At 38.1% G+C, this 127,900-nt stretch overlaps 4 protein-coding genes and 1 long non-coding RNA gene across 6 annotated transcripts; 3 read left to right on the plus strand and 2 right to left on the minus strand.

The window, feature by feature from the left end:
* Positions 1 to 35,593: 35,593 nt before the first annotated feature.
* LOC757160 (ubiquitin carboxyl-terminal hydrolase MINDY-3) lies at positions 35,594 to 47,449 on the minus strand. Its single transcript, XM_001197555.4, has 12 exons — positions 47,079 to 47,449; positions 45,276 to 45,434; positions 44,387 to 44,558; positions 43,436 to 43,550; positions 42,490 to 42,563; positions 41,661 to 41,740; positions 41,140 to 41,210; positions 40,223 to 40,303; positions 38,544 to 38,689; positions 37,382 to 37,469; positions 36,729 to 36,803; positions 35,594 to 36,070 (listed from the first exon to the last, which is right to left on the minus strand). The coding sequence occupies exons 1-12, from the start codon at positions 47,206 to 47,208 to the stop codon at positions 35,921 to 35,923; spliced, it is 1,341 nt and encodes a 446-aa protein (XP_001197555.2). The 5' UTR covers positions 47,209 to 47,449; the 3' UTR covers positions 35,594 to 35,920.
* A 3,069-nt stretch (positions 47,450 to 50,518) lies between these two features.
* Positions 50,519 to 56,627, minus strand: LOC105437690 (golgin candidate 2-like). Of its 2 annotated transcripts, none has more exons than XM_030990400.1 (7): positions 56,514 to 56,627; positions 55,520 to 55,676; positions 54,439 to 54,752; positions 53,147 to 53,249; positions 52,257 to 52,747; positions 51,462 to 51,665; positions 50,519 to 51,076 (listed from the first exon to the last, which is right to left on the minus strand). In XM_030990400.1, the coding sequence occupies exons 1-7, from the start codon at positions 56,547 to 56,549 to the stop codon at positions 51,035 to 51,037; spliced, it is 1,347 nt and encodes a 448-aa protein (XP_030846260.1). In that variant the 5' UTR covers positions 56,550 to 56,627; the 3' UTR covers positions 50,519 to 51,034. The 2 variants fall into 2 exon arrangements, with proteins under 2 accessions (XP_030846260.1, XP_030846259.1); XM_030990399.1 differs by having other exon boundaries at positions 50,525 to 51,076; positions 53,935 to 54,752.
* A 3,762-nt stretch (positions 56,628 to 60,389) lies between these two features.
* Positions 60,390 to 75,710, plus strand: LOC578298 (sulfotransferase 2B1). The gene is made up of 10 exons (XM_011664360.2): positions 60,390 to 60,536; positions 61,482 to 61,532; positions 63,463 to 63,831; positions 64,857 to 64,899; positions 69,117 to 69,344; positions 69,774 to 69,901; positions 70,452 to 70,698; positions 71,378 to 71,472; positions 72,184 to 72,367; positions 73,335 to 75,710. Exons 1-10 carry the CDS (start codon positions 60,390 to 60,392, stop codon positions 73,448 to 73,450), a joined length of 1,608 nt encoding a protein of 535 aa, XP_011662662.2. The 3' UTR covers positions 73,451 to 75,710.
* Positions 63,686 to 66,559, plus strand: LOC115926059. The gene is made up of 2 exons (XR_004064950.1): positions 63,686 to 63,831; positions 64,857 to 66,559. It is a non-coding gene; the product is annotated as an uncharacterized LOC115926059 (long non-coding RNA).
* Positions 75,711 to 84,374: 8,664 nt separating the features above from the next.
* Positions 84,375 to 91,682, plus strand: LOC105437587 (glucose-repressible alcohol dehydrogenase transcriptional effector-like). Its single transcript, XM_030989798.1, has 7 exons — positions 84,375 to 84,638; positions 86,480 to 86,656; positions 87,092 to 87,271; positions 87,990 to 88,181; positions 89,513 to 89,593; positions 90,103 to 90,201; positions 90,776 to 91,682. The coding sequence occupies exons 1-7, from the start codon at positions 84,390 to 84,392 to the stop codon at positions 91,034 to 91,036; spliced, it is 1,239 nt and encodes a 412-aa protein (XP_030845658.1). The 5' UTR covers positions 84,375 to 84,389; the 3' UTR covers positions 91,037 to 91,682.
* Positions 91,683 to 127,900: the final 36,218 nt, after the last annotated feature.

The following is a 127,900-nucleotide window of genomic DNA, read 5'->3' on the forward strand; positions in this document are numbered from 1 at the left end:
GCAAGAACAAAAACGAGAACACCCATAAATATAATATGATGATGATAATAGTAATGATGTAATACTGATAATGAAATTTACATGACCAAATTATTTTGGCGTGTGCATGTGTTTGTTTGAGGGAGAGAAAATGTTCAAAGTCTTGCCAAAAGACTTTAATGCCACCACGGCACTGTTTCTACATTTGTCACACTCAACCCAGGTGATTTAAGTGGTTATCTGGCAGGAATTAATTCTTTGAAATACTAGAGCGCCGTAATGGCAGCACAGCTAAAGCCGGGGTAATAATCTGCAAGTTTGGAAGCGATTTGATCATTCAGTGACTGTCTAAAGTAAAAATGTAACTTCGAGGTAAGTGATTGTTGCACTCATTAAAAAATGTCATGTCCAGATGTCACCTTCAAAAATACATCTATAACGGGAAACGAAGTATGCCTAGGTCGTAAATAAAATATCAGCTTCTAGAATTTACATCCAATGCGTTAAATTCTAACTCCTTGCTACCACTATTCTTGAACAGACCTTATGGAATAAAAATCAGGCATATTTACCGTTCCTTCGTTTCTTTTCGTCCCGTCGTCGAACACAATCTTTATGTCCCTTGTTTTTGACTCTATAGAGAACGTTATTTCCTTCAGGACTTGGCAGTAGGGCACAGAAGAACTCTTCTCCTTCTTCATTATATCCTGGAATATGACAAACACAACCCAAATCTAGGTATTGCAAAATAAATACATTTTACAGATGATAACCTCAACTGTTGTCGGCCTGCTAAAAACATATACATTACCATTGCTTACACATATGTAAATTTCATTTAGATTTTTTGACGTGTGAGTTGCATGCATTGGTTGTTGCATGGTTGGGCAAGCATTATAGCTTGCCTGGCCTGGAAACGCAAAATGTGTGCGATTCGCGTTGCGAATATTGGAATGCGCATTTGGTTTGGTTGGAATGCATTGCGAAGTTGGTCTACCCCATATCACACCTTCAGCTGCTTTCATCAGGTGTCTCCCAGTGAGGAATTTGGCCGTTGCTCCATGACACATGTATGTAAATGTGTAATTGCTAGGTTCCTTACTCGACATAATAGGGACTTTAAGATTTGCACGTCGACATAGTGGAATGCTACGTGTGACGTCCTTTTGAGGCACTGCGACTTCCTTTTAAGGCACTTCCAGTGCCTTAAAAGGGCGTTAGAGGAAGCAGTCCACTATGTCGGCGTGCAAATCTAAAAGTCCCTAATTTTAAATTTCACCATCATTGGCCCGAATTCACAAAGGAGGTTTGTCGACAAACCTAGGTTTATGTGCGTCGTTTGACGCGTTTCCATGCGTTTCAGACCAAAGTTCAGACAAACCTTGGTCTGACACGCGTCAAAACGCGTATTATGACGCTGCTTGACGCACATAAACCTAGGTTTGTCTACAAACCTCCTTTGTGAATTCTTGCTATGTCGATGACTCGTTGTTTGTCTTTATTTACCATGGACAATCACTGTTCCTGGTTGCCTGTACTCTACCTCATCTTTTCTGCTACTCTGAACGAATCGGTGAATTGTAAAGTGTTACCATAGGCCTTTTATAACTTAATTAGTCCGCATGGATATCTTTTAATAATCACAGTACCAAATGGTGTCCGCAAAAGATAGATATATATCATATGATATAAATACCTCTATATAGTTCTTATACGGATGAAGTATGTATGCACGTAGAGTTGGTTTCTCTGCAGGAGTCATGAAGAGAGGCTGGAAGACTACACATCTCAGCTGGAGTCCTTGAAGATCGGTCGATGACAGAGCCCAGACCTGAAGATGATGTGTACGAAACTTGATCTTATCTTTTAAGATTTGTGACGGAGTCAAGTCCCTTCGACCGAACGTTCCTTTGAATTAAAGAAAATAAAGATTTAACAAGTTACATAACTCCCTGATCATATAAGCTTGTACGATAGGAATTGATTTCGACTCAGTTCATGTTTTGTATTTGACTTCATTCGAGTTCCTAAGAATGGATTCTATTGACGGGAAGATTATTATATTTCGGAATTGATATAAGTTATTCACCTCATTGGCAAATTATCAGGAACAATATTTCAAGTTAATATGAAGATTACTTTTTATTTCAATAGAACATATTCAAAATATGTCGAAAACTTTGTACCTGGTCCTGTTTTTGTGTACAAGATGACAGAAGAGTCATCTTTACGTTCATTTTGATTGGTACAGTGTGGTAGTACCACCGTGGCAGGCTTGAGCAGTTCTTGTGTCAAAGAACCTTCTATGACTGGAGTAATGACTACCTCACCCTCCCGTACAGGAAGCCTTGGGGTATCATGAGTTGGGACGCGAAGAGTTACAACTGATCTCATCCCTTTAGGTATTGCTCCTTCAGGGATAGATACGGTGATACCAAGTTCATTAAGGGTCAGTTCTCCACCCTTGTGATCAATGATGCCGTGCGAGATGAAAGGTATATAGCTTGGTTGGCATTTCATGGCTAAAGAGGATAAGAAGGAAACGAGTCAGTGATAATCCCCATACGTAACACAAAGCAAATAAGTACAGTAACTGTTTATTTTTTAACAAATATCAAGTTGTGCCAATTTTGTTCAAAGTTAATTCCAAGGCAGACCCTTTTTAATGTTTTTACTGTAAAGTGATTAAAAATCAAGCGTTTAATACAGCTTTTTTTTATAGGGGTTTAAATGAAAATGTAACAACCATCTTGAGTCAGGATTTGATTCGAGTAAAAAAAAATAAAAAAATAATGGTTTTCTCGCTTTTCAAAATATATGTTCTTGGATTTTTGCTGTATCGTAAAATATTGTCAATATCTTAAAAATTAGAAATCATTGGCAAAATCTGAAAGCTGTTCCTGCTAAATTAAACCAAGTTAATTTGATGGTATAGCCTGCTTAGATCTGAAAGATAACTGGTAAAGGGACTATTTCCTTTCCATTGCACGTTTCATTATCTAGCAACACGGCGTTCGACTATTCATTCCTAATAAAGTCAAAAGTGCACAGGCTTCCGTAGATTTCATAATTTTTCTGTATCTAAAGGGGAAATGTGGGTTTCTGTTATAGTCAGGCAATAGTAAGTAAAACAAATAATGAATTTGTAAAATATTTTGTTTCTTCCCCTGATCAAGAAGGTCTCCACCATTAAATGTTACGTGGAACAGAGTGGAGTTGGCATTACCTTCCGCTATCTTGACTGCTGCTTCGTTGAAACGGAAAGCCTGAGCAACTTCCAAAAGCCTCTCCCTAGTCCCACCTTCGTGTACCCATTCTTTAAGCATCTTCAGAGCACTACGGCCAATCATGTGAGGCGGGAAAGTCACGAATGTGCTCATGATCTGCAAGACGCCAGAAGGTTTAACATTCAGGCGGTGACACAAGTCCAGTAGGTCTGTGCTGGAACCGATGGCTTTTGAGATTTCTTGACGGCCTGTGGACACTAAAAAATGCATATATAAATTTGAAAGAAAATATCCAGTTTAATACAAATAGCATAATGATGGAGATGAGAACATTGACGGCGTTCAAAAGAATAAATTAAACTGTAAACAATTAATGAATTTAAGGGCAAGTATACAAAAAACAGAAATTATGGCCATGATTTGTAGGTGCATAGCTGTGTACAAATATTTACTTTATGACATTTTTCTGTACTTCTGCACATCCTATTGCCTTAGCGCAAATAAATGTAATAAATAAAATATGAAGAAGAACTGAAATGCAAGTTTGAAATTAAAACGCTTCTTTTAAAGGGTAAAATTGATATCTCCTCATCAAGACGATGCTGATTGAACTCAGCCTTGTAATGCCAACGAACCTGTTTTGACATCTGGAATGTTATACACCGAGAGAAGCTTAGCAAACTCATCTTCTTTTTCTTCCTCTTTCAAACCATTCCACCACCTGTCTACGAGCTCTCGTGCGATCTTATGGAGTACTGACGAACTGGGTAGATTGATGAATCCAACAATAAAGTCATCGTTTAGACGAAGGGCTTTCCCAAGGGAACATACTAGTGGCAGACTTTTCACTGGAAGAGCGACGCTGCAAAGCTCTTCTGTGTTTGGTGCACCCCCACATTGGTCAAGGTCATCAATTATTTCATCTCGCTCTATACCAAAATCAAACAGTGAAAAATCATCTAAAAAGGGGATTAATCTTCTAATTTCAATATTTGATATTGATTTTTTAATTTTTTAAAAATATTTATAACTGGAATTGTGTTATACAGAGAGTAAGTATAAAATGCTATCATTTTCACAATCATATGATTTTATCATTCTGTTATCTACCTGTATCTGATGTTCTAATGATATCCATATCTTCAGGCTCTATAAGCTCGCTTGGTGTGGCTTTTATCTGAGGAGTCGCCGAAGAGATCATACTCAAGCTTTCGTCTGAGAGAAAAATATATAAATATTAAACAGCATGTGTGTAATGACTTCTAAGGCTTTAGTCTCCGCCTTATCTCGTCTTACCTCGTGGGACAAGTTAAAATAAAAATGACTGCTATGAATTCCATTGTCAACCTTATAAATAGTCAACCTGAAGCTTCAGAACAATGTGTTATTACGACTATACATTTAATCGTATGATTCCATTTAATCCAAAGTTCGTTTCTGCATTTGACTAAAATTACCACGTATATAATAAACAATACATACAAGTCATAGAGCTATTATTTATTAATAATAAAGAAGAACGATTACCTGTATTCCCAACCGTAGATGCCAAGGAGACAGATTCCCAAATGCACTTCAACGTCTCAGTCGCTTTAGGAACCGATGTTTGGGATGCCTTCCACGTGCAGAGCATTTGGATGTTAGCGTCTTTACGATTATGCAATGTCTTGTGTCTAATGTTCTCAAGCTTATTCCGACTGAAATCAAGCTTTGTGCCAATGTCCATGAAGTCCGTCCACTTAATATGTCGAGCCAATTTAAGCAAAGCTTGGTCAGAAATGTCACTAAATATATTGAGGAAAAAATGATGTTCATATTACTAGATTCAAAGCTTATCTTGACTTCTGGTTAGTGAACTGCTTTTCAACAGAAAGTGTAACCCAGTCAATCGAATTTTTGCATGCAGAAGGATAGGTCGATTGCTACGACCAACAAAACGTTTATAAACAAATTTAGTCGTGCATCATTAAAAATCAGATCAATGAGACACGTTATCCGCTTGACACGCGGTCCGAATGAATCTTTCAAAAACTTCTACTATATATATATATATATGTTACTAATATAGTATTTGTCCTTATTATCAGGAGGGTCAATGCAAGTTCAGATGTGTCTCGCTTTATGTTTAGTCATATAACAGAAGATTAGCTTTTAGATTAAACGTTATTACCCCTTGTAATCCTCCATCAAATCGCCTTTGTTTCTCCCTATTTTTGTATTCTCCCTTTTGATAGAACCATATGCATGTAACTGTAAATTGTCGATTTAGTCGAAATTACTATATACATGTATAATGGTCAGTATAAGTACCTGCTTCAAGAATGTGGTAGTTAGGCTTTATACGTCACAGTTTTGCCCTTTTGTGTATTACTGGTGACAACTTAAAAGATATGATATTTTCCCATTTCAATCGGATATTGCTCAAACTCTCACTTTTTGCGCTATTTTGGGGGTATTTTATCACTACCAGCTTATTATCGGGTAGGACTATTGGCGCTGCGACATTTGCTCTGGGTTTATTTCGTGAAAAAATAAAACACACACGATTTAATAGAGTTTTTAGTTATAGGGTTGCATCAAGGTTTAAGGTGAGATTTACGGTAAGGGTTAGTGACCAAATAAAATCTTACCCGGTTGGAGTAATATCTGCACCGTACGATGACCAAATATACAGGACATCATTGTTGCATTAAAGAAAAAAAAATATGGTTATATTAAATTTTTCTGCATAATCACAAATGATTCAATAAAAACTCTAATAATACATATTTGGAAACATTGTTTTTAAATATTTGTCTTCAGGAATTTGCTAATCTATTTTGTTGACAAATATATCTTCGCACTCTTTAGTTCTTTCTACTTCTATTACTTCTACAACATAATTATTACTTTTATTATTATTATTAATCATCATCATTATAAATATGAAAATATCATTTTCATTGTTATTTTTTGTTGCTATCATTATTAATTATTACCATCATTATAATCGTAATTTTTTATTTTAACTATTTAAGTCTATATTGCAGTGCTTTCATTATGAGTAATAACGGTTCCTATGCCAATAATTTCATATCAAGTTGTTTGTTTGTTTTCCCGTTTTTTTTCTTCTTTGTATTGTTTAAATTTGAAATTTCTGCTTCGATTTATAGTGCGTTGCAATTCTTTAAAAGAATGTAAGATTATTACAAAGGCTCATCTTAAGTGTGACGGAAATCACACCTTTTCATCCAGTGCTCCTTCTTTGTGGAAGTTGTACCCATCTTTTCTTCATCTCGCAGAAGTATAGTATAGAATTAATTTGTTATAGGGCGAATTTGAATGTTGTTATATAGGAACATCATGTGCCACACTAATGACGACTATGATCACCATCGGAGTCAAACTATTTTTCCAATGGCCAATGTATAACTAAATCAAAAGATTAGTTCAGATCTTTACACAGCTTGGATAATATACATGTATATTTTTTGTCATTAGGCATTATGTTTGTTATTCATACGAGTGTTAAGATTCTGCTGATAAATCTAAATGAGTAACAGTAAACCTGTCATTTTCGTCTTTTCCGCCTCTGTTTCTGCAGCCTTCAGGAGTGAAAGAAGCGCTTCCTTCACGTTTTGATTGGGTAGTTGTCTCTGTTTCCATGATATCAAAACTTCGAAGATGGCCTCTTGTCTGTCTTTGAGAGTCTTATACTCTATTGCATCCAGTTGTTGTATCTGGAAACCAAGTGCAACTCCCAGGTCATAAAAGTCGTCTATCGAAAGCTTTTCAGCGATTATCTGGACATCTTTATCAGGGAGATCAGTTCGAGAAGTTCCTTCGATTTCTCTGTAAAACAAATACATGTGACTGTATCTTCATCTTATAACTTTTCTATTTCCTGCATCGTGTTGCATTATAAAATTGTAATGATCTTCCAAATTCCATTTAAATTTCGTACGAAAGGAAATCAAAATCAAGAATGTAAATACCTTGTATTTCAGACAATAGGCCTAGTCTCACTTAATAACTTAAAGGAAATTGTAATTGAACTAAGAAGGAAAAATCTCGTAATGCACCTTAATCTATCATACCTTTATCTTAAAAAATGTGAATATATTGATAATGACATGCTTACCGGATAACTGGAGTGAATTCAGGACTCTTGATTTTATCTGCAATCATGTATTGATGAAAGAGAGAGTTTTTAAAATAAAATGTAAAAACATTAAGACAATTTTGTGATCATTTTTAAAGCAGTCATCGTCCCAAGTAAAAACGATTACAATGAATTGGAATTGTTATATGAATTCTACCGATTAATTTTAAAACGTGTGTATGTCCCAGTTGATCAAGATATTTTTGTATCATAAAAAAATCTCCTAAAAGCTAATTAGTAATATAATATAATAATATGCTTACGCATGTATATTTTATACGAAACTGATAATTACGTTCATTTCCCTGAGTAATGCTTCCCTGTTATTAAACTCAAGTTTATGAAAGTGACAGCCGGAGCTAAGAATTTTATGGAAAATTAACTTGCCGATTAAAAAAGAACGTGGACGAAAATAACGTTCATTATATCATGTAAAATCATAGCTCGTCCAAAAAGAAAAAAATACAATACTGGGATGGGTTGCATATTGTAGACAAACCTTCGTATCTCACGACGAATGCCATCATTGATTGAGACACCCCTAGGTTCCCAGACTGTGTAAGGGTGATGGTTATCACGTCATATGGAGTTACATCCTCACTCGGTGGAACGTTGAAGACTACTTTATGTCTCATTCGGTTGTGAATTTCCTTGAGGTAGAGCAGCTTAAAGACGAGAAAGAAAGAGTATTAAGAAACAAACAACATTTTTTCTTTCTTTCCGGAAGAAACCCCCAAAAATAACAAGAAATGGGGTTCCATGTCCATGTTTGCGATCCTATGTCATGATTTATTCTCTTCATACTCTTTATCCGTTAGCCCAAAGAAAGCGGCCTTTCAAGACCGTCAGTACTAGTTTGGCTAGGAGGGATTAGACCACACAGCGAGGTCACTGACAGGTGGTTATCTCATCAACTCAGCTCTCAAATAACATAAAAATAGAGGATCATGGGGGACCAACAGGCACCGATTGGGGAAGTTTTCTATAAAGAGGGAGCAAGTAGCTACAAGTAGGACAGTGGGGCTTTAAGAGAGCGCCACATTACATCATGGTGACTGTGTAACTGCTGAAGAGGAGAATAAATATGATAAAGGTGATTCCATCAATACTAATAATGTTTCTGACAATATTAATCTTACTCCCAATCAGGGGCGTCAATTGGCTCAGAAGCAATAAGCCATATTTATAAGAATGAGTTATTAATAAGTAGTAAAAACTTTAAGTAAAAGCTAGATAAGTAAAATGTGTAAGTAATTGCTAAAAATCACATTCAAAACCTGTCATTTAAATATAAAAACACCAGTGGCGTAATGAGTAAAAACGTTTGGGGGCATGTGAGTACCCCCCCCCCCCCCCCCACCCACGGGAATAGATAACGGAGTACATTTGTCTCATACATGGACTGTATAGAAACATATTTGCAATAGTTGTATTTAGGGTGCACATATAAAAGAAATTTTTTTAAGGAATATAGAAAGTTCTATTTTTTTTGTATACAGAGCAAAAGAGGAGAGATCTCGCAAGATAGTTGCCAATTTGTATACAATTGACTGTGATTCAAGTACTCATAACTTTCTTGATTTCAATTTTCATACCTTAGTGTCTGCCATCTTCCCCTCACAATCAAGTGCCACTGTAACATCACCTGAATGAGATATGATGCTCAATGGGACCGAACGATGGGCCTTGCGGTACGACTGATGCTTCTCCTCAGGTAGAACTTCCTATTTCAAAGAAGGGAGAACCAGTAATTGAGTCAAACATGGGCCTAATTAATCGGAAAATTTATCGGGTGTCATGGAAATGTGTCTTGACAACATTGGGGTATATCCTGGGGTTCACTAAATAACACTATTTTCACAATAATTAAATTAACTTTGTTTCCATGGAATTTAAAAACATTGATTGATGAAAATTGGGAGTTCACCCAACTTTTCTCAGATAGCATTTCGGAAATCCAAAAGGCCGCTGATGGATGACTCTTGAGGGCATAAGAATGTCATTCCTCATGCTGTTATTATCCGAGAAAATGCAGCTTGTTACCAGCATTGTATAGGCGTTGGCGTACAGGCAATGCTCGGAGTATTTTTTAATGAAATTAAGTCTCAAGACATTTGTAATGGCGTACAGCAATTTTAATCACACTGTCTTATAGAAAATCCCATCAATTCTGATGTAAGCAAGGTTTAAGGCCTTGCACATAATAACCGCAGGAAGTCGGATTTTAAACAACTATTCTATAATCTTCCGGAAATTTAGAGTAGTTGACAGTTTTAACAGAACTATATTTTAACAATTAACTAATAGAAGACGTTAACAGTACTAACCGCAACCGTGCCATGTACATCGGCGTGAACATGAAGATGAATTTCAATCTCTTTGCCTCTTTCTACGGTTTTGGGGATGTATGGAGTGCACCTAAGTTGGTGTCGGATCACCTGCTGTTGAAGAGGAATAAGAACCCACCACTCAGCACAGTGACCAATGTACAGTTCAACATGTCTCTTGTACAATCTGCAGTATGGTGGTACGTCTGGTGAGCTGGATGATCTCACTCTTGATGTTCTCGGTAGATCTATTGCCATTACCGTGTGTAACAAAACAAAATACGTTTGTTTTTAGATGTGTTATTCCGCAATGTGAATTTGTCCTTAAAACTGTTGCACCTGCATAAGGTGACACCAAATATTTATATCAGTGATGGTGTCCTTGTGAATAATAAGCCATCCTAAAAGCACCACCTCTCCCCTTTCACCCGTTTTTCCTTTATTAAACATTTCAACAGAAAAATGGCAGTTCCTCACAACGTTATGGCGATGTGATGACGACGCTCCTTAGAACTGGAACTACTACCCCGAGATTAATAGAAAGCGTTCTATGTTCACAATCAGAAATCAGACTTTAATAGTCAGGTAGAGGTGTCGTGGACGAGTGGATATGTCAACGGACTGTGGATCACAAGGTCCGCGGTTCAAGTCCCACCGCCGCACTAATGTCCTTTGGCAAGACATTGATCTACATTTGCTACTCTCCACCCAGGTGTTAAATGGGTACCCGGTAGGATGCGAAAGCTAATGTGCTTAGATTAGCAAGTGTGCGCTTGTAAAAATGACGCCTGGCTGGAATGCTCCCCAGGGAGTGGAGAATGTGCATACATTGTGTGCGGGTAAGCCTGAATCCAATGACCGGGGTAATAATATATATCTGTAAAGCGCTTTGATAGGGCCTTTGGTCCGGAAAAGCGCTTTATAAGAACTAGCTACTATCAGTTGGGCTGTATCTAATACAGATTACCTTATAATTTTGTTAAAATTGCCTATTTATTTTTCTTAATTCTTACCACTTTTTTGTTAGCAAGATTAATAACAAGATGAGCGTCCATTCAAGATAATACGTCCGTGCGCGCAAGCTCTTTTAATACATAGCATATATGGACAAAAACATGCCTATACAAATTCCATTATAGCTCTTTGGGATGGAGCTGGACCCCCAATATTTTTTCATATTTTGATAGAGAATGAGTCGGAAATATGATTTAATGTCTCATTTGGCTATTAAAAATATTCTGACATCATCATAATGGCCTTCGAACTAAAAATACAAATTTGCATATTATGAAGTCAGCATATTTATGGAAAATTTATTTTGTCTCTGTAAATATTGATCCATTTTCTTTCAAATTTTGATATGTTGTAGTTAAGACAATTTTTTACAAGTTCAATATTCAGCATTTTTCATTTTGATGACGTCATCATAGTAAAAATTTCGATTAAAGGCCTCATCTCAGAAATTTCATAATTGGCGTGTTATGCCTATAGAAGGTGAATTTCGTTCACGTCATGAATCTACATGATATTGTTTTTTAAGAATTTTTAAGCAGTATCCCGCTTATTTCTGCTCTATTTTGTCTCAAATTTTAGTTGACCAGCCCACAAACAAACAAACAAACAAGTATTATATGTCTAGTTATTATTATTAGTCAAATGTCAAGCTCTACCACTTATATCGCAACTCCCCAGTGTTGTCCAGAAAGTGCTTTGCCTTGTTTGCTGTAAAGGGATGTCAGGGCATCAATTTCGTTAAATCCAGCATTAAAAAACGAGTCAGTTTGAGCATGAACAGGTGGACTTACCGTTTACTGAATCCCATACATGGGAAACGATATATGGTTTCACTTGATCAGGGTTGATGGCCAGGATAGAGTGTGGTAATATTATCTTAACAGGTTGGTGGAAGATCATGTTTGGAGGATCACATCTGATCCCGTAGCAGGCCACTGATTCATCATCTTGGATGTCAACACTGGGAGGATCTCTTAGGAGGGTCAGGGTGATCTTGCATGGGTCATTCTGATGAATAGCCTCTGGTGGAATAAACAGTGATACGCCATGGTCTTCTAGTTCAATTGTAACACTTACATTCCTTTCTACTTCAGCAGAGACGATGGCAGGTGTTGATGGTTCGTCTGTTGTATATTTCAAACATAAGGAAATGACACGATAATAAGAACATATATAAACACACAGTAAATTTATACGACAATCGGGATAATCATTTTAATGACAAACCAATAACATATTTATATAGTTTTCATTTCAATGTTGTCCAGAAAAGAAAATTGACTTTATTATCATTTCCAAAGGTTATTACAATAACCCAAACTCTGATATTCAATAGTGGTTCCTAATATTTTAATAAGGACCTATGAAAAATCAATAATATTTTATCAATAACACTTATTTATCATATGTATCTGTTTTTCAAATTTATCTTCCATTTCGGGCATATTCCCAGTTTATCTCTCGAATTCAGCCCATCGATATATGGTTCTACATACGCGAATACGAATGAAGTGTCAAGCTTATGGACACAACTCAGAGCGGCGACCGATCGATTTGTAGCCTGCCCGGTCGCCGCTGGAAATTAGGCATTGCCCAACGATTTGTGGAGAAGTCGAGCAGGTTGTAAAGCCCTAGCGATGGCTGGGCGGTGGCCTGTCGATTTCGGGGAGCTTCTCCGGGCGGCTTCCCGGTATTGACCGAATGATGACCCACCGATTCCCGAGCGGTCTCACAAAGAAATTGCCCGGTGGCCGGCCAGTGACCGGCGGGTCCCCAAAATACGCTCGGTGCCCGGGCAGTCGCCAACCGGGAACCGACCTAATCGAGCGTTCGCCGTCGAGCGATATAGGTCAAAAATCGAAGCTGCCGACCGATTCTGAACTCGCCACCCAGTGACCGACTAATCTCCCAGCGGTCTCCGAGCGCATTTTTGGCGGCGAGTGAAAAGTGAGCAGGCACCGCCGAATGTTAACTCCGCTCTAAAACTTCGATTAAGTAAAATACCCGGACAAGGAATTATAAAATCCCTTGTTCTGCGTGTTGTAAAACCTAAATGCTATGTTTTATCTTCGCTAGACATTAATCCGTCACTAAGTGGATGAGAAAAAAAGATATCAGAATCTCTTATCTAGCTCTATACTGAGAAGAGCTGTTTGTATTTGAAGGATGTTCTTACCTCGATGAGACTGGATCTCCTCTAAAGAAGGTAATCTGAAATTAATCATACGTTTAAAAAAGTAATTTCTATGGGCTGTGAAAAGATGTAGGCCTATTTTTTTTTCGAACTTAAAAAACGACAAACATGATATTAGCAAAAATCGAACAACTGTTGAATGTCAGACACTTATCGAGACCTATTATTTAAAAAAAATTATGCTCAAATATTAGCATTATACATGAAAAGAAGACAAAAATGCACAACCTTGCACCTGATAATGCCGTAAAATACATTTTAAACAAAATTAAAGCATGTAAAGAGCCACACTTATATCTTCTGAACGAGTTTGGTAGAAGATGTAAACTGTCTATCTAGGTAGACGAGTAGAAGGAAAACAAAGACGATGATCTAGTAGGCCTGACTTAAGCCCGGAACATATTTACTGTCACAGTTGTCATATAGTGTACAATTTTATTGTCCGAACAACATATCTAATATATTTATGTTCAACAAAATTACATTTACAATAAAGCTTAGTGGATTTTCTGTTTAAGGGGAACACAAATCTCTAAGGAGCAGATAGAAAAACACATGTCCTTGCGTTTTCATAAAATCTCTTGTCTTACAATTGACATGGCTGACTAGGACAATGTTATTCTTTTAGACCTGAAAGAATCACCTAGACAAAATCATTTGTTTGATCACTTCGTCCTTAGCATACTGGATTGGTAGGTTGCCTGCTTTGTCCTTCACATCTAACTTGGCTCCATTCTCTAGGAGATAATACACCAAGGCCTTCTCAGGAGAAAGTTCGCCCCTGTAATAATCATCAGAGATCTAAAACAAAATGTAAATAAATATATATAGTTGTATAACATCGTCCACCAATAGTCAAGGTGGATGAGCACCACAAGCATGGTTTCACGCCTTCTCTTGGAGTAGGCGAAATACCTATTTACGTTGAAAGCTTTCCCATACACGCAAACGCCCCTACCCACCAACGTAAACATTTTGTTGGACCAATTCAATTCTAGGATTCACTAAAGAATTAGAGGAGCAGTAGACGTCAGTTACACTCAATGTAGACTCCAAAACTGACCAATAATTTTCCGTAATGTCATTTGTTGTTTCGACTCTTGTCGGTCTGTTTTCGGTCTCGTTGGTGTTAATTAGGCATGGCTCACCTTTCTTAGTGTGTCAGTGTCTTGCACAATTTTCTCACTGTGATAGCAGAGTTTAATGGCTTTATGGAGACACGTCTGTCCGTCAGGTGACTGGATATTCAGATCAACTCCCTCAGAAACTAACTTCTCAATGGTAGAGGTGCGCCCGTATTGGATGGCAAGACGGATATTCGTTAAATCATTCTGGTCGAGCTGTATATAACAAAATACGCAGCATGAAAACTTGAGAACTAAAAAACTATTTTAAAATATTCACAGGACTCAAAGTAAATGAAATAAGTACTTTTAACTTGTATATGACGTCTATCTGGAGTTATAAGTGTATATATATATATATATATACGAGTGGTGATACAAAGGCAGTAAGTCAGCATCGAGCTAGTCAAGTCTGAAAAAAAATAATGATAGGTTGCCAATGAATTATATGCTCTTAATTGAATTTCATTACTTGTTATTTTACACGCTTATATAGAAAACATCAGGGTGAATTTGACACAAAGATTTATTTATAAAATATTTACCTTGGAATTGGAACGGTACATGAATAGATCGGCAATGCTTTCGTACCCGAGGAATAAAGACATGTGTAGAGGTGTCTGGCCGTGTATGTCTCCTATGTCAAAACGTGCTCCTCCCATCATAAGGACTTTAACAACATCAAGGAAACAATTCTTAACAGCATGGTGTAATGCAGTCCAACCTTCATTATCTCCCTTATTCACCTCAGCTCCTTGACTGATGAGATATTTGGTGACATCAAGACGACCATTCTGACAAGCAATGCATAGTGCAGTCCTACCGTCATCTCCTCCCGTGTTCACCTGAGCTCCTTGACTGATGAGATATTTGGTAACATCAAGATGACCCTTCTGAGCAAGACAATGTAATGCGTTCCTACCGTCATTATCTCTCTTATTCACCTCAACTCCTAGACTGATCAGATATTTGGTGACATCAAGATGACCATGGTTAGCAGCATTGAATAATGCGTTCCTACCTCCATTATCTCTCTTATTCACCTCAACTCCTAGACTGATCAGATATTTGGTGACATCAAGATGACCACTGTTAGCAGCATTGAATAATGCAGTACTACCGTCATGAAAAGCTTTATTCACCTCAGCCCCTTGACTGATTAGAAATTTGGTGACATCAAGATGACCATTTTGGGCAGCAACGTGTAATGCAGTCCTAACGTCAATTTCTCCCTTATTCACCTCAGCTCCTTGACTGATCAGATATTTGGTGACATCAAGATGACCCTCCTGAGCAGCAAGGTGTAAAGCAATCCTACCAACGGTATCTTCCTTCATCACCTCAGCTCCTTGAGCGATCAGACATTTGGTAACATCGTGATGACCAACGAAAGCAGCACTGTGTAATGCAGTCCAGCCTTCATTATCTCTCTTATTCACCTCAGCCCCTTGACCGATCAGATATTTGGTGACATCTAGATGACCATTCTGAGCAGCACTGAATAATGCAGTCCATCCTCCATTATTACCCTTATTAACCTCGGCTCCTTGACTGATAAGATATTTGGTGACATCAAGATGACCCTCCTGAGCAGCAAGGTGTAATGCAATCCTACCGACAGTATCTTCCTTATTCACCTCAGCTCCTTCAGCGATCAGACATTTGGTAACATCATGATGACCAACGAAAGCAGCACTGTGCAATGCAGTCCAACCTTCAGTATTACCCTTATACATTTTGGCCCGTTGACTAACAAGATATTTGGTCACATCAAGATGACCATTTTGAGCAGCAAGGTGTAATGCGATCCTACCGACAGTATCTCCTTTAATCACCTCAGCTCCTTGACTGATCAGATATTTCGTTACATCAAAGTGACCATTTTGAGCAGCAAGGTGTAATGCAGTCCTACCTTCATTATCTCTCTTATTCAACTCAGCTCCTTGACTGAGCAGATATTTGGTGACATCAAGATGACCCTCCTGAGCAGCAAGGTGTAATGCAATCCTACCGACAGTATCTTCCTTATTTACTTCAGCTCCTTCAGCGATCAGACATTTGGTAACATCATGATGACCAACGAAAGCAGCACTGTGCAATGCAGTCCAACCTTCAGTATTACCCTTATAAACCTCGGCCCGTTGACTAACAAGATATTTGGTCACATCAAGATGACCATTCTGGGCAGCAAGTTGTAATGCAGTCCTAACGTCAATATCTCCGTCATTCACCTCAGCTCTTTGACTGATGAGATATTTGGTGACATCAAGATGACCCTCCTGAGCAGCAAGGTGTAATGCAATCCTACCGACGGTATCTTCCTTCATCACCTCAGCTCCTTGAGCGATCAGACATTTGGTAACATTGTGATGACCAACGAAAGCAGCACTGTGTAATGCAGTCCAGCCTTCATTATCTCTCTTATTCACCTCAGCTCCTTGACCGATCAGATATTTGGTGACATCTAGATGACCATTCTGAGCAGCACTGAATAATGCAGTCCAACCTCCATTATTACCCTTATTAACCTCGGCTCCTTGACTGATAAGATATTTGGTGACATCAAGATGACCCTCCAGAGCAGCAAGGTGTAATGCAATCGTACCGACAGTATCTTCCTTCATCACCTCAGCTCCTTGACCGATCAGACATTTGGTAACATCGTGATGACCAACGAAAGCAGCACTGTGTAATGCAGTCCAACCTACATTATTACCCTTATTAACCTCGGCTCCTTGACTGACAAGATATTTGGTCAGATCAAGATGACCATTCTGAGCAACAAGGTGTAATGCAGTCTTACCATCATTTCCTCCTGTATTTACCTCTGCTCCTTGGCTGATGAGATATTTCGTGATATCAAGGTGACCATTCTGAGCAGCAAGGTGTAATGCGATCCTACCGACAGTATCTCCTTTAATCACCTCAGCTCCTTGACTGATCAGATATTTCGTTACATCAAAGTGACCATTTTGAGCAGCAAGGTGTAATGCAGTCCTACCTTCATTATCTCTCTTATTCAACTCAGCTCCTTGACTGAGCAGATATTTGGTGACATCAAGATGACCCTCCTGAGCAGCAAGGCGTAATGCAATCCTACCGACAGTATCTTCCTTATTTACTTCAGCTCCTTCAGCGATCAGACATTTGGTAACATCATGATGACCAACGAAAGCAGCACTGTGCAATGCAGTCCAACCTTCAGTATTACCCTTATAAACCTCGGCCCGTTGACTAACAAGATATTTGGTCACATCAAGATGACCATTCTGGGCAGCAAGTTGTAATGCAGTCCTAACGTCAATATCTCCGTCATTCACCTCAGCTCTTTGACTGATGAGATATTTGGTGACATCAAGATGACCCTCCTGAGCAGCAAGGTGTAATGCAATCCTACCGACGGTATCTTCCTTCATCACCTCAGCTCCTTGAGCGATCAGACATTTGGTAACATTGTGATGACCAACGAAAGCAGCACTGTGTAATGCAGTCCAGCCTTCATTATCTCTCTTATTCACCTCAGCTCCTTGACCGATCAGATATTTGGTGACATCTAGATGACCATTCTGAGCAGCACTGAATAATGCAGTCCAACCTCCATTATTACCCTTATTAACCTCGGCTCCTTGACTGATAAGATATTTGGTGACATCAAGATGACCCTCCTGAGCAGCAAGGTGTAATGCAATCGTACCGATAGTATCTCCCTTCATCACCTCAGCTCCTTGAGCGATCAGACATTTGGTAACATCGTGATGACCAACGAAAGCAGCACAGTGTAATGCAGTCCAGCCTCCATTATCTCTCTTATTCACCTCAGCTCCTTGACCGATCAGATATTTGGTGACATCAAGATGACCCTCCTGAGCAGCAAGGTGTAATGCAATCATACCGACAGTATCTTCCTTCATCACCTCAGCTCCTTGAGCGATCAAACATTTGGTAACATCGTGATGACCAACGAAAGCAGCACTGTGTAATGCAGTCAAACCTATATTATTACCCTTATTAACCTCGGCCCCTTGACTGACAAGATATTTGGTCAGATCAAGATGACCATTCTGAGCAACAAGGTGTAATGCAGTGTTACCACCGTTTCCTCCTGTATTTACCTCTGCTCCTTGGCTGATGAGATATTTCGTGATATCAAGGTGACCATTCTGAGCAGCAAGGTGTAATGCGATCATACCGACAGTATCTCCTTTAATCACCTCAGCTCCTTGACTGATCAGATATTTCGTTACATCAAAGTGACCATTTTGAGCAGCAACGTGTAATGCAGTCCTACCTTCATTATCTCTCTTATTCAACTCAGCTCCTTGACTGAGCAGATATTTGGTGACATCAAGATGACCATTCTGAGCAACAAGTTGTAATGCAGTTTTACCATCATTCCCTCCAGTATTTACCTCTGCTCCTTGACTGATGAGAAATTTCGTGACATCAAGTTGACCATTCTGAGCAGCAAAGTGTAATGCGATCCTACCGACAATATCTCCTTTAATCACCTCAGCTCCATGACTGATCAGATATTTTGTGACATCAAGATAACCATTCATAACAGCATGGTGTAGTGCAGTCCTACCCTCATTATCTCCCTTATTCAACTCAGCTCCTTGACTGATCAGATATTTCGTTACATCAAAGTGACCATTTTGAGCAGCAAGGTGTAATGCAGTCCTTCCTTTATTATCTCTCTTATTCAACTCAACTCCTTGACTGAGTAGATATTTGGTGACATCAAGATGACCCTCCTGAGCAGCAAGGTGTAATGCAATCCTACCGACAGTATCTTCCTTATTCACCTCAGCTCCTTCATCGATCAGACATTTGGTAACATCATGATACCCAACGAAAGCAGCACTGTGCAATGCAGTCCAACCTTCATTATCCCCCTTATTTACCTCAGCTCCTTGACTGATAAGATATTCTGTGACATCAAGATGACCCTTCTGAGCAGCATTGAATAATGCAGTCTTACCATCATTTCCTCCTGTATTTACCTCTGCTCCTTGGCTGATGAGATATTTCGTGATATCAAGGTGACCATTCTGAGCAGCAAGGTGTAATGCGATCCTACCGACAGTATCTCCTTTAATCACCTCAGCTCCTTGACTGATCAGATATTTCGTTACATCAAAGTGACCATTTTGAGCAGCAACGTGAAATGCAGTCCTACCTTCATAATCTCTCTTATTCAACTCAGCTCCTTGACTGAGCAGATATTTGGTGACATCAAGATGACCCTCCTTAGCAGCAAGGTGTAATGCAATCCTACCGACAATATCTTCCTTATTCACTTCAGCTCCTTCAGCGATCAGACATTTGGTGACATCAAGATGACCCTCCTTAGCAACAAGGTGTAATGCAATCCTACCGACAATATCTTCCTTATTCACTTCAGCTCCTTCAGCGATCAGACATTTGGTAACATCAAGATGACCATTCTGACAAGCAATGCATAGTGCAGTCCTACCGTCATTATCTCCCTTATTCACCTCAGCTCCTTGACTGATAAGATATTTGGTGACATCAAGATGACCGTTATTAACAGCATGGTGTAATGAAATCCTACAGTCATTATCTCCCTTATTCACCTCAGCTCCTTGACTGATCAGATATTTGGTGACGTCAAGATGACCATTCTTAACAGCATGGTGTAATACAATCCTACCTTCATTATCTCCCTTATTCACCTCAGCTCCTTGACTGATCAGATAATTTCTGACATCAAGATGACCATTCTGACAAGCAATGCATAGTGCCGTCCTACCGCCATTATCTCCCTTATTCACCTCAGCTCCTTGACTGATAAGATATTTTGTGACATCAAGATGACCTTTCTGAGCAGCAAAGTGTAATGCAGTCCTATCCTCATTATCTCCCTTATTCACTTCAGCTCCATGACTGATCAGATATTCTGTTACATCAAGATGACCATTCTGAGCAGCACGGTGTAATGCAGTCTTGTCGCCATGATCTCCCTCATTCACCTCAGCTCCTTGACTGATAAGATATTTTGTGACATCAAGATGACCCTTCTGAGTAGCAATGTGTAATGCAGTCCTACGGTCATTATCTCCCCTATTCACCTCAGCTCCTTGACTGATAAGATATTTTGTGACATCAAGAAGACCCTTCTGAGCAGCAATGTGTAATGCAGTCCTACCCTCATTGTCTCCCTTATTCACCTCAGCTCCTTGACTGATAAGATATTTTGTGACATCAAGATGACCCTTCTGATCAGCAATGTGTAATGCAGTCATACGGTCATTATCTCCCTTATTCACCTCAGCTCCTTGACTGATCAGATATTCTGTGACATCAAGATGACCATTCTGAGCAGCACGGTGTAATGCAGTCTTGTCGCCATGATCTCCCTCATTCACCTCAGCTCCTTGCATGATGAGATATTTGGTTACATCAAGATTACCCTTCTGAGCAGCAAGGTGTAATGCAGTCGTACCGTAAATGTTTTTCTTTTTTACCATAGCTCCTTGACTGATAAGATATTTGGTGACATGAAGATGACCATTCCAAACGGCGCTGTATAATGGACAGAAGCCACCCTTGTCTTCTCTGTCCACATTAGCTCCATGGTTGAGTACAAATTTCGTTGCTTTAAGACGTCCGAGTGATGCGGCAAGATGTAAGGGTGTTTGTCCATCTGAAGTCGCCTTCTCCACATCAGCTCCATGATTTATGAGATACTCAATTACATTCTCCTGTCCATTCTGGACCGCCATGTGTAAGGGTGTTTTTCCATGTCTGTCGTTCTGGTTTATGTTAGAACCCTGTTTTAGCAGTTTCTTCACGTTTTTGATGTTACCCCCCAATGCTGCCTCATGAAGCTGTTTATCTATGTCCTCCATACTTGAAGAAGCACCGGCTTATTAGACATCCTAGCACAGTTTCTTTTAATTGACTACTTCTCTCATTGCGCTCGACTTCGAAATGTTACGATTACGAATTGAAACCTTTCGTAACAGATAGTCCAGTTGCATTTTGCATGTTGCAAGCATAAGTATACACTCCACTGATTTTTGTTCTTCAAATTCATAATTCCTATGGGCGATTGTCAGTTTTGTAGTTTTCCATAAGTTCCAAAGTCCTGTGCAGTGTACTAAATCGTGATGCAAATACTCAACGTAATTTAAAAATCAGTCATACCTATCCCATTGTTACGCTTATCTCTTTCCCTTTTTCTTCTTTTCGATCAGTAATCATCAACCTCTCAATAAATACAAAGCAAGTGCATCCCCCTTTCTTTCCTTCTGAAATAAAGGGTTAAAAAGTTTGTTCTGTTCGTTTTTTCACGGAGACATACATCTACATGAAACTACGTAGAAACGTTTTCAAGGATTGAAATAGTCTTGCCCAAAGGACAAACAGTCCACGTTTTACATGTTTATGACAAAAATCGTAAAAAAAAAGTTTTGCCCCCTAATGACGTATCTTACAACAGGTGTTTGTGTTGTAGAATATTATTAAAATACTAATTATGCGAGGAGGACGCTGATTCCTATTCTTTAATAGTTTAAGGCTTGAAGAAAGCAAATAACTCCGATTATGGCACTAGGTATGGTATTGATAATGCGGTGAGGGTGAGGACAAAACCTAAATTGACTGGAGATAAATGCAATTGTGATATCAACGACGACGACGACGATGATGTGTCCAGAGTTTTAATGTTTATGGTGATCACGGTAATGGAGGTGAATTATTTCCAGTCAACAGTATTTATTCGTTGAATTGCAGTCCATGGAGAATGCATATGTCTAAGCACTGTATAAATTTGTACGAAGTCTTTTTTATGGAAGTCCTGGTTGAAAAGAAGTCAAAGTGGGTCATCGGTCACAAATGCCACCACGAACTGCTACGAACGCCGTACGAACGATTTTAAGACAATGTTAATTCGGGAAGACAATGAAAAAACAGGGAAAATCGTACGAAATTATCGTTCGTACGAATATTTGTGACCGTAGCATAGGAAATAAATTCTCCGTTACAGCCTAGGTTGCCCGGAAGGCTTTTCTGTGAACGGTAACCTGCTTCGTAGAATTGAGGTACACACCTTGGATGAAAAGAAAAAATATGGTTGGGACTTTGTATTTAGTGGGAATATTCCCAGCTACAGCAAAAGTCATAAATGTATTTCTTGTTTACCCATGGATCATGATATAGCCTGGATCCGTAGACAAAATTCCCTTTAAGGTGCCCTTGTTTTAATTTTTTCGACGTTATAGGGACACACGATTATATACTGCCGATTACAACGGCAGAAAGATCATCCTTAGTTGACTGAACATGTGTATTCTCTCATAAGAATCAGATATCCGCACACAGAATATACTTCAATTCGGTTACTTAAATTGAAAATGAGATGACAGTGGGGTTATCACGGCATTGCTTCGATACTTGAAAGTATTCTTACAAAAGCCGAGGAAACGTCACAGAAATTTTTTTAATGTAACAATAAATAGACACGTTCGTAAAATGCATGATGAATGATTTCCTCATTGCCAGGGGCGGCTATCCCGGGGGGACGGGGGGGGGGGGGACACGTCCCCCCTCATTTTTTTTTAGGGGGATCGTCTCCCCCCTTAAAATTTGGAAAAGTTCCACAAAATAAGTGTATAGCAAATACTGACTTAAGACTGCAACAAAGTTTAAGGCTCTGGAAGGCCCAAGAGTGCAGCGTTTAGACAAATAAAAATGAAAAAATCTTCTCGCTCGGTAGCTACGCTTCCTCGCAAAGTGAAGTGTGAAAAAGGTATAGGCCTATTACTTGTTCTTAAACTATTGTTTTGCTAAGGAATTTGTTGATAGAACAAAGCTTCAAAAACCCGCGAGGGCATAGTCACTTCCGTTACCGTCACCCATCTCGTTCACTGTGCTCCCTCGCACTAGCGTAATGAGGGAGTGGGGGGGGGGGGCTTGGGGGCAGTTGCCCCCCGAATAAAATTCAAACGTGGTTTATTTCTAATTCGATACTAGTGATTTACAAATGTTGCTTCAGATGGCATGATTATTCCCTGAACTTCTGGGGGTTCTGCCCCTTGGACCCCACCAAGGGCCCTAAGGTTTGCCCCTGGTTGCTCATCTGACAGTAATTAAATGCCTAAAAACCCTGAGCTTCCGGGGTCAGCCCCTGGACCCCACCAGAGGCCCTGAGGCGAGCCCCTGGTTGCTTATCTGACCGTAATTATATGCCTAAAAACCCTGAGCTTCCGGGGGATCCACCCTCTGGACCCCAACAGGGGCCCTAAGGCGGGCCCCGGATGCTCATCTATCCGTTATTAAATGCCTACAAACCCCGCCCCATGACCCCCGCCAGGGATTTGCCCCTTGACCTCCAGCCAATTTACGCTCCACTTACTTCGCTCGCTTTGTTCTACCTGACCGAAAACATTTTAGCCCCCCCCCCCTTGAAAAACGTCCCGCGGGGCCTGCATGTACCATGTAAAAGTTGGTGTGATGCGGATTTTTTTTCTGCCTCCCCCCCCCCCCCCCAAAAAAAAAGTTTTTGCTCATTACTACACTGCTCCCCGTCCCTAGCATTTCGCCCCCCCCCCGTACAATCTTCAAGCAGCTTCTGTACGGATTTGCCCCGGCCTGTCCACGAGGGCCAATACGAGAAATGGCACGATACTCGTAGACAATGTAAACACAAACATCGTAGCCTATAGCCTCCTACGATGCCCCCAAAATCGCACGAAAAATCGTAGACCATCGTACGGCGCCCGGAGCAATATATGTAATCCAGGCATAACATGATGTATGTTGCATCTCAGTAAAGGGTAACCATACTCTATTTTCTATAAAAGAGGTGTCGTGGTCAAGTGGATATATCACCGGACTGTGGATCACAGGCACTCATTTCCTTTGGCAAAATTTTGCCACTTAACTCTCCACCCAGGTGTTGAATGGGTACCCGGTAGGATGCGAAAACTATAAATGTGGTTAGATTAGCAAGTGTGCGCTTGTAGAAATGACGCCTGACTGGAATGCTCCCCAGTGAGTGGAGAATGTGTGCGGGTATTAGCCTGAATCCGATGACCGGGGTAATAATATATATCTGAAAAGCGCTTTGAGAGGGCCTGCGGTCCTGAAAAGCGTTATATGAGAACGAGCTATTATTATTATAATCAAATCATGAAAGGAAAATATGTGCGTTGTTTGAAAAAAAGTGCAAAACACCTTTCAGGTATATTGTAGATCAATCGAGTTTTCTGCATGATTGGATGTGATTTCATGCACAATTTTGTAATGATAACCCATACAGTGCCATTAAAGCACTTTTATACATACCGTTGCACATACATCCCGTACCTTATTCTGCCTATAGTATTATTAGTTTTTTTTGTTTTTTGTTATTCCCCTTTTGATAATAATGGCGCCTGTTTTGGGCATCGCTTCAAATAATGATGTGTGGGTACTATTGTGTATTTGAGCACTCCTCGAATCATAATCTCTCTGTTATTCAGTTCGTGACAAAATAGAATTCACGAAGTGAAAGAGACTTCCTGGCTTATCTCTTTACAACTAACCAAACGAAGTTTTGAATAAAGTTGAATAAAGTGAAGAGAGAGGTGAATAAAAATAAAAGTCAGGAGGGTTAAAAATTCGATATACTTAACCAAGGGCATAGATACCATTATAAATGAGAACATTTGGGCGATAAAAAGCAGCACTTGTAAGAGAGATTGTACAATGGCTCGCAATAGTACGGTTAAAATAAAATATTTAGCTCTGTAACCAACGTGAACCCGTTCAACAATATTGAAACATGGAACAGGTTATAGAGGCAGTATGATTATAAGTAGTTAAAGCAGTGACTAGGCGGACGGCCACAGGCATGAATTGTTTCGTACTTATACTATTTCTAAATGACTCGTGTACAAAAGTATTTTCGAGAAAAAACGGACTTTTAACACGATTGTCTACAGCATTAAGACTTTATGAATTTAGATAGAATTTTTCATTTTGAACTTGTATTTGCCCATACTGTGGTCCTCGCATGGCAACACGGGGAAGCTTATTGTAGCCTATATTTAAACTGTAAAGGGTATTGAATTTTGTTTAGTGTATTTTGCATTTGCAGTGGCGGATTCAGGGGAGACAGGGGTCACGTGCCCCCCGCTAAAAAAAAGGGGGAAGGGGGAAGGGGGAAAAAGAAAAAGGGAGAAAAGGAGGAAATGGAGGGGGAAGAAAAAGGAGGGGTAAGAAAAAGGAGGGGGAAAGAAAAAGGAGGGGAAAAGTAAAGAAAAGGGAAGATAGAAAGAAGAAGAAAAGTGACCCGCCCCCGAGAGCCAATACAAGAAATGGCACGATGCTCGTACATAATGTAAACACAAACATCGTAGCCCGTATAGCCTCCTACGTTGCCCCCAAAATCGCACGAAAAATCGTAGACTAATTCATCGTACGGCGCCCGGGGCAAATGTAATCCAGGCATAAAGGGTTACCATACTCTATTTTCTATAATAGAGGTGTCATGGTCGAGTGGATATGTCACCGGACTGTGGATTACAGGCACTAATCTCCTTTGGTAAAATTTTGCCACTCTCCTCCCAGGTGTTACATGGGTACCCGGTAGGATGCGAAAACTATAAATGTTGCTAGATTAGCAAGTGTGCGCTTGTAGAAATAACGCCTGACTGGAATGCTCCCCAGTGAGTGGAGAATGTGCATACATTGTGTGCGGACATAAGCCTGAATCTGATGACCGGGGTAATAATGCAGTGGTCACATCCCGCCGTACTTGCAAGTGCGTGCTGTCTACGCGCAAAAACGTGGGCAAAATTTGGGTATCCGTACGTGATGAGTACCGCCTCCGTACGGATTTGGGAGCACGCAGACACACCGTAGCACTTTTAGTGCATGAGGAACTTTCGCTGTTTTCGGGCTGCGTTCGGGCTACCGATTCACCCCAGTGCGTGTGACGTGCGTGCCCGGTACTGCCAACGAGCGCACAACGCACTGACTCCGTGCGTCTTTTAAAGGCGCACGTGATAAGTGCGTGGTCCGTGCTTACTCGCCACTTCCCCAGTTTAGCTATCCAATGAGCACGCAGAACTCACGTGGACCGTAACGAGTAAGCACTTACAACGCACGTTGTTCGCACTGATTTATGCAGTAGATAGTCTCTTCGGTGGGATGGGCGGCATCTTGAGGCAGCAACAGCCTGGACTTCTGGAGAACATCGGAATGTCGTCCTATATGAACACGAGTTCATTGCACATGCACGCACTTACAACACGCGAGTGAGTAAGGACACCGTACGTGAGCAGCACTTGTAAGTACGGCCTCCGTACGATAACGTGGCAACCGCACGGAGACCGTACGTAGTAAGCACGTTGTAAGCACGTACAACACTTACCACGTGCGCAACGTACGATGCACGCAACTGTTAACGGCCAGGCGTGGCGTGCGGGCCACGTACTTACACAGTGCGTGTGACGCGCGTTGCCGGTACTCCCTCCCTGCCTTTGCTACTCCCTCCCTACGTTTTCAGAAAAACGTGGCGGCCGTGGCCTCCTCAAAAACCGTACGGACTAAAAACACGCACGGTGGGATGTGACCAACGCTTATAGCGCTTTGAGAGGGCCTGCGGTCCTGAAAAGCGCTATATGAGAACGAGCTATTATTATTATAATCACATCATGAAAGGAAAATATGTGCGTTGTTTGAAAAAAGTGCAAAACACCTTTCAGGTATATTGTAGATCAATCGAGTTTTCTGCATGATTGGATGTGATTTCATGCACAATTTTGTAATGATAACCCATACAGTGCCATTAAAGCACTTTTATACATTCCGTTGTACATACATCCCGTACCTTATTCTGCCTACAGTATTATTAGATTTTTTTTGTTATTCCCCTTTTGATAATAATGGCACCTGTTTTGGGCATCGCTTCAAATAATGAAGTGGGTACCATTGTGTAGGCTATTTGAGCACTCCTCGAATCATAATCTCTCTGTTATTCAGTTCGTGACAAAATAGAATTCACGAAGTGAAAGAGACTTCCTGGCTTATCTCTTTACAACTAACCAAACGAAGTTTTGAACTCTATCAAAGTTGAATAAAGTGAAGAGAGGGGTGAATAAAAAAAAAGACAGGAGGGTTAAAAATTCGATATACCTAACCAAGCAGGGGCGTCGCTAGACCTTTTTCAGTAGGGGGGTGTAGAAGCCAACCATTACCGACAAAACTAGCCACCAATTACCGACAAAATTAAATGTCCAATATCTACAAATTCAACCCTATAAACCAAAATGATCATTTTCCTCGACGACATAAATATACGAATTATTTCTTCAATTTAGTCAGCATCATAGCTATATATTTTAATACAGGCGCGGAGCTAGGATCTTATTTTAAGGAAGGGCGGTTGTGGGCAAGAGAATCACTTAAAAGCGCGCTCATTGGTGGGGTGTGGGTGATGGGCCTCCCGCGCGAACCGCGGAAGCTTAGACGTTTCCTTAAATTATTAGGAAAAGAATGTGGTTAATTGTACCGTTTTCGACTGGTAATCCTTGGCTGTATGAAGTTCCCCCCCCCCCCCCCCCCCTCGCGCGAAGCGCGAAAGCTTTGAAGTTTCATTAGATTATTATAATAAAAAAAAAGAAGACGATTCGCGGTACCGTTCTCGACTGTTTATCCTTTTCTGAATTCAGTTCCCCCCCCTTCCGCGCAAAGCGCGGAAGCTTTGACGTTTCATTAAATTATGAGAAAAAGCAGACAATTGGGTGTACTGTTCTCGACTCTTAATCCTTATCTAAATGAAGCTTCCCCCTCCCGCGCGAAGCGCGGAAGTTTTGACGTTTCGTTGTACCGTTTTGACTCTAAATAAGCCCCATTAATTTTGTCTGAATTCAGTTTCCCCCTCTCGCGCGAAGCCAAGAAGCTTTGACGTTTCCTTAAATTATTAGAGAAAGAACACGATTCGTTGTATCGTTTTCGACTCTAAATAAGCCCTATTAATTTTGTCTATTGTCTAAATTTAGTTTCCCCCTTTCGCGCGAAGCGCGGAAGCTTTGACGTTTCCTTAAATTATAAGAGAAATAACACGATTCGTTGTACTGTTTTCGACTCTAAATAAGCCCTATTAATTTTGTCTTTATTCAGTTTCCCCCTCTCGCGCGACGCGCGGAAGCTTTGACGTTACCTTAAATTATTAGAGAAAGAAGACGATTCGTCGTACCGTTCTCGACTTGTCTTAATGAAGTTTTCCCCTTCCGCGCGTCGCGCGAAGCGCGGAATCTTTGGCGTTACATCACAATATAGAGAAAGGAAGACGATTCCTCGTACCGTTTTCGAATCTTATTAAGCCCTATTCATTTGAATTCAGTTTCCCCCTCCCGCGCGAAGCGCTAAAGCTTTGACGTTTCCTGAAATTATAGAGAAAGAACACGATTCGTTGTACCGTTCTCGACTCGTCTAAATGAAGTTTCCCCTTCCGCGCGAAGCGCGGAATTTTTGGCGTTTCATCACAATATAAAAAAGGAAGACGATTCGTCGTACCGTTGTTGACTCTTAAACCTTGTTTGAATTTATTTTCCTTGAAAATTTTAAACCTCTGATTTTTTTTAGCTGACATTATAGGAAAGTGAAACTTCGAGAAAATACAAGTATTGTAGTTGTAGTCACTCTCGAAGTCGTCACAGCGGATAAGAAGTCACAGTTCGTAGGGAAAAAAAACTTGTCGGCCGACCGACAATATACATCTCACCGACTTCAAACTTCTGCATTGATATAGTACACGAGGATTGAGCAAGAATACCGACACAGCTGACCAGACACAGCAACATATTTACTCGTGTCTTTCTTGCTCCCTCGACGAAACGACTCCACCCAACAACCCCCTTCTCTCTTTTACTCCCACTCCTCTTCTCTCAGACTCTTACCTCCCCTCTCCCCCCCCCCCCCGTTTCTTTTGTTTCCTTTTCACTCTTTTTTCTTCATTTTTCCTTTTCTTTCTTTTCTTTCTTTTCCTTTCTTTCCTCTCCTCCCTCTTTTTTTTTCTCTCTTTCTTTCTTCTCTTCTCTTTCCTTTCTTTTCTTTTCTTTCCTTTCTTTTCCTTTCTTTCTTTTCTTTGCCTTTTCTTTTTTCTTTTCTTTCCCTTTCTCTCTTTTTTTTCCCTCTCTCTTTTTTCCCTCTCTCTTTTTTCCCTCTCTTTTTTTCCCTCTCTTTTTTCCCTCTCTTTTTTTCCCTTCCCCTTTTCTATTTTCCCGACGGCAACGCAATTTTACCGACAATATCCTGACAAGTGGGGGGGGGGGGGGTGTCGCACCCCCACACCCCCCCCCCCCCTCTTTGTCGACGCCCCTGTAAAAACCAAGGGCATAGATACCATTATAAATGAGAACATTTGGGCAATAAAAAGCAGCACTTGTAAGAGAGATTGTACAATGGCTCGCAATAGTACGGTTAAAATTAAATGTCTAGCTCTGTAACCAGCGTGAACCCGTTCAACAATTTGAAACACGGAACAGGTTATAGAGGCAGTATGATTATGAATATTAAGCAAATATTAATCGACTACGAGGGGAATGGTGCAAACTATCATCGCCAAGGTGATCTCGGGGCTACTATCTTCCCGAGCCGCGGCGAGGGAAGATGGTAGCCCAGATCACCGAGGCGATGATAGGCCTAGTTTGTATCCATTGCCCGAGTATAGGAGGTTAATATTTGTTTTATATCCCACATCGGCAATAAGGTCTATTTAAAGTGAATTTTACATAATAATACGAACTGATTTGCAGACAGCTTAGCTTCAGCTAGATTTTACAAAGCGCAACATGCATACATGTAATACAGTCGATGCGCGCTCATTTGACATTGACATTGACTTTGACGTTTCGCGTAACCTACTTTGCTATGCGTATTCAATGGGCAAGGGTGGGCAAGTGGGGTAGCAGCAACAAATTACTTTACAATAAGTATCTCAGGTAGATAGTACTTGTCTATACCTTTTTCATGCTCTGTACAATCACAATGCAAAGAACTATACATGAGGGATATAAAAGTAGTTATAGCAGTGAGTAGGCGGACGGCCATAGGGTTTGTACACGAATTGTTTCGTACTTATACTATATCTAATTGACTCGTGTACAAAAGTTTTCGAGAAAAAACGGACTTTTAACACGCGTGTCTACGGCATTGAGACTTTATGAATTTAGACAGAGATTTTTCATTTTGAACTTGTAAATTTTTTCGATAATAACTGATTTATAACACGTGTGTCAATGTCGTTTAGACTTTATGAATTTTACTTAAAGATTTTTAGGAATTTTCGACGTTTTGAATAGTGGTTAGGTATTTTCTTTTTGGAAGTGACTTTTAACATGCGTGTCTATGGAATTTTGACTCATTGACTTTCTTTCTATACTTTGTGTTTGACTTTCTGAGGAATGTTTACAACGCCGGTGTAGGTTGGTTCAATATCTATTGTTCGATCAACTAAATAAAGGAATGTGTTTTTACCCATACTGTGGTCCTCGCATTGCAACACGGGGAAGCGTATTGTAGCCTATGTATAAACTGTTGAATTTGTATAGGTATAGTGTCTTTTGTATTTGCAATGGCGGATTCAGGGGAGCACAGGTGGCACATGCCCTCCCCGGTAAAAAAAAAAAAAAAAAAAAAGGGGGGGGGGGAAGGGGGAAAGAAAAAGCGAGAAAAATGATAAAAAGGGGGAGAAAAAGGAGGGTAAAGAAAAAGGAGGGGAAAGAAAAAGGAGGGGAAAAGGAAAGCAAAGGGAAGAAAGAAAGGAGAATAAAAGAGGGAGGAGAGAAAAGGAGAGAGGAGATAAAGGAGGGGAAAGGAAGAAAGGGGAAGAGAGAGAGAGAGGAGAGAAAATGCGGAAAAAAAAGAAAAGGGGAAAGACGGTGGAGAGAAAAGGTGGAAAAGGAGAATAATGAGAAGGGAACAGAAAGAAAGGGGGATAATATTATAAGAAGGTGTTTTTTACCGGTAAAGGGGCGGGGGGGGGGGGGGAACGCAATTTTGCAGTGTGCTTAATATGGGGTCCCTCTTGCCCGGCGTGTAGCCGCCCACCCTTTCTCTAATATTTGAATGAATCGTCAAAACTTCCGCGAGAGGGGGGGGGGGGAACTGAATTCAGACAAGGATTAAGATTAACAATTTTAAAAGATAGGTAAAAGCTTCCGTGCTTCGCGCGGGAGGGAGGGGGGCTGATTTCAGACAAGGATCAAGAGTAAAGCACGGTACAACGAATCGTCTCCTTTCTATAATAATTTAATGAAACGTCGAGGCTTCGGCGCTTCGCGCGGAAGGGGGGGGGGGGCAAATGAATTCAGACACCCCCCCCCCCCCAACTCGGTGTTATTTAGGGTACGCATATGCGTGTTCCAAGAACCCCCCCCCCCTTTCAGCAAAAGTCCGGTGTGTAAAGTCAATACGGGTAGACCTTTTTCATTTGTTACGAGCCGGAGATTTTGGGAACACGCATGGTATCCCTCCGTCCCCGGAGGGGGGGGGGGGGGGCGGGGGCGGGATTCAGACTAGGAATAAGAGTCGAGAAGGTACAACGAATCGTCTTCTTTCTTTGATCATGTAATGAAACATCAAAGCTTCCGCGCTTTGCGCGGGAGGAGGGGCACTGAATTCAGACATGGATTAAGAGTCGAAAACAGTACAATGAAACGTCAAAGCTTCCGCGCTTTTTGCGGGAGGGGGGGGGGGGCACTAACTTTAGATAAGGATTAAGAGTCCAAAACGGTACAACGAATCGTCTTCTTTCTATAATAGTTAAATGAAACGTCATAGCTTCTGCGCCTCGCGCGGGAGGGGGGAAACAATTGCAAAAGATTCCCACTCGGGGAGGGGGTTGTGAGCCCCTCCCAGACCCACCTTCGCTTGGTCGCTCCGCTCTCTCGCCGCTGACGCCTCGCTCCATCGTTATTCATATATTTCACCCTATGCGATTTTGTGCTCCCCCCCCCCCCCCCGGTTAGAAATTCCTGGATCCGCCACTGATATATAATATATATACGTATATATATATATATATATATATATATATATATATATATATATATATATATATATATATAAACACAAGGTAACCCATCATTTACATGTAGCTACTTCTACATATAAACAAAACACTAAACAAACAAATAGACAAAACAACAAGTGAAACTGACACACCCACACCCTACCCCAAAAGAGATGTGAGAGGGCGTAGGAGAGGACAGAGAGAGAGAGAGAGATAGAGAGAGGGAGAGAAAGAGAGAGCAGGGGAGAGAGAGAGCGATATAAAGAAAGAGAAAGTGCAAGTGAACAGAAAAATGAAGAGAGAGTCACACACGCACACATACGCACATACGCACATGCCTACACAGAGATGGGAGAGATGGTGAAAGAGAGGGAAGTTGTGGAAAGGAGATAGAACTTTACACTTCAACAATTTTTCATTAACATAAATAAAGCTAGCCGAATAAACTTTCATTTCCACACTTGCATTCTTGTATTTAACATATTTGTATAACTATACACATATTTTAATGACAGAAAATATACAACTCCAAAAGGAGCTACATCATGTAAAATGATTCAATGAATACAATTATGATACCAATCAATGACCTTTGACTCGGATGAGAAACACTTTTCCTCAATTTTATTACATGTGGTCACCTCTCCCAAGTAAGTTATAATGGTAACTTACCATCTCTCATAAAAACGCACTCGTTGCCTGTGCAAGTGGCATTGTATTTTCTTATAAAGGCCTAGCGTACGCAATGGAAGGATCACATTAATTGTAAAGAAATTGTATGTTTGGACCAGGGACCTGTTTCAAAAAGTCTTTTTTTAATGACAAATGAAAAATATCAGTGAAAAATCTGCTGATAACCAATCAGAAGCAAGGATTTCAGTAGTTTATAACAAAAACTTTCATTTGTCAATGATGACAAGTTTTCTGAAACACCCTCCAAAAGGGTATTAACTTTTTGTCAAATGATACAAGTTCATGCCCTCTGTCTCCAAAGGGATGCAATACAATATAACTCTGTGCGCCTTTCGGGATATTTAAGGAACTAAAGTACATTTTAACATGATCGTGAAAGTTATAGGATTGTCATCAATTTGACTACCGGTAAGAATGTGAGAAAAGGGATGTCTCAAAGTTTCAAGTTTCAAGATAATTCTGCATTTTCTTATTTTTGTCATAGCATAATTGTATGAATGACCATAAACAAATTATAGACATCATCACAACTCAAGGAGCAATATCAAAGGACCTCTATACCACTATCACGGACCATAATCTTACTTTCCATCACCTTTTAGAATATTTTTTTTAAATGCATAATTCAAAGTTATTTATAATGTTCCTTGCACAACATTTACTTGCCAAATTCAGTTTACTTGAAAATCAGCGGGAAAACAATTGACAAGGATTACTGAATCAGAGGAGTACAAAACATTACATGGATAATGATATAAAATGTGCTTCTTAATTTCTTAAATACCATTTGTATCAAACAGCTAGGTTTAGCTAAGTTACTGATTGTAATTTCCCTTATTCAAAGGAAATTCTCCCAATTTGACATTCTTAAACTTTACACTATTAATCACAGTCTAATACCAGTCTTGGCTTTTGAGTCATTTATGATCTGTTCTTTCTTAACAGAAAGCACATTAGCTGATAAATAACTGATAAATCAATTTCTCATCATTCATTTCATTACTTGATTTATTGTTTCTCTTCATTCTGTTAGAGAATTATGGTATTTTGTTTAGAATAAACAGTTTGACACTTCATGCATAAATCAGCTGACATCGATCAGATTTACACTGTGTTAATCTGGTACCAAGTTTTAACTTTTGAGTATTCAATGATCAAATTGTTTTTTTGTGTGGAGTTGTTTCTTTATTTACATCTAGTACCTCCAAACAGGTTTCAACCAATCATTTAGATTTTTGGAGACCAGTTGCAAATCACTTCTTAAGTGATAAATCTCATTATCCCTGATGAGAAAGGCTGATTTCTATTATACTGATGTGCAGACATGGGACTTGATTACTCCAACAAAATTGAATTGAGATGTTGATCTCATCTGATGGAACATAAATGCAAAATGACAAAATAACACAAAGTGGCAAGAAAATAAACAATTCATTATGATGACAGTCTTGGGTGCTTCTACATGTAGTAAGAATGTGTATCATGATTAACTAACAGTTGATTAGGATTATTAAATGGGAAGCATGAAAAGGAGACATGTGAAACTGTGAGAGTTTGAGGAAAGTCTGAAAGGATAAATTTGAAGTTTTGATTAATCAAACACAAACTGGCTACATTGCAATTAGCCTTGCAAGCACTTCCTTCCTTTTGTCTGTACTCAAAAAATTCTCCAAAAACATTTAATCCAAATTATACCCTAGATATATATTTGGACACAATTTTACATTTCCCTTCTATGAAAAAGATGAGCTATTATGTTTTGTTTATTACGGTCAAACCATTCCAGAGAGGTGCTCACATGGTAAATCACAGAGTTGCCAATTTGATTGCTAACTTGTTTGACGGATTACAACTTCAACATTGCATATCTTTCCATGCCATATTGGATTTATCTCAATCTTCCACTGATCTGTTATTTTCTAGAGCATCGTTTCTCTCACTTTTAAGCGCCCATGACTTTATATCAGGTTGAATTTTACACTCTTCTCATCTTTTATAAGAATCATCAAATCGTTTGTTTGGGCCAAAAGGGCATTTTCTCTGTTTCTATAGTATAAGAGTTAATGTCCTTCTGGCTCTCAAATATATATAAAGGCTGTTACAACTTTATTCCTGTAATGATGAAGAGTGCTGATTATGACCAAGCTTTTCATCTAGAATCAAATCACACTACCTGTATTACAGTAATAAATATAAAAGTCGTGAAAACATTTTGTATCTACAAGTTTGCAGGAGAAAGTAACAGAAATAAAGAGAAATAATAATATTTACATACGACAAGAGATAATAAATAAATGAAGTGTGTGCATAGAAAACAAGTAAATTGACAATAACTGTTCTCTCAACTTGAGCAATCGATTATTGATTATCAATTGACGAATACAAAGAGACTTTTTTTAATCGTGGAATGCTGTATAATACCAGCACTCACTGATCATACAAGTAGAAGCACCTTGTCTTTCATACTATATCTTTTTCATCTAAATATTCTCATATTTTCAAAGGTTGATCGATACATCACAAGGGAGTATAGCTATTACCCCATTGCCTATGTGAACCAAACAGCCCTCTGGATGAAATATATGTCAAGTATAGAATTAGGTAGTTTTTAATTCATTAGAAAACCGAATAGCTTCCGACGGACAGAACAGTAGAAATAGGGGTATCCAATGCAGTTTGGACGATCCAATCTGCTTTGAATCACAAATGCATATCTCAAGGGGGTATGATTCTTAACCAATTGCCTACTGAACCAAACAGCCCCTGGATTAAATCTATAAGAAGTACAAAACTTAGTGGCTTCGACTCTTTACTAACAACTCATAGCTTCTGATGAACAGAACAGTAGCAATTGGGGTATCTATTCAAACAGTTCCACCTGGCTTTGAGTCACAAAGACATATCTCAAGAGGGTTAATGGATAATGGACATCCTTGATCGGAATTACATAGCCTTGTAAATTCACAGGAAACAAATTGTTCAAGCATATCCATCACATTCTGGATAATCCAACTTCCTTCACTCTCCAAGATTGCCACAGACAATCGATATCTTATGAGACTGTGTAGTTGGTGGCTTTTCTTATACATGTACATGTAGTATCTACATGCCTTGTAAAAGACTGTACATGTCAAAAAATGGAGTCCATATGTACATGCATTATGTACAAGAGTTTGCAAAACTATGCGTAGCATCAATTTATGGAGGGTTTCACATTGTTCTCCCAGTCGGCCTCGAACGTTGGCCATTTTGTCCGCAGGCAAGATTTAAGGGGCGTGGCTTCTGTCAGGACCTCCAGCTCACCGGGGTTGGGGGCGGAGCCTCTTCCTTTAAGGAACATTACCTAGCCGGAAGAAAGAAGAATTGAAATGGAAGAAATTAAACTAGTATTCCCATTTTCATAGTAAAGAAAATATTCAGCAACATATGTTTTTAGCAAGAGATGCTTTGAAGAAAATTACTTAACAAGTTATTAGAGCAGACCGACTTGCGTGATATTTGGTGTCCTCTCTTCCAAAAGCTTTGTGTCCGTTCAACTTTTTTTCTAGTGGATTTTTAAGTTAACTTATTATAATGGCAGGCATTCATAAACATGCACTTGCTTTAGTCCAGATTAAAACATTGAAGAAATTTGCTCTGTTACTGTATATGGAACACTGAGTGTTAATCTTTTCATCCCATGAATATTATACAAATCTGTAAGTAAATGAAAAACAGAATCAAGTCATGATGAAATCAATTTCTCATTATTCATTCCCAGACTGAGACTGGATTTATTATTTCTCTTCATTTTGTTACAGAATGATGTTATTTTGTTCTGAATAAACAGTTTGACACTTTGTGCTACATTATACATAAATCAGTGGAACAAGTTAAATCAGGTTCAAATCAATCCATATATAGGATTAACCAGCCAATGAGTGAGTTCAGACAGAGAAATGAAATCTTGTAGATGGAGAGAAAAACAATTACTAATTTAATCAAATATCATTCACAATTACCTTTGAATTGGGATTGGATCTGCTTATTCCATTGTAATGATACACTGTGAAGTACTCTGGCAGTAACCTATCAGGCTGGTGGCATTGAAAGAGAAACAATTGTCAGAAAACAATTAATTTCTTCTTAAAAATATTGTTTAATATCCAAAGAGTGATGAAAAATTAAACTCAAGTTGTGATCATTATCATTGCTCACTGGCATTTAATGCAGACATTACACATTTCTTCGTTTGCACGAAAAATTGTAGATTAGTTTATTAATAAAATAAGCTTTAATCACAAAATACAACCCTGGTATTAAAAATCATAAATATATACAGTGAAACCAGCTTTAGACTACAAGTGCATTAAGGCTACATTTTTGTTTGGGTTTCCCTTGAACAAGTTGCCTAGAAATTAAAGCCTGAAATAGAATATCCTGTACAGGAAGACCACCTGTTGATAAAGAATTGTTTTCTCTTGTTTCACTTGAGCAATCTTTATACACAAGTTGTACTAGTGTGTGGATATTCAATCTGTTGTATCAGGAATCTTAATCTTTCTATGACATAAAATAAAGAAGTAATTTATCTGGTTGTAACATACGAGAGATTCCTAACGATCTAAACCATCCTGATTAAATTTGAAATGATCGACATGTTTCATTTTAGTACCTCGTCAGGAAAGAACTCTGCCATGAACATGTTCTGAAGGACGATCCCACACTTCTCAGGGTCTAGACGCTGTGTCATGAACTCAACACTGCAGCGGATGGAAAAAAAGAAGGAATATTTTACAAAGTTGGAAATGAAAAACTGATCGGATTGATCATGCAATATAATTATAAGTCCTATAATTAAACGATCCTAAACCACTACTCTGCAACTCATACTGATTTCATATTCAAAGTCAAATGATAAGTTGACTTGTCTTATAAGGAGCAAAAATTGCTTAAATCTTTAAAGTAATCAAAGGTTCATCTTCCATATTCACACACACAGACACAATAATAATAATAAATCTATCTTGCTTATTATTTTTCAGTCTTTGTAAATATAATCTAATTATGAATCTGTGGTTAAGGTATAAAGTACCTTGAGGTTTTATGAGCAATTACTCCAGCAAGGAGAGGTCAGGGTAGAGGTCAGAGGTAGAAATAAGAATAATTTTTGCTCACTACTCTGGCACAGCTACTTGATCAAGAGCCTCTAGAAATGTTGCAACATGGTAAACTGGATGAAACAACTTCCTTTGCCAATGTACTCACAGAACACCCTTCTTGCATTCTCCCATTATCTTTCAACTGGAAGTTACAGCAAATTCTTTCAAAGAAATTTCCCTCAAACTTAACCCGATGCCTACTAGAACCTGGAGATTCCTACACTAAACCTTAGGGGACAGGGAAAATTCAGTAGTCAATGAGTTAAAGATAAAGTTGAGTTCTGGTCATGCGATTGCATTGTGAAAGAAAAGCTGTGGAATCAATCAGAAAAGGTTGATCATCTAGCATATAAGTATTGGTGTGTACGGCACGGTTCTGGAATCATCAAAATGATAAGAAATTTGGCCCAGTCTTGGTCAAGCTACAAGCACTGTACACAGAAAGATGTATATGGGACTACACAAACATGTGGCATAAAAATCTGTCCCGATTTGTATGATGTTACTTGCCATACTTAGAATACTTAAGGCATTTGAAGAGCCATGCTTTTCAGGGAACATTTTTTATCTGATTGTTCTTCCCCACTTGTATAATAACAATGATAAAGCTCACAAATTATTTTTCACCTCTTCCCAGAACTCAACCTTCTCTTTAAAATAATATATTTTGCTTACTATTCAGGCACAGCTACTAGCTCAAGTGCCTCCAGGACATTTTGCAGCATGGCACACTGGATGAAGCCGCTACCTTCTGTATCGTACTCACTGAACACTCTTCTCGCTTCCTCCCATTTGGTTTCTGTAGCGACCAGCGCTAACTCCTACAAGGAGAGAAAAAAAAAAGAATGATAATAACGGTAATAATATGCTGTTCTTGTATAGCATATATAAAGTCAAACCTGTCTATAGCGACCGCCCAAGGGAAACAAAACAAGTGGTCTTTGTAGACAGGTTCCTTTACTACATGTTTCAATGAGAAACCATTTTCAAGGGAAACAAAAAATGTCGTCTTTGTAGACAGGTGGTCACTAAAGCATGTTTGACTGTATCAAGTTATGATACAGTCAAACCGGTCTATAGTGACCGCCCAAGGGAAACACAAATAGTGGTCTTTGTAGACAGGTGGTCTCTGAAGACAGGTTCTTTTAGTACATGTTTTAATGAGAAACTTTCAAGGGAAACAAAAAATGTGGTCTTTGAAGACAGTTGGTCACTTAAGCAGGTTTGACAGAAATATGCTGTTCTTGTGTTGCATAAACAAAGTTATGATATAACTTCTTTATGAAGGATTTTGGATATAATTACCACAGCTTTTTGTACCACGATTTTCACATGTATGAAACTTTTTGAGAGAGATTCTATTTGTGAAAGTTTCAAATAACTGAATCACAGCCAACACAACACTCCAATTTTGCGATTCATGAGAGTTTTATTTTGCGAAAATGAACACTGTTTACATTGCTTAAGTCTCCTAACACATAAGTTTCTTGTTTTACATTACATCAGTTAGCTGGAGGTCGACAGAAGTACAACCGCACTGGTCGTGGCCATAGCATATTGAGAGATATAGTTGCGAAATGCGTATCCATGCATATGCAAGATGGGTCATAGGTTAAATCATGTTGCTCCCAAAAGTTCTTTCCCACTCACAGTCTCTACAATAATAATAACTTGGATTTATGTAGCACTTAATACGGTATATCGTCTCTAAGCGTTTAACAAATATTGTTATCCCTGTCATCGGATTCATTCACGCACAATGTGCACCATCTCCACTCCCTGGGGAGTATTCCTACAATATGGTCACCATGAGGGCGTAGACAATTACTAACACAAATGCTTTTGTCATCCTATCGGGTCCCCATTTCTCTCCTGGGTATCGAGTGGCAAATGAAGATTAATACATTGCCAAAGGACATTAGTGCCATGTCAGCGATCGAACCACTACCTTTGAACTGCAAGTCAAGTGCTTAAACCACTCGACTGCGACATCTGTGAGAGGGAACTATTTTGGAGCTTCATACAAATTTGCCTGACGAATCAGAAGCAGCTTCCTGTGATGCAACTGTCTCTCTCAAATAGCTATGGTCTTGACCAATTCACCGGTAGATTTTTTTTCTTTCTGACTGTGGAACTCCTTACCATCTGCTGTCGTCGATTGCACCTCTTTGGAACTTTTCAAGCAGAAGGTGCTACACATTAAGCTCTGTTGAGCTTCAGACTGTTTTTTAGCTGCACATAGAATTCTTGTAGAGCCTTTTTACTTGCACTGTACACTCGGCACTTGACAAGCACAAGGTACGATAATACGCCAACGGCGGACTGTACTATACTCGAAGAAGAAAACAACTTACTCTGGAGAAGAATACTGTGAGGTGAGTTTCACTGGCAAGCAACCAGATAGGGTAGTTAGGGTTCTTTAACAACGTTCCAACCTACATGAATTAAAAAAAAATTGTAGACATGTATCATGAAAATAGTTATAAAATGATTATAAAATTAGATACAAGTTATAAAATTAGATATAACATAACGACAGGTGTCCGTATGAAGAAAAATTATGGAAATTTACATTCTTATTCTATATCCACGAGTATTCCCAAGACTGAAAGCCTTTACAAACATTGCTTGGAAACTCATGTATATTTCTAAATAATTTTCATACATTAAATTAAGCAAAGTAGGAGAACTTGGTATCATTAGAAAGGGTAATCAATTTTGCTACAATTTTGTACACAACATTTTGTTATATATGAACAATGGGTAAAAAAAGGACAGATGTTTGAAAAGAAAGCATTGTCCATGTTTTGGTAAAATCTTGAAACAACCCCTTGGCACATTAAAGGTTAAGTCCACTCCAAAAATAATTTGATTTTACTAGATACAGAATAACAAGAGAAACAGATTTTTTTTTAATTTAGTAAAATCGGATAACTAATAAGGAAGTTATGAATTTTTGATAAAGTATGAAAAACTATGGAACAATGAAAATCACTACACAAATTGCCAATTTGGTTATCAGTTTGTCATGTCATTGCCTCACTATTTATCAATTACTTGATATACTTTTATCCCATAAATTTTCCTTTTTATCCCCAAAATCTTGATTTCCCCATGCCTTTGCACAGGTTATATGATTTGTATCATATTGCAGGCATGACATTTTACGAAATCTTTCATTAACTTTGAAGAATTGATACTATTTTCTGAATATTGTATTATTCATATTAATTTATTTGTATATAAATAGTTCTGATGATGTCATACTTACTTCACAATACTTGAGATTCTCTAGGATTGTCAGGAACCCAATCAATGACTGTTTAGAGATACCTTTCATTTCTGAAATAAAATTCAATCGATAACATCAGTTCAATTAATTACCTCAGTATTCATCTAATTGCCTTTAGAATACTATATGTTTATGTCATTGATGATGTCATTGATGATGAATTGTTATCACTCTTAATACTGAGATAACATTTACCTGTGGAATACAACAGTTACTTGTACATTTTTCACAAAGGAACATACAAGCGTGAGAAAAAACTTAATGGGTTAACAAACTAATCATTCAAGAAAAATAGGATTATCTATACCCAAGTAAGAAAGCTAAATTCTAAACTATCTGACAGAAATTTTGCAGGGTAGGGTGTCCCTCAAAAAAGGGCCCAATAGCAGTAGTGTATTTCACTAAATTATATAAATTTGAATTTGTTTATGGAAGAGGAAGAGGATTATTATATAAATTATTCACATAATCTTGTAAAATAAGGTACCAGTAAAACTTACGTAGACCAGCTACATCTTTCTCGTGATCAAAGACATTTGAAACAGCCCGACCAGTCACCATCAGGTTTATCAAGCATTGGCTGCAAATTACCAACAAAAATAGAAAAACATTTTAAAGAAAACCAATCACCAACAAATATTTTTACCCTATATATTTGGAGGTTCATGCCAGTATACTATGTTCAAAATTTCATCTTCTGCAAAGAGATATTGTAAGTTTCTAAATGAAGGGTAAAAACAACCTGTGATTTGAAAATTAATGCACCAATCTAATATGCTGATGAATGTTATACAATAATCAGATTTTTATTCAGGTCATAAACATCCAATGTTATCTGACACTTTGCTCACTATTCAAGCTTTGATTTCTATGTTTAAACTGTTTTATGATTAAACTCCACAGTTATTGACTTTCAAAGTATTCAGTTTCAGTTTCAGTTTTATTTTCAGCAGAACAGGGATTTCGACAAGAAATATGATATAAAATTCAATATTCAATAATACAATACATTTTACATGGTTTGAAGTTCTAAAATAGACAGCATACACAATATTCAATATAATAGTTCTTTTTTATTGTTGTTTAAGTTATACCTGTGGAAATGGAGGGATCCACTGAAAAGCAGAGCTTGTAGAATGTGCATCCCTCAAAGTAATGACAAACATAATTTTTGTAACATGTAAATATATTGACCTGAACAAAAATATAAATATATGGATTACCAAAAAGGGGTAGAATAATATTACATTTATAAATCTGTATTGCTTGATTTCTTGTTGAAAATCAAAATTTGTGTAAAAGAAAACTGATAAGCTACATGTAACTCACTTTCCATGCCCATAAATGCCATCTATTAGGGGCTCACTAGGATCCTCCATCTCTTCCTGTATAACAGCTAGACCCTGCAATGTGATGTCACAAAGATAAACATTTAATAGAGAATACATAGCTTTGTTTTTCATAATGGGCAAACTAAAGGATTGTACTACACATGCTCCAATGACAATTTTACAATAGCAAATTTTAAACACGAGTCCACTTTCAACATCAACCTAGGTCCCAGCACTCCAACTAACCATTCTCTTAGCCAAAAACAACATGGTTATCATATTTAACCCCATATTTTTTATGAAATAAATCCCAGGGAAAATTTCATCAGATGACAATGAGTATTTAAGTATAAATTATGAGTATAAAGAATTACCATGCCCTCATCTTTGGCAATCCTTCTTCATGATTATTTCATGTTAGTATTACAATGTTTTATGATGATGATGTATTAACTATATACTTTGTATAAATTGTCATGATTATGTTGTATTAGTTTGTAACTTTGGAAAGAGACCATGAAGAAAATAAAGAAAGAAATGAATCAATTATATAAAGTAATTATGTACAAATAGCAATATTACTTCTTTTTTTTAAGTGAGACTTCAATTTCACATGAGAAAGAGGCGGAAAAGGAAAAATGTGGTAAAATTAACATCTAAGGGCTTAAACACAATAATTTTTGGATTTACGTTTATTACCATAGAAAAGTAATAACAAAACATTAAGATGAATCTTGCCCTGCCTAACAAGTAAAACTATTCCTAGGCACAAAACAAATAAAAGAGGTAATGAAATGCATAAAATCTCAAATTCCTATGATACACTATTACATCTACATGCATACAAATAAAACAGACTTTGCGAGGGTAGCCAATACAATCATGAAAGTAGTTCTCAAGCTTAAAAGAAAGCAAAATTAATGACCAGTCCCACATACTCTCACCTTTGTTAGTAATACTGAGTACAGGAAGAGAAGGACTCCTCCATGACCAACAAACATGTGGTACGTCGTCATCAGAGCACCTCTGAGCTCATCCTCAGATTTATATGTTTGTATTCTGGCAAAGAAAATATGAATGTAATTAGTCAATGTGCTGGTATGTCAAATCACTCAATTGTATAACATGTATTTGGGTCTGTCTTGAGTATTTAAAAAAAATGAAAACTAGATGGATCTTCGACTACATGCAGTTGAAAATGATGCCTCCGCCATAGAGCGATTTTACAAACAAAAACAGAAGCAATTTTTAAAAATTCAAGTTTGATTGTAATTCATTAACAGGTTCTCAGAAAATCGTGATTGCAAGCTATTTTTCATATACATGTATTTGTGTTAAAAATTATTGTCAAGCAATCAACATGAATCATGTATAATAATGGACAAAAGGTGACATTTAATATCTCATAAACAAGCACTGCTACCTTGCATTGATACAAATTATACATATTGTCTACTGGGAGGCAGAACGGTATGTATTCTTAACCAAAACTTTAAAAAAAAAATTTTAAAAAATGGAATTTGAAAGAATGTTTGGTTGTCCCAAGGACTATCAAAATTCAATATGTATAAATTTCTTCCAGATTCTACATCATACACTGCTGCAAATTTAAGAAAGAGAAACAAAATGTTCATGGTCTAAATCTGAATATGTAATTGCAGCAAATCAATTTAAAAAAAATTATATTTGAGTTGTAGTGGACTACATGATGTTTTTGTCATTTCACATTCCTGTACATGATTGTAAATAACCAGTTGGCTTTCATGTTTTCCTTGAGAACCCAATAATTTTTTTTTTAAAGAAAAAAAGAAAGAAAAAAAATGAACTCTTTACCAAAGTACAATTAATACCACCCTTCTGGCTCTTTGGACACAATAGCTTGAAAACCAACCAACCTGAGATTCCTGTGGAAGGTGACATGCGTGGGTTCGCCATCCGATGACCCTGCCACATTCTCAATGGTCAGTTCCTGTTTGTCTTCTTGTAAGACCAGGAAGTAGCTTCCGCTGGACACTGAGGAGATGACGTCCTGCATGGCGCAGAGGAGCAGGTGCTTACGTTGGTCCCCTGAAATACACAATGAAAGTAATAACCATGATGATGATACCATTAAAACAGTAACGATTCCTGATTGTCTCCTTTTAAAGCCTGTCTACACTAGTTTCGCCAGGGCGATTAGAGCTCTGTGCAAGGTCACTGACAGGGTTATCTCATCAAATCAGCTCTCAATTAACATAAGAAAAAGGGGATCAAGGGGATCAACACGCACTGCTTAGGCAGTGGGGCTTTAAGACCAGTACATACATGTAGCTTCCACTGCAAACTTAACAGATGATGTCCTGCATGGGAAACAGGATTAGGTGTTTTTGTTGGTCCCCTGAAATACACAATGAAATAAATAACAATAACAATCATGATAATGATGATGACGATAATACTATTCAAACAGTAACAATTCCTGATTGTCTCCTTATAAGACCAGTACATAGCTTCCAGTGAAAACTTAACAGACGATGTCCTGCATGGCCCAGAGGAGCAGACCTGTGCTTTAGTTGGTCCCCTGAAATACAGAATGATGATGATAATGTTAATGTCTGTTTATCTTCTACCCCCCCCCCTCCCCATCCCTGCCATTTTCAACATTTAATGGGGACACTAATATCAGAATGGGGAGGCGTGTGGGGCAATCAGTCTTTACGGATGACATATGAATAGGCCATTTTACGTAATGTAACCAACTTTAATGTATATGTCATTGTGAAGTGCCATTAAAGTTAACCATACCGTTGGTCTGTCTCCAGCTTTCTGTGCCCTCTTCACATTGGCTCTCCTGGCTGAAGAGAAGGTTCTTGACGAGGAATGCTTGAAGAGGAGCGATGATTGCGCAAGGACCTCCCTCATACTGTAGCAGCGCCATAGGTTCATCATCACTGAATACAAAGCCTATCAACCATGGTAAGAAAAAAAAACACAAGAGAACAAGAAATTATAACCTTTTCTTTTCTTTTCCCTTTATCTTCCTTTTTGACTTTTCATACTACCAGGGTACATACTGCATACTCCATTGCCTTCCTTCTTATTGCATGGGCTCATCTTCAATGAAGACAGCAACTGGAGGAGGTGGAGGATCAGGAAGAGAGCAATTTAGTTACTGGAAACTCAATACTCAAAATGATTGTGAGACTTATTTTTAAAAAAACACCAGTAATTTAAAAAGGGAAGTCTAACTTTATGATAGCAAATAACAACCAAACAAAACAAAAAATCATTAAAATTCATAAAAAATACCTCCTTTGTAGAGCAGATATTTTTCCTTTGCTTGGAATAACTGGCCTGGAGGCTGGAGCCTTCCACCAAACAAATAAGTTCTTCTTTGAATCTGGAAAGTTTGGTATCTTGGCAACAAATGCCTTACTGTCAATTCCTTACACTCTTGAATAAAATCATTGATTTTCAACCTGTACCCACTACTACAGTATGTTACTGACTCCATCTATGTACCTTAACCCTATGTCTGTGATGAAATATAGCCTGAAGCAATGGCTTCCTTTGCAACTTAAGTACATGCATATTTGTTTTGAACACTTGGGGGCAAAGCTACTGCACATGTAGGGAAAGAGAATTACCCTATCAACATAATGAATTATATGTAGATGGATCTTTGACTGGGCGACTCGGCCATAGAGCGTTTTACATACCAAAAACAGAAGCAATTTTTAGAATTCAAATTTGATTGTAATCCATGCATTAGCCATTAATAACAGGTTATCAATATCACTTTTTTTCATATAGGATCTAGAGATCTAGACTAGACTCTAGACTAAAATAATAATAATAATAACAACATTTATAATGCGCACATATCCACCCCAAGAGATGCTCAAGGCGCCTAACAAGGTAAGTACATTGAACGAAAATAATATGACATAATTAAATATAATTCAACAACGTTAATTACATCAGATTGTGACTAGACCTACATCGATGATCTATGAGTATGACCCTTTGATCTTTAACCTCGTGACCCCAAAATCTAATCAGTTCATTGCATCGGCTCGATCTGCAAGATACAAAAATGACCCAGGTTTGGCAGGAATCCATCAATAACGCGATCATCACAAGAACGGGACATACGGACAACCTGAACATTAATTTTAATGGTTAAGTTTTTGCCTCCCGCTAGGCGCTACTTTGTTGCAATTGTCATGATTGTGGAGGCATGAAAATTAATTCACCTTAAAGATGTTAAAAGCATGTTTCTGTCAAGCAAATTAAGATCAATTTAAATTGAACTTTACAATTTAAAATCTAGATCTAGACAGTAGATGATAGTCTAGGCCCGATTTAGAAACTTTAAAATGAAACGCGTGTGAAAAATTCACAAATTATGTTTCATATTTGCTGATAATTTATCAATATTTTGTCAATTTTCCAATAATTATAACCAACAAATAGTACATTAAGGAATCAGGGTAAGCCTAAGAATGTAAAAAGTTTAACTAGAAACATATCGAGCTTAGTCTTTAGCTTTTTTTTAAAACCAATTCAAACTCAGAACTTAATCAAAAGGTCTTTAAAAAATCTTACCTTGCGACCATCGCAAGAAAACGTCTTCTTTCAATTCACTTCCCCATGTCATCGCCCGGACTTCGTCGACTGGATTAACGACAGATGAACTCCCTGGTTCTTCTTCATTCTGTTGGCTGGTCGAGGCCATCACAAATGTGTCAAAACTACTTTTAAAAAAGCTGTCTTTACGAATTTGTCCTAGTCAGCCTCCATTTTCGTGCGAGTGTATGTGTGGGACTACGCAAAATGGATATCCTAGAATTGTTTTGCGCGTTCACATTTGGAAAATTTGTAACGTCAGTGTTATCACTCCATTCAATTTGTACACGATAAGGCGACCATTCTCTCTCATGGAGCGTAATGTAAACGCGCGTCCAAAAAAGCGTACGTTCTCATAAGTTGCCAATAGATGGCGCTCAACCACTTACCACTGTCTAGTCTTCGCGCTTCGAGGCACGGATGGATGAATTACAGAGGTGTAAGAAAAGATTAAGATCTATCCTTTATATGTAACGATGAGCTTATCAAATCACATGAAACCATACAGACCTGCATATGAAATGGGTTTCGAATCTCAAATAATCATACTGTTTTTTTTTTTTTAGTGAAAGATACAACATAAAATTTGAGGCAGGAATTCAAACCTCTATGTCTTTGGCATGTTAAGAGGGAAGTCATGGGTCTATAGTCAAGCTTCGATTCAACGTTAGTACCCCTTGAAATTAAAGATCTACTCTCTGTATATTAACCCGTCGACCAAGTTGATATATGTGCTGAATCAACTATAGTTATATTAAAGTGAAGTAATAATTCTAAATTCCTCCCTCGATCCTGCTCTCTTCCTTTTCCCTAGCTCTCGATTCTCTTGTTTTTTGTTTTTTGTAATTCCTATATTTTTTGTGTTTCATGCACCCCCCCCCCCCCCTGCCCATGCTCTACGTAGAAATATGAAAGTGGGGAAGATCAATTATGGATGGAAAAAGTGTCAGATGAATCATGATCTTTGACTTTTGCAATTTCTCATATTTTCATGTTCTTCCCTTTCGTATTAGAACCCTGCATGAAAATAGGTTCATTAATTTGTTTCCCGATTGTCTAATATTTAATACATTTTACCTCAGATAGAACAAAACATTTGAAAATCAAGAGACAAAGAGGTAGAGATAGAGAGATTAATAAAAAAAAAATGGGGGGGGGGGAGTGAGAATTAGGGCACCTGAGGGAGAGAGAGAGAGAGAGAGAGAGAGAAGAAGAGAGAGAAAGAGAAGAAGAAGAAGAAGAGAGAGACGGGGAGGGGAGGGAGAGAGACAAGGGGGCAAAGCTAGAGCTTTAGCATGCTATGACCGGACATGGTGGCTCAATGGTTAGAGCGTCCGCCTCATGAACGGGAGGTCGTGGGTTCGATCCCCGGCCGAGTCATACCAAAGACTTATAACAATGGAACCTTCTGCCTTCTAGCTAGGCGCTCAGCATATTAGATTGGAGAAGGATAATGTTATGTTATGCAGGGCCCGCTGGGAGAGCAATTTTATAACTGAAGTGGCTACCCTGGGTAAATAAAACGTTATTATTATTATAGACAGATGACATACGAAATTGGACAGAGTGACAATTAAGGGAGCAGGTAGATAGAGTGAGCAAAAGATATTCAGAGACTAATAGGCAGCCAGGAAGAGCGACAAACGGACAGTTCAGAAGGAGCGTTTTCAAAGGGAAGAATACATAGGGAACCTGGATTAGGTGCGTTGAAAATAAATCCTGGTAGCAAACCCATTACAAAAGAAATTCTCTTTTTTTTAGGGTGCAGTGTAATTAGCTACAAGTAAGAGAAACAATAGGCAACAACAATTGGTTTATATTTATATATATATCTTCATCCTCAGTTTAATACATACATCTTTATGTTCAAGATCACAATTCAAAATGACAGAAACATAAAAGTTCTTGTTTCAAGTGCTTCTTGGGTATGAAAGACAAGTAGTATGACATTTTTAAAATTAAACAAAAAGTAACATTGCAAACATTAATCATACATTTTTTAGGAAGGTGGAGCAATGACACGTTTTCCAAGACTATATAAACACCAACGGTACATGTAATTTCTCTTAAATTTTGAATGAGGAAAAAACACTGAACGTCTGTTTTCAAGGTATCAGGGTAGCACCAATTTATCTATATGTCTGGGGGAGGGGGTTCACAAAGACCAAGATCGACTTTAAGTTGGACTTAACTAGGGCAGGCCATTCATGCCACTGTTTGCTCTCAACGTTTACTGGCATTGGTCTCTCAAGGGACGTACAAATCATGGTCACAAATCTACAGAATTAATATTTTCTGATAATTTATTATTGAAGGAAAAATATCATCTAAAGATCAAAATGGTGAGAGCAAATAGTGGCATGAACGGCCTGCTATATTTAGGTCCAATTTAAAGTCAATCTCTGTCTTTGTGAAACACCCCCCTGGTTGACTTATTGGAAAGATTTCATGTACAAAACTAAAAATTTCAGGGGGTGAGTAATTATTCAAAATTGTGCTGAATTCTGTCATAAATATTAACAACTCTTGTTGTTAATGTAATATCAAAGAGAAAAGTGCAAAATCGTCAGTAATACTGATCACAAAATTCCTCACAACTTACTTTCTGATGATTAATTTAACACTGCATTATATGAGCACACTAAGGTCTAAGAATACCAGAGTTTTTTGATAAACAATCCCTGAATATTATAAGAATAATAATAATAATACACAACATTTATTAGGTGCTTAATACAGGTGTTTCTAAGCGCACAATTGTCTGACTAAAAATTACCAACCAAAACATATAATAATGAAGTCTTCTTTTTGTATCTAGTGTATTGTATATTTCAACACATAACATAATAATATCTGCAAAGCACTAAAGAGACAGTATTTTGTATTAAGTGCTATATAAATCCAGATTATCATTATCATTATCATCTTGCAATTTCAAATGATTGGGATTGGTTTTGTATCATAGACCACCAGAAGCTAAAGGATACTTTCTCGTTAAATACTTGTAACCCGACAAAACAACCAAGTGCAGGAACAGATGCAGGTATATTTATAATATATTGCTCAATGTTTCTGACTGCAACCAAGGTCTGGTAAGTCCTTTATTACATACCATGATATTAATATCTTATACATATTTGAAGACTAAAGGCAGCTTCAATTTTTTATTACCAATCAACTCTTTACCGATCTTAGAAATAGGTTGTAGATCTTTTACATACATGTACTAGGCAGGGCTTGACAACGGGCGCCAGGGACTGCCAAAATTCTCAAACTTTTGCATTAGGTTCATGTATAGAGACTCTAAAAATGCCCATCCAGACACCCTTCCAAAAAGACTTAAATGTAATGTGGAGCCCCTGTACTAGGTATTCCAAGGTAGACCAAAAGATGTCAGGAAAGCAGTCATGGCACTGGCACTTTCTCAGCATTGAAATGAAGGTTAGTATTAAAGGAACCCCCTCATGAGTTTAAAGTCGAATAAGGGGCTTTCAACTGGTCACTTGCCCTGGACTGTCATGGAACAGAGACCACAATGTTAATGATTTGATAATCACTTTACATGTTATTTTCAGTACCAAACCTTGAACACAAGGCAATAAATAAATATCGGATGACACTTAATATTTGCATAGTTTGCATCATGGTATTACCCCCTCATTTGATTATTGTAGTAGCTGTATGTCATAAAGGGACAATGACCGCCTTCAATTTCACTTTACAGCTGTTCTCCATACAGCTCGCTGGCCTGCAGCAGTTGTCCAAGTCTTGATTTCGATTTGCCACCGCTTAAGGTGCCGCCTGACCGTGTCCTTCTAGCGAAGCCGTGGTCGACCAATCCCTCTTTCGCCAGCGAATAGTTGCTTTGTTATCTCTTTGGTAACCCTCTCATTTGATTATAGAGGGTCCATTACACGAGGTTCAAATCAGAGTGTTCAGTCAAGAGAAACGTTTAACTTTCTTGCAGACATTTTGACCTGCACAAAGATGGGAAAAAAAATTGATAAAGGCTTTAATACAGTCATACATTAATAGATACCGGTATGTAAGTGTCTAATAATCATTTGGTCTACTTAAAATTTGGTCTAATGACCATTTAGGCTAATAGTCCTTTGGTCTATTTTGCAATAAGTCTACTACCCATTTAGTCTAATTTCCAGTCGGACTAATTCCCAGAGTGTGTCTAATTCCCATTTTGTCTACCATCCATACGGTCTAAGAATCATTTAATCATAAATAACAATAATCATCAATTGATTATTATACCATGTGGATAGTAGACGGGCTTGATGTGGACCACATGGGAATAGATAGAGTAATTGTGTTTTAGATGAAACGGCAATTCATTACTAGAAAACTTACCCTCTCGCGATCCCTTTGCTTGTCCCTGAGCATGGTGCGGACCATCGCAAGCTGGTCAAGCTCCTCCCTCTTCCTGTCCTCTGCATCTTCCACCTGTCTCTTGTATTCCTGCCGATGACCTTCGAGGCCAGCTAGTCTTTTCTCCAGACTCTTGATTTCATCCCTCAGATGCTGCTGTTTCTGTGATATGTTGCCCATTTGTTGCTGCAATGAAGAAAACAATATCACACATAGTTTAGATGAAAAAAGAAACGTTCTTTCAATAATAAAGATCCAAGTGACTTCGCTGGATGTTGTCTCAGGATAGCATGTCCCTGGAGATATATTCTGAACTTATTGTATTAAATAATACTTCACATTTTGTTTGAAGAACAAAAAAACTTCCAATTATATGTTTTTCTTTATGTAAATATAATACTGAGTATTCCAAGTATGTACACCTGTATAAAGATTTGTGTTACTACACTATCAGTTTAGCTTGTATTTACAATTGCTAAAGTAAAATCATGTTGGGTATAACAGTTTGTTTAACTGGCTCCGAAGTGTTTTTAAATTATTTAATTCCATGAAGAAGAAATAAAGTACAAGCTTCTACAAATTGTCTCGATCTTCATAATGAATGGCAGATATTTTTTGAGTAGTTTTTGTTGATGAGTTAATGTAACTATAACATTATATTTTACTATAAACTCTTTGTCTATATGAATATGTTATTATTATGTATGAGAGTTGTTTCAATAAATACTTTTAACATTTTATTTAAAAAAAGCTTCTACAAATTGTGAGGAGATGAACCTTGTGTTTGGCAATCTCTTGGTTTTGTTTCTCCACCCTCTCCACTACATCTGCTTCTTCACTCTCCAAAGCTTCACACCTGATACCAAGCGATTGGTATTCATCCTCCAGCTTCCTCGCTTCTTCTTCCGGGCTCATCTTCCTCCTGCTACGAGCAACATCGACCTTCTCACTTCCTGCATCCTTACTTTCTCTCGTCCTTGCATTATTATCATTATTATTGAACCCTCTGGTAAGATGCTCGGTTCCCCCCTCTGGTCTTGAATGGACTTGTCCCTCATCTGCATATCGAGAAGGCGTGTATTGTTGAGTTCTGTGGCTGTCTGGGTAGTGATTGGTCGAATGAGTTGAGACGTGATTTTGATTGACATCCGAGGGAGTTCTGTGATTGGTCAGTGGTTGAGAGTGGGAGGCAAGAGGGCAAGCTCCAGAGTTGGGTCTCGAGGAGGAGATGATTTCTTGGAGAGTTGAATTCAGTGACGTTGAGGTGACTGTAAATAGTAGAGAAAAGAGCACATTGATGTGATGGTTATTTCACCTGACTGCTAAGAAAGCATAAATGCTTGCAAGTAAGCAACCGGACGGCCGATGGCTTTAGGTCTCTCCGAGGTACCTGGTACCTGATGCCTTACCAAAGGGCACTAGCACATCGTCTTGGTTTCGAACTCGGGTCACCAGATTACTAGACCAGTGCTCTACTGACTGAGCTATCGCGCCTCCTACAACAATTACATGTATGTTTAGTTGTGAAGCATATACTAGGTTTATACAGTCAGTGAAAATGAGAGCCACATCCATAAATCAATATTAATATTATGCTTTACTATTAAAAAAAAGAGATTAAATCATCTGCAATATAAAATCTAAGTGAGGGGGTTCTTTGATCTTACCTCTCGTTCTGCAAGTTGGGCATTTGATTCTATCTTCTGCACATGCTTCGCAGAGGGTGTGTCCACACGGAACCAGGAGAGTTGCAGAATGATCAGGTGGTATCTAGGTGGGAAATAGACAGACGGCCAAACAAATGTAAAAAAGGGTTTAGAAATTCTTGTGTACATTGCCTCACTATCAACTAATTGTTTTCTTTATAATGATAATGTAAATTTCCAATTTTCCCTCTAAAAATCTCATTTCCTCACACCAGCTTCCAAGTTATATTGATGGTAACATGTTTTTGTGTAGATGCATTAATATAAAGTTTTTTTTCTTCAGTTAAATCATTAGAAAATGTGAATTTCAATAAACTATTTATATAAAATCAAGAATATGAAAAATACAATATTCAGAAAATAGTATCAAATCTTCAAAGTTCATACAAGATTTTGTGAAATGTCATGCACGCAATATGATACAAATCATATAACCTGGGCAAAGGCATGGGGAAATCAAGTTTTGGGGATAAAATTAAAAAGGGAATTAATGGGATAAAGATATATAAAGCAATTGATAAATAGTGAGGCAATGATATCACAACTTGAGAACTGAATCGGCAATGTGTGTAGTGATTTTCTATGTTCCATAGTTTTTCATACTGTAAACAAAAATCATAACTTCCTCATTGGGCTCTGTTTCTCTTGTTTTTTGCATCTATTTAAAGCAAATTATTTTTGGAGTGGACTTGGCCTTTAAGAATGGCAATTTGAATATGAAATGAAGCTCTTGTGCTCACAGACCCTACCATTAACTGCTTGCATTTACAGCAGTGATGTCCTTCAATGTATCCTTCTGGCTGATCATTGGGTTCATCCAGGACGTTCTGAGGATATCCTGATTGGCGAATCAACTCCTGTCTCTCATCCTTCATCTCTGCCTTCACCCTGGTAGCAATCTGGTCAGCTAGCCTGTCAAAGGCATCTGGATCCAAAGAAGGTTTTGGCCGTGGTCTTCTCTCCAACGCGCTGCCGTCAACCTGACTGGACGTCTGGCTATCTCTCACCATGCATTGGTCATCGACTGTTTGTTTACTATGGCCTAGGGAATGTGTTGACTGTACCCCTCTCGTACTATCATAGTCCCCCATATCCCCCTGTAGTCTCCTGGAACTTGTCTCACCACCCCTATCAGAACCTTCAAAGTTATTCAAGTTTGGCTCCGAATGGAACCTATCCCCTAAATCTCCTCGGGTAGACCGAACATCAGTCCTCTCCCTTGTACCTAAAGAAATGCTGTCATTATCACCCACCCTTCTCTTGTGATCTGTCCTGGCTGATTTATCTGGTTGTGATGATGATGGGTAGTTCCTACCAGAAGGAGGACGTGACCCTTCGCTAGCAGTACTCCTTGCACTTGAAGGCCTGGATGAGGAGCCATTCCTCTTACTAGCAGCTGATGATGATGACGCAGATGGACTCTTCTTTGCGGAATTTGTCGCACTCCGAGCCGGGGAAGCCGATCGTGTTCTTAGTGTCTGCTGCTTGGTGGATGGTTTTGTTGAATTTTGAGTTGACAGGGGTTTCTTTTTAGAATTGCCCATACTCCAGGACATCGTTTCCGACCCTGAAAATTAATTAACATTAATTAACACATTAGATTCTCCCCATTTTTTCTTCTTCACACTGCTTGCATTCTTTAGATCATCTTTGTGATAGGCTGCATAGCCTTTTGAAGATTATCTTTGGTACACATGTTGGAGAAGTAGAAGAAGGATATAACACAAGTTTAGTGCCTCATAGCAGACAAGGTTCTCACCAGTACATAATAACAATAATACATCGCATTTATAATGCGCCTAATACCTTGTTTCTAGGTGCAGTATATATTATTACCCCGGTCATCGGATTCAGGCTTACCCCCACACAATGTATGCACATTCTCCACTCCCTGGGGAGCATAAAACTCAGTTTTATGGCAGGACCAAGGATTGGGGAATTCACATGAGAATTACCAAGATGTAATTCTCTCTAATGATATCAGGAATAATAGTAAAAATTTAAATGTATTCTTGTGACATGGGCATAAACTCCTTGATTCTCCCAAAACCCTTCCCCCCCCCCCCCCCCCAACCTCCTCACGAGATGATGAATGTGGAGTTCACTTAGCACTCAATTTAAACTAAGCATAAACTAAGCATAAACAAAGTCATGCTGACCTCTCAGATATAAAGAGTGTGTCTAGAAGTAGATGCAAAGAAACAAGTTTGATAACCAGAAGATTGTAAATTGCAACATATACATTGAAATATTTTCCTTTCCATGGTTTATAGTAGTTCTTACACAAGGAGATGAAATAAAGCATACGTAGCTCTGGGAAAGTGCAATACTCACCTGATTTATCATTTGTCTGAGCAGATTTTCTGGCACTCTTGTCTCGGCCCTTCCTTTCTCCACCTCCTTCACGTGTTTCACCCATGCTCTCTCGACCATCAATGTTTTGAGATCGTTCTCTCATCCAATTGCTCTGCATTCTCTTGATCTCACCAACCTGTAAGAGTTACAAATGATTTGAGTAAATACTATAATTCAATTTGGTATGCAGTTGTTTGGAGGATGTTCTACACATTTAGCAGTTCAATGCACTGGCAATTGTTGTAAGGTGAAGTGCACAAATCATGTCTTCTGCTCTGTACCTGCATCCTGTGGACATCGTACATTTGAAAGGTTGAGCAGGATAACCTGTAAATACAAGGTAGATAACCTTGTATATCATGGAGTGAAGCGAGTGGAATGTCTGGGATTGATAAAATGCAGTGGCTATAGACTTTACCAAACATGATATGACCCAGTTCATTTGCATGCAAGGAGCAGCAGGAGGAAAAGGAGACCTGAAGAGGAAAAGAAGAAGAGGAGAAGGAGGAGAAGAAGGAGGAGGAGAAGAAGGAGGAGGAGGAGGATAAGAAGAGGAGTAGCCAAAGAGGAGGCCATGCATAAACTGTGAACAGGAATTGTGGTAGCGCAAATGATCCAAACATTCAATTTGCATGAAGAAGAAGAAGAAGAGGAGGAGGAGGAGGAGGAGGAGGAGGAGGAGGAGGAGAAGAAGAAGAAGAAGAAAAAGAAGAAGAAGAAGAGGAGGAAGAGGAAGAAGAAGAAGAAGAAGGAGGAGGAGAAGAAGAAGGAGTAGAAGAAAAAGAAGAAGAAGCAGAAGCAGAAAAAGAAAAGAAAAAGAAGAAAAATAGAAATCATTTTCGGCATCAGCCACACACATATTTTTCAGTAAGTGGGACCGTAGTTAATTCATTGCGAAATGAAATAAGCGAGTGATAGTCTAGTTATTTAATTAAAGTTTGAAACTCAACACACTGAAGCGAAATTATGTTACCTTTTCCGTTAAACTTCCTTTTAATCTTTCAGCCATCTTCTTCGTGTTTCTAGACAAAAGGTGATTCTAAAGATAACTGATCAAATTTCCAGCAGTTTCTTGTTCTCGTGAGCACAATGCAATAACACAAACAGAATAATATGAAGCGCGCGCGGCGCGCGTCGTAAATCGGCGTCGTGCGCCCATGGCAACTTTGCATGCCCCTCCCACCAAATTCAAGTGCAAATATATTTATAGAATACAGTCTAGTCATATAAAAATTACAACTTATTCTCAAAATAAATGTCTCAAACTGTATAGAAATTGATTCCAATCATTCCATCAAATTATTTCCCACATGTACACTTGAATCGCAAAACTGATAGGTATAATTATGGACATGAGTCGATCCTCTTGCCTAGAAAAACCCCTATGAAACCATTATTGTATAATAGTATTGCTTTGTATAATTTTATTTAACTTCATTGATGTACATCAATAATATGTTCATAAACATATAAATCAACTTACCATGCAATGTAACAAATCAATGTTCTGTGTAAACATTTATATCATATAATTCAATTTACAATACAGTGTATATAGGAAAAAAGAAGGGAAATTATATGCAACAGAAACACTCTGTATATACTTTCTCCTAAGCCATTTTCATCCCGCGGTTTTCATCAACACGAACATATAAATTGTCTAGGTTTATTTTTCTCGAATAAAACGAATAGACATGTATTGGACGAGAAACTGCTTTCAATACTCGCGATTTGTGATTACAGGCCGCCAAATTGACATACATTTTCAAAATGAAATATCAAAAGTGATTGCATCACTATGTAATTCCATTACTCAACCTCACTTCGGTTAATAGCCGTTACAGGCACGCATACAATGAACCAGTTCGTCTACTATACCCAATTGGTCTATTCCCATATGGTCTACACCCAGCCAGTCTCCACATGGTCTAATACTCATATTATTGTCTACCTGTCTAATGACCATTTGGGCTAATATAGTCATTCGGTCTATAACCTCCAATAAGTCTACTACCTACTTGGTCCATTTTGTCACCCACACCGTGACGCGCGCTAACGTCTACAAAGATATGCGAAAAAATGGAGAAGAGGAAAGAAGAGCTAGGACCGAGAGAGAGAGAGAGAGAGAGAGAGAGAGAGAGAGAGAGAGAGAGAGAGAGAGATAGGGGGAGACCCGCAACTAAAGGGGGGGGGGGTGTGGGTGCGTATGAACCGCCGTTCCTTTTTTTAATTTTTTAATTTCTTTTTATCCCATGTGAATTTTTCTATTAATAGCAAGTACGTTTTTTTGCAGAAGTCTGATATTATTATTCATATTCGTTATCATTGTTATACAAATTAGGTTACAATCACAATACACATATGTCTGCATCGATATATAATTCTTAGTCGTGAAAATGAAAAGAAAAATCGGTTACATGTACGTGCGCAGTATTGATTTAAAGGTGTCAAAATAATTTCCAGCTGTACACCAACTCACAATAATATCAGGGCATATAAATTCATTGTTCAAATACGCAGTCTATTACTTCTCATTCCTGTTATAACAAGGAGATTTCCCACTGCTATGGATGAACGTTTATCACACAAATAATTTCTACTTTTGTAATCGCTTTATGATATCAGGGAATACGTGAGAGACAAAGTCGACTGTTTCAAGGAAGTTTGAATTTAGTGATCAAGTGGTGGCTGTCTGGTCGGACGAGATTGAATAGTATTCTACATCGAGATTGACGAATATCCTTGGATTTTATGATTTTGATATAAGCAATGAGGTTTAATCCGTGATTTGAGGAGTAATGTCTTCATGAAGGGCACTAATAAATCGAGTCGGTTTTGTCCCGAGACCTCGCATTTGCCGTATACGAGACCACACAATTTTGAGAGACACACTTTTGTATTATTTGAGCCATCATGGATTTGACACACCACTGTGACTGAATAACACCTGCGTTACACCAGTCCTATTCTCTGTTGAGCAAAAGTTTTATGTTGTACTTTGTAACGTCGCGACGTGTTACTCGCGTTAACACTGGAGTGTTAATTTAGATCGAATCGCACGATACACCATGCACCAATAATAACCAAACACCGGCATTGCACCAACAATCTCTGAAGCAAGTGTTTCACGATATTGAAGTAGCCTTTGGTGCATAACGCAGTCTTATTTTAACACTAACTGTCTTGACACCATTAACATTTCCTACTTGGTTGGAATCGCCTGCTTCATCATGAATATTATGATGAATAACGCAGCCTCTGATGACCGAGGATCCGGTCATCATGATCAGCTTCAGTCTTCGGAACTTACCTCTAATCATAAAGTAAAGGTATGTTCGATATTATAGCGCCGATGTTGCAGGGCCCAGCATTTTGAACAAGACTTGTGATCATGCATGGGTGAAAATTGGTCTTAAAACTAAAAGAGGAGTCACATTATTTTGTCATCACATTTCACGGGTGCCTTTAATTTCAAATAATGAGGAGACGCCCACCCCCTCCCTACCATGGAATATCTGCGCATGGTTATGATAGGTTAGGCTTAAGAACTGCCCCTCTTTTCCTATAAATTAGGGACATCGTTAATTTGACGGGGAAAACCCGATTATAAAGCTAAAGCTTGTATACCTTACAAAATAAAACTTCAAGTAAAAGTATTTCTTTAATTGAAAGTTTATTGCTTCATTTTTCGATCTAAACAAATTTTAAGGCCTAGCTCCTTCGTCACTATAATTATGAGCATTTCATTAACGGGGTTGAGAAACACAGTTATAACTTTGAAAGCCTATAAACTATCATTGTATAAGCAATGTTAAAGTATTTCTTAGTTACTGGTTATTTAATATTTTCAGTTGAAAGGCAAATGTGAGGCCTTCTTTTATGAAAATCAAAATGAAAATATAGAGCAAATCTGGTGCAGTATTTATCGCAACAAAAGGATAATAATCACCATTATGCGTACAGTTATTGCCCCTTCCAATTCCTACATAGATTTGCATTTCCTTTGAAAGGAAAGATGACACATAATATTCGACGATGAGTATTTACCCACATCACCATTTTCAACCAGTCTGGCGAATGCTAATTTTATCCACAATTCTGTATGGTCCATCCCATTTCAAAATACATATACTGACTAGAGACTAATAAATTTTCAATGTAGGGTTTCACTTAACAAAGTATATTCTCCCCTCCGACTCCACTCTTCCGCCCGTGTAAAAGATTTCATTCAATATTCGAAATATAAATATCCCCATTTAACAAATCGAATGCTATCACTACACTATATCTAGAAAGATAATGATTCATCCCTTTTGAAAGATACGGAGATGGGGGTGGTGGGGGGGGGGGGGGTCAAGAGAAGGAAGAACAGATCCCAAAGATTAGGGATCTATCCAGGACTCCATTGGAAGAAGAAAAAGTAAGCTACATTATCATATTTCATGGTTTATCCTGTCGAGGAACATAATCTGTAATGTATTCCATGTTGTAAAATGTATTGTACGAGACGAATCAAATAATAATAAATCAAAGTTGTTGGTACCTCTTCGGAAGTGTAGTGATGGAGTGGTTCATTCACTTTAGTTTCAATCAAAATATTGAGGGTTCGAACCCAAGCCCGTAATGAATTTGGCAAGTCATTAATTCAGATTTTCCACTCTCTACTCTACCTAGGTTTCATGAGTGTGTACCCGATATTCTAGAATCGCTCGGCTATATGACCGTGGTGTACTGCTTGAGCGCTCTTACATAATAATTATATCACACCATCATTGTTATCATCATTATTATTATTTGCTTTCTTCAACAGCGAATTGAACATGAGACGTCGCCGCCCAGCTTGATAGCGATGTCGATAGGATGTGTGGTAATCCTTCTCGCCACCGTGATCAGCTGTGCTCACATGTGTTCACACTGTGAGCCGTGTTTCACCTGCTCCAATGGGAATGAACCTTACCTATCCGGCCAACAGCTGACGTCACTTAAGCAACATGAGGCTCGTATAACAAGGTACAAAGACAATGTAATATGTGCTTTGGTGTCATGAAACTGAATTAAAAAAGGCGGGTTTTTTTTCCTTCTACCATAAAACTTCTAAAAGATTGATCTTTTTACATAAAATCTTTTATCTTCATGACCCCCCCCCCCCAACGCGTATCATGCGAAGAAGGCACAGGGAGGAAGAGATCAATGGTGGATGGACATGGGGGGGGGGGGGGGTGGTGGTGGTAGGGTTCTTTGTCCAAATCGTTACGGCGTGGATCCGACGTCCGATTATTGTTTTTGTTAATTTTATTCAAATATAATGGCGCTTAAGTTCTTTTTGTTTTTTTATAATATGTAGGTGCTCTTCAAAGTTTAATAGAATTATGTTTACTAGTTCTGGAAACAAAAATTTTAATAATGTGGAGCAAATCATTGGTTCTCGCAATTCTACTGTAAAGGGCGTGGATCTAGGTTGCACGCGCTCCGTATGTGCTTACCTGTTCATGTATATAGCATGTTTGTTTTGTTTTGTTTTTTTTGGGGGGGAGGAGGGGTGGGGGCGTTGCATACCTTACCCCTCTATTGAAAATTTAAAAAAAGTGTTGGATACGTTTCCTCTCACACATGAGATACAAAAAAAGGGTGAACTTTAAACATATATTGCCTTTCTGTGTTATCCTTTCAAAGGTTGACGGAACACCCAGAACTTCTACAACGTGAAGAAAATCAGCAATATATCATACAACTCACTGAGAAGCAGCTGCATTCGATATACAAGACATTCTGCTTTTATTTTGTTGATACTCCACTGCACCTGAGGGAAAAAATAGGAGCATTCGAGATCGAAGACGGTAATTATCAGGTTGACACAAATATTTATTCATAGAAATGTGTGTAAAGAAGTAAGCGATATACAAGGTTAGATATAGAGAAAGAAAGACGTAGAAAGAGAGAGTCAGAGAGAAGGAGAAAGAAAGAAGAGAGAAAGGAGAGAGAGAGAGAGAGAGAGATTGGAGAGAGAAAGGGAGAGGGTTAGGGTAAGAGATATAGGGTTAGAAATAAAGGAGAAGCAAAGAAGCAAAGGAGAGGAGAGGCAGCCAAAATATGATACAAAAAGACGAAAAAGAAAAGTATGTATAGGGAATATTAAGAACTAGATGGAATTTTGACTGCGCGCAGTCGAAAATGATGCCTCCGCCATAGAGCAATTTAAACAAGTTTGGAGTTTAAATCTCCAGTGGTTCTTGAGATATCATGATAACAATCTCAATGTATGGAATTTCATAAGTTGACCTCTGTGACCCTTGACCTTTGACCTACGTGCTCCAAAATCTAATCAGATCGTTTTCCTATAGTGATACACACTATCACTAAGTTTGAAGTTTAAATCTCCAGTGGTTCTTGAGATATCATGATAACAATCTCAATGTATGGAATTTCATAAGTTGACCTCTGTGACCCTTGACCTTTGACATACGTGCTCCAAAATCTAATCAGATTGTTTTCCTATAGTGATACACACTATCACTAAGTTTGAAGTTTAAATCTCCAGTGGTTCTTGAGATATCATGATAACAATCTCAATGTATAGAATTTCATAAGTTGACCTCTGTGACCCTTGACCTTTGACATACGTGCTCCAAAATCTAATCAGATCGTCTTCCTATGGTGATACATACTATCCTTAAGTTTGAAGTTTAAATCTCAAATGGTTCTTGAGATATCGCGCTAACAAACTCAATACAAGGAATTTCATAAGTTGACCTCTGTGACCTGTGACCTTTGACCTACGTACTCCAAAATCTAATCAGATCGTCTTCCTATGGTGATAAATACTATTCCCGAGTCTTAAGTTTAAATCTTAAATGGTTCTTGAGATATTGTGATAACGGTCAAACGGGACGGACGGACGGACGGACGGACGGACAACCCGAAAACATGATGCCTCCGGCACCACCTTCGGTGGCGGAGGCATAAAAATGGTGAGATTGAGAGAGAGACGCGGTATGTGAGAAAGTTACCACGAGAAATTTGGGTAGAGGGAGAGAGAGGCAGAGAGCGAGAGCAAATCATATACCAACATAGAGAGAGAGAGAGAGAGAGGGGGAGGGAGATAGAGCGAGAGGGGTGGAGAGAGATAGAGCGAGAGGGGTGGAGAGAGAGAGAGAGAGAGAGGGGAGAGAGAGAGAGAGAGAGAGAGGGAGACATTGAGAGGAAAGTGGATGGGGGCAGCGGAAGGCTGTTGTAAAGGAATGCATAGGTAAAAAAAACGTATGAAGCACAACAGGATTAGAAAAAAATAAAATTCTTTTTCAAAGGGTACCCTTTATACATTTTTTTTCTGAACCGGCCCCGGTCATTACATTTTTGGAGTATTTCTTTCAAATATAGATCAACTTCTTGAAGGAAATACAAAAGCTCTGCAAGGGAGATCTCTTCCCGATGGTGGCAGCATCAGTCATACTGCAGGGGCTCAATCCACATTCCAGGTATGAAACTTTATATTATACCTGAAAGTCATTTATAACTTTTTTCTTCTTTGAAGACGTAATGAAACTAGGCCTATCTTGTACAGAGCGAAGCACCCGACACCCCCCCCCCCTCATGTCCAATGAAATAGGATAATCGAGTATTGTCAAATAGATCTATTTGCTTTTCTATACAATTTTGTAGTAAAATAGTAAAAATAGACTGCGATTTAAAAAAACATTGTGTGCAGATTTTTTAGACTGATGAATTTCTAACCCATTTTAAGCCCCCCCCCCCTTTTTTTATATTTTTTTTACTAAGAGTTATAAAAACCCGACAGAAATGTTTTCATCTTTCATTTTATTAAATAGGATTTGCAAGAAGATCGTTTTAGAAGGTTGAAGGCAATTTTAACGGATCGGGCTAATTTTACAGCGCAGCTATCCACGCAATCTAACTCTAAGCAGCATGCAGATTCACTTTCGGTGGAAGGTTCATCAAGCAAGCCATTGGAGGAGACTGGGACTCGTTCAAAAGATATCTTGCCTGGAAGTTTAGGACTAAGTGGCAAAGAACGCTTAGAAGATAACACAACTGCTGAAATAGGAACGGGAGCTTCAGATCAGGAATATAAGCAGAGGAAACGTAGACATGAGAATGATGAGGAAGCCGATGATGCTGAGACCGACGATGACGAGGGAACCTACGATGACGACGAAAGAGGCGATACCGAAGCTTTTAGTGAAGAAGCAGAAACAATGTGCTCCGCAAGAGAAGTTGAATACCCGGTCGTTCTCTATATCAACGCTGCTGGAAATTTGGTACAACTTATTCGGGTAATTACACGATACAAACCTCCTAGACAATACCATACCTCAACATTAACACACACAAGCCACGTACCCACCCACACACACCCACACGCACGCATGCCACACCCGGTACCCCACGAACCCATCAATAAACCCAATGAACAAACACGCATTCATACGCACCAACACAATCAAACCCACATACCAGTGGCGGGTCCAGGGGGGGGGGGCCCGCCCCCCCCCCCCTTGAGAAAAAAATCATGTAAATTTACGTGATTTTTACCATTTTAGGGGGTTGGGCCCCCCCCCCCCCCCTGGCGCTCAAGGGGGGGGGGGGTGCAAATTTTCGAGGACCAAAAAAAAAAAATTGCCCACTACCCCCCCCCCCCCCCCCCCCCCCCCCCCCCCCCCCCCCCACTGAGCGACTTTTCGACCGGCGCGATTTTCAAATTTTCGGGAGCAAAAAAAAAAAAGAAAAGTTGGGCCCCCTCCCCTAAGAAATCCTGGATCCGCGCCTGCCACATACATCCCGACGAACACACCCACTAACGCACACGGACAAACACCGCCTACTCGCACACATTGAATGCAAAGTAGTAACAAACTTTAAAACTGTCATAGATTTTAAGATTTAAAGTTAAACACATCAAGTAAAATCTAATATACAATCCTAAAAAGAATTAGAGTAGGCAAATCAGATTAAAGAATGGATATCACTTATTTCACTTAGGCAATAAAGAAATATATCAAAGTATGATACAAGAACAAAATAATACAAAATTTGAAAAAATGAGACGTGAAAGTGAATGAAATATATCTAAAATGTTGGCCCATATGAGAATATGAGATACTTGTAAAAATGTATAAGAATTATATAAAATAAGTGTCAACTTGTGTGGACTTATAACGAATGAATGGAAGCTATGAATGAAACGTGAAGAACAAAAAACTGATGGATGAAAAAACAATAATATGCGAAATAATAGTACGTGGATGATTTCAATTTCACAAGTTAAAATCTAGTATATTTTTGTTTTCTTCTTCTTCAGAGCGAGTCTTATTACCAGCCTCTCGTTAATGAGCGATGTTCACGTGAGTTCCATACCGTAAAACGTGATGACATGACAGCGACGTGTCTTACTACCTATCGCCTGGCACAAGTCTACGCTCTGAATCTAGCAACTCTCCAATTTGGGCGGGAAATTGTAAAAATAACGCAGTGTACACCAGTCATCATAGCAACATCATAAAAGGAGACATTCATTAATTAATTTGGTATATGTGTACAGCTTAATTTAAACTAAGCTTCACACAAACAGATGAGAGAGAGAGAGAGAGAGAGAGAGAGAAAGAGAGAACAGCCGTGTTCAACTTTACTTCGATAGATTTATAAATTTGATGCAAAAAAATAGCTGATAAAATCCGTCGCATTTACATGTACAGTCGAGTATCTTTCGGGAATTATGCTCTCCATTTTGTACATGGTCTCCAAAGATTGTTTCATGATACCGGCTTACAATCATTCTGATTTTATTTCCGTAGAATGAAAAGATTAACTGTACCAGCGACTCTAAAAATAGTGAACAGAACTTTCTAAAAAAAAATCAAACTTATCAACAGCTGATAATTACTTACTATATGAATAGCACATCACACATTAATCTTTAACATAACATCGAATCATTATTTTCCATTAATATGAAGCGAACATCATGACAACGTATACACATCTATTTTACCGTCCAATTACTATCTTAAAATCTGGAATTGTTCCATTGTTAGAAAAATAGTTCAAAAATGTGTACATTATGCCTTAAATCAAAATGGTTACCTCAAAATCAACTGTTTTTCAAATTTCCATTTTCGACCAATAAGACATGTAGTTGTTTAGCATATACATGTGTAATGTGTTTGTCAATTATGACATAACTATTATGATTATAACCTAAAAATTATTTCGAATGTTTTATCATGATAACGCGGACTACAATAATTACTATTCAAATGTAAAATATTGCGTCAATGCATGGTTATTCATAATATAGTCCAATTAACTTTATGGGGGTTCTGATCTGAGACGGCGATTTGCTCGGTAGCACACAATATTATTACACGATCATCATTATGATCTGATCATGAAAGGGTTTCGATAATTCTTTTATTTTCTTAAATAAATTTATAGTCCTATACTGCAGGTTTTGGGAGGCGCAATGGCTCGGTAGTAGAGCAGATAACAAGTAACCATGCAGAATATATTCCTGTTTTGTCAGTCTTGTGGATCATCATTTCGGGAGGGTCTAGTGCAGGTGCATAATTCTGAATGTTCGCAATTCCGAAACACTATTCTCATAGAGGCTGCAGGGAATATATAATTCCTGAAGTAGGGTTCATAATTCCGAACATTAAGTTTTGTTGTTGCGTTATTAAAATTATTAGGGTCGTCAGTATCCGAAAGATCATAATTCCGTAACTGAAATTGGGTCCATTATTCGGAAGGTTCGTATTTGCGGAAAACGGTTATAGGGGTCCGTATGCCGTTTTCGTAATCATGAATCGTTGGAATAATGAACCCTATTTCACTTTTGTAAACACGAACCTTAGGAATGACGAACCTTCAGAGTCACGAAACTTCGGAAGTATACGGAATAACGAACCTCAGCAAAATTGTTACTTGGGTTTCATGGGCTATCGGTAATGTAGGATGACCCTGAGCTTTCAAACTGTTATCATTCATTATTACTCAAACGTATAATAATGTATTATTTATTCATTCATTCATTTATTGTGAATGTGAGTTGGTCTATATAGCGTATGTTCACTTTCAGCTATCTGTCTTCGCCTATATACAAACTGGTGGACCCAGTATCAGATGGTGACGATATAAAGGTCGGTCCCCAGACTTTAATAATCGTATCTGACTGAAATGCGCCTGTAAAAACATTTAAACACACAATTCCTCTATTCATTCAATCATTCATTATTTTAATGTTATAAAGAAGATAAAACAACAAGCTCAAGATTGCCTCTCATTGGTCCTGTGATATATATTTATAAAAAGAGTAAACATATTACGGTGAAGAAAATACAAAATAATGTATGCATACTGCAGAAATAAAATAAAAAATACTATACAATAATCGATAATAGAAGAATGTTAGGCCTACTAACTTAAGTTAGATACACAATATGAAAATTAAAGTGGGAAGAAATAGCATGGGAATATACTTTGGATTTTCTGACGATTTGGTTTTAAATAATGTATTTATGATAGGATTGATGTCTTAATACTGGCTAATGTTTTAGTATCATTAATTTCATTACAATATGACAGGATATATATCTATGAACTAATTGATCAATTAGAAGGTAAATGTTTTCTTTCAAGTATGATTATATTCGTGAAATATTTAGTTTGTGATTATTATTACGTTCTCTTTTTGTATTATTTATATACTCACAGTTTAGGCTACTTATTTTGTTTTTGAACAAATTAAATTCGTGCAAATTTAACTGGTAGGCCTATAATGATTAAAAACAAATACATGGTAGAAGATGAAGAATGGAAAACCAAAGAGATTCAATCAGATATAGAAAAAGAAAAGCATTTTTTAGGATAGATAATATCAGAAAGGTAAATGTTAGCAAAGATTGGAAAGAAGATAGCCTATACTTGCATGAAAAAATTTCTGATCGGACCTGAATTGATATGTTAATTAAAAATAAATTTTATCATGAAGAACAAGAAATGTATTACTTTATCACCATAAATAGGAAAAAATCTTGAACGGATAACCCATGAAGATTATATACTCTGAGGAAATCATGATTTTTTAATTCTTTTTTTGGATAAACTCGCGAGGAAATAATCAACGAAAGGAGGATTGTGGTGAGAGAGAGAGAGAGAGAGAGAGAGAGAAGAGAGAGGGGGGGGGGGGGGGGGGGAGAGAGAGAGAAACAAGAGAAGGGATTCAAGGGGGAGGGGGTTGGGGTCTCAAATCCGCATACCACCACCTGTTTGATGGAGAGTGTGTGGGCGCCGGTATCTGTGACTCATCGAGATGGTGACTCGCTCCGCGCCTCCTCCGTGGGCCTATACTGATCCACATGCAGGTGCGGATGTATACCTCCTAATAATATATCCGGTATCATTTAGCGTATTTCGCGGTTTTTGAGGGTGAGCTACAAATAGCAAAGGGTGTTCAATTACACTATCGGATCGTCGACAAAGCATAGAGACAACCCCAGAACTAGAACTGATTAGTAAGGTACTGTATGATTCTAGTTGTCAACTTTGAATGTCGATTGTTTTGGTTTTGAGGCCCACTCCTTCATCTTAGACTTAGATTATGCGAGACCATGCCTAGCGCTCCGACGCGACTGGCGCCCTGTAGTGTGATGAATTACTCCACTGGCTAGGGTCTAGCTATAGGCTGGCATTGCATTGCTCATATAATGTCAATGTAATATTGTAAAACTACAGTGAGCATTGTTGTAGAATGTGTTCCTGAGAAAACGTGTAGGTCTATATTAAAGAATCTGTATTTTTTGTTTGATCCCAAATTGTACTCTATTTTAAAATTGATTTGATCGAGAAAAAAAAAGAAGTTCAGTGGAAATTTAATACAACAGCACTGCATGAGTCTGAGAAACTAACAGTAACAATGTGATGATGTTATAAAAAACAAATTAATGTTTCAGAATAAATATTATTGTGTTTTTTTTAAATTTGATAATGTGAAGCAAAGACTGATAATTGTTACAATGATATTCTTTTTGTGCCGGATGTAATGACGTCATTAGAAATTAGAATTTTGAATTTTCTCAAGAGTCCGACGTCCAAATCTAAATTATATCCTATCTATCATTTATCAAGCCTGTAAAACCAAGCAAGTTTTGATTTTTTCTTCTTCTCATTAGTATTGTAGTAGTTTTGTTTACCAACATTTCTAAGGCAAAGAAAAACTAAAGAAAAAAGGGTTATGGTACTGGTTGGATTCTGTGTGCAGGCATGCATATGGAACAGAAGAAGGAGAAGAAGTAAAAGAAGAGGAAGGTAAGGATGATGAAGAATAAAAAGGAGGAAGCGGAGCAGAATTAAAGAGGAGAAAAATAACAAGAATACAAAAAAAGAATCGGAGGATGGTGATTATTATGATGAAACTGATGAAGGAGAAGGTGGAGAAAGAGCACAAGAAGAAGGAGAACTAGAGCAAGAAGAAATTCATTACAATAATCTTTAGATGGAAGAAGAACAATTTTGCTTTTGGACGATATTCCAAGAATCAAACTTATAGATTTGTGCTAAATTGTATTTACTTCCAATGTCCTCTCTATTGCCATGGCAATGCAGGTTGTAACCATGGATACTGGTAAAGGAGCATCATTGCTGTCTCAAGCCCCAGCATATGTAGCAGAATGTTCTCACGAGTATGATGGGTTCATCATGCCAAAGATGATGCCAGCTAGATGCATTGAATCTGCCAAAAACTTCAAAGTCAGGGATGATGATCTCTTTCTAACAACTTATCCTAAATCAGGTAGGTCTTCTTGGCACTGGTGGATCATGTATAATTATATATGCATATAATTTTTTTTTTTTTTTGGGGGGGGGGGGGAGGAGAACGACCAGCTCAGGTTCACGTATTGAGTCCACAAAACATTGTGCAAAAACATGCAAAAATGCACTTGAAATAATGTGATATCAATGTTTTTGTTTTTTTGCTTCAAAAATGATAATTCCACGCAGTTATCTCTTGTAGGTATATAACGAGTAGTACATTGTTCTTTAAAACGTGCAATTTTTAGAATACCCCTTGGAATCATCCAATATGCCTTTTTTCGTAATGTAATCAAATGTAATGCACAAGTCTTTGTTAAAATTATAGCTTATTCTACTTACAAAATTAAAATGGATTACATTAAGAAAGATGGCCTACCTAAAAATGTCGGGCCTCCATCTCTTGCAGGTACGACATGGGTGCAGCAGATTGTTCTTCTCATTCATCATGACGGTGATAAATCCAAACTTGAAGGCAAACACATCTTCTCGATGGTCCCATTCATAGAGGCTGTTGTAGGCATGAGCAAAGATAATGTAGGTCAACAAGGTTTCCCGCAACTTTTTTTTAATGTTCCATATGCTCCAGTGTTTTTCACATACATGAATGTATCCTCTGATTTGCATTTCTTCAGGTTTGGAACTTGGGATCTGTATATATATACCAACACATTCATGTTGCTTGTCATTTTGATGATGAGAAGAATCATACATAATTTATATAATAGCAAATGTTAAGTGCTGGCTGCAGTTATCTCATTTTGGGTTAGGGGTAGGGGAAGGTAATTTTTTTTTTTTACTTAATCCTTCTAAAATAGACTGCGATTGAAGAGTCAGTACTCTTGGGATTTCTCTTGATTTTTTTCTTTATTTTATTGTTGGTTAATAGAAAGAGAACACGCAAAGATATATTGATGTCATATACCTTATCCTTTTTTAACTTCCCTTATACATTCACTTGCATAGAGATAATACTAAATTATCTGTGGTTGTGCAGGATTTCAAAACCAATGGCCAACTATTGGCATTGCAAACTTTTTCATTATCATGGACATTGTTATTTATATATTACTTTCTTCTGGTAAAGGCCGACACCGCACGCATGCAGTCCGAGGTCGCAGAAGAGAAACCGTCGCCGAGGATCCTGAAGACTCAGCTCCCACCTCGCTTGCTCCCTGCGAGCATCCACGACGGGTCAAAGGGCAAGGTCATTTACATCGCCAGGAATCCCAAAGACATGATGGTGTCCTACTTTCACTTCTGTAAGATAACCGCCAATCTACCGACCTATGACTCCTGGGATGTCTTCTTCGAAGAATTCATGGCCGATAGAGGTGATCTTTCAAATCTTTCTTGATTCTCATTCGTTCACATATGCTACAGTAAACCGCTACCGTTTACTCCCACATTTTTAGTGTGTGTACTAAATGAGTGGCAAGTAGGATTGAACAAAGTAGCTGCATGCCCCCCAAAAAGTCCTAAGCATTTACCTACATGTAGCTGTGTGTGTTATAAGAACTACAGTACGCTTCGAAGTGAACTTACACTTAACACCCATGGCAAACTGCCATGGTTTTCCGGAGCATATATGTGAACCAGCTTTTAATGCTAATGTTTAGTTCTGGTAATGAAATTGAATTTGAGAGAAACTGGCTTCAATTGATCCTGAATCTGTTTAATATGTGGTATACCTGTGTTTTCGATCAGCAAAATGTAAGCAATTGGACTAAACTTGCTGGAAATGTACATTCACTGAACCATCACTGCATAGCTCAAGATGTGGTTAGGATGTTAAGCTTGATTTCCCTCTTTTTCTCTTGGTTAACTGATCAGCTGTTGTACAATTTTCAAGAACAACATTAATAATGATATAAATAACAATAATAATGAAATAATAATGATAGTTATAATGATAACAATGATGATGTTGGTGATGATGATGAAGATGATGGGAAAAATAGCAATCAATTTTTTTTTTTAATAACCCATTAAATTTTTTTTTTCTTTCTACAGTACCAAGAGGTTCCTGGTTTGATAGCGTACTTTACTGGTGGAAGAGGAAGGATGATCCAACAGTGCTCTTCCTTAAATTTGAAGATATGAAAAAGGTAAGAACATGCACCCCACCCCTTTCCCCCCCCCCCAAAAAAAAAAAAGTCAAAGAAGGATCTTAATGCTTGTCATTTTTACTTCTAATTGAGTCCATGCCATTTTTATTGATTTCAGCTGATATTTTTTAATTTTTTTGGATGAATCGTATTAGAATTCAAGATGCTTTTGTAACAAATCAGAGTATTTGTGTATCTGTCGAAAGAGATCAAAATGCCCCATTATTAAGAAAATATGTGGACTGAGGTTTTGTCATCTTCAAAATTCTCAATGTGGAGGAGTTTGTTGATTTACTCTAAATTGAAATTAAACTACCGTTATATTGATTTTAACCCCTGTGATCTTCTTCTGTTTTTATCTAGTATCCAGATTTTTATATATTTTTTAAAAGTAAAACTTGTCAAGTAAAGGGGTCCATGAATTGTCAAGTTGGATCTTACAAAATAATCTTAAATAAAGAGGAGCAACAAAGAATAGGCATTGCTTGAAAAAAAATTACCTAATAATATGTAATTTGTGATACATTTGTAAACTTTGTGGTCCTGTAAATGTTCAAGATGCACATTTTGAATTAATTGATATTCTTATGTCAGTTACAGTTTTTTCTGTTGTCATAATTTTTACTGCATTGTAGATTTGTAGGACAATTTTGTTCTTTGTTTTATTTGCTGTGACTCTAAAATCAATACACTTTTGTAACCAAATGACAGAGTTTAAAGGGAGCAGTCAAGCAGATCAGTGAGTTCATGTGCAAGTCTTTGTCTGACGAAACCATCGAGAGCATCGTAGAGAGTAGTACATTTGACGCCATGAAGAAGAACAGGAACTCCAATCCTGATAGTCTACCCCAGCTTCAGGCTGATGCTAGTAAGAAGAAGACATTCTTGAGGAAAGGTGAGGTTAATTGTGATCAACCTGATCTGATCTGATCAGATCTGACACGCTCTCCCCAGATTTCTGCTCTAGCACCATTTCTCAAGTGACATTTGCTCTTGGCTTTATTTCATCAAGGATACAGGTTGAAATTTACCCATTGACTACTGAATTCATTCATTTCCATAGGCTTAAAGGGATCGTTTAACAATATTAAATCTAAGATACACGGCCCTATGTGTTTTCAGTGTCTGTGATATGGTGTAATATTGAAGCCCTTAAAAAAATTGCGCTTCAAAATGATCAAGAAGTGCCTTAAAAAAGTAAAAATCTTTGAGTGACCGGTTTTACCATAATCGTTTTCCCCAATAGACTGTAGTGTTATGAAAACTGTTTGGCAAACAATTTTCAAAATTTGTAATTCCAATCATAAATATCTTGATAATTAGACAGGCGATCGGCTTGTAAAAGTCATGGGGTTCCTGACTGACCTAAAGGTTTATAATTATCATTGCCTCATGAGCTAAATTCAGAATTTTGTTTTTAGAATCTGAGACAAAGTTACCCGATCCCTTTAATATAGGGGCCACTCATGCAATTCCATTAGGCAATGGGTTCAGTTTTAGGTTATGTTTAGGGTTAGGGTTAGGTTAAAATATAGTGTTTGATCCAGCATTGAAGTTAAGAATTTGATTAATGTAGGAAGTTGACTGTGCTGTAGCAAATGTTGATATAGCAAGTGTCATAAAAATAGGAGTCTAGAGCATAAAAGAATGCAATAAAGAAATATTTTATTCATTATGAACTCAAATGCCAGTGTCAGTGTCAGAAAACTGTTAAAATAATATTTGAGGCCATCAACAAATGATGTAATTTAAGTTAATGTCACATGTATTTCCTTTCTAATACCCTCCCTCTAATAATCTCTATTTGGATCATGACCCAAGATCAAGAACCATTATCATGAACTTACCATTTTATTTTTCAGGTGTTGTTGGTGACTGGATGAATTTCTTCGGTGATGAACAGAACGAACGCTTTGATGCGGTCTACAAGGAGAAGATGGCTGGATCTGGCCTGGATTTTGTTTTCCAACAGGATTAGATATCTGTACTTGGACTTATACAGGCCTTCGGGGAACAACACTACAAGGACTACATTCCTGGTGCTAAATTTCTTTCTTATATATTTATTGTATGTAACTGTAAGTCACTTTTCGCTAGTGCTGGTGGAAAAAACATATTTTTTCTTCTTCTCAAAGACAAAATATGTTTGTTTTGTGCTAGTGGCATGGCAAAGTTGCTCCAATGAATTGGCTGAATTATTACTAAAATTATTGAAAATATTCTTGCTTGAATAAGAGTAGTTGTAAGTAACCCTGTAAGTTGGGGCTTTGATCGGATCGGAAGATTGGAGCGACACCCTCGCACCTGTGATCGGTATTTTGGATTATAATTTAGGCATGCATTATAGATCTAAGATGGCGTCCCGCATGTTTTGCCTCCTGCTTAGACCAATATTATTAATTTCAAAGTCATGAAAAGATACTAAATATCAACCAACATGGTCTACAATAACTCCAAATGATAAAATAATCCCAGCTACGCATTTTTTAAAAGCATTTGATAGCCAAACACTTGACATTTTTCGGCATTAAACAAAATAAAAAATTGCCAATCATTTTTATTGATCGGCGATCGGAAATTATTATCCGATCTCACCTGATCGGCTCAATATCGGCCCCTGATCCAATGATCGGTTACAGGCCTAGTTTTAAGAGTAGTTGTTCATTACTATGTCAAAATTGTTTGGCAATGTCCAGTATGATTGGACGGCTGAAAATATCTAAGGTGTACAAAATACCGACTTTCACTTTAAAATGGGTCTGTGTAATTGTTGATTATTGTTCATACCTCTTTGCCAGTCAACTCTGTACTATGCATGATATTATATGAAGATGTATTTTTTCATGGTGGAAAGAATTGATCAGATATTGATGTCGATGAGTATATTATATTGATGTCAAATTTAACACGTATCATACCAAAAATTGATGAAGTACTCCATCGTAATATACAAAATGTGTGTTGCCCCCCCCCCCCAAAAAAAACCTCTGCAAATATACTTTAGAACAAAACCGGTAGTTGTATGTGCCTTCATTGATACTAATTATTACTGTTATTTCTATTAAGCAAAATACAATTATGAAACAGTGAATCAATGTTGCAATCAACTTGCTAATTTGCATCAAATTTGCACATTTATAATGAAATAAAAATAGACTAGCCTTTTATCTGTGGACGAAAAGCACAGATTATGTGTTTCCTGTACTTTAATGAATCACCATAGTCTGTGGTCGGACTGTTTCCTGATGTTATGTAATATTTCCTGTATAATTATAAGTATCAATGGTGCTTCACTTGATTTGTTGTCTGACATGATCAGATGTACAGTAAGATTAACATATTAAGAATGAGAAAAACCCAAGGTTTTACAATGAATTTCAGGCTCTTCTAAAAAAGATGAAGTTTTTTTCTCTATCAGTGAACCAGGGGGAGGGATGGCAAGTGCCTTCCAGCAAAACCAAGATTTGCTATTGAGATCTGTATAGTAGAATAGTAAAGTAATTATGGTTTATACTTGCTCCTTACTATCCTTCAAATAAATGCAAAGTTCTACGGGTCATATGTGCTCATTTCAGGTGGAATCAGCAGAGCTTATAACTGCCAGGAAACTACAACATTTTTCTGAAAATGTTTCTTTTCTTTGTTCTGATTATTATTATTATTAGTTTCATTAATATTATTATATTATTAGTATTATATCTCCTTCTTTCTTGATAGATTGAGAGATACCCTTGCATCTCTCCAGAAAGGCTTTATAATTATTAAATAAGGAGGCTTTAAGAAATTAAATGGCCTATGTCCATTTTAGATTTGTGTTTGTTTATTCTGTCTAGATATGAACGTAATTCGGATATCATCAGTATATCGACTAGTTATATTCTTTGTGTGAATTGTAAAGTTACATTGACATTTTTTTAGCATTTGTTCTTGGGTATATTGACCAAGTATAATACTTTCTTGACAACCGGATATGCCATTGACCAAACTCACCAAAGGTAATGTTTTGTGTGCTGTTATTTTTTATATTGATCATAAATAATTCTATGCTGAATATTATGAATGTTATTGATAGAGTTAGATGACATCATGTGAGAAATTTTATTTTATTTATCATTAAGTTTTTCTCTGACCAAAGATTTTGTGATATGTAATGCCATATGTGTTATTGATCAAAGCTGTCATGTGTGATATTGAATGAAAGAAAATATATCATGTGATAAATATACTTCAAAGTAAAAGAAAATGCATTGTTGTATTTCTTGCTATCAGGTAATATTATATTGACAAAAAATAATATAATAAGCTACGTACATGCATCATGTTGTTCATCATATTATTATGTAAACTTGTGTATTTCCACTGCATTGAGCATGGAAAAAGGTAAAATATACTTTGGATCATTTTTTCTTTCTGCAACATAAATATATGGTACCAGCCTTACAATTTTGTATTTGAACGTATGTTGGATTAAAACCTACACGCACAATTTGTTCATGTATTTATATGTCACTTCTAGCCAGCAGACTTTGCCTTAATCCTATATCAAGTCGATTTGATAATAAACCTCTTTTTCAAAAAAATTGGAAATATTTTTGTAAATACTGTGAGAACTGAAAATACCATCATCTCACATCTGTTTTATAATTGTGAGCCGTAATAAATCAGCTAATCATGTACATGTATCATGATACTTTAAAGTCAATAGAATTTCTGGTAAAGGAATAAGGGTACAACTACATAAATTATGTAGGTAGGAAATTCATTTCATAGAAAATTGAGACTTTCATGTGAACAATTTTTAAAATCTTTTTGATCTAGTTTCTTTCCCTTTGTATTACTGTTTCATATACTGGTATGTTACAAGTATAGTATTGTACAATTTTGATTTGGAATGTAGGCATTTGTAGAGAGTGAGTAATTATTTGAGTAATTATACACTCAGTAATTGTCCTAATTGCGGACCGATGAATATTTATATGCCAGAATGAGTCTGGTTCCAAGATTTTGTCTAACTTGTTTTTTATTACAAGATCCACCACACGATCTTTATCTGAGTACTGGGTGCCAATGTGTTCCCATGCAGGGGGTCACTCCCAACATGAATGGCTACGCACCCGCGTCCAGAAAAAGCGGCGAAAGGGTGTCTTTTTCAGCTATACTGCGGCGTCAACGTTTTCCTTAAAAAAGGGTGCTTTTCAAGCACTGATTGCACAAAAAATAAAAAAGGGTACCTTTCCAGATTCACAGGTTCAGCATCATCTACTTTTTCCTTAATAAAGGGTGTTTTTCAAGCACTGATCGCACAAAAAACAAAAAAGGGTACCTTTTCAGGAGCACAAGTTTCGACGTTTTCTGTGATACGCCATTAGGGTACATTTCAGATGTTGAAGGACACGGGTGGGTAGCATTTGTGTATGAGAGTGACAATAATTTACCAAATGAGGTTCCTTGCAAATTTTCAGGACTTGTGAGCATTAACCAGGGTAGGAATTCATGAACTTTCTATTTGATGTATTGCTTTGGCATCAGTTTGGTGGGTTAGGTGAGACATATAAAGACTTAATTTTTAATGGATAACATTTAAAGTATTTAGTCATTTTGGTATTTGATCGGTAATAATTAAAGTAAATCTGCATTTTCTGATCATACAGAATTATGCTCGCATACATCTTGCCTATATATGATTATAACTCATCAGGAATCATAAATGTAAATTATAGGAAGATGCTAGCCTTAAATTTGTGACAGAAAAGGTATGCAAAACATGTGAAAGAACTGTTTATTATATGTCATTTATTTATTGTTTTATGTATTATCTACATATTTTTTTCATATTTTCCATTGTATGAAAAATAGGCTTTTTATCTACTCAGTATCACAATATATAAGGCCATCCTTTATTTGCTTTCAACAGTTTCCTTCATTTTTCAAATGAAGAGTGAAATTCTGCCTATAATGTAAATGTTCCAAATGATAAGGTCATTCAATTTTTTTTAATTTTTTTTTTTTGAGGGCGATGGATAAATAAATCTATATTTTAATGTTTCATTTAATAACTATACTTGTGGTTCTCTTTCCTTATTTTAGATTTTGTATATTGATTGAAATGTATTGTTGTACAGTGGTATAAACACTGGGACGGGTACATGCCCCCCCCCCTATATATTGTGAGGGGGAAAAAGAGAGAAAAGCAAAGAGTTATATGGAAAAGCAATGTGAAAAGATGATGATCAGAACTCACCCATGCACAGGCCACACCCATTCCTCATTTCATGGCTCATATTTCGTCCACCTAGTAATTCCAGCCCCCGACCCCCGACCCCCGACCCCCGACCCCCCCCCCCCTCGACCCCCGACCCCCGACCCCCCCCTGACCCCCGACCCCCGACCCCCGACTCCGGGGGGGGGGGGGGGGCGCTGTTCGACATGCCTGGAATCGGTGGCCACGCCCACAACTTCACGTGTGGTATACCGGAAGTTAATTGTTTTGTTGGCGCGGCGTTTGTGTGACGGATTTTTCGTTTTAAAAGCCCAGTTATCGGTATTACTGTAAGTATTTTCATCGAAAATTTCGAGATCCTATAGTCTACTGTTAGTTATTTTTCTGATGCTTATAATCTTTGCATGATCTGTATTTTATGAGAATTATAGCCGTAAATGCAGTCCGGCTTTATTATGTGACTGAGCCATAGGCCTAGAGATATATACTTATTAATGGACTGAGCTGAGTGTGAGTGAAAATGTGGTCTGTGCAGCATGCAGTGACTGTTGCGTGTTGGATGTCTGATGCGATGGTGTGATGTGTCCGCACGCGGACGCTAAAGCCCGGCCGCGCGTTTCCGTTTTACACCCTGCCCTAGGCTTTTCTCCAATAAAATTTTACAAACCGACTGGTATTCGGAGTCTAGTCGTCCACATCTTGCCTCGGCGCGCGAGGATATGTGAGCGACCGAGTCTCCGTACGTCGACTCGACGCTCTGCACACCACCAGAACTCTGAAAACGTCACGTAGCGCTAGCCCCGCTAGCTAACTCTCTATACTAGTTGATCTTCCTAGTCGTATCATTTATTTTTATCCATTAATACGCAATACTCTAAGAGCGTGAGGATGCGTGATCAGCTCGCAAAATTTAGCCCAGCGATAACAAAACAATAATATATCGGGAAAACCGTCTTCACCGCTATATTCTTGACGTCGATATAAACAAACTTAGACTTCGGATACAGCATGTTTCGTGTAATTTCTTGCCGAAAAGCCTAGGGCAGGGTGTAAAACGGAAACGCGCAGCCCGGCCCTGGCGATCCGTATCATTGAGCATATCGACGGTTGTTCCGCTGAGATTGCATCTAGCTCCTCTAATCTGTCGACAAATGTCAGTTTTATTAAACAAGAATGACCCATACCTATTTTACCAGACGGTTATTTCTGGCCTAATAATAAGCTATCCCTTTTGTAAATATTTCCCCCATATTTAATCATGTGTAGTTTTGATAACTTTGATTGAAACATTTTTAGAAGTGAAACATTGATGGATTATGGGCTTAATTGCAGAATACCCTACCATATCGTTAGTCTTCATATATTAGCCGTAGATATAGATTGTGATTTTATTATTTGTGATAAAGGTGATACAAGTATTGAAGATTGTATAATGCAAGTGTTTGAATTCATTTGGTGGATGAAAAGTTGATTTCTACGCGGTTTTGTGCGTCATTGCAGCGCTGAATTTGGTGTGTTTGTCGCTAATTTGTGACAAATTTAGATGGCTTTCCTGATGGTATTTCATGCAAAATGTCTGTTATATTGATAAGCACTGATTCTTGTCCTTACCTTTGTCTTGTTTATTGTCTGTTATAGTCATTTAATAGATGAATTACTTGTATTCTAAGCACATTTCAGTAACACAAAATGTCCAGCCCGTACATAGTCCCACACACGTATTTGTTTGTACCTTGTGCCCTCTCTTACACTGCTAGTCTGCTTTCTAAGACCCCATTAGATATTTTAATCAACAAGTAATGTCTCGTTCTAAAAATACAAAAGAAAAATAATAGTGTTGTGCTTTTTTAATCAACAAGTGATGTCTCGTTCTAAAAATACAAAAGAAAAATAATAGTTTTGTGCTTATAATAGTGGAATGTCTCATGCTAAAAATACAAAAGAAAAAATTAGCTTTGTGCTTAGACTAGACTAGTATTGGTGGGTGGTCGATGGTCGTTGGTCGTTGGCCTCATTTTTAATATTTGGGAGTCCTTGGTCGATGGTCGTTGGTCGTTGGCCTCTTTTTTAATATTTGGGAGTCCTTGGTCGATGGTCGTTGGTCGTTGGCTCTTTTAAACAAATATGCCTCACTATTTGGTCGATGGTCGTTGGTTTCTTTTTCTAATATTTGTCAGACTGTTGGTCGATGGTCGTTGGACTCTTCCATTCAATAGTATTTGGTCGATGGTCGTTGGTTTCAATTTCTAATATATTTGTCAGACTGTTGGTCGATGGTTGTTGGAATTTGGCTTCTAGACCTAGACTCTAGTTCTAGACTATATTTCTAATATTTGTCAGACTGTTATAGTTCTAATTCTGTAAAACCGTGGTAGGGTATTCTGCAATTGTTCCGGATTATGTTTGGGGACCTTGCTCTTAATTACAAGCCCAGCTTTTCTAAGGTCTCCACTTTCTTTCATTTGGATTATATATTGACTTAAAATTGCACTTAACTCTTTATGCGCCACTTAAAAAACCCCCCTGTGCCACATTCTTTTAGGGTCACACATTTCGAGGGAATCTTTATTGACTCTGCTGAATCAAGAGGCTATAACTCTTCACTGGATGATCATGATGAAAAATATTGTGCAGCAAAGTTGTAGACCGGAAAACGTGCTTTTCGATGAACCGTCATTTGTTATATTTTGAATTATCATTTTTATAATAATCATAATTATATAATGTTTAATTTTTCTTATTTACGGCAGTTTTTTATCCCTCTAGAATTTCTTATTTAGCAATGATAAGACATCTTCAAATCGAATCTATTAGAAAGGTGGACTTCTTACCTTTCTTTACATACCTTGCTCAAGTATTCTAACAATTCAGAAGGTTAGTATTTAGGTTGTTGAAGAAAAGAAGTTCAATAGGGAGAGACTTGAAAGTACCCCGCTCAGCCACCCTTGACAATGGGCTAATCTGCCCATTGAAATCCCTATTACCCCAGGTTATTGTCAATGTCCGGTTTAGCGGGGCATGAAAAGGGACGTCGTGGGGATGTTTTTCTTTGTTGTGCCATGATAAGTCAATAAGAAATAAGAGAATGTTATTGATTTTGCCCACTGGTATGAGCATGTAAAAATGGTATAGGCATAATATATTATATGTGATATACATGACATAATCAGCATCTTATTGAAATGTCTCATTATGAATGTTCACCGCATCTGTTCTCTCACCTTCTTTACCCCTCAATAAAATTGATTTCAAGTACATTTATCACAGCCATAGATATACAAAGAAAGAATGAATCAATCTTAAAATATAAACTATATTGCATTGTTTTCCATTTACTTTATTGTGAGAGAGCTTATTATCAGAAATGATTGACGAGTGGAGTATGCAATGAATAAAATATGGAGAACGGACGTGAGAGACATTATGAGAGAGAAATAGTGATATGAAATGAAAGGACTTTACTGTGAATAAAGATTATAAGAGAAAGAGATAAAGATGACGGCAAGACAGGATACATATTGATACGAAAATAACAATAATAATGAGATAGAGATGACGGAAAGAAAGAGAGTAAACACTGATAGCATAAGAATGAATAAAGATAATAAGAGAAAGATATAGAGATGACGGCAAGACATAGGGTACATATAGATAGGAAAATGATAATAATAATAAGATAGAGATGACGGAAAGAAAGAGAGTAAACACTGATAGCATAAGAATGAATAAAGATAATAAGAGAAAGATATAGAGATGACGGCAAGACATAGGGTACATATAGATAGGAAAATGATAATAATAAAAAGATAGAGATGACGGAAAGAAAGAGAGTAAACACTGATAGCACAAGAATGAATAAAGATAATAAGAGAAATATATAGAGATGACGGCAAGACATAGGATACATATTGATAGGAAAATAATAATAATAATAAGATAGAGATGACGGCAAGAAAGAGAGTAAACACTGATAGCATAAGAATGAATAAAGATAATAAGAGAAAGATATACAGATGACGGCAAGACATAGGGTACATATAGATAGGAAAATGATAATAATAATAAGATAGAGATGACGGCAAGAAAGAGAGTAAACACTGATAGCATAAGAATGAATAAAGATAATAAGAGAAAGATATAGAGATGACGGCAAGACATAGGGTACATAATTATAGATAGGAAAATGATAATAATAATAAGATAGAGATGACGGAAAGAAAGAGAGTAAACACTGATAGCATAAGAATGAATAAAGATAATAAGAGAAAGATATAGAGATGACGGCAAGACATAGGGTACATATAGATAGGAAAATGATAATAATAATGAGATAGAGATGACGGCAAGAAAGAGAGTATTACACTCATAGCATAATAATGAATAAAGATAATAAGAAAAAGATATACAGATGACGGCAAGACATAGGGTACATATAGATAGGAAAATGATAATAATAATAAGATAGAGATGACGGAAAGAAAGAGAGTAAACACTGATAGCATAAGAATGAATAAAGATAATAAAAGAAAGATATAAAGATGACGGCAAGACAGGATACATCTTTCTTTCATTAGTTTTATTCATTCTTATTCTATCACTGTCTACTCTCTTTCTTGCTGTCATTTCTAGCTCTTTCATTAATTTTTATTCATTCTTATTCTATCAGTCTACTCTCTTTCTTGCTGTCATCTCTATCTCTTTCTTTCATTATTTTTATTCATTCTTATTCTATCACTGTCTACTCTCTTTCTTGCTGTCATCTCTATCTCCTTCTTTCATTTTTTTTATTCATTCTTATTCTATCAGTCTACTCTCTTTCTTGCTGTCATCTCTAGCTCTTTCATTAATTTTTATTCATTCTTATTCTATCAGTCTACTCTCAGGGAACACTTTTATCACTAGAGTCTTCGTCACTGCTCGATTCGTCGGAATCAGAGTCCATGCTCCATGCTTCCATAGTAACAAGATCTCGAGCCTCCTCTACACTAAACACACGTTGACGTTTTCCAGCAGGTGCCATCGTAACATCAGTAAAAAAAATCCAAAGAAAACCGCTAAATACACGGTAATTTCGAATGTAACACTATGAAGAAAAACAGTTTACCGGAAAGTGTGCGATGTATACAATGTAAACAATAGTAAACGCAACGCGTGGCTACACACTGCGAGCGGTATTATGAATGTCTAATTCTCGCTACCCCAAATAGCGATTCTGCCGAGATCCGGGGAAAATCCTGAAAACGCGCATTGCATTATGGGATAGCTTTTCGACATTACAGCTTCCTGTGCAGGCGTTCGTGATCACAACCCTCTCTTTCACGGTAGAGTTTAACGGCCTTTTGTGCTAAAGTCACTAATTCTGCCCGAAGCTTTCCATTGCATATTATAATCTGTACAAATTACACTGATTGGCATCGATTTTAGCGTGCGTGAAAACTCTGCACAGCGAACACAGGCGCTAGCGCCAGCGGGATGGGACTCTATACCGGAAGTTGTAGTGACGACCCGAGAGAGTGAAAATTACCTCGTCTCGCGAATTTCGAGATTTTCGTACCTATTTAGGGTAGCGAGAATTGACTCGTATACATCTGTGCAAAAATGCGAAGTTGGCACGCCTACGTCCGTGCAAATCGGCGAACAAAGCAAACAAAGAGTTAAATTGTTTTTTCTTATGCTGTTTTTTGTTCTATTATTATATGTAAAAATGTTGTGAAAGAAAGAAATAAAATGAACCTTGAACTTAACCTTGGGCTAAAACTATTCTGGCAAATTAACTGGCGCTAATTCAGAATCAACTCCATACTTTGACCCATATCTCCGCCGTAAGGACTAAAACATACCAAAAATCAACTAAATCTTCATCAATTGTTCAAATGATGGTCATGATGATTTGAAAGTCAGGCTTAAGTTTTTTACCCGTTTCATGTCAATTTTCTCATCTTTTTTGAAGTAATTTTCCCCCAAAACGTGACACAATCTCCCGGCCCCCCCACTCAGTGTTATTTAGGGTACGCATATGCTCGTACCCTCTTTTTGAAAGCACCCCCTATCTGAGGACTGCCAACATTTCCAAACCCCCTTTTGCGGGCTTTTCGCAGGCTTTTCCTGCCTCGGAGACCCCCCTAAATCAGGAAAAATGCTCAATGTACCCCCCTGAATTCGGAATAATTTCTCAGGAGTCCAAAGAGATGAGAGAAAAAAAAGAAAAACACCCTCTTTTTAAAGAAATCTCAGGGTGGAAAGTCAAATACACCCCTTTTTGTACAATTCTCGGGCCGGACTTTGTCGCACGAAAAATACCCCTTTACCGGACATTTTGGCAACACGCATGCGGTCATTCCGACCTTTGAGTGGGGGGGCCGGGCACAATCTACACTTTCTCACAGGTTTCACGGCAAACTGCTGCACAATACAATTGCATACTGTATAGTGTACCGAGGGTGATCTGTGGGCGCGACTGAAGTTATCAACTGTCTGTAATAATCTCAGATCCATTAAATTCATCGTTACGGTAATTGCTAACTTCACACACGCGTGCCCGCACCCCACATTCGGAAAGGTATGCAACTGTATTGTGCAGCAGTTTGGTGTGAATTCTCTGAGAAATTGTGTATTATAAATTCTCTGTCATTCCCCTCACTTAATTTGCAGCTTGAAATAGTAACAAGAAGGCCTACATCCATTGACACGTCACACCATGTCGTCATCAAACCAAGAGCTGCCAAGCTGCCAACGAGAATGGAAGGCTTCATCAGCATCCTCCATTGCAGGAACTGGAGATGATGCAGTCACAGTGATCTCGTACAACATCTTGGCAGCCATCCACATCAAGCCCAGAGGATACCCGTTCTGTCCGACAGGATTCCGGGAGACGTTGGAGAGGCATCCCCAGTTGATGGTTGAACTTCGTCACCATGATGATGCAGACATCGTGTGCTTGCAAGAGGTACACCTACCTTATAATATAGCTCACTGATTGTGTATTCAACTCTGTGCATGTTTCTTTTCAGAGGTTTTCATTAATTAAGCAATGCCTGTAACTCAAATAAAGGGTGAATATCTTTAAACTTCTGACAACTTAAAGATCGTCTATGCCTACATGTAGGGCAGGGCTTTTCAAAGTCCAGACTGCAGGGTATGCCAATTTAAAGGAAAATACAGAATTTTGAAAGTGTCAATGATTTTTTAAAGGAAATTGAAGACAAAACAATGACAATCAAAAGAAAGTTAAGAAATACTGAGAAAGTGAAATTTGTTTCTCTTGTATCATTTAAAAACAGTGGCAGATCCAGATTAGGTCTAACCAAAATGGTCGCCCCCCCCCCCCCCACCCTCTCCTTCGGCAGCATAAATAAATAAAGGGGGACGAGAAAGAGAGAAAGATGGAAGAAAAGGAGAAAAGAAAGAGAAAAAGAGAAAAAATTAAGAATCGCTATTCTGTTTATCTGATCGGCAACATATTGAATAGTATGAAAACCAAATCTCAAATCCAACCTTTGCTGTGTTTTGTTTAGTTTAAGCTTCTACCAGCAACCTTAAAATTGAGTAAGTAAGATTTTGTTCACCCCAGTGATATGATACTTTTGATAAATCACACAATTTTTTGTTTTCTGCTGCCTCAAGTTTACTGGAGCAAAGAAAGGTGACAATCAATAGTCCGAGTCCCTATTCAGGAAAGGCTTGATCCTTTTTATCCAGGTGGATTCTTTGACCTTTCTTGACCAGGAGGGCCTTTCAAAATTCAAACTCATGTGGCCATCATCCCATAGAATTTTAAAAGAGCAAAAACAGATTCCTCAGATTGAGCATTCCATCTCACCATGTTATTAGCAAATCACTGGACTTACAATTTGATGGGATGATTTCCTCATTATTGAGCTTGAAAGCCCTTCTGGTCAAACAAGGTGAAAGAATCCACCTGGAATAAAAGGATTAATCCTTCAAATAATGTTTCTGTCATTGTTATCTAAAATGTTATCTTCGCTCCAGTGATCTTGAGCGTGGAATGACCTTCTGGTCAAGTAATGTGAAAGAATCTATCATGATAAAAAGGATTAATACTTCAATGAATGTTCCAGTCATTGTCATCTACAATGTATCTTCGGTCCAGTGATCTTGACCTTCTGGTCAAGTAATGTGAAAGAATCTATCATGATAAAAAGGATTAATCCTTCACTGAATGACTCTGTTATTGTCACCTACAATGTATCTTCGGTCCAGTGATCTTGATGAAAGAACCCATCATGATAAAGAGGATTAACCCTTCACTGAATGTCTATGTCATTGTCACATATCTTTACTCCAGTGATCTCTAGGCAGATTAAGGAGAGTGTTTGAATACAGAATAGTCACTTGGCTTGAGAAAGACCACAAGAGTAGACATAAGCTTGCTACTATATTTTTAAGGTTGGTAGAATTTACATGTTAGGATTACCCCAACCAATGGAAGTTTCTCTATCATAGTGTGTGTTTCTATCTTAAAGGCTCTGAATTTTGAAATCACAACTGGACAGTCAAGGAAACAGTTCTAGCAGCCATTTGGAGTCTGTAAAATTTGATGCTGTACTATTCAAAGGCATGCATATTTTATATACATCACTGGGTATTGCTGGTTGGGGAGTGTACATGCACTAATGTATCCACTAATTATTCAAATATGTGTATCCGATTTCCATCCTTGGTAATGTTTTCTAATAGTGCTTGCTATCGCTTTATTTGTTCTTATTTTTCTTCGATGTTTACTAATAGTGCTCTCTATTGCTTTCTTTTTTCTTGTTTTTCTTCAAGGTAGAGACCGATTATTACCACCAGACCTTACTTCCAGAACTTCAAAAGTTAGGATACCATGGCGTCCATCATCAAAAGGCTTTAGGAATACGAGAGGGCGTGGCCACCTTCTACCGGTCAGAGAGGTTCAGGATTGAGAAGCAGGAGACTGGTCACTTTAAAGATTGGATAGCTGAGGTAGGAACAGAAAATAAAAGCTTACTCTTACTCTGCACTATCTTGACATCGAAACCTGAATTAAATACAGCTGTATCATTCGCATAAAGTGAGAGTTCTGTACGTGGATTAAAATGTTTACATACACCAGGGAGTGGTCACTTCATCCAATTGACTGTACCCCAGATTTAAGCTCCCCCCAAAAAAGAAAAAAATTGCTGATACTTTTTGCCGATACCGATCACAGGTGCGAGGGTGTTGCTCCAATCTTCCGATCCGATCAAAGCCCCAACTGACAGGGTTAATATGAAGTAATTTTATCCTTGACAAACTGACAATTCAGTTACGGAAATAAGATATAGCAAAAGAAAATTATTAAGTAGCACATCGATAATGAAATCAAGAAATTATGTAGGTTTTGATTTCGAATTTTCACTCACATTACTGTTTTTAAAGAAACTGGTTGGAGAGCAGATTGATGCTGATCTACGTGAAGCTATTAAGAGTCGTGCCGAATATGAGACGCCAATCTTGCTTACATCGTTCACTTGCCTGAAGACTGGGCGGCCTCTCACCGTAGCTAACGTTCACCTGGTATGGCAGACCCACATAGTACCTGATCTCAATACATTGCAGGTATGTTAAAATGGATAGATTGATATTATTTGGAGCAAGTAATTTGTTGAGTTCTAACTTGCTTTTTAGGAAGTGATTCACCCTCTATTTATGACTACAAACTTGGAATATAAGGACTACCTCACATATTAACATGGAAGTTATTGTGATTAAATCTAGTATAATGTCTTTTAATATCTACATTTTTTAGCATTTCAAGCTAAATCTGTATTGTTAGAAAATTTGATTCCAATATTTGTGATCTCAACTGAATTAACCTGCTCAGATTTTTTTTCTAAGACATTTCTTTGCTTGTTCCTCTCATTTGTTTATTGAGAGGAAGAAGAAGAAACAATCCTTTCTTACTTAATTCCACAAAAGTAACTTCTTGTCAAGGGTAGGGGTCGACCTTCAACTGTTTGTCTTTAGTTATCCGCCTGCAGTACTTTATCACTGATCTACAATTTTGTTCTGGGTTTCATTTCTTCGACAATATAGGATAAGGGCTTGTCAGTTATCACATCGGTGACTAATTTTGATCTGAAGTGATGTACAGTCAAACCTGTCTATAGCGACCACCCAAGGGAAACACAAAAAGTAGTCTTTGTAGATGGGTTCCTTTAGTACATGTTTCAATGAGAAACCATTTTCATGGGAAACCAAAAATGTGGTCTTTGTTGACAGGTGGTCACTAAAGCAGGTTTGACTGTTTATTCTTTGATCTGTTTCATTGTTCCAGGCAGCTTTAGCTCTTCAAAGACTTGACGAGTTCTCAACACAAGATGGCCCCTGCATCATGTGTGGGGATTTCAACCATCAGCCAGTCATGCCTGGCTATCAGCTCATCAGAGACGGTTGTCTTGACAACGAGAGTCGGATGCATCTCAGAAAGTTTCCACTTTTTTCTGGAGCTGATGCAAAGCATGGAAAGGTAATGGAGGATTTATTTACTTTGTAGGATAGATGTGTATTTTTAATGCCGGTAGACAGCAGCATATCAAGAAAATGAAAAACATTGGCAGGGGGTGGGGGGGGGGGGGGGGGGGCGATGGGTGTGCATCTATCCAAAACAGCCCTGTGTTCTATAGACCCACTGCAAATTTTATTGATTAGGCTTGGGGGTGGGGTTTTGATATGGTTTATTGATAAAAACATACATTCAAAATAGCAGCCAGAGGCCGAAACAAATTGAATTTACAAAAGATTGATACATGGGCAATTCCACGGTAACGGAAGGACGCTCAGACAAGATTTTTGAACTTCAGGTTCATACTAAAAGAACTGTTTTATTAGTATAAGATGTGAAACAGTACAGATATAATACCTATATAAGTGCCTTTAATTCTCCCCAAAAAAATTGTCATTATAGTTAAGTAGTTTAAGAATGTGCATATTAATTATCTCGGTAACAGAAGGACATAAAAATGGACATGGTTTTTCCAGTTAATTAGTTTTTTCCAAACTCTGTGAAGTTGATGAAGCTTTCCACTTGACTGAAACACATTTTGTTCCCCATAGTTTAATACATACTAATAAAACAGTTCTTTTAGTATGAACCTGAAGTTCAAAAATCTTGTCTGAGTGTCCTTCCGTTACCGTGGAATTGCCCACATACGAATGCATAACCTTAAAATTTTAATTTGGTAAGATACAATTATGTTTACATCAGATTACAAAATATGATTGGCAATTCGTAATGAATAATCAAGGAGATAAAATGAAAGATAGAGAAACCAGAGAAGAGACTGAAACGGATGACTAGAGGATTATAAAAGGAGAATGAGTAACAGAAGGCAATAAGATAAACGCAGTAGAAGATTAGGAGGACTGACAAGAGTCACAAGGCAATAAAGAGAAAGAGAAACTGGAGAGGAGACTAGACAATCATAGGGACAGATAAAGAGTAGGACAGATAGATAGGCTGAAGAGGAGAACTAACACAAAGTAATCAGATAAAGTGTTAACAAATTATAGCGATGCTTAAAAAATATGAATATAATACCGTAAATGCAGCATCATTGATAGTATATTACATGTATGGCAATTTATGCTCTAGAATTCAGTATTTCATTTTATAATCGGTTATAATTGGTCTCAATGTCACTGGTCAAACCTGCATGAGTGCATTAGTAGAAAATCTCATGGAAAAGTTATCTTGACAGTACAGACCGGCTGTAATGATTCTGTGCTACCAACATGAGATCTGCAGAACCTGTCTGTAAAAAAAATAAAATTATAATACATTTTGTTTTTTCAATTCAGGAATCTTGTTTAGTGGATATTCTTCCTAAATGGTTCTGTCATAGCTTCAAGCATTTTAAGAGTTCTTATGCAGAGATTCAGGTAAGTGCTAGTCCTGTGCAAAGCAGAGTCAAAACATCCTTTTTCTCAAGTAATTTGTGTAAAATTATTAATCCAAGCAATCGATCATTCATTTTTTCACTCACTTATTTCATTCATTTGTTCATTCATAGATTCATTCAAATGATTTCATGATCAGTTGAAGTCTTGTGATATTCAATTTATTTTGAAAACTATTTTATAAATATTGTTCAGATTTGTGTATTTATCATATCTTTGGGGAAGGCATTTACTGCGATATGTTTGACAGCCGAAGCTAAAATATACAGAAGAAACTACCGGTACTGCATTTTTAAATTTTTAAATTTATAGTATTGATATTTCTACCTTATTTGATATTACCCCTTATGTATTCCACCAAAATCAATCTTATGCCCAGGATTCTGATCACGATCTAGTATAAACATTCTCAAAAACTCAAATAAATGAATAAAAGGCTTTCAGTATAATTGTGTTCCGTAATAATTATCTTTGTAACTTTTTGTGTGCAGGGAGAAGAACCACCATTCACTTGCTTCACAGATAACTATGGACCACAGTGGATAGATGCTTACACAAAACACAACAGATTGGATGGATTTCTAGAAGAGGTTAGCATCATATCTAAGGGGTCACAGAAAGAGACAAAATCTTGTCTCATACCATGGTCATTTTTCTTGTATTGTTAGCTTTGATGTGACGTACATGATTCTTATTTGAGTATTCTCAATCTGTGTGGAATAGAAGTGCTGAATATTGCTGTGAAAGGGGAAGAGACACAGAGTTGCCGATTAGTACTTGATTGATCTCACCTTCCTAAATTCATAATTTTCTTATTTTTAAACAGTTTTTGCTCAAATTTTCACTGACCTGCTTCTCTTATTTTTCTGCTTCCATTAAAACCAACTTAATATCAGAGTGGACTTGCCCTTTAAAAAAAATGTAATACTGCAGAAGGTAAATGAGGACTAACCCCTCCAAGAAGGTGTACATAGTCTACATTACTCATTGTAATATATCAAATTAAATGTCTTGTTAAAATGAAAAGGGTATAGTTTGAAAGAGAAAATGTTGTAAACACCTACATGTATTGAGATGGCTTGCAGCATTTATGCGTGCTATACAAGAATCCAATAGGATATTTATTTCATTATTCTCTTTTGCGCGTTTGCTCTTGACCAACAGTCGGAAGAATCGTCAGACCCCCCAACACCAAGGCACTTTCCTCTGAAGGTCATGGATTCAAGTCTCAACGGCAGCATTGCCCCTCCCTGCCACATACAGACCTTGGATTACATCTGGTATACAGCAGAGAAGCTCCATTGCCTAGGAGTGGAGGAGGTTGTCAAGAAAGAAGCGATCGCCCCCTTCTGGGCATGTCCGAACCAAGTCTTTCCCTCTGATCATTTGTTGATGAAAGCAAAATTTGCTTTTCGTGGTTTGTAACAGAAAACAGTCGCTAAATTGTGCTATATTTTTGTATTGAATATTGGTTCAGATTGAATCATAATATTGTAATGATGCTGTAATTTTAAACTGTCTTAGATATTGTAAGCAAAATTTTACTTTTTATGATGAGATGTATAGTAAGTCCATGAATGGTCTTCCCCATTGATTCAATGAGCAGAACAAAGATAAAGTCAAACTAAGAAGAGTTAAATACATCACAAATCCATTGTCATTGCAAAGCCCCTTTCACATTAGTAGCAGTGAATGGAAGGGTTTCCTTTCACATGGATAGATAATCCTCTTAGTAGATGAAGTGCAGTCTGCAATGTTGAAACACTGGCTATGTGGTTTGCCGAATGGCTTCTCAAAACCAAAGAGTCATAGTTTCCGAAAACATGAAAACTTGAAATGAGTTCCATAGAGGGCTTCAGAGATCATTACTTTTGTCCAGCACGATTGGTTACACAAATGGCAAAATAATGATAGAGGAAATCGCATCAAAATCGCTTTATCTAAACCAATGGGAAAACTCATATTCGGTCAAAATAGACTGCTTTTCAGGCAGTCCATGCACATTGTTAAAATACAAGTAAAATGAACACAGTAACATTTACAAACAAATATAGAACAAATTCAAATATCTACATGTACAAACAAATATTTGAAAAAACTGGAAATCACAAAAACGAATCAGATTATCCAGGCATGACATGCGCCTGTGAGGTTGACCAGCCTGTCTGTTTCATTTTATGTCTAGCAAATTGTCAAGAATAAAATTAGACTTACAATTTGTACCAAGTGATAATGCATATTTCCTTCCATCCTTGGTGAAAGCAGTAAAGGTAATCTTACCATCTGCTTTCCAAGTCTTCATTTTTTAAAATTCACATTGTCACAAGAGATAATCTCAAAGTAAATACATATTTCTCTTCAATGATACAGAGACATGATGGAGAGAAGCAGAACATCTCATAAAATAAAATTCAGTAAGATTTCAATTATACTATACAGATACCATTCCATATTTTCTTATGTAGTTCAAAACAGATATTATGTGTTCTGTTTTTTTCTAATTGTATTAGAGAGAATAGGAAGGATTTAAATTAATATTTTTTATTTAAGTCCAAGTCTACTTGACATTGTCAAGGGTCCTTTCCTTGAACAGGAAATGGGATCTGTAAGCTGTCAAGACCTCCTGTAAGAAGGACTACTGTTTGCGATCAGCTTCCGTATGCACATTGGCGGGATATGCCAAAGATTTCCTGTTTTATTTTCATGAATGTGTCGATGTAAGGGGAAGATATTCCACCTTCGCGAATGCTTGGGTCATAATAGCCTAGCTTGTGACATTACCATTAAATCACAGAATATATTGCTCACCTTTCCACTGCAGATTGGCAGGATTACGAAAGCCCTGGGCAATTGATCTAGTCTTAGACAAGCTTATATAGGGTGGTGATGTAATTTATTCAACTTCCAATTCCTTTATCATGTTTAACTGCATTCAATATTACATGTGTCACCTTAACAGTGGTACTTGTCTGGTCAGTCGGGGTCATTTTGGTCAAGGTCAGTCAACAGGCACATAATGATAACAAATGTAGACCTACCAATGAATCAACGTTAAGTAGAAAGTTGGAATTTTAGATAAAACAACTAAGAAGATTTTGACAAGTATACAAACTAAATAAAAGACAGCTACTGCAAACTACGAATTTGTTGCAAATAAATTACGCAGATGCACAATATTAAAAGTATTAAAAACAATTAACTACATGTAATTACTACGACACTATTCTCTCTTACACACTCACTCACAAAGTTGGAACCATATAAGTGAAGTTACGGTGAGGCGTTGATGTCCTCATCATGGTCCTGGGTGCATGCTCTCTGTCGATGTCATGGGCGTGAATTGTTTGTTGATCTCCTGGGTGATGTCCGTTGATGTCTAGCTGGGTGTTGCATCCAACGTGGTTTGCTGTTGGCGTAGTCGTCCATGTCAAGGGTGTTGTCCATTACTTTCATAATGCGAAGTCGTTGGTCGAGCTTCATGAAGGATGAGCTGAGCTATAGGTTGAAGTCTACGTCGCCATGCATGTTGTCGTCGTTGGTTAATTTTTTGTCATGTTTATAGTGTCGTTTTCAGCAGACAAAATCGAGATATTCAAATGTTCACTTCAATTCCTGGTCCTCACAGTAAGTAGGAGGAATAAAATTCTATAAAACCAGGTTCTCCACCATGTCGTGTTTGGGATCGGTGTGTTAAGTTATTGGAATATTGAGAAGTACATAAAATAAAGAGATGCTGAGACTTTCTTTGAAGTGTAATATGCAAGAGTATAATTTATTATAACTCTAAAAACGATGAGTCACATTGTTCGGATTCACAAGTATATTTACAAGATATAGAGCAGCAAAATTATAGGTGCTATCTTGGTGATGGTCTGAACTCTTCTCCTCCTAGAAAGCCAGAACAATACACCCTAAGTTCTAAAAAGGAGCAGTAATAGCAATACTATTGAAAACCACTGCTCCTACTGATTCTACAAAATAACCAGAGAACAGGCCAAAAAATATTGTCCTCCCATCCGGAGGAAAAGACTACGGATTAAGGTAACAACAATACTACAGTACTGCCCTACCGGACAGATAAACTAGCAAAAACAACCAAAATCGGTACCCCAAAATCGGAATACAGCACCAAAAATACTCTAGGAGTCCCTAAAATTTTTCTTCATGTTCACCAACACACAGAGGGAAACGTGCTGGAAGGCGTTTTTCTCAACATCTGGATTCACAATTCTCAGAGTACAGTTAACATTGAAGTGATCTGAAAGTCCCTAATCGATCACTGAGCACTTGGATACAAAGTGACTATCACTATGTGACATGACCAAGTCCAGTGTGTGACCCTGATTATGGGTAGGTCCTTTACAAACGACATGGGCTATAAACCATGCTGTCATTCGGCCAACGCCAAAGAAGTAGCTAATGCATCAAATGCGTTAGGTAACTTTTTTTTTATAGTAATCATTCTTGTTTTCCACCGGGGCCTTGGTGGGGATGTGAGTTCCATCAATGGCCCCTACAGCTTGAGGCATCCCCATATCAACGAATCCTTCCTTCACCTCCTGCAAATAGTCGGCAGAAGGAAATTTCAGGTGCCTTGGCAGGATCCTCCCATTTGCCTTACAAACGCCATGGGTAATCATCCATGACGACGTTCAGCCAATGCCAAAGAAGTGGCTTATGCAACGAAATGCGTTGGGTGTACGTGGCAAGGCGCCACAGAATGATGGCCACCCGTTTCTCCCCAGAGACGACTGGTCCACGAATGTCATTCTTTTCAATATCAAGGCGCAATTCCTCTACCAGATGAATGAAAGCTGGCCCGGACATCCTAAAGTTTTCTTTCCACTGGGCACTTGAAAACGATGCCCAGGCATTTTCCCACCACATTAATCCTGGCCTGTCCAACCGATATAGGACTCGCAGGTTTGACAGCAACCAGGCTTCTAATACCATAATTGAGGCATCCAGATTGTTGCAGAGTCGTAGCAAGCTCTGCTGCAATCGATGGGCTCTCCACCGACGGCGCCTACGAGCCAGGGTCCAGGAAGACATGTCTCCTTTACAACCAAGTCCATCATATCATCTGTGAAGAGGATTTTCCATGCTTCAAGTGGGGTCTTAGCTTGACTGGCAGTGCGGTTGACTCCAGGGGTTTCTGTTAGAATGTTTGCAGTATTCTGCCTTCCTCTTTGAGCTGGAGGCTGGTTTTTCCAATCAACCGTTTTTCCTCGGTCGTGGCCACCCGTTTTCTCCACAGAGACAACTGGTCCACGAATGTCATTTTTTCCGATATCGAGGCGCAATTCCTCTACCAGATGAGTGAAAGCAGGCCTGGACATCCTATAGTTTTCTTTCCACTGGGCACTTGAAAATGATGCCCAGGCATTTTCCCACCACATTCCTGGCCTGTCCAACCATAAACCTACTACTGTTGCAGGATGCCCCATCAGATACCACTGCACAAACTCTAAGCCCAGCTGTCTCTACCTTGAGAACGGTTTTCATGACGCAGTCATAAATTTCTCCACTGCGTAAAGCAATCGTGGGAAAGAATGCAACAGCCTATTGCACAGATGAAAATATTCCACAAACCATTATCATGAATGCATGCGTGGCCAGTTCAGCAGTGTCTTCTTTGATGCGTCTCTCAAACACCCTGAACTCATTATTGATGTCCCCAACCTCTACAAAACCAAGAAGATGTCCAGTGGAGGATGAATATGCCTTTCTGTAAAGGATAAAACTTTATATCAAACATTAGGTTTAAAATCAATGTCGCAGAACCAAATATTTATATATAATCTCTAGTTCTTAAACAATTGGAAGTATCTTGGAAGTATTCCCGAAAAAAATTATCTTTGCTAAAGGATATCTATTTCGGATGTTAGTTTTACTTGTCTTCAAGTTTATGCATATCAAATATCATTAAAAAATGACAACATGAAATATGGCACACAGAGTTTGCCTCCTGAAAAAGGGCCTTCAGCCTCTTCCCAGTAATAATAAAGAGATCGGCCTCTGCTGCCTCTTCCCCACCAATCTTTTTGTGAAGCCCTGATCTGGTGAACTCCCCTAACACCTCCTCTTCCCCTACGATTAGGAGATCTCTTGTGTATTGTTCTCTGCCAAAACAAACAAAAATACAAAAGATACTCATCACATTAAATTTATTGAATATAGCCTTTAAAACATAGTTCACCAACACCATCTTTCTGGAGAACCGGATTTGAGATGCTGCCTGGTCTGTTTGCATGGAGTTCATCTCCCTAAGAGATCTGCATTGAGATTGGTGAGCCGGTTGCGGGGGAGCCGATGGGCCATGTTGGATTCGAGATGCTGCCTGGTCTGTTTACATGGATTTCATCTCCCTAAGAGATCTGCATTGAGATTGGTGAGCCGGTTGAGGGGGAGACGATGGGCCATGTTGGATTCGAGGAGTTGCCTGGTCTGTTTGCATGGAGTTCATCTCCATAAGAAGTCTGCATTGAGATTGGTGAGCCGGTTGCGGGGGAGCCGATGGGCCATGTTGGATTCGAGGTGCTGCCTGGTCTGTTTGCATGGAGTTCATCTCCCTAAGAGATCTGCATTGAGATTGGTGAGCCGGTTGAGGGGGAGACGATGGGCCATGTTGGATTCGAGGAGTTGCCTGGTCTGTTTGCACGGAGTTCATCTCCATAAGAAGTCTGCGTTGAGATTGGTGAGCCGGTTGCGGAGGAGATGATGGCCCATGTTGGATTCGAGGTGTTGCCTGGTCTGTTTGCACGGTGTTCATCTCCCTGAGAGATCCGCTTTCAAACATGAAATGATTGTTTGAATCATCTGGAATTAGATGTTAGTTTTACTTGTCTTCCAGTTTATGCATATCAAATATCATTAAAAAATGACAACATGAAATATGGCACACAGAGTTTGCCTCCTGAAAAAGGGCCTTCAGCCTCTTCCCAGTAATAATAAAGAGATCGGCCTCTGCTGCCTCTTCCCCACCAATCTTTTTGTGAAGCCCTGATCTGGTGAACTCCCCTAACACCTCCTCCTCTTCCCCTACGATTAGGAGATCTCTTGTGTATTGTTCTCTGCCAAAACAAACAAAAATACAAAAGATACTCATCACATTAAATTTATTGAATATAGCCTGTAAAACATGATGTCACCAGATGCATCATGTAAAATACAAATGGCTTGGATGATGCACAGTCTGATTGGCATGCCTGCTTTTAGATCAGAAATCTCTGCAAGGAGGTTTTTACAGCAGGAAAGGGGCTTGCAGAAATCAAGGATCTTCTCCCCAGACTTCTGGATGAAATTTTGTAGGGTTGTGGCTACTGCAAGCCTTGCATAAACTCTTTCGATAATTATAATCACAGGAAAACAAAAATAGGGGATCTAGTCTTGTGAATACTGTCGTATTCTCTATGCTTTTAGTTGTATAATCACTTTGATGTCAATGAAAAGTATAAATTGAAAATAAGTTTAATGCCCGCCTTATACAACTAACCTTATATCAAAATACAGATTCCCTCCCCCCCCCCAAAAAAAAAAAACAACAACAAACAAACACTTGCCACATAGGCTAGCCACGATCTACACTGTCTCACAGACACATGTTATTTTTTTGTGCACATTTTTTCAAAACTTACTCAAACACAAACTCATATTTGTTAATGAATAAAAAAAACATTAGATATCATAAATTGATAATGTTGACAATACAAATCAAGTAAGATCAATTATTAGAAAACATATATCTCCATGCAGAAAATATAAACCGTACAAGCTCCTCCTTGTTTGGTCCATGATTGAGAAACTTCTTTCACTGTTGAGGCTCTTTCATCCATCTTACAAGGATTCGTACTTGCTGGACACCTCCCAGTGCTCGTCTTGCACGTTCAGCAATCTTGATACTTTTGGTAGGATATCGGTCAGTAACAAAGTGGATCTCTTTTGATGTTCAACAATCAAATATTATTTTGATGGATATTATACATAATATGCTATATATAGTAACTGTCGTTATGTTACTTGGTATAATGAAGATATTTTTGAGGCCAGTGGATATCTCTTCCATGTAAACTACAGTCCTACCAACAAGAACTATACAAGAGTAATACCAACAAGAATTATAATGTTCAAATTACAGTAATTTAATAATGTCTTCATTGATATGGACATCATTTATTTAAATTATCTTAAACATTATTACATTTGCCTTCTGGAATGTACAAATATCTAATATGCTTACACACAAGTATGTCTCCTTTTGGCTCTCACAAAACTCCACGAACTTTATGGCAGCATCCAAGGATATCTTCATGATTACCCTTGGAGGGATGGTAGGCTCAACCTTGTCCAGCATGTTTCCTATGACGTCAGATAGGACGTGAATGACTGGTACAACTCGCACCACCAAATCTAACTTCTTGGTCTGTGGCGGTGGCACCCCATCGTGTACAGCTGCATTTATCTGTTCAATGTACGTTTCGTTTATATTGTCCACCTCTCCCTCAGCCCTCTCATCTTATCACATGATGTATTTGAATAGGTCACAACACTTCCTGATGAAACATGAGACGATGCTTTCCCCCCTTCTTTTTGAACAACCTATTGAAGTTTTGTTGTACATCATTGTCGTGTATGACCTTATCGCAAGCTTTCCCTATGCTGTCCAATGGATGCATTCCGCATCGGAAGCTGTTTCCTTGATTGGATACCCTCTAACTTCCTGTCGATGCTGGTATTTACAGTTGCTCTGTCCGTCATTGTATTAGATATTGAGTCAAAAAGTCGAGGATGAAGTGATGACATGGATTCCTTTATAGATGATACATAATCGTCACTTGTTCCACCTGCTTGTTGTTTAAGTCCTCAAGGTAGGTGTTCTCGGTGGACTGCACCTCGCATTCCATAAGATGTCCAACCCTCGGTTTGCTGGTGCCGTCATACTTTAGGGTTGTGTTTTTATGCCCGTCCAGTTCTTCATTTATCTGTTTACGTGATAAGTTTTTCATTTCGGAGGCAAATTTAGCTTGTGTCTGACGGGAGGGCAGATCACCAGAAAATTCAACATTACATAGAGTACTACCTACAATCTGTATAGCTTCGCTCACCTTATCTTCGGCAACCCCTATGTTCTGTGTAAAAAATATAAAAAATATAATAAGCATAGTTGTCTCATTGATTAGTTGTCTCTCCCTACTAAACAGGTTAATGCCAACCTGTTTCCAGAATCCAAACTGGTTAGCAAGGCGGCTAGTGGTGCTGGCTGTATTGCCCCCAGAATGCAGAAGGCCCTGTCATTCGGTATGTCCCTTGCTTTCTGCATAGCAAAGTTAACCGACACTTTCTCACCAGAAAACAGTTGCGATAGAAGGCTTATGTCACCGGAAGCAGTGTCTCCGTCATTCTTGTTACACTATTCGAAATGCCTACACATCTATATGTTATTGATAAAGAAATTGAATTCATAATCTTACTCATTTGTGCAGTTATGACAGGGTGTGCATCGGTGACCACTTCCTGCACCATTATTGACGTATCTACTGTATCAAACGCACGTATCAGGTCTATAAAGAGAGCGCCGACTATTAATCGAGCGTCGATGGCATGTAGCCATGACTCGGTTAATGCATCAAGTGCTGAGGCTGTCGGATGACCGGGTCTGAACCCAAACTACACTTCTTAAAATAAACAACCTGCCCGTTATTTACATAATATCATGCATAAAATCAAAGCTCAATTCTGATTCAGGAAGGATAAAACAATGAGAACATCTTCTTGACCTAATCTTACATTATAAACATTTTGCTAAGTTGTTATGTTCTTTATCTAATCTTGAAAATTACTCATTGATTCAGTCAAATACACTCAGCCCTACCAGTTCCTCTCTTTCAACACAAAAATACCCACTGAATATAACAAACACATACTACCTGTTAACAAAAATTCTCCTATTTCTCATCAGTTCCTAACTTTGTACCTTTTAACACATACAGGGTGTACACACAAAAATCCCCATATACCACCTAACCCACATTTCAATCCAACATCTTCTCCAACTTCACAACAACTTCCTTCAATCCCTCACTTTTAACCTCTCCTTTCACAGAGCACGGAAGCATTGATAGGTCAATGTCAACCACTAAACTCTTCTGGTCTACTGTTAGCACACGCTCTTCTCCATCGTCCAAGAGAATAAGCTCATAAGGGATCTTGTACCTGTCTCTCCGATAAAAGGCGCGCGCTTTCTGCAATCATGCCTGTTTCTTCTTGACTCTCATATATATTTCTCTATTTTTTCTCCTTTCTTTCTTTTGTTATGTATTACTATCTCTTCCTCCTTCTTTAGAGAGTTAGCATATTCTTATCCACCAGTGCGCCTCTTAAGAATAGGCCTTCCTAGTACTCTCTAATCTGGGGGCGTACCAATCAAATGAGGAATCCTTTAGTGCAATTCAAATTCAATCCACAATATGTACATTAACATCTATATTACATGTTGATAATCATCGTTTTTTGTTTATAGTAGTCCTGGCGCATAAAATTCACTACTTATGACCTCTATCTAATCTGTAAACTCATATTCATTTCCTCCATTATTGACATTATACTCGTAATGATTAATTACACATTCAGGTATACAGGTTTACATGGTTCACGACACTGCATGTGCAATGATTGTGTACGTGGCCTGATAAGCAATAATAATATTAATGATAGTAATAATGATAATTATATTAATACCACTATAATGATAGATGGATTTATAAGGCGCTACTAGCCCTAGGATACAAAGCGCTAATTTTTTTTTTTTAAAGGCGCGTATATACAAAGTGCACACTACACTTGAATTTTGGATGTGATATGCACAAGGCCTAAAACAACTACCGGTAAATGATATTTTAAATTTACAACATTAGGTCCAATTATGTACAGTACAGTTTGGGTTTACACCCAATAAGGTTAAGATTGTATGTTGATGCGCACTTACACATTAAGGAATTCGTCGCCACGCATCAAATCAGGGGGATTACCGCGCGCACTGCACTGGTAACGTGCATGCTTAGCCTATCTGGCCTTGGACTTGGAAGTCATTCATAATTGTCTGGGGATTTATCGGAATGAGACGTTTTGTTTCACCGTTATTGACCGTTACTGACATTGTTTGTTTCTTTACTGGAATGGCTTAAATCACGACTCCAATTTCGACCAATCAGATGGCTAGATTTCTAAAGAGAGGTACATGTATATAAAGGCTGTTTATTGCCCACTATGTCAACTCGCATTCTAGTCATTTCCTCAAAGTATTTTGGACCCAAAAATGTCTCGCTTAAGGCATCAATTGAATAGGCCTCAAACTTATTTGGAAGCGAAAAGAAACTTTGTATCATATTGTGATATTCCCTATACGAGAATGTTTTTTAAATCTTTGTTAGTATGTTCTTCCACTCTACGACAGGCCCAACCACCTTACGTCCTACCACAACTACTCGTAAGAAAAGATCAGTATCACCACAGCCTCTACTAAAACTCACCGACTCCTTTGCGCGGTAGTTTGAAATCGTTATTGAATTAGAACTATCCTAATCTATGACTTGGTGATCGTTTTGAAGGACAGACTCTCACGAAGGTTGATAAAATCTGTACTCCACTTGTTGTATAGGCCTATAATTTTATGTTGAAATAATTTCAAAATCCCTTTCAGGAGTTTGATTTTGTAAATAGTGGCGTCCTAAAATTGTTCAGCATCATTGAAAACAGTCATTCTAATATGCATGCACACTGAGTGCACACTATGATACTTGGTACATGTTTGTGTCATACATGCACACGGCCTGGAAAACTGAATAAAATGTTTAGGAGTCACTCACATGCCTAGCAAGCGACAATGGGGGTCATTTTTGTACTACAATGCAGTCTTTTTTAAGTTTCATCAGTGTACAAAGTTAAGTTTACTTTCCCACACGATCATGCAGGATGAATATCAAAGATTCAATTTCGATAAAATATTAAGTTATACCTAATATTTTCTTCCTATTTACATGGATCTTGCAATGAGCTATCATTATGACCCGTTACAAAGATACATTCCTTTATAACCGAAAGTTGAAGGGTGCCATTTCCGGTCTCTATTCTAAATCAAGCGAATCCCTCGTTTTTTGCATCAATGCGCACCATTCATGACCTTGTTTCTAACTGCTGTCCAGGAAAAGTCCAATCCGCTCTTTCTTAGGAACTCATCGCAATGTTGCCTCCCTGTAAGACATAAAAGGAATAATCAAAATACATAGTATTTCCAGGTTTTAAAGTTCTGGCAATGGATACGAAAAAAATCTACAGCGTTTCTTTGCCCCTGATCTGTCCAACTACGCTACGCCACTGGCTTGTATAGTAGCCAAGTCCTTTTAATTCAGTACAATAGTATTAATGTGGAGAAAATGAAAATACCCATTTTATGTAGGCGGCTGTTCCATTAGCTGGCCGAAGAGTTGGATAGACAGCTGCCTGGCACTGCTGGCGCACAGAGTTTGCCTCCTGGGCAAGGGCCTTCAGCCTCTTAGCAGTAAAGATTAGCCTCTGCTGCCTCTTCCCCACCAATCTTCTTGTGAAGCCCTGATCTGGTAAAGTCCCCTGGCTCGTCCCGTCTGGCTGTCTCATCTCCTAACACCTCCTCCTCTTCCCCTATCATTAGGAGATCTCTTGTGTATTGTTCTCTGCCAATATGCTGTACCATTCTGTCATTGTGGACTTACATGTACCTTTACTACAAAAAGAAAGAAAATGGAAAACTATTAAAAAAATAGTTTTGATCACCATATATTGCTGTGTCTCTTTGTTTCATTATTTAAATAAGGTGACCAGTATTGGGGGGGGGGGGTATATTTTTCTTGCCTTCATTTTATTAAAACATTCAGCAGAAATTGATTTGCAGTCAGTTAGTTCACTTGATTATGGTAATTCAATTTCTATAATTTCTCATTGTAAAAAAAAAAAAAAATTAAAAATGGGCCCACTTTGGTAAAGATCATATTTTCTTTGGGTGGTTTTAGTCTTGTAGTTTTGTACATTTTTGTCTTTAAAAAATATGGCAGATCGCCCTAGCATTATTTGTAAGTAAAAAAGCCTCTATACTGCAATACATGGGAATTGGTAAGAGAGGGCACTATGGTTTCTCTGACTGGCAGCCTGATTTTAGATCAGAAATCTCTGCAAGGAGGTTTTTACAGCAGGAAAAGGGCTTGCAGAAATCAAGGATCTTCTCCCCAGACTTATGGATGAAATTTTGTAGGGTTGTGGCTACTGCAAGCCTTGCATAAACTCTTTCGATAATTATAATCACAGGAAAACAAAAATAGGGGATCTATACTTGTGAATACTGTCATATTCTCTATGCTTTTAGTTGTATAATCACTTTGATGTCAATGAAAAGTATAAATTGAAAATAAGTTTGGATGATCACCTTATCCAACTAACCTAATATGAAAATACAGATTCCCCCCCCCAAAAAAAAAAAACAACAACAAACAAACACTTGCCACATGTCAAAACTTACTCAAACACAAACTCATATTTGTTAATGAAAAAAAAAAACATTAGATAACATAAATTGGTAATTTTGACAATACAAATCAAGTAAAATCATTTATTAGAAAACATATCTCCATGCAGAAAATATAAACCGTACAAGCTCCTCCTTGTTTGGTCCATGATTGAGAAACTTCTTCCACTGTTGAGGCTCTTTCATCTGTCTCACAAGGATTCGTACTTGCTGGACATCTCCCAGTGCTCGTCTTGCACGTTCGGCAGTCTTGATACTTTTGGTAGGATATCGGTCAGTAACAAAGTGGATCTCTTTTGATGTTCAACAATCAAATATTATTTTGATGGATATACATATGCTATATATAGTAACTGTCGTTATGTTACTTGGTATGATTTTTGAGGCCAGTGGATATCTCTACCATGTAAACTACAATCCTACCAACAAGAACTATAGAAGAATAATACCAACAAGAATAATAATGTTCAAATTACAGTAATTTAGTAATGTCTTCAATGATATGGACATCATTTATTTAAATTATCTTAAACATTATTACATTTGCCTTCTGTAATTTACAAATATCTAATATGCTTACACACAAGTATGTCTCCTTTTGGCTCTCACAAAACTCCACAAACTTGATGGCAGCATCCAAGGATATCTTCATGATTACCCTTGGAGGGATGGTAGGCTCAACCTTGTCCAGCATGTTTCCTATGACGTGAGATAATACGTGAATGACTGGTGCAACTCGCACCACCAAATCTAACTTCTTGGTCTGTGGCGGTGGCACCCCATCGCGTACAGCCGCATTTATTTGTTTGATGTACACTTCGTTCATGTTGTCTACCTCTTCCTCAGCTCTCTCATCGAAAATATATTCATGTCCATTTGCATGCAGTTGTGCGATGTTGTCAAGTACTTGGCTCAGGGTTGGGAGGTTGGCCATTGCCTCTCTGGCACTCTTGGTTGCTCTGGTGGTGGGCCTTATGCAATCAGGAAAGTTGATCAAAAGTTGTTCTATAAACCCGTTTCCAGAATCCAAACTGGTTAGCAAGGCGGCTAGTGGTGCTGGCTGTATTATCCCCCAGAATGCAGAAGGCCCTGTCATTCGTCGGTATGTCCCTTGCTTTCTGCGTAGCAAAGTTCACTGACACTTTCTCACCAGAGAACAGTTGAGATAGAAGGCTTATGTCACCGGAAGCTGTGTCTCCGTCGTTCTTGTTACACTGTTCGAAATAACTACACATCTATATGTTTAATTTGATAAAAAAATTGAATTCATAATCTTACTCATTTGTGCAGTTATGACAGGGTGTGCATCAGTGACCACTTCCTGCTCCTTGACACCTTTCTCTTTCAGATGAGCCAGTCCCTCAAAGATTTATAAAAAGACCAGAGTTGGTCAAATTCTGATTCTTTGGAAGTATTCAGTTTTTCATGTTTCACTGACAAATATTTTTTATATCCTTTATCTCTCTTAGACATTAATTTATGAAGATTAGAATTGATCCAAGGAGCAGAATCATTTCTCACAAGAGTGGGGGAATCTAGGATTCATTATTTTTTAAGGGATCTTACAAGACCCACGAGCTCCCTGAAAATCCCCACCTCTTCTCTCTTGAGCTCAAGAAGCTCCCTTCCAACTAGCAGCCTCTCTCTCTCTATATTTAAAAAATCAACCTGAGAGGCGCTCGTGGTAGCCGCTTGTGGATTGCACTACTACTAGCAGTTCTACCAGTGCTTCTTGCACTTGCATCCATGTCAACTACAATTGAAGAGTCAGAAAATGATTGAGATGGAGCTTCGGCGACTTGATCAGTCATGCCCATGAACAGAGACTCTGCCATTTCGTCTTCATTACTGGTGCTCTGTTTTAGAAGTAGATTTGAGAACAAAAGAAGAACAAAAGAAATCTTATCTAAATGTCATTGAACATATAAGTTTAGTGCTTATTAGGGGGATAAACAACAACAGCTCTGAATGTAATATCTGGACCAGGTGTCTTCAAGATTGTCTTGGTGACATCCGTCACTTTAGGTTGGAGCACCTGAAGCGGCGTCTCCATTGTTTTTACCATCTTGTTGAGCTACAAAATATCGCTAGATTTTTTTTCTTATTCTTCGTCACGTATTTCTTCATCTCACTACATGAATTATCACACTCTAGTGTGAATGGTTTTCCAGTGTGGTCGAGGCAGCAGCAGAAGAGAAGACAGAAAAGGATCATGAAGTATAACATCAGACAGAATGGCAAAGTCATGACGCATCTTCCCTGCCCACGTGCACATCCAAGAGAGCTACCTCCTACCGATCCCGTAGAGTTTGCTAAGAAGCTGACTGAGAAGCTGGAGAAGGTTCTGCAAGAGAGAGAGAAGCAAAGGGAGGACTAGCTGCAAAATTCCGCAAAGTTGAGGAGGAGGAGCACGAGAGCGAAACACCGTCTTCAAGGATCATGAAGGCCGTCTGGCACCCAAATATTCCCCGTCCACGATTTTGTGGAGGATGACCCCAACAGTATTCTGGAGGATCACATGTCCAGAGTTTTCAAAGACTCCAACAGGCACACGCCGAGAGGTTTCTCCCCTCATTCCCGGTCGCCTGATCACCACAGAAGCAAGCTGCCGCCCTCTATGGCCAACGTGCCTCAGGTCTCGTTGCATCCAAAGCTGAGGGAGTGGATATCTCTTCCATGTAAACTACAATCCTACCAACAAGAATTATAATGTTCAAATTACAGTAATTTGATAATGTCTTCTATGATTTGGACATCATTTATTTAAAATATCTTAAACGTTATTAAATTTGCCTTCTGTAATTTACAAAGATTTAATATACTTACACACAAGTATGTCTCCTTTTGACTCTCACCAAACTCCACGAACTTGATGGCAGCATCCAAAGATATCTTCATGATGGCCCTTGGGTACAGGGTAGGCTCAACCTTGTCTAGTATGTTTCCTATGGCGTGAGATAGGACGTGAATGACCGGTGCAACTCGCACCACCAAATCCAACCTCTTGGTCTGTGGCGGTGGCACCCCATCGCGTACAGCCGCATTTATCTGTTCAATGTACGTTTCGTCGATATTGTCCACCTCTTCCTCAGCCCTCTCATCAAAAATGTATTTATGTCCATTTGCATACAGTTTTTCAATTGTGTCAAGTACTTGGCTCAGGGTTGGGAGGTTGACCATTGCCTCGCTAGCATTCTTGGTTGCTGTAGGGGTGGGCCTTATGCAATCCGGAAAGTTGATTAAAAGTCGTTCGATGAACCCGTTCCCAGTATCCAGACTGGTAAGTAAGGCTGCTAGTGGAGCTGGCTGTATGGCCCCCAGAATGCAGAAGGTCCTGTCGTGTGGAATGTCTCTTGCCTTCTGGGTTGCAAAGTTGACTGAGACTTTCTCACCAGAGAACAGTTGAGACAGTAGGCTTATATCACCTGAAGCGGTGTCTCCATTTTTTACCATCTTGTTGAGCACATCATATATCTCCCCAGACACGATAATTTGGGATCCTTCACTCAGTTTTTGTATAAGTCCTGCTGATGTAGACTTCCCGATCACAACTGGCATCCCATCTCTCGCGGTAACTACAGTGTTTATAGGATCCAGGAAGGCAGTGTTGATGGCCTGACTTTTCCTAGTCGAAGGGGGGCAAACAAACGGAACGTAGAGATTTGTTTTGTTTGCAATTCCATTATCCATAACATGACACTTTTCTTTCAAGATAAAAAGCAGTGGACGCTATCGAAAAGGTATCCCTCACATGAGCGGATGCTGGTTGCCTGACGGTTGAGGTATTGGCCGATAGGCTTGGGCCTCAGCTTGTCGTACTGGAAGGGTGTTGTTCTCAACCTTGAGTAAAGATTGGACCAGGTCCTGTTTTTTCACGGTGCTCATTCGTGACATCTTTATGAAGGAAACAAAAACAACAGCCAATAATGAATAATAAAACACTCGAGAACTAGGTATGAGAATCTTGATAAAACTTTAAGAGCTTAACAAAGTTCGCCTTCATAAAATATGTACAATGGCCAAAGCAAAACATTTTACAGCTCCCCCCATGTACTTATTGTATTCTGCAACTACTTCCGGTCGATCAATCTCAATATCCCTCCATACCCCTTCCTTATCTTTATTCTTATGTAGTACAAAGTCGGACTTGTCTGCCTTGTGGATCAAAAGATTTAAAAAAGAAGTACAACAAAGATAAACCTTACACTAAGATGCAGGCAATTACATGAACATGCACCTACCAGTATACTACATTATAAAACAAACTTCATTATTACATTTGCCTTCTGGAATGTACAAAAATTTAATATACTTACACACAAGTATGTCTCCTTTTGGCTCTCACAAAACTCCACAAACTTTATGGCAGCATCCAAAGATATCTTCATGATTGCCCTTTAAGGCAGGGTTAGGCTCAACCTTGTCAAGCATGTTTCCTATGACGTGAGATAATACATGAATGACTAATGCAACTCGCACCACCAAATCCAACTTCTTGGTCTGTGGCGGTGGCACCCCGTCGCGTACAGCCGCATTTATCTGTTCAATGTACGTTTCATTGATATTGTCCACCTCATCCTCAGCCCTCTCATCAAAAACGTATTCGTGTCCATTTGCATGGAGTTGAGCTATCGTGTCGAGTACTTGGCTAAGGGTTGGGAGGTTTGTCAATGCCTCTCTAGCATTCTTGGTTGCTCTAGGGGAAGGCCGCATTTATTTGTTCAATGTAGTTTTCATTGATATTATCCACCTCTTCCTCAGCCCTCTCGTCAAAAATGTATTCATGTCCATTTGCATGGAGTTGAGCTATCGTGTCGAGTACTTGGCTAAGGGTTGGGAGGTTTGCCAATGCTTCTCTAGCATTCTTGGTTGCTCTGGGGGAGGGCCTTATGCAATCTGGAAAGTTGATCAAAAGTTGTTCTATAAAGCCATTTCCAGAATCCAAACTGGTTAGCAAGGCGGCTAGTGGTGCTGGCTGTATTGCCCCCAGAATGCAGAAGGCCCTATCATTCGATATGTCCCTTGCTTTCTGCGTAGCAAAGTTAACCGAGACTTTCATCAGAGAACAGTTGAGATAGAAGGCTTTTGTCACCGGAAGCAGTTTCTCTGTCGTTCTTGTTACACTGTTCGAAATGCCTACACATCTATATGGTATTAATAAAGAAATTAAATACATAATCTTACCCATTTGTGCAGTTATGACAGGGTGTGCATCGGTGACCACTATCTGCACCTTGAAACCTTTCTCTTTAAGATGAGCCAGTCCCTCAAAGAAGGCAACTGGCTCCATCTTCACACTTGATCCCCCTGTTCTTTTGTCCTTAAAAGAGGCATGAATTACATCTCCGCTCTCTACCTCCAGGACAAGGTAGGTCAGGTACTGCGCTGTGTGCCCTGGGCTGTCATTCCGACCATCACCTACATTGAGAGAACAAACACAAACAAAGAATGACTTGTCATCCTTCTCAACTTAATAGCTACCACTAACATAATAATACATGACCCTCAATATTTCTCACACAGAGCTAGCAGAAAATAAGCGTTGTCAATCTGACCATCACCTACAAGATGACCCCATGATTGCCCTTGGAGGGAGGGAAGGCTCAACCTTGTCCAGTATGTTTCCTATGACATGAGATGACGTGAATGACTGGTGCAACTCGCACCACTAAATCCAACTTCTTGGTCTGTGGCGGTGGCACCCCATCGCGTACAGCCGCATTTATCTGTTGAATGTACGTTTCGTTGGTATTGTCCACCTCTTCCTCAGCCCTCTCATCAAAATGTATTCATGTCCATTTGCATGGAGTTGAGCTATCGTGTCGAGTACTTGGCTAAGGGTTGGGAGGTTTGTCAATGCTTCTCTAGCATTCTTGGATGCTCTAGGGGAAGGCCGCATTTATTTGTTCAATGTAGGTTTCATTGATATTATCCACCTCTTCCTCAGCCCTCTCGTCAAAAATGTATTCATGTCCATTTGCATGGAGTTGAGCTATCGTGTCGAGTACTTGGCTAAGGGTTGGGAGGTTTGCCAATGCTTCTCTAGCATTCTTGGTTGCTCTGGGGGAAGGCCTTATGCAATCAGGAAAGTTGATCAAAAGTCGTTCGATGAACCCGTTCCCAGTATTTAGACTGGTAAGTAAGGCTGCTAGTGGAGCTGGCTGTATTGCCCCCAGAATGCAGAAGGCCCTGTCGTGTGGAATGTCTCTTGCCTTCTGGGTTGCAAAGTTGACTGATACTTTCTCACCAGAGAACAGTTGAGACAGTAGGCTTATATCACCTGAAGCGGTGTCTCCATCATTTTTTACCATCTTGTTGAGCACGTCATATATCTCCCCAGACACGATAATTTGGGATCCTTCACTCAGTTTTTGTATAAGTCCTGCTGATGTAGACTTCCAAATCACAACTGGCATCCCATCTCTCGCGGTAACTACAGTGTTTATAGGATCCAGGAAGGCAGTTTTGATGGCCTGACTTTTCCCAGTCGAAGGGGAGCCAACAAACAGAACGTACAGATTTTCTTTTGTTTGGCATTCCATTATACACAACATTACACTTTTCTGCCAAAATGAAAGCAGTAGACGCTATTAAACTGTCCAGGAGATATCCCTCACAGGAGCTGATGCTGGTTGCCTGACGGTTGATTTTTTGACCGATAGGCTCTGGCATGAGCTTATCATACTGGAAAGGAGTTGCCCTTAACCTTGAGTGAAGATTGCACCAGATCCTGGAGTTCTGTTTTTTCACAGTGCTCATTCGTGACATCTTTATGAAGGAAACAAAAACAACAGCCAATAATGAATAATGACGGGCTTCTGAAAATAATTTGGAGCCAACAATTCTTTCAACAAATAGTGCTATCAAAACACTTGAGAACTAGGTATGAGAATCTCGATAAAACTTTTTAGAGCTTAACAAAGTTCGCCTTCATACAGTATGTACAATGGCCAAAGCAAAACATTTTACAGCTTCAGTTTAATTCAACAATCAACATTAACATTCTAAATTGCAAAACAACAAAATGAAATCAGAGCATAGCCCATGAAACAACAATACAGTGTAACATGAAAACATACAACTGCATTAAAAAGTTATAGAATGTATGCTACAGTCTCAAACTACACTCAGTCATACAAGCAAAACATAGATATCATCATGATATACACACACTTCATACAACAAAGTGATTAAAGCAGACATAGCAAAAGATGGTGTTCTTACCTAGTAAAAGAGCCAACACTTGCTTGAATATAAAAATCAGTATCTGGGATGATAAGCAACTCATAAAGGTTGAAGTTGGATGAAATGCCCAATCAAATATAAAAGAGGAAACTCTCTCAAACTTAGAGAAACTTGAAGAATGTAAAGTTGATATATACATTTTGTATATGTTTCGAAGAAGAAAATCAGGTAGAGGCTACAGATATATTTTGTAGCACATGCTCCAATATGGAGATTGAATATATACAGGGCAGTGTTTGAAGCAATGGCAGCTGGGCAGGGAATGAGCTGGAAACTGTTCAAAGGATCCAGGCATGCAGTGTCGATGCCCTGACTTTTCCCAGTCGAAGGGGGACCAACAGACACAACTTAAAGATTGGTCGTGTTTGCTATCCCATTGTACATGACATGTGATTTTTCTGCTAGAATAAAAGCAGTAGACACCAGCCAACTAATAAATAGGTATCCATCACATGAGCTGATACTTGTTGCCTGACGATTGATGTACTGGCCGGTAGCCTCGGGCATCAGCTTTTCGTATTGGAAGGGTGTTGCTAACCGTGTCCTTGGTGCCGGTTGGTGTAGTCTGGTTGGTTGATTTCTGGCTATTAGCTAGAAGTTTGTTGAATTTGACAATCTACTTCTGTCGGGTTGATTTGAAAGTTTTTCCAGCTGTAGAGGTGTTGAAGGCCTGGCATTTCTGAAGATCAGCCGGTTCCAGTAGTTAGGAGAGGTTTACTTCTGATGTTTGGATGTCCTGCTCCATGGTATGGAGTTGATGGCGAGTGTTGGCTTGAATTTGAAATTGAAATTAATTAGTTAGCTGTCTTTTATACCTTAACTTAAATAACCAAACATCTGACCATACAGGTATATATTCAATTTCCAAAGTATTACGCCAAAATTCCTCCGCTCTAGATTCTTCGATTTTTGTTTTAATCAACTCATGATTTATTCTTTTAACTGTCAACTGTCTTACTGAAATCATATCCTCAACCAATTTTATATCATTACAAACGCTGTGGATCCAAATTTCATATACTCTCTATGTTCTACATTCATATATGCAAGTACTAACATATTCCCGAGTGATTGAATCGCTCTTCTAATACATGCATATTGACTATACCACCTTCCATCCTTAAATAATATTTTTGCACCTAACTCATTAACTGGTAGAAAACCTTTACATCCATTAAATCCCCAACCAACAAAATGTCAGAATTTATCCAATTCCTATAAAAAAGCATTTTCTTTTTATACATTACATTTGTATTCAGCCAAATCATTTCTCTACGATAGCTATCAAAAGTACACGATCTTGAGTAGTAATAGCTCTTAAACAATGTCCCCGGACTCTGCAAATTCTTCCTTGACGAAGACCAAATCAATTGCTCCATTCAACAGGATTACAGCAGGCATTAGTGAGGCCCCTGCCTTTGTTATTAGGGAATGGAGATCCTTTGATCGTACACAGATCTTGCTGTACTTTCTATCTTTCTTACCAATCACAAGTGGAACCTGCAAACAGAAAACAAAACCACAGTTTATAAGAAATCTTTGACCGATTTGTATTTTTTTATCAAGAAGAACATGCTGACATACCTTGCACTGCTTCAACTCTTTACAGAGTCCAGGGGTGCCTTGTTATTTTTCCTGTTGCCCATGTCCCCCGACTCTGCAAGTTCTTCCTTGGCAAAGACCAAATAAATTGCACCATTCAACAGGATCACAGCAGGCATTACTGATGCCCCGGCTTTCTTGATTAGTACATGGAGATCCTTGGATCTGACAGGGATCTTGTTGTACTTGTTGCTCTTTTTATCAATTACAAGTGGAACCTGCAAACAGAAAACAAAACCTCAGTTTATAAGAAATTGATTGCTCCATTTAACAGGACTACAGCAGGCATTAGTGATGCCCCTGCTTTCTTGATAAGGAAATGGAGATCCTTGGATCTGACAAGGATATTGCTGTACCGTACTTGTCCTTTTTATCAATCACAAGTGGAACCTGCAAACAGAAAACAAAACCACTGTTTATAAGAAATCTTTGACCTACGTGTTTTTTATCACTATTGAATATTGATTGATTGAAGTGCTCACAGTAAATCTCTGTAGGTGCAATTGATGATCATGAAATCAGTTGGTCTGGATGTTGCTAATATATTTGATTTTCAATTAGACCAGAGACAAAATCTTTTTTTCTTCACCTCTGTTTTTCTATCATGTCTTTCATGGTTTCACCAAAACATATCTCTCTCTATATACCAACATGACAAAGGAGCTAACACTCCTTCCCTTTTCATTCTAATTCAAAAAGTGTTCAAACAGTGTTAGAATGTCCAAATATCAACGAAGCCTTACACTAGTTGCAGACCTACACCTGAATGGTATACACATATTCCAATCAACCACTGCACCTTGTGGAAGCTATGACTCAAACAATGGTAAACACTTCAATGAGCATGCATGGGCATGAATATATAAATAAAAGTACATCATACGTGTATACAGAGAAGGTATGCACTAACCTGCATAAACACTTGTAGTCATATCACTACACATATAACAATCAGATAGATTACATAGAATACACATCGAAAACATATTGGACAAGGATATGAAAGTTAATTGAATAGGCTGCTACCTGAAATAAACATCCTTATATAAAGTTTGATCCATATTTCATAATAAAAATCATGAAATATGTTCTTTTCTGAACATAATACATGACACAAAACAACAAACATACATACAAACAACAAATATAGATACAATCAACAAACATACATACAAACAAACAAATATGTCTTTCAATAATTCAAATTATTATTGCAATTTACTCCTAAAATTGTTCTTATACCTACATTAAAATACATTTACACTAGCAGAATTCTGTATGTAATGAGGAAGAGTGTTTCATTTCTAGTTCATAGTTTAATATTAACTTGTTGGAAATGGAATCGGAAAGAAGATTGTGATGAAATAAATACATGAAAACACATACTTGTATACAACAGGAATTATGCAGTCATTTTGTTCACATTAAAGTAGCATATTATCTCAGTTGATCAAAGTATATACGTGTATAAATAAAAAGTTAAAATATCCAGTTTGACATAAATGCATTCAAAAGGATTTTGTCAGAAATGTGTTGGCATAGTATTGATGCAGGTTGGGATTGTGTTCTACAGTACCGGGTACCGGTATGTGTCAACTTAAATTATGGTAATCAATACCAATATACAAAATGTGATGTCGAGTAGATAAAGTAGGTTATCAGGCCTACTTGTATTTATTGCCAAAAATGATTACTTTATTAAAAGCAATATCGGATATAGCAATACTATTTTTTACTTCAGTGAATTATCCTTTATGTGGACATGGACAGTTCAAACACATCATGCAATAATTTGATTTCCAGTTTTTCACCACCTGTATAGTTTTTAAACTGGATTTTGGATACTATGAATCAATCAAATGGGTCTGTGTAGCAATGTATTTCAATTTCTGCATGTTTTTCTCCCTTACCCCTGGTTACTAGCAATTTCATTTACCTACTATGAATTATGACATTGAAACCAATTGTAAACATTAGTTGTTGCTATGTTAGGGAAAGCTTCTGACAAGCTTGTTAGTTAATTGTCAAGAGAAACTTTTAGTTAAAAAAGTATGTATACAATTGGTAAATTGGTCAACTTCTAAAGATCATAATTGTGAGAGCAACCAGTGGCATGAATGGCCTGCCATAGTTAAGTCCAACTTTAAGTCTTTGTGAATCCCCCCCCCCCCCCTCCCCGGTATCATATAATTTTATCATTTAATTGAATCATTTATAATGTATCATTTAATTGAATCATTTACCATGTATCATATAATTGTGTCATTTACAATGTATACTATTGTACCATAAAGAGTAGCAGCTTGTTTATTTGAAATTAGGATAGATATATTCACATTTGTATTATTGTATGTACGATGAAGTGCAATGAACGGTTTCTATTAAAAGCTTTTTTACGAGCATGCAAGAAGAATATCAATCATACAAGACTGAAAATATTTATAGTTTTTTCTTCATCAGAGAGAGAGAGAGAGAGAGAAAGAGATGAAGCAGAGAGTAACAAAAGAGGAAGATGACACAGAGAGAAAGGGGAAGTAGAGAGTTACAAGAAGGAGAGGGAGAGAGAGAAAAAGAGAGGGGGAGGGGAGAGAGAGATAGGGGAGGGGAGAGAGAAAGGAAGCAGAGATTGAGAAAGAGGAAGGGGAGAAGGAAAAAAGATTGAGAGAAGGAGGACTGACGGAGCCCCCCCCCCCCCCCTCATTGAAAAGAATACTTTGTTGACCCTGAAACTACACCAATGGAATCATTTAGTGGCAATATTTCATTGTCTTGGCAATTTCTGAAACTCAAAGGGAAAGTCTTTAAAAAAAGGGGGGGGGGAAATAGTTAAAAATATAAATCAGTACGAAATTTGTGGGGAGGGGGGGGGGGGGTAGGGAATGGTGTATTTAGCACACTTGCAAAATAATTAATGAAAACAACAAGATCATTTTATTTGTTTTAGGATCAGTTATGCCAATTTTCAATCAGAGGGGGAAAGCGATTTAGGCAGCTGGCTGTCAACTATACAAATTGAAAGCATTAAAATATGTTGAAATATCCTTCCAACTCCGAATTCTTTTTGTTATTCAGTTTAATTTTTAATTTCTCAATAAGTTGTAAATCTGCCTTATTCTCTACAGCCCACTCTTCCTTCTTCTCTCAATCTTCATCTTTCTCAATTTCTGCTTCCTTTCTCTCTCCCCCCCCCCCCCTCTCTCTCTCTCTCTCTCTCTCTCTCCTTCCTCTCTCTTTCTCTTTCTTCATCTCACTCCCTTCCTCTGCTTCATAATATGTAAGTTTAAAATAAATTGTCCATGATGTATTTTTTTGTGGACGCCAATATAAAATAATGCAAATATCAGGGAGTTCATGAGATGCATGAATGAAACGATAATCAACGATTCCAGTGATTAGGGGAGATTGTGGATTGGGTCCTATAATCTTGTCATGTTCCTAATGTATCCCTCTCCCAAGCTTTAATGATCCTTTACCCCTCTCCCAAGCTTTCCATCATCTATGTTTGTCTGGCTGTTCAATTAATGGGCCGAGCATTGAACATTTTTTTTTTGTCCCGGAAAATTGAAAATTTGGCAGACCGATATTTCGTTCAGTTGCAGAGGGGCGGGGGGAGGGGGGTAAGGTCACTTTGAGGGGTCACCCTTTAGCTCACACTTACTTTTTTTTTTAAATTGAGGGCCCCCCCCTCAATTTTGTTTTCCTCCAAAACACACACATATAAAACAAAAATTGAGGGGGGTTCGACCCCCCCCCCACCCCCCCCCCCTGCGTACGCGCCATCAACCTATCTTTCTACCGACCTATATATCTATATATTCATCTATTTATATTTATCTTTATTTATCTTTATATATATCTTTCTATATCTATCCGGCTATCTAATTATCTATATCTATCTTTCCATCCAGCTAGTCCAACATCCACCTAGTTATAAGACTATGAATTATCTATCCATCTATTCATATCTATCTTTATATCTCTCTATCTCTCCATCCATCCATCCATCCATCCATCCATCCATCCATCCATCCCTCGATCCCTCCATCCTTCCATCCATCCATCCATTCAACTTCTGATCAATCTCAATTTCTCTCACTTGAAAATATCTCTCGCATTCGCAGCCAGCTGTGAGCTAGCTGCTATCAAAACCATTCCATCCCGCGTCTGTATCACGTGACCCACCGGGCACGTACAACAAACGTAAACCCGTAAACCGTGAATGAAAATGGCAGTGTAGTAAAACTATTGCAGGTGAGCAAATGTGTTAGTCGGTTTGTAAGATATTTTGTTGTTTATTACTTGTCTGCAGTGTTTGTCTCATACCTAGATCTAGTGCACCTCAATGTCATGATCATGCACTTTAGGTGTAAGTGAAAATCGTATCATTTTGTTTCTGTAAGTAATTATTTTGCGAGTGTTCGAGATCTGTGTTTTTGTAATTTGGGCAATGAGCTTTGTGTGTGTTTGTGTTCAGTGCATATGAAGCGGCTCTTTAAATTTTAAAGCGCGCGCTAGGCTATAGGTCTACATGTACGAACATCTCACATTGTGTGAAACTATAGTATAGGGTCTACTGAAACTATGTGTTTGTCCCCTGTCTAGGACTCGGTGATAATATGAAATATGATAATGATATCACCAAGCCTTAGTTGGCTACCATTTGTCTGTGTGAAGAGTGATGTAAACAAAACTACACTAGAAATATAGACTGCAGTGCAACTGGGATTGCATTGGTGATCATGCTCTGACAATTTTTATTGTGTACATGCATGCATGGGGCGGTTTTGGAGATTCTCTCCCACTTGGTCTTGGGAAACTGTCTTCCATATTGGGCTCTTAAACAGTTAAAACCATAAATAAAAAAGAAACAACACCAACAACAAGACAGTTTTGTTCCAACCAAAATATTGCCACTCTGCATCTGATGTCAAAAGTGAATTGTTTGTGTGTGGATGAGAACCCCAAAAATGTGTTAGAAAATTAAAAACACAAGTCATGAAGTAATAGACCTAGCTTGGCGGCTCTCATCCTGGTGGATTTTTAAAGTACCGGTAGACTGTCAAAAGGGTTCATTTTTCATGATGAACCTGCTTATCACATTTTCAATTCGGACGAGGCAGGCAATCCCTTGAATGGGCGACTCTCCAAAACAGGCTACTGAAAATGTTGACAAAAGTCTCTGACAATTAATAGAGACAGCTATTTTCCAAACAGGAAAGAGCTATCTCCCACGTTGTTGTGCACCTCTGCTCTCCATATAGATCTATGTCTAGTACTTGGTGCTTCAGATTAAAGTGTTGCAAAATCAGAGGAAGACCCAGGTTTTTTTGTGAAGGGGGGTGGGCAGAGACGCCAAGTTCAAAGATCGGCAAGGCGTGACATTTTCATGATTCTGCGCGCGAGCGAGGGTATAACACACATATAAGGTATAGCATTTTTTCCAAATTTTTGCGTGTTGTGCGTCAGAGCATTTTCAGACCCTCGAAATACGTGATACTTCGTAGCTCTGGTTGGGGGGAGGGGCACAATACAATAAAAATGGCAAGCAAAGCAAGGAAAGAAAACATATCACATGCTTAGGTGAGAATTCTTGAGCAAAACAAAATAAACATATTTTCTTCTGGGGGGTTATTTGATTTATAGTCTATGGCAGGGCTGTCAAGTGTCAACCTCCCGCATTTGGAGGATTGTCTCACGCCACCATACTCATCCTCCCGTCGCCCCATAAGCTCATAGCGGGAGACTCCCGCTCTCCCGCAAACGATGTAGAATCTCCCGGTTTATGACAAGGAGGCTTTGATCAATTTTTATTGAGCATTATCTCGACTCCATTTATGTCTCTGTGTGTGATTATTACTAATGTTTTACTTGTAATTTGTTAATTTTGTAAAAGGGGCACTATGATTGCAGTTCACAAAATCTTGAATATTTTTTTGTTTGCCCCTAACGATATGTTAACTTTATATGATTATGTCAACATGTTTTATTGTATTGTACATTTACTATTTTTATATTGTTGAATAAATGAATTGAATACACCAGTTTACGGTTGTATCAGTGCGCATGCGCAGACAGTTGACCTCGGGTCATTGGCCCTGAAACAAAGCCAATGACCCGAGGTCAGTGGTATTTATGCGTAAATTAAGATTGCGCCCATGCAAATGATGATGTGCGCGCACAACGCAGCGCGCAGGCAGTGCTGTCATCCTAATTTGCATAGGCCCAATCTTAATTTACGCATAAATACATGACCTCTAGGTCATTGGCTTTGTTTGAAATGGCTCACACAACCGTAAACTGGTGTATTGAATCAATTTATTTTCCTTATCAGAACAATGGCTGTGAAAGAAACGTGATCAGCCTCCTGGAGGCGCTAATTACAAATCGTATAGTGTCTAGTGTGTGAACGAGACGAAGATGAAGAAGTCAAGAAGCAAGACCCCACCTGGCCTACCTGTGGCTGGGCCTAGTAATGATGGCAAAGGTTTGTTACTCTCCTTATTGGTTTCTTAGATACCATTTGGAGGGGTCAGTGACACAAAGACGTTACTCCATTTTGAGAAAAAGTGATTTATGTGTCACTGAGCACTTGGGCCTTTATAGGAGTTACGTCTATGTTTCACTAGTCATTTACTTCAATGGGGTGTTGGGTGGAGTTCAGTCTTAGAGTTTCCTGGAAAGCCCACATTTTCTGAACATTTTGATATCAAATCCACATTTTGGGAAAATATGGAGTTACATCCTTGTGTCACTGAATTCTTGATTTGAGCCTTTTTTTTTTTTAAATGGAGGCCTACATGGTAATTGGTTTCATTGTAAGAATTGGAAGAAGTGATTCAGAAGGCCTGAGCATTATGTATGTGTTGTGTTTGTGTTGCATTCTTGTTTTTGTCTGACTACCGGTATATCAATAAATATACCAAAGTTACCAAAGTTAGACTGTGATCCATTAATGAAAAGAGGTTTTCCCTATATTTTCTACTGATGGTATTCGTAATTCAGTGCTAGTTTGGTTTCCTTCTGTGAAAATTGATTTTCAGTCATTCTCAGATCTTGAGATAATCATTCATGTATTACAATTACATAAATAATTCATTCAACAATTTAACAAAAGAAAATGGTTTCTTTACTGAACAATGTTCATGATGCATGATTATTTCTTAACCTTTAGGTGAACCGAGTAATCGAGGGAGGAAACTAGACTTTCCAGCAAAGAAGCCTCTGGAAGGGAAAAAGTTTTACTTGGAGCTAACAGGGCCAAGACGCAAACATCAGTTCACCAAACTCAAGGCAGATGTGGAAGAATTGGGAGGGGTGAGTTCATCAAAGCTCCTTTATAATTGTCAGATGGTAGTAGTTTTAAATAATCTAGGGGGTGTTTCACAAAGATCCTGAGTCAAACTTGACTCTAAGTTGGACTTAAAATTTATGGAGAGCCATTCATAACCTTAAAATAAAATATATTCAAAAGCAAAAACTCAAGTATTTTAGACTTCATGAATTCCACATCAAGAACATGAAATCTCCTTGACAATAGAAAATATGAATGATTTGAATCAACATTTTATGCCTTTTAGATTAGCTTTTACAAAATATTTTCAAAGATGCTAACGGCTTTCCATAATTGTTAAGTCCAACTTTGAGATAAGTTCAACTTACAGTGTAGGATCTTTGTGAAACACCCCCCTGCTGTTTAGAGGGTGACACACACCCTTCTCCATTCACTTTGAGAATTGGTGCACACTCTTTGTGCATGCCAGAGGACTTGTGGGAGCTGAAGGTCCTTATTCCACCAGTGATTATTAATGAATTGAGTGAGCTGTTTTGTGAATGGGAGCTTATGCAACACTTAAAAAAAAAAAACTAGAGGAATAGAGATCGGCAGATTTTTTAGTATTACCACTAGTGAGCTCATAGAAAGGTTGAGCCTGGCAGAAATTGGTGGAAGTGGTGAAGAGAATTGGATTGAGATCTTGTTGAGAAGGGAAGATGATGAACCTGTGAAAAGAGCTTGGGATCTAGAAGTGGACGGCATAAGAGGGATCTGAAGACCAAACATTTCATGGAAAGATATTGTGAAGAAAGAAAGCAGTAGGCTTAAGGTTGATCCGAATGAGGAGGATGCTTGAGACAAGAAAAGTGGAGGGAAGGAATGTCATGGCGCAAAAGTCAGTAAGCCCTTGTAAGAGGGAAAAATGCTGACTTTAATATATGATTGAACTATGTTTTCTTGCGTTTCATTTGTAAGCTATGAAGATTTGCTCTGGATAAGTTCTTGTACAGTACTGTAATCCAAGAAGGAAAGATAAATGTCATTAAAGTCAATTTGAAGTGGGACTGCACTACTTGTAGCTACTTGCGTACTTTATATAGCCAACAATGCCTAAGCGGTAACCCCTGATCCCCCATGGTCCCCTTTTCCTTATGTTAATAGAGAGCTGATTTGATGAGATAACCGTCTGTCAGTGACCATGCATGGAGGCCTAATCCCTCCTGGCCAAACTAGTGCAGATACGCTTTAAATGGTTTATAGTACAAACAAATCTAAAGCTATGAAGATGTGCAATGTTCCTGTAAGTATAACAAAGACAATTAATTATTATTGAAAATGAAATGCCCAAAATCTTCACATGCAATTTCAGTGTTTCTTTCTTTCTTTCTTTCTTTCAATCCGTAGGTTGTGGAGCCGTTTTTATCAAAGGAGCTAGCGTGTGTGATATCAGACAGGATAGAAGCAAAGGATGTAGAGAAGATATCCAAGGGTGTGCCGTCTGGTACCAGCCCTGCTGTATCAACCCCAAGTCCATTTCATCAGGGCAGAGAGTAAGTGTTAACACTTTCATTGCTATGGGCAGCAGAATCTGCTCAAATATCTACATAATAATAATAAAAACGGTGCTTATAAAGCACTTACCACCAAAGTCTCTAAGAGCTACATGGTTCATGCTGTGTTTCTGAAAAAATACCTGTTTTCGCATCTTTGAGGGAAAAAAAGTGATATTGCAAAGCTTGTATCCAGAGGATGCATTAAAGGGATGGGGTAACTTTGTCTCAGATTCTGAAACAAAATCATGGATTTGGCTCATGCTGCAATAATAATTATAAACCTTCAGGTCAGTCAGGAACCCCATGACTTTTACAAGCCAATCGCCTGTCTGATTATCAAGATATTTATCATTGGAAATGAAATTTCATTTTTTGTTTTACTTTTTTGAGGCACTTCATGATCATTTTGAAGCGCAATTGTTTTAGTCTTCAATATTACACCATATCACAAACACTGACAACACGTAGGGCCATGCATCTCAGATTTAACATTGTTAAACGATGCCTTAAACACTTCCATTGCTATGGGCAGCAGATTCAGCTCAAATATCTACATGGTTCACCCTGTTTTTCTGACAAAATAACTGTTATTGCATCTTTGAGGAAAAAAGTGGCATTGCCAAGCTTGTATCCAGAGGATTTAGTATATGTATCTGGCAGCTAGTACATTCAAATCAAATTTAAATTTAAAATGTAATTCTTGAAAGTTTATTTACGAAGATCAGTAGAGGAGAGCTCAATAGTGTTCAAAGGTACTACAGTGAAACCTGGCTATATAGATCACCCAAGGGAGACAAAAAGTGGTCTTTATAGGCAGATGGTCTTTTTACACAGGTCCCTTTAGTACATGTTTTAATGGGAAATCATTTTCAAGAAAAACAAAAATGTGATCTTTATGAGGTGGTCACTGAAGCAGGTTTGACTGTCCTGGGGGATAAATATATTCAAACTGGGCACTAGGTGTCTAGCTTATCTTGCTATAATGATGAAGTCAAGTCAAAAGAAAACCAAATATGCTTGAAGATGTCATCACTATTGATGCATTTTGGTAGTATCCTCAATGGCCTGTATCTTCTGAATGTACATTTAGTAGTGTTGCATCATTCAAAGAGGAACTGCTACAATGACTTCAAGGCTTGGAAAGGGATTGAAGTGACAGATTTAAGTTTGACATCAAAACATAATTATCTATGGTGTCACAACTGGGTAAACTCAGGTGACTTTAATTCATGATCTAGTTAAGAGTCTCTGATCATCTCACAGGAAGATTTACACAATCAACAAAGAATTCAAATTTTATTAAGTGCATCAAAGAAAATCATCTCCTTATCTTTATTCCTTTATTTCTTATAACAATAGAAATACATGTAAAGATATAAGGATTATGTTGATCCAAGCCCTGAGGTTATATTCTTGGCTGTCACAGAGTAACACATTTATACAGAGTATTGACACTAAAATATTTGTAGGTTTATTGTTTTGAAGTCTGGAAACAAATTAAACCACTTTGGTGATGCAATCACTCCCAAGATGTGATATTAAAATAGTTGTTCATTCAGAATGAAGAAGCCATAGCTGTAACTGTTGCTGAAACTTTAGTTGTCCGTGGTTAAAGCCTGACTGCAATGACCACTGTAGCGGAAGCATCATTGATTTTGTAATTGGTTGATTCTTTATTATTCCAATTTGCTTGTTGCTCCAAATGCTCTGTAAAAACTGTACAAATGAAATAGATCAAACGGATCTTAAATCAACTGTTCATGAATACACTTAGAGAAAACCTAGTAACTCTTATCAATAACATGCACCTTACAGGCTCTAATTAACTTTTTGTTTTAACCTTTGCTTTAATTCTTTTCCCAATCTCACACATTAACTTGTACTGCATAAAAACTAGATACAATTCTAACTACATGTATATCTGTAACCTGCTTAATTGAGCTCAGTCAGACTTCTGACATACATCCTTTATATCCTTCTTAAATCACTTCTGTTCATAATTACAGCATGTATCTTTATAACTTAACCATTTATAAACTATCAATATAAACATTCATAAATCATGTACAAACTTTCTCATATTATGCACTCAAATTACTCATCTTTGTACATTAACTCAAACTAGGAAAATCTGTGTTTACATTTCTTGCATGCATGTACCTTTCAGCCGGAAGTCCTAGCTGGAACACCATCTAAAATTAAATGTTAACCCAAGCTATTAAATAGTCTTATGGAATAATACCAAATTATTCATCATCCACTTATATCTTATGACCAAAACTATAATCATCATCAGTCAATACATTGAAATACATAACAGAAAAGAAGACTTCTGTCATAATGAATTACATTGCATACAAATATCCTTCCAAAATTTTGAAATAGCCTGAAATACTGAGTTCATATCCTGCAAACATGTACTTTACTCTATCATTCATAAATAAACAAAATAGTGTATAAATAGTGACATTAATTACTTTAGAGATAATTATGATTCCCAGTCTTCATTCTTTATCTCTCGTTCAAAGGTCCACTTGTGACCTTGACTCTCTCAATGACAAATAAACACATTTAATTTATCTTTAGGAAAAGGAATACAAATATGGATTCAACTTACAGTTTTACTTGGTTGACTAAATGCAGGGAATCGGGGCAGGCCTCAATGTCAGTCCTGGTGATCTTGATACTCCATGGAACTTAGAATTGCAGCGCAAAATGCCATGTTTTTGGACTATGAAATTTCAACTTTCATTCACCTCCCACTGACTTCTGTGCATATAATGACACTAAACTGCTAGGTAAGGCAACCTACCCTCTACAGATATGCATCACCTGTTGGAGGTACATGTATGTAGTGGAGTGCAGTGGAGCCTAATTACCCAATGCATTCAACCAAATTCCTTATTGTACATAACAATAAGCGGGTAGCATTGAGGGGAAAGGTTGAACCCTAAACAAATATGAAAACCAAATGTGGTCTTGAAGATACCATCACTACTGATGCATTTTGGTAGTGTCCTCATGGCCCATATCTTCTGAATGTACATTTAGTAGTATTGCATCATTTGTAGGTGAACTATTATAAGGACTTCACGGCTTGGAAAGGGATTGAAGTGATAAATTTAAGTTTTACATCAAAACATAATTATTTATGGTTTAATTTCTTTTTATGTTTAAGCTGTCAATTTCTTTCTTCCCTTTTTTCTCTACATAGTACTACACCTGGTGCTGCTGATTCTCCAAGCAATGTCACGAAAGATTCAAGAATAGTAAGTACATAATGATAATCTCTCATTTTGTACCCTTTCTCCTCTTCACATCTGTTACAAAGTACAGAGTTTGTACTTGTATGCCCGTATTGTACTCAAGTTTAAACGTGGCACTGGGTTTAGGTCTTCGTTCAAAATCAGGTTTAATAAACAATTTGATTGTTGAACGTGATGTTAGACCAAGGTTTGGGTTTAACTGAATAAGTAGAATATGGACCTTAAAGTGTTCATACAGATTTACATTTATTTTATTGATGCAGAGAGTAAGTAGCAGGATCTGATAAATGCATTCCCAACCCGTTTCATTATTTGTCATTGTTTCTCATTTCTCTACAGGTTACCAGGGGGAAAGCTATCGTTCAAAAAGCAACAAAATCTCAGGTGAGCATCATTTAAGATAAATCTTGTTTTGCTTTCTTCACAGAGCAGTTAAAGTTTTATATCATTTTTTTTCATAACGAAATGAGAAAATACCTGTCATGCCTGTTTGGGAGAAATTGGGAGTGGATTGTTGTTTACTCAGAAAACATGATTCTGTAGTCATTTTGAGTCATTCATTTTCTTTGTGGTGCAATGTTTTTCTTATTTGTGATCATTTTACTAGTGGTGTAATGGGATGGTAGAAAACAGAGATGTGTGAAAAAATGTTGCAAGTAACCCCTCGAACCAAGAGAAGATACCTTGATAGAAAGCTAAAATAATGGAAGACCATTCATATTACTGTACTTTTATGGAATAAAGAAAATGAGGATTGGAGTGAAACCAGGGGGGCTTTCATCAGTGACAAATTTTTGTTACAAGCTACTGAAATCCTTGCTTCTGAATTGGTTATCAGCAGACTTGTCACTGATTTTTGTCATTTGTCATTGAAAAAAGCTTTGTGAAATGGAAATACAATAGTTGCCAATTTAAAGAGAGGCAATTAATTAGCGCTTAGAGACTTTGGTGGTAAGCACTTTATAAGCACCGTTTTAATTATTTATTATTATTATCTTACTATTTGTGCCTTAAAAAGTATTATTTTGGATTAATTTCATAACAATGGTATCTGTCTCCTTTGTATCCTTAGATGTATGGTACAACGGATGTGCTGACCAATGCAAAGAACTGGAATATTCCTGTCAAGCACTTGGATGGTATCCTTTACATGTTTGTCATACTTTTATATTATGTGACATTCAATCATATACTGAGCAATGAGTGTTTAAATGCTTACCGTATTTGCCGGCGATAAGGCCGCACCGCCGCATAGGCCGCACCCCCAACTTGGACATTTCGAAGAGGGGGAAAAAAACAAACGGACAAACTGCATGAAATGGAAAAACAAAATGGCGACTTCGGATGAATGTTCGCGGCAGCTCCGTTAGACTGTCCCTTCCTTTACCTTTGCAATGCATTGGCACGAACTTAGATCAAGATCTATCGGCAAATGTTGTGTTAGGACGTTTATTTTCGTCTTCATGTCAACAATGCAAGATAAAATTGTCGGTAAGATGTTTGGAAATGTCCTGTACCATAGTGGTATTGTTATTTTACCGTTTCTAGTCCCATATGTGCAAATTCGTGTTGGTTTTGACTTTCGTTTTTTTTTTTTTTTACTCTTTCGTCGTAAAGGCCGCACCCCGACTTTTTGATATTTTCTCTTCCAAAAATACTGCGGCCTTTACGCCGGCAAATACGGTATGCTAATTTTGTTTCTTGGAGAGTCCTGATAAATGCATTTTTTTCTTCTATACCAAAGTAAAATTTTGATTAAAAAAAAAGTATGTTGATTTTGCCCTGAAAAGCACCTTCAGATATGAGCAGTAAACCAGTGCAAAAGACCGCCATGGCTGTTTCTGCGCCGTATCTAAACAAGGCATGATAGAAACATTGGGAATAAATTGCTATAAATTCCAAGAATATTGAGAAAACTCTAGACTTTAACGTTTGATGACTGTTATATTGTGAGTCCATGAAAGGTGACACGTCTGTAGCCAGACAAAAAAAAGAAGAAGACATGGAGCTTGAACTTGAGGAAGTCTTCCCACCCCCCCCCCCCCCCTCTTATGAACTTGAGTGCAGGATTGATTAGGTATGGACATTTAATTGGTTCTAAATTTTATCCTTAACTCACATCATCAGTGCTATTGAAGTACCTCTGTCGTGAGAAAGAGAAATTAAAACTGAGTGGAAAAGACAAGGTAAGAAAATTAAATAATAATGAATTCTTCAACACATTTTGTATTATGTAAGCATTGTAAATTGGTATCTAGTCAATATTTGGACTTGCAATACAATAAATTGGTTTTTGTTGAATTGTTTCATGATTTTCAACCATACAAAAATGTATATGAAATATATGCTTGATTACTTATTCATACTGTTTTGCTTGCCTGGTGTAGCGCAACAATTTCTATGAAAATGGCACAGTTTTCAATTACATTTTTTTTTTTTTTTTTTTCGGGGGGGGGGGGGGGTGGTCATGAAATCATATACCCTAATGTTATCGGTTTGTTTGATTATCAATGGAGAGGTAAGATGCACTTAACAGAATGTTTTTATTTCTTTTTCAGAAGAAGAGCAATAAGGAGAAGTCAGGCATCAAGGCAAAAGGTAACATAGAAAAAAATGTTCTTTCTAATAAAATATCCCCTTCTTATTCACTGTATGTCAGCCTACTTTGCAGGTGGACAATCAAAATGCCAACTGTGATGCAGTTGTTGTGTCGAGAAGGAAAAATGCAAAAGAAATGTTTATGCTTAAAAATGTGAGGAATGCAACAGTTTTGTAGTGGTGTTCATCATCTCAATCTAAATTAAAGTAGAAATTGGTTAGAATGTCTCTCTTTATCAATGACTCAGTTTTCTGTTCTAACTCTCGCTCTCTCTTACTAAATCTCTTTCTGTGTCTATATGTTATTTTGCTTTTTCTCTCTCTTGCTGTCTTTCTCTTTATTTTCTGTTCCTCTTTTCCTGTCTCTCCCTGTGTTGCTCTCTCTTTGACAAGGCAGGGAAATGGGGACCTGGTAGGATGACGAAAGCCTTTGTGTCAGTAATTGCCATATTCCCTCACGGTGACCATATGGTAGGAATACTCCCCAGGGAGTGGAGATGGTACGAATTGTGCATGAATGAATCCGATGTTTGGAGCAATAATATCTGTAAAGCGCTAAGAGTCGGAATTTTGTATTAAGCGCTATATAAATCTTGATTATTATTGTTATACCTGTGTCTCTCTTTTTCTTATTCATATATTCCCCTCTTCTGCTGTCCATACTTATCACCTTTTTCTCATTGTGTAATGTTCCTCAATGTCTTACAGAGAGGCAGTTGACCAAGCCATACCTTAAGGCCGAAGATACATCAAGGTAAGCTATAACTTATCCCATGAGGCAGATTCTAAAGCACTTTTCATGACAGTGTATTAATATACAGTGCAATCCTGTTTACATATTGGATATTGAAATCTGAGATTGTTGTGCTGTCTTTTTAAGCTAGGTCTTTGCCATTGCTATATTACGGTACGATGTAAAAGTGAACAAATTTACATATTATACTCTATAGATAAATTGTATCCTTGTACATTTTTTAAAATCTAATTAGTGATCAACTGTATAGCAAGAGCTCTCACACTTTAAGTTTTCCTTTGAACAATATGTATTATTGAAATTGTATGGAAGAAACCAGTACTTGAAGAACCCCTCGAGTGGTCTTTTATACACAGGTTTCCATAATATACAGGATAATAGTAGTATATTCCGTTCTCCATTATGCAGACGTTTCCGGCCGATCACCAAGGAGTTTGGTACATGGC

Source organism: Strongylocentrotus purpuratus, unplaced genomic scaffold (genome assembly GCF_000002235.5).
Source record: "Strongylocentrotus purpuratus isolate Spur 01 unplaced genomic scaffold, Spur_5.0 spur5_scaffold_19, whole genome shotgun sequence".
In the NCBI taxonomy this organism is placed as follows: Eukaryota; Metazoa; Echinodermata; class Echinoidea; order Camarodonta; family Strongylocentrotidae; genus Strongylocentrotus; species Strongylocentrotus purpuratus.

Coding starts and splice junctions, on each gene's coding strand:
- LOC757160 (XM_001197555.4), bottom strand. CDS start 47,208: ATGGCCTCGACCAGCCAACAGAATGAAGAAGAACCAGGGAGTTCATCT. Junction 36,804..37,381: donor CAGAGTTCTTTCCTGACGAG/GTACTAAAATGA, acceptor CAATGCCACCAG/CCTGATAGGTTACTGCCAGA. Junction 36,071..36,728: donor GATCCAATCCCAATTCAAAG/GTAATTGTGAAT, acceptor TCTTCCGGCTAG/GTAATGTTCCTTAAAGGAAG.
- LOC578298 (XM_011664360.2), top strand. CDS start 60,390: ATGTCGATAGGATGTGTGGTAATCCTTCTCGCCACCGTGATCAGCTGT. Junction 63,832..64,856: donor ATTTGGTACAACTTATTCGG/GTAATTACACGA, acceptor CTTCTTCTTCAG/AGCGAGTCTTATTACCAGCC. Junction 69,902..70,451: donor TAGGCATGAGCAAAGATAAT/GTAGGTCAACAA, acceptor CTTCTGGTAAAG/GCCGACACCGCACGCATGCA.
- LOC105437690 (XM_030990399.1), bottom strand. CDS start 56,549: ATGGCTGAAAGATTAAAAGGAAGTTTAACGGAAAAG. Junction 51,666..52,256: donor AAGAGATTGCCAAACACAAG/GTTCATCTCCTC, acceptor TCTTCATTGCAG/CAACAAATGGGCAACATATC. Junction 51,077..51,461: donor AGCAAAGGGATCGCGAGAGG/GTAAGTTTTCTA, acceptor ATCTTTGTGCAG/GTCAAAATGTCTGCAAGAAA.
- LOC105437587 (XM_030989798.1), top strand. CDS start 84,390: ATGTCGTCATCAAACCAAGAGCTGCCAAGCTGCCAACGAGAATGGAAG. Junction 88,182..89,512: donor CTGATGCAAAGCATGGAAAG/GTAATGGAGGAT, acceptor TTTTCAATTCAG/GAATCTTGTTTAGTGGATAT. Junction 89,594..90,102: donor GTTCTTATGCAGAGATTCAG/GTAAGTGCTAGT, acceptor TTTTGTGTGCAG/GGAGAAGAACCACCATTCAC.